Source organism: Anguilla anguilla, chromosome 4, assembly GCF_013347855.1.
Source record: "Anguilla anguilla isolate fAngAng1 chromosome 4, fAngAng1.pri, whole genome shotgun sequence".
Classification (NCBI taxonomy): domain Eukaryota; kingdom Metazoa; phylum Chordata; class Actinopteri; order Anguilliformes; family Anguillidae; genus Anguilla; species Anguilla anguilla.
In genome coordinates, this window is record NC_049204.1 from 51676597 (window position 1) to 51820775 (window position 144179).

Below are 144179 nucleotides of genomic sequence, written 5' to 3' on the forward strand. Positions count from 1 at the left end.
CGTTATTATTGACAAATGCATGTATCATGACCCATAAATAAGAGACAAGCAAAGAATCTACAAACAAATATCTTTCAACTTGTGTCTGGAAATTGTCATTTAAATGAATGCACATGATTTGTACAAATTCATGCATAGTTCTGAATACATGTTTTCTCTTTTTCACAAATGCCTCGTACTTTGTATATGAATACCAAAAATATGTTTCCAATTTTCACATGAATATTTTGCAGTGAGGAATTCCCAAATGTAAAATTGGCTTGTGAAGTGTTGGATCTGCATTTGTAGATCGAGATACACACGTGACATGAGTTTCCAAGTTTCCTTTTTATTTATTTATTTTTTTAGACTTTACTCTCGCAATTTGTGGATTGGGAGCTCTGATTCACACACAAATATCTGGCTGTCATTTAAATGAGTATTTACAGGACACAAGTCCTTGGTTGATGAAAGATATTGGTGAAAGATATTGGTTGATGGGTAGTAAACACATTGGGCCTCATTCACACCACTCTCCATAGAAATGGGTCATTTAGAACATCACATTTCATTTTGAATATACTAGGGCCTATGCAGTCAAAGGTTTTCAGAAGACTACATAGTTGAGACACATTATTATATACCCAGCTGAAAATATTTTTTGAACACCGCAATTCCACGTCTGTACTTGAAATGTTGTGAAGAGACAGAAAATACAATTCTAAACATTAATTATTTTTTGTTATGACACGCAATTTATAGTCTAGTCATACTTCAGAGCCTGATTTGAAACTCACTATTTATTTAATTCACGACTTGAAGCTGCTCTTTTTGAAACTGGTTTATTTATTAAAATCCCTGAATGTATTGACTCCCTGAATTCCTGCAATTTCAGAATTTTTTACTGTTATTGCTTTGCAAAAATGTAGGTGCATGCTGTTTTGAAACAGGTGTGGTATTTATTTAAATATGCTTTATAAAGTACTTTGGTCTGAGTGGTCTTTCCATTATTCTTTCACTTGTATTTAAAATACTGTACTTAAATGTTACAGGGTGAGTTTGTTTTCTAATTAGGTTTATATTTTCTTAAAATTGTGCAAATGGAGTATAGTGCAGTTACCAGTTTGGTTGTACTTTTCAGAAACTTTTAAAATAGTCTTAGAAAAGCAACCTAAAAAATTGTGATCCATATTGTGAATTGCAAGATATCCTAAAAAAATCATGATATGATGTTTTGGCTGTATAGCTCACCCCTACTAGCGTATCTAGCATTGTTGATACAACACACAGATGACAATCACAACCCCCAAGTTGAATAAATGCAGCCCATGGTGCACTGCAACATTGCCTAAGCTGGAAAAAAGGAATAATACAATATTAGAACATATACAGGGATAATAAAGAAAATAAAGGGAAAAAAACAGAAAAAGTACACAATATGTATAGACTCCTGTAGAAAAAAAAAACAGTTATCAAAGTTGACTTGTTTGTTTGGAGAAGCTTTCTGTGAGCATAGCAAACAGAAAACAAAGTGAAAACACAAGTATTGTGTTTTTACCTTCAGTGCATGCTGACACTTGACAAATAATAGTGCTCAACGTGCCAATCATCCATACTACAGTGAATAAGCCCTGTCTTTCTTCTCCATCATTCTCTGCACAGGCTAGAAAATATCTGCTTTTTTGATAGAAGAAAATAAATTATTAAAGCAAACGGAAATCTAAACGGAGGATAAAAATGCCAAATCTGGCTGGATAATACTGTATGTTTTCTACCATCACACACACACACACACACACACACATACAAAAGCAATTGTATTTGAAGCAAAGTCGTTTTCACGTAATCTCATTGTTTACTTTGTTGTATAACTTCCCTCTATTTTTTTAATCAACAGTACCAGTGCAAACCCCTTACATGTACACCTGCACCATCTGTTCATGTAATACACAGAATTTGAGTTTTTACATTTGCATTATCAACACCATTGCTGATTTCTTCCCCTTCTTGGATTAAAGGTTTTAATGTAATTTTGGATCTGTGGGATAAAACTGTTTTTATTTTTGTCACCAGTTTCCAGGAAGATCTATGGTTATGTCATTTCTGGTTTGTTTTCAACTCATTTCATCTTTTAATCCCACAGATGCAATCATAAAATAAAACAAATCTCACAGTAACTATTCAAAGTCACCTCATGGAAGCACAAATTGCTCACAGGCTAAAAGAGATGGGATTTCCTGATTAATATGATTAGTCATGCAAAAAGTGGAATTGAATTTAGACGCAGGTGCCCACAGGAATTATACAGAAGTAAAAAAAATAAATGAACATACATATATGTATGTATTTTAATCTGTTTTTTGTGTAAATCTGTAATTTAACATTTAAAGATTGTGAGATTGTGTAGTACAGAGCTAACATATACTCTGTATGTATATAAATTACAGCACTTTTAATACACTTTATATATATATATATATGCTGTATAGAATGCCACACATTGCTTCTCATAATTTCTTGTTACAGTCAAACCAAATCAATAAATAAAAATAATGACCAAAAATTAAAAAAATGTGACAGCCACAAAAGTACACAATGGTTTGTCCATTATTTGTGCTACCTTCAAACCAAGGAGATACTGACATCAGTGATCAGTGAGCTGTATACATATCATGGATATCATTTGTGTTTGTAACAAAAAAATGCATGCGTAATAGTATTTTATGATGAACATCTTGTTTTTTTTATGGTGTGGATCTTTTGGATGAGGCTGACCTTATAAGACAAAGGAATTGTTTTACTTGGTCTAGGCACACTTGAATATAAGTACTGCTTCTGGAATACTGCCAAAGGCCAAAAACATAGATTTTTTGAAGACATGTTGGAAAGCCCAAAGATTTTCAGTCATTTTGCCTGTGTCTCTCCACAGATTGCTTCTCCAGAGCCTGCCTGGGCATTGGATTAAAAGGAACAAGTTGTAGAAAAATGAAATTGCAAAGCTAGTATGCATGCCGGTGTAAGCTTACAAGTTGGAGTGATTTTTTTTAATCGTTACTTGTATTTTGTATACTTGTACAATTACTTTTATCTGTTATTTTCCCTCTCCATTTTAACAGACATAAGGGGTAGAAACAATATCAATGTAAAGGACACTGCTAAAACAAAAAAATATATATGGGTATATGGGAACGTGTGGGCCAGAATTGATTTTAATAGAAAGCTCTGTGTAAACTGACAGAAAGAGTTCACTAAAATCACGAGAAAAAAAGTGCTGAGAGTGTGACAAATTAATTTTGAGTTTGATGAAAAAATGCAATCCATTCAATACTGGAAGAAATCTACTTCACTGAGGCTGCTGCATCAGTGGAGTCACTTGATCAGTTCTGGGACGAATGGCATTCTGAGGCACTGGGCACTAGGGTAGGGATACATAGGAGACAACAGATTGGAGACAGGGCTCAGTGGCATTTCTCATAAAAAAGGTATTCCAAAAAAAAAAAAGAATAATTAAAAATATATATATATATTTACCAAACTGGACCAAAACGATCATTGTTTCACAAATGCTACACATAATGAATTGACTGACAATTGTCAGATCAGCTTGGTTTTCTACATTGAGTTCAATGGGCAGCAAGCTGTTTTGCACTTTGCAGACTGTCCCATTACTTCTGTGGCTTTACTGCCTGCCCCCTCCCACACTTTCCAGTTCCTATATATGCTCTGTGTGTACCAAAGAAGTGGGGCATGCACGGAAGCATGCAAAGTGATCCCAGTTAAAATGACTTTTTTCTAATAATTCAAATCTTATAGTACAGGCCTGGCTCAATAACATAATCAATAGCCTTGAGAAGGCATCTTATAAAAATGACTTTGTGTGGTTTAAGTCCCAGGCAATACAAGGCCATTCTTAATTAGTTTACTTAATCACAAATATATATCAATATCAATTCCAGCTATATTATTTTGTGGTAAATCTCCATGTATTTCAGAAATTGCACTGCAATTGGTTTAGTAAGAGACATGTTTTGTAAATCTACAGATACCGTGATCCATATAAAATATATTAGAATAACAATGGCTTGTCATGCAGAAGATTACCATGGACAGACAAGAGGCTGTACTGCAGTGGTCTCCAACCCTAGTCCTGGAGAGCTACAGGGTCTGCTGGTTTTTGTTTTCACCTTAAAATCAGCCCCCAATTGAGACCCAAGGCAACAGGTGAGTTGAGTTAACTGTGTAATCAACTGCTCTAATTGATTCATGAAGTGCAGAGTCACTATGAAAACCAGCAGACCCTGTAGCTCTCCAGGACCAGAGTTGGAGACTGCTGTACTGAAATTGACATCCACAAGCAGATTATACTCACAGGAATCCTCGATCATACAAAAGCTACAAAGATAATTTGCTGAAAGATAATGCAGTTAATGGACTAGTTCATGCTGGAATCACAGCATTCAATAAATGATAGGCTGTGTCATCAGAACATGCATGGACCTTCCATATTGCATTATTGAAAAGAACCATAACAGGAAGATTTATATAATATTATATTCATATTAAGATATTATATGTTCGTGGTTAAAAGTGGTGTGTAAAAACCATCATGAATCAAGTTTCATATTCACATTAAATTGTGTAATTATCTGCCATACACACACATGTGTACTCCCAATTGACAATCAACGAATCACCAAATTTTTTCAAATCGCCACTTCAGTTGTCCAGTTTTGATGACCCCACTGTAACCTCATCTTCTTGTTCTTTGCAGACAGAAGTGGAACCAGTTGTGGTCTTTTGCTGCTGTTGCCCATCCATATCAAGGTTTGATGCATTGCGTGTTCTGAGGTGCCCTTCTGCTAACCACTGTTGTTATTTGAGCATTTGTGGCCTCCCACTGAGCAAAACTGCATTCATTCAACGTATGCGAAACATTGCCATGTCGTCTGTTGTACATCTCTGGAGTACTCATAATGGAAATTTATAAGAAGTTGCATCCAAATGTTGCCTCTCTACATTTCACTCTTTATTGTGATTTAGCGTGAGTTAGAAGACATCATTTGACATTTATAACAATATTATAGTGGCCTCGGTCAAGATTGGCAGACACACCATCTAATGTTGAAGTCCACTGGACATTGACAGGAGAGCCAATAATGACAAACTTGTTTTAACTTAAATCTGCTCATCTGTGCAACATCGCTAGATGTCACTTGCTCAGTGGGTTTTCTGTTGAGTTTGAGCAAGTCTGCCCATTTTCCTTTGACTTCTTTCATTAACAAGGTGTTTTCACCCATGGAACTGCTTCCCACCACCATTTTTGTTCTCTCGTCAGTATCTTTGTTTTATTACGTTTCTAATAAAACAAAGTGACTATATTTGTTCGTTAGACCCTTGCGGTGAATAAGGATATACAGTTTTCAAGGATTTATTCCATTTTTGGACAACCAGGCTGATTTGAAGGAAGGGAAACACCATATTCTAAGATTTACTCTGCCGTAAATAGTACCTGGATTATATTTATGACAGGTGTTTTTCTTTTTTTTTTTTAAATTACCGTGACTGAAAAGACTGTAGGATATTACTCTGTGCCCATTCACTGAGCACAAAGTGCACAATATCACAAACCAAGGCAAGTTTGTGATTTCACCCCCGTCCTGAATAAAAGATGGTGCGATCCAGGAAGCGGCACTTCTCGAATTAAATCAGCTGACGGATTGTATCTCCCTCGACTCAAATGGAATGAGCCGAAGGAGCCGGTTGCTCGAACGCTGTCACCGGAGCTGGCTGTGGGCTGAATGCCGGACTGACCAAAGGACTCGCAGCTACAAAAAGAGGACTTTTTGTTTGGGGACGAAAACACGATGGCCTCCAACTTCAATGATATTGTGAAGCAAGGATATGTGAAAATTCGGAGCAGAAAGCTTGGGGTGAGTAACAGTCGTTGTCAGTGCAGCTACTAATTGTCATCAGCAGCTGGATTAAAAATGGTTTAATTGCTGGATACTACCCTGCTGTATGCTGGAGAGAGGATTTTTTTAAAATGTGCAGAAAGTGGGATTCTTTCTCATTCTGTTTACATACATTCCAGTGATGTTAAAAAAAAAAACAAAAAAAAAAAAAAAAACATAAAATGACCAAAATGCTTGCACACAGTTGTGATACGCAATATAATAACTTCTAACGTTATACAATATTTAACCGTACCGTCGATGCAGTTATAGGATAACACAAACTTCCACCCAACTTTAAACAACTAGTTTGTAAGTGGATATTTTACCATCCACCTTTCTTTAATGATTTGGTTACAATTTTTTATCTGATATAAGGTAGCCTATAACAAAAGTTATGTGAAAATGTGTACACTATTTTTAACATAAAATTTTTGAAGTAGTTTTCATTTAATTTAATGTTTATAAAATAATGCAGAAGCCGTGTTTACTAAATGCATTCTTGCTGCATCCACAGTATATAACTTACACTTTGACATACAAGTTGCACATTGCCATTGCCGTTCCACGTTCCCATGATTGACTACCGGCTAGGAATCGTGTTGTTTTCATGGATGACATGTTCGGTTGTTTATAACGTTGTATGCGGTCAAAATGTTCTGCAGCAGGTGAGCTTAGGTGACGGCGCTCGCTTTCAGCTCTAGGGCTCCTGTTATCGGCTGGGGGTCTGTGGGTTCTCCTTGCTGGCTGCCAACATGCTCCTTCTGCAAGGAAATAAACCCAATGATTAATGATCCTTTGAAATTGTCTTCTAGCAAAAGAGGTATTGCATTTCTTGCGAAGCGAAATAAGGGTGATTCGGGAGCCATTCATGCTCTTAGGATGTGGTATTATTCTGGTCTGCAGAAGATTTTCTGAACATAAGCTTTTAAAATGCAAGGGAAAAAAGCTAAGGAGAATCTGGCAAAGGAAATCATACATAGAAACTATGGTCTTTTTGTATTTTCTTTGTTTATGTGCAGTTTACCAGTCTGTTTCTTAGCCATTCCATCCTTTTAGTGGGACATTTCATCAAGGCTGAATGAGCACTGACATAAAAGTGCATAATTGTATGATACTTATGCTGTGGTATCATTAAACACATTCAGGTGCAACTGACCATGGACTGGGTCAGCACAACACTCTTTAAAATGGCCGTTTGCAGTTTTGCTTGATTTCAGAAGGTATACCTGGTGCTGGGTCTCTTTCAGTAGGGAAAGGGTTTGATTATCCCCCACATTTTCCCCACATGGTTTTTGTGCTTACATTGTGAAATGCGCTTATGAAATTCACTTATTTCAAGCCTGCTTATTATTCACAGTCAGCTTGAAAGATGTTAATGAAACATGGACACTTCAGGTCTTTACTAATTACCTGCTAATTTACCAGTCACACTCATTTTGTAGTACTAATGTCATGTTATTAGCGTTAGGCATGCTATTGGCATGCATTAGGCAATATTTTCATTTTAATGATCTGCAATGTGTTTGTTTCAGGTATTTTGTGATTAGGTCATTTGTTAGCTCCATCGATACTACAGTACTAACGAATGATCTTAATCTGGCTACTTGATATTTTGTGCTGTCCCTGTTCTGCATTTAAACAGGACTATATCTGCAGCTCATTTATCTGTCTGCAAACCAAGCAGCACATTCACAGAATAGAACAGATTATTTAATTGGAACATCTGCTGAATTTCTGAATATTGAAGATCCCTATGCACTTTCAAGCATTCAGGGAAACATTTTTCATTACAAAAGAACCCATTGAAAATAGTGGTTGTCATCCAATTCATTTTATATCCCTTTCTCTTGATTTTCTTACTAATTTGTAATGACAGACAAACCAAAATCAAGAAAAATCCCAATTTGTAATTCAAACAAGTGAGGAATTACAGGCTTGTTAGAAAGTAAATGAGTATATGCACACAAACCACAGTCTTATGGAGGTGTATTTATAGACACTGAAAGCAATTTATGGATATTAAATGGCAGCATATAAACTCTGCTTTGTTTTTGTTAACTTATTGCACCGATTTTAGGAACTGAGTTGCTATCAACTGAAATGCAACAAAATAAGTGAATATTGCCACCATATTTCAGATATTTACTTTTTTCAGAAAATAGGTTGCCACAGTCATTATAAACAAAGAGTTCCATGGATGCTACATGTATATAGTGTTTCATTTTAAATCCAGTGTTATTAATCACTGTTGATGCTGATGTATTGATTGTCTGTCCATGATTTAAAGGCTAAGGGGACAAACTGCTCAGAACAGGCAGTGTGGTTAACTCTTTTGTCTGCTAGCTTCTATCATGACGCTGTCACCATGAAAAAAACTTTTTATCTGCCGACCTGCTGTAGGTTAGGTACTTTAACAAAAATTTCTGAAACGTTTGTCCACATATACTTCTCTCAGGAAGATTCCAAGATGAGTGAAAAATATTAGCTGTTAAAATATTAGGCTAGCTGTTTCCAAGCAGCAGATTGGAGAACCTTTTAAGCGATGTTATTGTTCATCGGGTCACCTTTGTTTTGTTTGCAAAAGGTGGTTTGACTTGAAGGACACATTTTCTGCAGTAATGCATTCAAATGTATGCCACTCTCTCATTGTGACATTGTGTCAACAGCTACAGTCTGTCATGCGTAATGATCACCCGCTGATCTCAAAATTCAATATGTGCAGTATAGGATTACAGAACTGAGAGTGTTCTTTGGTGGAATGAATATGGAAAGAATTCATTACATTATTTTTTTTTGACAATGCAATGAACTATATTTCATATACCACAGTTGTAGTCAATTACCAAACAAGTCAGACATTTTTTGTGAAATAAAGTTGCGCAAACCTCCTGCTTCAATCTGAATGTCCCCTTTAAATGGCTTCGTCAAAGCAATATCTCTGAAGTCTTGCTGTAGTACAGTATTTCAAAAAGTTTTCCACTAAACTAACTTCTCTCATGCAAGCCTGTGGCACTGCAGGGGGTGCAGTGACAACCTGGAAACCTGGGAAAAATCTGGAAAGACAGGTAACAGGGTGGGTGTGCAGCTGGATGTGCGAGACATCTGACTTCCACAGAAACAAGCAGAAAGCAGCCCTTGGGCTCTTCTATAGCTGGAATGGAAGACTGGCCCAGTTGGATGGACATTCTGCCACCAATTAGGACTGACATACTAGCATCTTAAAAGACACCTTGGTCATCAGAGAATATGTGAGGAGTGCTAGAGGCGGTTCAGGATTTTGGAAGGGGCAAGTATTCACCAATGCACAACAGGATATTTTAGTCATCAGCTGCAATGCAGAGGATTGATACTTTGTGATACCGGCAAAGGACCCAGGCCACTGACAGTTACTAAAGGATGCTTCTTACCACAGCAGGAAAGCAGAGCAAGGATCGGCCATTGTTAGTGCAGGTCTTCATTGAGCACCGAGACAAAAGTTTTTCTTGCCAGGATTTTCAGCCTGCTCGTAGCGCATAGCGGTAATTACACCATCTCAGTCAAAGAGGAGATGCATGAAAGGGAGCAGTTAGATATGGAAGCAGCTCATCCAAGGGTACCACACATGTTGATAAGGATGGCTTTTGTACATTATTACCCAATAGACATGGTTGTGAATATGATATAATCACAATTAGGATGAAAATGACATTGTTGAGAGATGGTAGGGATGGAAGGGAATGAAATTGGATAAATTATATCCATCATGTTTTCTGTCGTGATAAATTTTGGTGCTGAAAATGGTTAGGGGTAGTTTAGTAGTCCTGGGGTGCATGAGGATCACAGCCTTCCACTGTAGAGAACATATATGAATGATTTTTGCAGTCATTACTGGGACAGCAGTGATGTCTCACAATTCTCATTCTAATCTTTGGAGCTTTAAATAAGCAACTGAACCATACTGTTGATACTGGCTTTATGAGATTTTAGCAGAAATCACTTGGTACTTGTATTGTTAGATCAATGAGCCACTAACAGGCTAAAGAGAAAGACGGTCTTAGTTAACACAACCTCTCTTCTGTATAATCTTATTTCTGTGTTTCAGCAATTGCATTTTATTCTCATGCAATTTGAAGTCTGCTCATTAATACTCACAGAACACAGAAATAAATGATCGAGGCCCATTTAACGCACTGTATTAATAAAGGTCAAGACAGGATTTGTTGGCTAAACATTACCCATACTTCAGGGGCACTGTTCAGGTAGGCTGGTCTGCATTTTGATAATGGATATAGATGAGTAGATTAATAATTTTTTTTTCTTAATGCACCTTTCCTTTCCTGCTTCAAACCGTTGCATTAAAAATGTAGAGGACACACCTCTTTGTCTTTCACCAATGGAGCTGAAAGGAGCACAGGCCAGAGAAAATGATGAGGTGCAATGTATTGATCAGGTGGAACGGGAGCCGAGAACTGAGTAAATTGGGAAATGTAACAAGCCATTTATGCCAAGGCCTGATCAACTCCTTGAAAAGGATCCTGGTAATAGAGTGCTGTATAAACCCTAGAGTAATATAACTGCATGATCCTGGGGGTTGTCAAATAGAGATCCTGTGGTTATGGACCCTTTCAGGCCTTACCACATACATTAAATGTTGAGATTGCAAGGCAGAGCAATGAAAGGCACCAAAAAAGGGCAAATACCTGACCTTTCAATAGCAGGCCTTCTTAATGCTAACCTTTCAGTCCAAAGGTGTGGATGCATTTACATGTGACTGGCGAAAGGTCTAGCCACAGTGCACTTTAACGCCATACTATATTTCTTTGAAAATACAGATTTTTAAAGGAAGGAGGGTTTTGATATGGCATACACAGAACCTTGCTGCTTCTGGTTCTTCTTTCTCCACAAAATTATTCATTAATAGCACTAGGGCATGAGGATTTGTTTGTAATACATTAATTAAATAAGGATTAGAAACCCAACTACATTTAAAAAAAAAGAAGTATATCTTATGAGCCTTTGCAAAGCGCTGTTGAACAAGTTCCTAATTTTAAGATAAAACAGCTGAAGGTCCAAAAAGCTAATGCTTCATTGTAGCTGCAGGTCATCCAAAACTGAATTTTCCCCTTGAATAAGCACATCAGTTCAAAATAATCCAATTTGCTATGTTTTATTTTGTAATGTCAGTTGCTGCTGCTTTGAAAATAGGTGTTATTTTTGATGGCGCTACAGACATTGTAGTGCAATGGCGCTATAAACATTATTGTGCTGTATAAAAGCACAAAGCAGTGAAGTTTTGCAGGTGTTTCTTCTGCCCTGCCTCAGAACATTTATTCAGAAAAGTTTTGCATTTTATTTAATCTCACAATTTACCTTTTAATCTTAGGAACATGGAACAAACCACTCAACCATATTCTCGATGCTGGCACTCTGCGATTTGAGAGGAAATGAATTGTTGCTTGTATTCTTGGATCGATGAGCCACAAATGACCTAAATAACAGGACAGACCCAGTTAAAATCTCTCCTGTATCGTCTCATTTCCTTATTGTTAGGCAATGCAGACATTTGTATTCTTGTCGAATTGAATGTCCACTCATCAATACTTGTGACGCAGAATGGACTGGCTGAGGCCAGTATTTTCCCAGTTTTAGTACAGGACATTATTCTTCATTGGAGGGTCTTATATAGCTCCTGTAAAATAAAGGTTTAGAGGGGAGAGATTTGATGTAAAATAATAAGGCACTTTGGGTAATTTCCTGAAAGGATATTAGGCGTGCTGAAGCAGACAGGGCCTTTTACTCTAATGGTGAGTCTTGGTTGGTCTGCCACTACCTCCCAGTGGTAATAAAGTTAATCACCAACCTTAAAGTTCAATATGTCATACATAAAATGCCACGTCTATAGATCTTTCAATATCATCAGAATGTTACAGTCAGATGGATTAGAGATTGCTTTATTAAATTGCACATTGCGCATACTTCTACACAATCGGTAAAATGTCATGCACTTTGCCTGTCACAGTTGCTTGTGACTCAGCTCGCTGTGTATGGGAGTCATTCACATTCCAGTAAAATGTGATGCTCTATAAATTTCTAAGGGCATATGAAAGGCTAAACGCTTTTGGAGCATTAAGTCGAGCTGACATTAATTAGAAATAAATGTGATTGTCCTCTTATTTGAGGTGTTATTGTCGCATTAGACAAAAACACATCCTAGACAGTATTTAAAACATTTTTATAGCATATTTCCAATTATTTTTTGTGAGACTGATTAAGTTCATAGCCGTACATTCTGCTTTATCACAGACAAGCCTAATGCACTGGAAAGCACAGTAGAAAAGAATATCTGCGGCAGATTTCTTGCCCCATGCTAAGCCGGCACTCTCCCATTCAACGGTTATTAACTTGCCTAACCGTTTTCCTTTGTTTCTTGAAGGCGTCTTTGTCAGACAAGGGGGTTTTGTCCTCTGCTTTCAGAGGACTGTATATTGAGAATATGTATTATAATAGGCCATGTTTTTTGCTGCCAGCACATTAGTAACAATAGCATAGACATGTGTATGAGAACAATGGTAGCATTGTCTGTGGGACAGTGGGCATGTCTATTCTAGAGTGAGTCTTCCCTTGCGCTCCACTATTTTACACAAGGGCAATACATAATAGTAAAAAATATGGTCTAATGAAATTCAAAATTATGTAGCACTTCTGATTTTGGCATTTCTACGAGAATAAGGGGTGTAATTCACTGAGCAAAACAGCATGATCAGTACACCCCTTGTACAGACCCCCTAGTACAGCATATATGACTGTATGGAGAATAGGATCATTTGTTTTGATTTTATCAGATTAATTCAGGCAAAGAACTGTAAATTAATTGTGGCTTCTTATTGGTATTGATTAACTGCTCTTCTGAGGATGCAGAAACAATATAACTAATGTTATTCACAGTGAAAAATGCTGCAGTTACGCAGTTGCTTTCAGAAATGAATCATGTCTGGGACCATAGTTGAACATTCCACATCATTGATTCCTGCTGTTGTTAATTATCAAAAAAGCTTTTACTTTGAACTGGGACAGATGTTACTATTAGCTGTTTACTGTGTCAGGAAGGCTAAGATTGATGAAGTAATGTGCAGAAAGAGAGAACAGTTGTTCACAGAGCCTTATTGTGTGCTTCAGTACTGTTTCTCCCTTACTCCTCTCTCTTTTCACCTTATAGAATCCTTGATCTTCTTTTTGAATTCCTTATTGAAGAATCATTTATACATCATATTGATGCTCCAAAAGACCATTTTTTTTCACAGACTGCTTGCAAAGTTACAACCTGCAGTGCTCAGCCATACACAAGGAAAGCAATGCTCATCACTTAGTTCTTCCTATTTCTTTTTAATTTCTCTAATTCTGGGCCATTGTGTCAGAATGTCACGGAATTTAAAAGCACACTTAAAATCAATATTGTTTGTCATTGTTTGTATAAAAACTGGGATATAATGTGACTTAGTTTTAAAATGCTGCACAACGTTTAGATATTATCTGCTTCCTTTGGTTCCCAGCATTTTGCTTTCACTTGAGGAATTTGCCAGGATTTACACGGCTTAATATAGTCCGTGGATGTAGAGTCCTATTTTAATATTGTCAGCACAAAGCAAGGCACTGCACCAGTGGTTACGGTAGTGCGGTCTCAGGACGAATCATTTTGATCAGATGGGGACGCAACTGGCTTGGCATTGCATCTTGGCACTAAGCCTGTTACCCACAAGTAGATTTTGAGATTTGTGGTCCAATCAAGTACAGCAACATTCCATGTAAGAGCTCATTAATGCCTGGGCCAACAGGCATCGGAATATAGGATAAAAAGGACTCGCTGCACCACTGTATGCAGCAAACATTTACAGTGTTCCTGAGGAAGATGCTAACAATACACTGTCTTGAATTTGCCACCCCCAAACGTTTTTATTCCCAGGAGCCTCTTTCTAGATTTGAACATGAAAATGAAATATTGCGGCTGAAAATACATTTACGGTGTGAGGCGAGTTCAGTTTCCACCGCTTCTTTAATCCCTTTATCATTTGAAAATCTGCAGTCCTCCCCACTTCCCCAGGGCCTGTTATCCTCTGGGTTTCAGCCTAGGCCCTGAGCAGTGGGTGCTTACCACTAGCCTAATGGCAGCAGCAACAGAGCTGGGAAGCTGTGAACTCAACAGCCTTGGCTGTAATGAGATGCCACTGAATCTCTCTCCACGTCTCCTCCTCGATGACATTTGACATTTGTGTGGCACTGTTTTCCTCTCATCTTCTGCAAAATAAATAAATATATCAATAGTTTTTGTGGTCCCCTAGCCAGAGAAAGGAAGTGCATTGCCACCTTTCTGCAGCCCATATTCTGATCTCCCTATGAAACTCCTTGAAGTGAATTCCCAGAACTTCTACCTTTACTTGATTTTCACATTCCACCTGTTAGACTGTTCTCCAGCCCACACAAATCATTGATCCCCCCAAAAACTACTGAAAAAATCCCACTGATCAGTATCCCATTGTGTGGTTATTTAATTTAGTCAAAATACATGAAACTACCTCAGCAGATGATAAGATGATTGTTAGGTTTGCAGCGCACAGTCAGGAAAAGAGAAGGAACAGTAGCATCGTGCAGCAGGTGCTGCGTATTTTTATCTGTTTTAAAAATGTTCTGGACACTAATGAGCTGTGTGGTGCTCACCTGCAGTAAAACTGCAATATGATGTACTTAATATCAGGCTGAGCTTGATGTTTCCTCTGGAGTTATTGTGCACAAATGATTTCTGGAAAAGCACTGCCAAGGGAAAAGCTATATCGAGTGCTGTTCCAATCTTGGCGGCTCCACTTGCAAAAATAATTTATTGGGTATAATAGAGAACAAATGATTCATGCAGTAATCCAACAATGGCACATACAGTATATACAGTGCAGTCCATGTGACACAATTCTTTGTTTTTTGGCTGTACTGCAGCACATTAGATTTTAAATGAAGCAATGAATATGAGTTTAAAATGCAGGCTGTCATCTTTAATTTGAGGATAGTTTCATCCATATTGGATTATCCGCTAGCTGTGTTGAATCATTAGTTCATGTTCAAGAAAGATAGCAAAAGGTCTAGAGTTGCTTCTAGGTGTGGCATTTACAACTGGTACTGTTATGGCTTGAGAATGTATGGCTGGCACTTGAAATGGCTTACTTGTTTTTAAACACAAGCAATACTTCATAAAAACGGAGGTAATAGTTTGAGACTAGTGATCACTTATAGACATAAACAATTGTATTTATAATTTTCTGGTTTCTAGTGATGTCAGACTTTGGTTTATTTTGGCAGCTGAGCTTTCCTTAAATGACCTACATAAGGTACACCTGTGAACAGAAAGGAAGACTTACGACTATCCAGGCTAATCGGTTTCTGCTCATGTCCCATTTGTTGTGCCTCAAACGTGAATTGTGTATTTGCCTTAAACAAGCTAAATGCCAGTTGTTAGAGAATGATCCTCTGAGCTGCTGACCCCAATTGAGGTTGCTGCAAAGTCAAATGGTTATTTATCCCAAAAAGATCATAAACGTATAAACTCATTTGCATTGGTTTTAAGCTTTTATACATATTTTAAAAAATGTGAGAATTACTGATTGCAAATTATTCACTAAGTGTCTCATTTAATGAAGCTGATATAAATTCAATGCCATGTTGCTTCATTTTAAGAAGAATGTTTTTTCTTTGCTTTGTTTTCTCTATTAAGCTTGTGACACACAACAGAGAGCTTTATCTGCTATTTGGAAAAAGAAGAAGATAATTGCAACAAACCAAGGTTGTGTGCAGTAATAACACGGTGGTTACCCAAGGGTCCTAGATTCTGTTGCTGTCTTAGGCCCGGCTGACTGTGAATTCTTACAGGACAAATCTGGTTGCTTACAATGGATAAAAGCATGCTACCAAATAAATTTACCTGTGTGTCATTAACCATAAACACGATGCTATTTACAATTATACGGTGTTAGTCTGGGCATGGTAATAATAGAATGTGCAAAAAATCTATATGCAAACTGATTTTAACTGTGAAATTATGAACCTGACCATCATGTTATTTTTACGGTTCAAGGGTTTGTCCAAGGACTCGATTTTTACATGGTAAACTTAAATTAATATTCCAAATACATTCATCATTCCCCCCATATAACCAGTGACTTGGACAAGTAGGCTGTGCCAATTTTAAATAAATGTCTGACCCATATTATAAGTGGGTTGGGGTTAAATAATTTGAACTCTTAATGCTAGGATTTCTGAATGGCTACACAGGAATACTGTAAGCTCTGATTTGTTTTTACATCAGAAGTCTAATGTGCTGATTGCTTTTTTACAGCCTGTCCTGTTCTCAGCTCTCTTGCAAGCCAGCTGGTGTTGATGGCTGCTCTTTGTATGCTGACACACATGCTGAATTGCAAACGGATGTAAACACATCCTTGGCCTTCTCTGAGTCTCTTGTACAGTATGTTCGCAGTCTGTTTTGGGCATGAGCTTTCATTCAGGGGCAAACCGTTACTGCACGTGTCATCCAGTGTTGTACGCCATTTTCTCAAGAACTCTTTGCTTAATGTGTTTTCTTAAAAATATACAGTAGTGATAATTGAATTTACAAGTAAAAAGTTAGTTTAATCAGACATTAAATTGTAATATGAAAGCTGGATCAGATTTCTTTACTTTTTAAAAAAGTGATAAACACAATTTCTTTTGGATGAACCCGGGAGACTTGCACAGCTAATGGAGACGATTTTTCTGAGAAAGAGAGAAAAAAAATCCTGATGATGAGGCATCACCTGAGCAGATTTTTCTTTTGCTGATCAAAGATTTATTGTACAGTGTTTCTGCTAGGCCTATATTTAGTACCACAGTCTTTATGTTAGCCTGTAGACGTTCAGCCTCTTTATCTTTATTGGTTTTAGCTTTGGCTCAGACGGAAACGCAAAATTTCTAGATAATTCCAGCAAAACATGGGTGACCCCTAGATGAGGTTAAGCCTGTTTCATGTATCGTGACCCTCACGTAAGCATCAAGCATTTTGTGAAATGTGAGGGCTTAAGAGGCAGATTCCCTACCGAGCTGTATTGTGGCTGCACTGACCTTCCGCATATTTCTCACACAGTTCCAAGTAAAGATTAACTTCCCACACCTGTGCTATTGCTACCACACAACATGCAGATATGTATGCGTTTAGGGACACTCCTGCATACCTCAAAAAATCTTCAGTCTTCAGTTTATATATTAGATTTCTCTCTGCTGATTTTATTGTGCCTCAAAATAACTTTTAATGTTGCATGAAATACCAAACTAACATTTTATTAGTAATTCCTGTTTTTCTTCACTCCATTGTTTAATAGTCTGGCTTTCTAGCTTATGTGGATATTGTGCTTTTCTGGACGATTGCTGACTGAGGGTTTTTTTTTTGTCACGTGTAAGCAATAGTTATAATGATAATTGACAATGAAAATTCATTCTCTGTCTTACTTGCCAGATGTTTTTGAATGTGGTCCAGGAAGATAAAATCAATAGGTCATTCTGGTAATCTTGTGTGGAATCAGATGCCTAACAGGAGAACAAAATGTACAGCCAAGTTAGAACAACAAAAGCTATTTTTGACATTAGTTTTTATCAAATAAGTCAAATCACAAAAACAGAGAAGCAAATCTGAGAATGGTGATGAAATATTAAATTTAAGTATGAACAAAATGAAATAGCTTCTGATGGCTAGTAATTTATTCGGTACAACAGAGTCACAGATTATCATTGAAAGTGATGGCTAAAAACAACAAATAGGCCTACATTGTTAAAGGGAAATGTAATTCATAAATGGTGTCGACATGCCTGATTGTTACTTTCCATTTCTGCTTTGTGTCTTATGATATATGCACTACATGGCCAAAAGTATGTGGATACCTGACATTCAATATCTCATCCAAAACTATGGGCATTAATATAGAGTTTTTCCACCCTTTGCTGCTATAACAACCTCCCGTTTTACTGGGAAGGCTTTATAATAGATATTGGAGCATTGCTGCAGTTATTTGCTTCCATTCAGCCATAATTGCATTAGTGAGGTCAGGCCTGACTCATAGTTGGCTTTCCATTTGATCCCAAAGGTTTTGGATGGTTGAGGTTCAGGCTCTATTCAGGCCAGTCAAGTTCTTCCACATTGTTCTTGACAAAACCATTTCTATATGGACCTCGCTGTGTGCCTGTGGGCATTGTCATGCTGAAACAGAAAATGGGCTTTCCAAACTGTTGGGGAAGCACAGAATCTACTAGAGTGCGATTGTATGTTGTAGCATTAATATTTGCCTTCAATGGAACTAAGAGGCCTAGCCAAAACCATGAAAAACAGCCCCAGACCAAGGGGTATCCAGATACCTTTGGTCATCTAGTGTATATTACTTTGGAAGTTACTAACCTGGATTGTACGTGCTTGATGTATTACTTTTAATTCTTTTTTTCCCCAGGAAACTGGAAGTGGATAGGTAGCCTGGACATCTCTGTATCCCTGTTATAGTTTGTGGCATAAAACTACATACTATTTTGTAAACAGTAGTTATAGTGTATCTTGACTCCAGTAACAATATTAAAGACGGCAATTAAAAAGAACATTTTTCTGTTATCAAATTATCAGATGTTTGAGTGTGTTTTGTAGTTAGTTGGTGAAGTCTGTCTTGCATTTGTTGCTTTAACTAATGCCCTTCACCATAGGACTTCAGAATGAGGATGTGCCCTTGTTTGCACTCATGTCTGTTGCCAAACACTATCGACTTGAATGGGTAAAAAAAACAGGAAATGCATTTTTACGGCTTGACGAAACAATTTGCTGTCAACAAACCTGAGCCATGCTGGTTATCTGAATTTACGGGGCGCTAATGGACCAAAGGCAGGAAGACATTTTTCTTGTCTCTTGTAAAAAAGAGCATGCTTCTGTGTACTCTTTGGATATACACAGACATACGGATTTGATTTTGCATTACGTATCTTTAAACTGGCTTCCAGCTGTGGTCTTGTCTGCAAAATGTGTTTGATTTGATTCAGACGGACCTTTTAATTTTATCGACCGGGTGTCGAGAGGAAGTGGTATTGAGCCCTGACTGGAGGAGAGCCACTGACTGTAGTCATTACAGAGGTGCTCTGTGTAGTGTGGGTATGGCAGCAGCTGTGGTACTTCTTCTCAGAGCACCCCTATGATCCAAGCACCTCTTTCCCTCCAGTGTACCAGGTCCTTGCCTCTCTCACTCCACCGGGCTGCATACAGAACCTGTCTCTGTCCCATGTGCTATCAGCACCAGAGATCTCATAAGTCTTCATTTTCAGTTAGGCCCCTGCTATCTTGGTTCCGCTCATAATCGTTTAAGAACGACTCGCTCATACTCCTGGACTGTAGCGTTCTCGACAAGGATAGGAAAAGCCACAGCCTACCCTAGCTTCATAGGATGTTCCATATCACCGTGGCTCTTACAGTAGAATTATATTTCTGGACTTAGCGAGCCTATGAATGTTTTATGAAAAGCTGAAGCCATGCATTGGAAATGAGCTGGAGAATGATACTGTGATTACTTGTTTCTGAGGTAGCGCTGCATTTTAGATGAGGTTCGAAAAAGCCCTAGATGGAGTAATAAGCCCTCCATTTATGATTAGAAAGAACAGCTGTAGTCAGCAACACATTTTGAATAAGTATGCAAAGCATAAACAGTTTTTGGAAAGGTAGAATCTGTATAACTGAATCACCGGTATGTCAGGAGCGGTATTGATTATTATTGGTCAAGCATCGCTACCAAGCTGTGCGTATGCAGTTTTAATATTAAATTCAGTTTGTGATCAAGGAAGCCATTCATTTAAGATGAAGGGCTGATTTAATTAATGATTATTATTTTTGTACATGATAGCCAATTTAAATGTTTTAGCCAGTGCAATACTTTTTGAGCACAGCTGGTCTTCCATCTAATGTGAATGATTTTGTTATAATTGATTGCTTATACTTGCTGATTTGATGGCACTCTGACCCACTGGGCAATTATTATTCACCCAAATATCTGAGACAGCTTTCAGTTTTAACATGAGTTCCCAATACTAACCGTACAGGGTGTAATGACTTCTACTTTGTCTAAGAAAACAGTTACAGAGTTTTGCCTTGGGGCTGCTTCCGTGTTTCATTGACCCTTTATTTACAAATGTGTTGGCGAAATGTTTATTAATTGAACCCAACATGCCTGAGCAAAAACACGATGCATAACAATTTGGATCCCATTAAACAGTAATGTATTACATTCATATGATGGCTTATTCAGTCTATACATGCTGGCTGTATGAATCAGATTTTTGTATTATTCCTCAGGATGCGAATACAAGATACAAGATACAGGATGCGAATACAAAGGCAGTATGGTCTTATACTTATACTGGAAGAAATACTTTTTGTTATGTTTTACTGTGTATCAATATATAACCTCACTCTTGGTGTGATGATCCAGCAGACAGGTGATGTAGGTGCATTTTTAGACTGGCCTTTCCTGCTGTAAGCGTGAACTCCAGGTACCGCAGAATAGACAGTCCTTTATAAAGACAGAGCACTCCAGCAGTCACACGCACACATTCTGCTGATGGTTTCGAATTTTCATTGAAAGCCGCATGACCGAGCGACAGTATATATTAATAAAGGGTGAATTCTGCAGTGTAGAATGAAAAGTAAGGGTTTGACCTCAGTATAAAGTTTTTAGCTCCCAGGAGTTTGGTTAAATTATAGTTTGGTTTAAAATACATATAAATGTTTCTGAACATAAGTCTGTATGTGGGAATACGATGGACAGGGGTGCAGTGACTACATTCCCCTTTATGCAGTTCTGGCAACGTTCTCAGAAGTGACTACTCCATTCATTTCATTTCTGGCTCAGCAATTGTTGCCAAGTTTGATTTTCTTGCAGTCATGTTGGGATTTCTCTTGAATCTGTGCTTCTGGCTTTTCCATGTCATTTCTGTCTCCATGGCTCCACCATCAGTGAAAACATGACTGTCAGAGTATGAATCAACTGGACAAATGGTTCGTATAAGTCTTTTTATAGGTACTCTGTTTGTTCTGGTGACTGGTATTGTGCATTTATTGCTTCTGATTCTTGATCCCAGAACTATCTTACGGCAGACTGCAAGGTCATATACACATTGTATAGGTGCTCAGCAGTTAAGAATGTAGCCTGCCTGATTCCTCACTGTTGAGGCTTCACAGTTACATTATTTCTTTGCTTAGCGGTCTGCCTTATCCAGGGCAAGTTGCATAGCCTGCAAGTTACTCATACTGCTGGATATTTTTACACTAGTACTTAAGTTCAAGTACAACATTTGCATGCTACTGTGGATGTTTTTAACCAGCTCTCTTGTGGATATGAATCCAGGTTCATATGCCACACTGGTACTCCTGTGCCCTGTCAATGCTGTGGTTTTAAAGAGTAGGTTTTATGCAGCGTATTGCATCCTTATCTCACACCTGATTTGACTATAAAGCTGGTTTATCCTCTTCCTAAAATTAAGTCGCAGTGGGACATTTTAATGTGTATAGTGTGTATTACCAGCTTTTTTCCCATGCTGTCGACAGCTTTTCGAAAGTTTAAGTAAGAATAGAGCTTTGGCATTATTTTCGCCATTCATATGGATGAAAGAGTTTTATGGACATGCAGATGTGTGTTTCAGAGCTCCCCAGAACCAATTATGAGATTCTGCATTCTGCACTGGCACTGAAACTTTCAGGCCATGCGATTATTTAATACCTTTTGTTGCTTCTCTGGGTTGTCAGTCACAAGTGAGCAAGTGAGCTCTGAAACATGTACATTAAAGCCGCATATCCTTCGAGCTTTTTCATCCTTTCTTTCTGCATCTTAATAGTTTAGGATGAAGTTTATGAAATATGAGTGTGAGGTTAACTACTGAACCTGTCTCCCTGGGGGACATTGCAGCATTGTTGTTGTGAGAACTGACCTATTTCAGTAAATCAGGCTAACATGTCTCTGCACACATTCCATACCCTTTTAAAATGTTGCGTCCGAATCTTTGCACTTTAACACTTTATTTGCTCATACTCACTCTGACTTCTTCAAACCTGGGTGTCTCATAAACTAGGGTGTCTCATTCCCCAACTGAATGCGCAGGGACTCTACTGCGTTCAAGCCCAATGTTTAATTGTAAACTTTGCATAATAAACTTGTGTGTTAGTATTAATTCAGAGCAGGCTTTGAAGATATATTAATCTTTATGCCATCTGGATGCCCTTATGGGTGACAAGATTTTTTATTTAAACATATTATTGTATTATAATCATGGGTGGATCTGAAGTTTGCACAATGGCTACTCTGAACTGTGAACTGTGAACAAGCTGCTATACCACTGCAAAGCATCTACACTTGCAAACTAATCGTGCCTGGTGGTGATGGATAATGTAGCACTGATCTGATTGATCACATGAGGTGTGTACCAAAATACATATTTTTGTACCCATATACCCTCAGATATTTCATACTTCTGCCAGCACGTATTTGTGTATCACATTTAGCATTTACCAATCAGTACTACATAGTTCAGTGGTTGATTTCAGACACCGCCACTGAAATCTACTGTAGTTTATCTGATTGCGGCTTTTCTAAACAAGGTTACTTACTTACCAATATATTATCTTTTCTCTGAATGTACCTCAGCTCCATTGTATAATAGAACTGATCTGTTGACGTTGGATTTAGTATGGTCCAACCGGCACAAGAGTTAGGTGCAGAGATTACATGAAAATAATGAGGGCCATCCTCATCCAAACTCAAAAGAGAGAGAAGAAATGCAGACACAACTATGGATTGAGATGCACAGTAATTACATCAGACCATGTGATCAGACGAGGCACACAACTTGCCAACTCACTTAGTGTGTATAGCCTCGGCTAGAAAAGCAGTCTTCATATAGAACGTTTTATGTCACCCCTGAGATAGACCCATCAAGACAGCACACATAGGCTAACACAATTTCTGCCTGCCTTACATCATATTAAGGTACTGCAGTGCTGTATATGAGTGGGCTTTCCTCATAGAGAGGGCCCTAGTACTTTGCACTTTGTCTGCTGTACTGTGCTTTGCAACCTTAATGGAATCTAACTGTCTTTATCTAATAATGCCTTCAGGGGTGTGGAGTCCCTACTTCCCGTGTTACAGGTTTCATCTAACAGCCTACGGCCTCTTCCGATGCTCATTGTGTGGCCAGTGGACCACGGCATGCAGACATTAGTAGCACATACCAGCAGTGTGAGTCTCTGAAAGTTTAAGATAGCTGTTGCAATCAAGCACATGCTTGTTTTTAGGACTGGTAGGAAGGGCTGTAGACTTGACGGATGTGGTACATTGACATGGACAGTGATTAGAGTATATGATGTCCCTATGATTCCTGCACCATTACATACAGCATGTTGTTCTAACAGAGAGGCTAGTGATGGACCGTTCTCAATAGCAGAGGGTGACAGTTTGCTGTAGGGATTGTTACCATACATAGCCTGTCCTTTAAAGGGTGGAAACCACCTCTGAAAAGGCTTCAGGTATAGATGTGTAATATACTTGCTGGTGTGGATCTCCCATGAGTCACATCAGGCATGCACAGGTAAACCAGCAGGCTCTGATGGCCAAATTCAAGCACAAAAAGGCAGGATAGTCAATGATTTTTTGAATTGTCAAATTTTTAATCTGCACTGTTTTTCCAAACACTAAGACTACCGTTTGAAGTCCCTTGGGCAAACAGTGGTTCCGTCTATCAATTCCATAGCTAGCATGTTAAAACAGCATATTAAAACATGCTAAAAGAGTTGTAAATAACTTGATAGGAAATAGCTGGGTCTTTTTCAGGTTTGAGTTGTGATACTTGGTGTGGTGATGTGCTCCAGAGTCTGGAATTGGGCAATGTGGAATTGGCTGGTGACATCCTGGGAGAGAGGATGCAGTCAGTAACAAAATCAAAAACCGAATCATGGGGTAACAACTGCTTTGGTCATTTGGGTGCCTGTGGACTGCCTGAGCCAGCTGTTGAGGATGCACTGTCCTTCAGCACGCTGGCTTATCTCATGGACTACAGAGTGAAAAACAGCGACAGCTGGCTGCGTGCATGTTCTAATTTGTGCCTTCCAGTAATGTGATGGGCAATTGCAGTTAGACTTTTAAAATTAGGAAATAGAAAAAGAAAAAAAAGATGAAAGATTAATCAGGGTTCCTATGGTCACCATTGCGTACCCTTTGCTGTGTACCTGGTGGCTGCAGGTTGCCACAGGCAACTCTCCTTTAATTGAGGCTTGTTCTATTAATAATCCCTAACTGTTAGCTCAGGGGCGAGAGTGCTTGAGGACTGCATGCGATTTGACTGCAGTTCTCCCTGCATGGTTTAGGAGGAATATGGGTGAAGTGAGAGGATTGTGACTGGTGATTCTCAGTAGGAAGAAAAGGGGGGTAATCCTCTACCACCAATAAAAAAGGGTGTGTTTTTCATGTCTAGTACCAAATCGTGGGGAGCAGGCCTTCAGTATTCATGTCTCTATTCTTTAGGATAGCTTATGCTTTACCAGTAACTCTCTGGTGGTAGGGAGGGTGTGCCTGGCTATAGTCAATGGGGGTTTGCTTGGCACTTAGGAAAAGCCCCCCTGAGGAGTGGAGGTTAGTACTACTTGACAGATTGTTCGGCCATCCTTCACTGCATGTACATGGGAAACCCCAAAGTTGTATACAGTATAAAGTCATTTATGAACTCTAGACATATTCAACAAGTGAAGAGTGAGAATATAAAAAGATATCGAGCTGAATAACCTGTCAACTGTAAGCCTTGTCTATCACCAACAGATTGAATGGGGCCCTTGTCAATCAGGTCAGCTGTTCTGGTCACCACAGAACCAAGCTGGGCACAAAGACTTGCAACAAAGTTATGAGGAGAGAAGTTGGACATTTTCAGTTGCCAGCTGAGACATATCACTATCCACCAGCAAACAGGCATAGGCTGCAGCAGGTAGATATTTCTTCTGTCTCTCACAGGTAGTGGATGCTGTAGCAGCTGGCCACCAAGAAAGAGGGTCAGGAAAGTTGGTGGCTGACCTTGCCACCAAGCACAGACTGTTTAATACATGCCGAAGGAGTAGGATATCCCAGAGGACTGTGTTCTGCTTGCTTCTGCAAGGTGGAAACTGCAAGCTCCTTTTTTATTTTAATGATATTCAGCCAAATATGCAAAGTGGGTGTGGAGAAAAATATTCACCCTGGGATCAGTGGATTTTTCATTTGGTTATTCACTGTGATACGTACCTGTTGCAGGGTGCCTGTTCACATGAACAAACAAAGAGTATGTATGCAGTGACATTGTCTTCATTAGAGTGCCCAGTGGTTGCATTTCTACAATAGAGACCATTTGATCTCTGTTGCCTTTTAAAGACCGCATGTTACGTTTGTTTTCAGCAGTTTTTGGAACTCAAAGACATTTATTTAAGTGAAAAAATGTCCACTAACCTCACAATACAAAGTTTAATAAAGGAGTGCATAGAGAACTTCATTTTGCTCCATTGCAAAAATATGTCTACATTCATAATTTAGCTTTTCTACCTGGACGGTCAAAATATCTACTGTTCATAAAAAAAAAAAATAAAAAAAACATTTTTGTACTTCCGTTAGCATTGTGTATTTATTAATGTTTGGTATTGCAAGTGTCCCTCAGCTGTCAGGGTGCATTCAGTGAACCTTGCATTCCGTTACATTACACCAGGCACTCCCATCCAGAGGGACTTATAGATCCTTCTCATTTTTTATACAGTTTCCATTATCCAAGCCCAGGTCCCTAACCAGGGCACCACACTGCTGTATTACACCACTCGTAAGACCAGCAACAGCCTTTCTGGAGAAAAAGTCAATGTGATTGCTGAAGACAGTGGGCTGGAGGTTGTGGTGTCTTATGCAGCTAATGAGATAACCTTTGCCTCTAAGCAGCCAGTGACATAAGCGTCATATCTGAGAGGTGAAGCATCAGCTTAAAGGTGAAGTATCAGTCTTTGTACTGACACACTTTTTTTTTTTCTTCCTGCAAACAGCTGGCATATATCTTAATGTGGCTTCATGAAAAGGTCACATAACTCATAGCCTCCTTTGTTTGAGTATGGAAATGAACAAATTGCACATTAATTAAGATCTGTGTTTAAACCACATCACTGTGCTTCCTATATATTATATCTCTATACTTTAAAAATGTATTTATATTTAAAATACTATAACAAATAAGTATTTTATTTTTTATTTAAGTTCTGTAATTGACTTTTTATATGTGTTTTGAATTATTTTGGGCTGAAAATTATTCAGAATTAAACAAAGTGAAATATCATTGTGACATATCCAAGGCAGCCCAGATTTCTCATTGACCACTCATTTAGTCAGGTGTGCCTGCATAGTGCCTGCACTTAGTGGCTGGATTATGTGTTGTGTAGCTGTGTAGGGGTACTAACATGGAGCAATAACGTTTTCATGATTTTGAAAATTCACCAAATAGGAGGTTATAATGAAGAAAATAAAAATGCACGATATAGAACTGGGTTCGTCCACTTACATATGCTACTAGAGTACCAATGTGGTAATTATGTGAAATATATATTTGTGAATACATTATAGCACAAAAGGCTATATTTATTCTCTACAAATATTTTGCAACTATAATGTTAATAAAAATGTAGTGTGTAGTATGTAAACCTCTAAATAGAGATGACAGTCTGGGCTTTGACCTCATATTGAAATTTAATAAGCTGATGTACAGAGTGAGCAAAAAACAGCAAATTATGTCACTGTCCAAATACTTATGGACTGCACAATATATAGTATATATATACTCACACGCATGTGTGTATAAGCATTATCAGTTAACATAGAATTTCAAATGGAGAACTCTGACAGCACAGAGCGATTAGTAGTCAAATATATTCTGTTAATTCCCTATCCCTTGGAGAATATTGCATTAATACAGGGTCCCCAGACACTTTAGTGTGCATCTGTCGACAGTTTACTGACTGCAGTTGCAATAAAATAAAATAGGACTTTTGTTATTTCTCTCGGAAGCCTGCCTAGCATCTCTAGGATGCTTATACTCCTGCATGAATGTTAAAATAAATAAATAAAAACTGTTTATATGGATCAATAGTGTCACATGCTCACAGAGATGGTTACGATCCATAGCCACACTGACATATCAATCCCAGTTCAATTGCAGCACCATGTATAATCAATGTTTTTTATGATAAAGCAGAACACAATTACTTGAGTTTCAACAAGAATTTCCAACTTGCTAAAGCAGTTGCTAATTTAAAATTCTAATTTATGTGACAGCTGTTCTGACAATCATCACACATTCAACGCATTAGACATATTACCTGCTGTCTTTCTCTGATGAAAATTTATTCACCTATTTACCTGTGCTAGTCAACTGCATCTAATGTTAATGAGTGTCTTTGTGCTGCCAAAAGTGCCAGATGCCCTATGATAAATACAAGTAAATAAACACACATGCACTTAGTCTAGAAGAAAACCAAAAAAATAAATCTGACCTGAATGAACACAACTGTGATTACAAATCAATTAAAGTTCTGACAACCACATTCTATGATCCCCATAGTTTTACATGATACCCATTTTGTTAGATGCATGTTAGGCTCTGGATAAAAGATTGTACTAAGCCCTAATAAGGAAGGCAGTCATCAAAAACACACACAATTAGTCAAACAGACATTGCCCACCCAAGATATAATTGCTCATGGGAGCTGGATTATGATGCAATTTGTGATACCATACATATAACAAATCATGAGCTTACTATCTTGTAGATCCTCTTTTAGCTTAATGATGGTTTAATACTTCATTGGCATGCTGTGTAATTAGATCTGGAAGCATTCTAACTACAGTGCATGCCATTAATCTCTTACAGAAGTCCAGAAAGCTGGTTCCCAGCATTTTGATGTACCTTGTAGGCCATTTGTCCCCAAAAATGAGCAATGAGATTTAAGCAGTGACTGAGAGCCAACTCATGACCTAGATTCTTGTCTGCACACTGCTCACATAGTGACAAGTGGTGCTGTCCTGTTATCCTATGCCTCAGGAATTTTTTTGCCTGCACTAATATTATGGAAAGGGCTTCAGATGGAGTGTGCTGTTCCGCTGAAATGTCATTGCTCATTAGATGTGTGCATTCCTATATATGTAATTAGAAACTCATTATTTACCATTTACAGTATAGCCACATGCGTATTTTTCTGAAAGGAATGGTCAAAAATGAGAATTCTGTGATATTCAGATATCTCCAGATGGGTGATATTTGGTGCCCTTGACCGTGCAGTAATTTGTTTTGAGATGCAGTACATCTTTACTGTACTGTACACTGTACACACTCACACACACAGACACACTTTTGCGCTGTCCCCTTATCTCTCTCTCTATCTCTCTCTCACTTTCTTTCTCCCTCTCTCTCTTTCTCTCTCTCTCATATACACAGACACTGTAGAATGTACAAACTAGAATCATTACCTTACAGTACCTTTCACTGCTGACCAGGCCAAGATAATACCATATTCAAACCAAATGCTGATTTATTATAACAATTCGCACAATGCAGAATTTTATTTCCCTGTTTCATATTACCATGGGTAAAACATAAGCAATTATTTATTTATGTATTAATTTATTGTCACTATAATATTTATGTATTGTTAAATGAATTTGGTATACTGGAACTGGTAGAAAAAGCTCTCTTATGTACTTCTAATTTTACACATTTGGAAAGAACATAGTGTTCTGATTCATAATTAACCAGGCTACTACAGAGAGGGAGTTCTTTTCATTAATTAGTCTCTGAATTGTGTGCAATCAGTTTGCTCCAAAAGGTACTGTGCAGTCAATCTTTAAGGGCTTCTACTGCTACTGACAGACAGTGTTAGACCGATAAAAAGGAGGCATCCAGATGTGGGCATCTGGACGGATCACTTCAAATCCATGCTGTCAAAATGTTCCTTGTAGGACAGGTGGTTCCGTTTGCAGTTTCTGCATCATCATGCTTTGCCCCTGCTGAAGTTGGAATGAAGGGATGCTTGCATTTTTTCTTGATCTTTTATGCTTTTGCTGTGCACCACCTGTTGAATTTGTGTCGCTTTTGAAATTGGCAGTCTTAAGACTGTATACTTAGAGGATATCAACAAATTAAAATAAATAAATAAATAAATCTATCAACCAAAATTTTAATGTTATCTTCTATAAATTGCCTTAGCTTTGTGGAATGTTCACATAGTTATTTGTGGGGCCGAGGATCAATGCAACCTTAAGAATGGGTTCATGGGCTGCTGGGTGGCTCATTCGGTTAAGCCACCCTGCTGCGGTGCATAGATGAGCCTCGTGGCTTCAGAACAAATTTGGACCGTGTCGGTGCCAACTGTGGCGGGCAGCTCCGTAGGGTGTCGTGTGATTGGTAATTGCATCGCCCAGGGTACAGGAGGATCTGACTGGGTGCCTGTGGACTGCGTACCAAAGCTGTATATGAAATGTCTTCCTCCAGCTCGGCTCTATGCAAGTCGCCCATGGGTTGTGGTGTGAAAAGAAGCAGGCTGGTCACATGGATGTGCTTCTGAGGATGGACCGTGGGTGTCTTCACTCTCTCAAATCAGCAGTGGCTACAAATAGTCAATTAGATATTACAAATTAGGGTGGAATTGGACATATTCAGCCCCATATTGGCCATAAAAAATATTTTAAGAATAAATTAAAAACTGGGTACATATTAGTAGCAGGCATGTACACAGATGGACGCTAACATGCTAAAGCATATGCGCCCTTCCATGAGATAGCAAACGTGCATTTTTGGCTACAGCTTTTTTTGTTGTAGTTAAATCAATTAGATAATTAATAATAAAATTGTATATAATATTTCATAATCATATTAAAGATGAGTGGGATATGTATATTTAGGCTGTATACAGTAATGTTTTTGGTTTGATTTTGCTGAAATTTTTTAAACATATTTTCCTTAACCATATCAATTTAGAATTCTATGACGTATCATAATTTGCCTCACTCCACACACTGAAAATGAAGGCAGTCCTCATCTTGACAGCCCAAGTGCAGTTCCAGTCAAGAGTCCCTGTGACCAATAATTCAGAAGTGTTCCATTTTAACATAGAACAAGTATTATGTCCAGCAGGAGAGCCCTCAACTCTGACCTCTATGAGATAAATGCCATCTGGAATACATCACTACTCCACCCAGTTTTTTACCGGAATTACAGCTAACGGTTCACGGGTCAGACTTCACACTGCTCTTCTCCTGCCAGCTAATTTGCTGCTATAAGCTTTAATTTTGCTTGTGTGTTACTTGGCTCTTAACTCTGACCACGTTGCCATTTCAGTTTCTAATTAGCCTTTCACAGATGGGTCAGTGTTTTGATTTGTCCCTGTCCAACAGTTTTTTTCATGTGCTTGGCCTGTATTGTTTAAACTGAATGCACATTCGTAACAGGTGCTTTAAGTTACTCACTTTGTAATGCTTAGGAAATCAAACAAATTCTTGAAACAGCCATTCAAGTGTTCGGTCAAGATAAACCAGAACAGATTTTGATGGGCTTTCTATGTTTTGCATACTGTAGATACCTGTCCTTTTGAGCTTAACAGCGCATCCATGGTGAATGTTAAAGTACCCAGCTGGATGTGTTCTATAGTTGACTGAAATTGAAAGTGCTTTCCTTGGAAATTGTGGTAGAACAATAACCATGGGCCTTGGGGATATTAGTGCAATAAAAGTAGGAAAATGTAAGAAGGAATACATGCAATTAAATATTTACTCTTAAAGGTTTACATTTAAGATATTTGCAACCATAGACTGTATGTAAACATAAATTTAATAGAACTTGTTAATGTAATTTTTAGTAAATTAAGCAATAACTAAAGCAATTATTTTGCATTGTTCAATTGCACTCCTTGCTTCTGTTTTTCTCAAAACACATTTAGTGTTCTAGTTGCAAATCATTTCTGCTTGCAAATAATTCAGTGGTTGTATTTATTTATTTTTTTTGTAAACAATGAAGTGTCAGGTAAACAGTGCCCTTTATAAATTGTAACACCAGCATCTCCGATTCAGTTATTTGTAAAGGCCTTGTTTGTTGTGTCTTTCCCTTCTCGAGTGCTGGTTAAAAGCAGAAACTGTAATGATATTCAGTTCTCTGGAGAAAGCACAAAAAGAACAGAGATAGTTTCTCACCCAAGAAATGTCCACATATACACAGATCCAGTATATCAAGCTATACAATTCAATTTTACATTTTTAATGGCTTGTATCAGATAGCGGGTCAGAAGTTCATGATTTTGGCATTAGTGCCACAAAATTAGCTGTTCACAGCATTTTTATGTTGACTATAGGGACAGAACTTGGAAGCACATAGAATAGGTTTAATTTAGAATATCACCACTGGCAGAATGGTACCCTGAAGTGTCCAGCAAACCATGTTCAATTCTATTTGTGAAATCTAATATTTGTGTGAAATTTGTTAAATAAGTTTGTTCAAGGTCATTAATGAGGCAACACTGTTATGTTATAGACCCAATTATTTATCTTGGGTACACACACCATTATGTGTTTTTTTTTTTTTTTTACCTTTTCATGAAAGACATCAGGGCCTCTAATGACTAAATGACCTACATATTTATGCAAAACACTTCCCTATGAAAAAAGCACAAAAAAAAAAGGTATCAGTAATGTATTTAAATTTTCTTTTATCCAAGTCTTTCGGCAGCTATACACTATGCAAAAAATCAAAGATGGAACACAAAGATGGCGTGGTTACAGCTGAAACCCAAGGAGCAGAAATGGTCTTAGTAGGGAGGTGTTCAGAAGATAATGGGAAGATGAGTTTAGCTCAGAAAAGTGAGCATTAAATGGAAAAGGAAAGGGCAGTAATGTGGTACACACAATAACGCCTGCATTTTAATGCATTTCTGGACACATTGACAGAGGCGTTTACTTAAATAACGGTGTATTAAATAAACATGCTAGACGAACTGGCCACGCACTACCCCCCATTCAGAATACAGATACCGATTATTCCGTTGGTTGAACAGATACGAACGCAATGTTTGTCTTTTCTCACCTCTAGCTCTTAGTATTGTGTAGCTAATATGTTTTGTTGTGCTTCTCTTGTGTTGAATGGCGTATCACAGAGAATCCTGCCAGTCAAAGTATGTCCACATGTCTGTGTTTGCGTTAATGCAATCACATTGGTAATCAAGCCTTTGTAATTGTCATGAAGTCTGCCATTGCTGACTTACGTACGAAAATAGCAAAATAAATATTTGATTATTGATTGTTTGAAACAGAGGTAATGCATTGTTATAACAGCGATTGCATAGTTTTTGTTATTGTTAAAGTGTGAAAGCTGCTTTTGTTACTGAAACAGATTTTATTATATGGCAAGATAAGCTAAGTTGGCCTAGTTGAAAAAACTTCTAGCTGTTAAAAGTGAAAGCCTTAATTTGACCATCAATCCCCCATCCTTTTTTGTTCTATTTACTTCACTCACTTCATCCCACGTTATTTCTCTTAACCTTTCAGCCAGTTACCTGATTGCATATCCTCTGGTTCTGTTAAAAAAAAAACATTAACACTTAGTTGGCAGCCATTTACATTTTGAAAGCCAGTCATCTTTCTTAGTTAAAAAAAAAAAAAAAAAAATTTAAAGGCTCTAACCTTTTTTCAGAAAGTTAATACCCTTCAATGTTTTCCGGCTCTTTGTTATAGTTCTAAAAGTGTATCTTGATGTTAAAAGGTTTTAGGTGTTTCTCTATACATGCGTGATGAATTAACTACGTTACATTTATTTGGCAGACGCTTTTATCCAAAGCGACGTACAAAAAGTGCATTTCATGGTCATGGACAACTACAACACACACGTTCAATAAGATACAATACTTATTTTGTACAGTTATTTCTAGCCAAGAAGACAGTTTAGTTCACACAGTGAACACTATTCTGACCTGAACTACTACTTCACATTTTGAAACCATTGTACTGTGGCAGCTCTTTAGCCATCTCTATATATAGCTATTTACCTAATCAGCTGGAGTCTTTAATGAGACTACAGTAGCCTAGCTGTTTTTATACCCTCTGTTTTCACAGAAAAGTAGAAATGGTCCAGAAAAGGTTGTCAACAGACATAGTACTTTGAGTTTTTTCCCCACCTATTTTTATCAGTTTCCAATATGAAGATGTGTGACTGCCATTGAAGAGCTGTTCTGTTAAACTATTTCTATTATCACATACAGGCCTTTCTATAGGCCACAACATTGGCTTTCTGTTTTCAGTATTTTATGTTAAAAAATGGTCCTGTAATTCTCTTTAAACAGTGTTTTCCCCCTTGGCATTGTTTCATGGGAAATCTCTAAAAAAAAAAAAAAATTAAAAAAAGGCAACCAAGTATTTAGTCATAATGGAATTAAATTTGACATTTGTCTGCTAACATTTGCGAGACAACAGATTAAACATGCCATTCAGGACACAGTTGGCACAGCACAAGAGTTTCACTCAGAAATGGCGCTCAAAGCAAAGCCATTCCAGTGAAAGAACGTATATGCCCTTCCCAAGCTAATTCATGTTTTTAATGTACTGCTAAAGAGACATTTTTTATTTGCATATTGTAATGAAATTCAATTCCTGCCTTGTTCTAGAATAGAAATGTCTCAATAGACATGCCATGAATAGGGAATACAGACAAAGGTTTTGCTGTTGACCAGGAAGAATTTAAATGTTCTTTTTGTCCCCTGTGTCCTTATTCACAGTGCCTAGCCACTTGTGCTCTTTTTGTGTTATTGTTACAATATAATTACGTTTTTATTACTTTTTTCCTCAGCCTAACATAACTTAATTGAGTTATACAAAAGCACATTGAAAGTGGTTAGCCTACACATTTGAAAGGGTAGCCAACAGTAAGTAGAAACTTGAATATTTACTGTATTAATGAAATATGACATTTTAATCTGTGCAGTATTTGCCTCACAACAGTGCAATTCCTTAAGCTGTAAACAGAAGTCACTCTTTAAATATTACGCAGTATTCGAAGGAATTGAAATAATCTCTGTATGCTTGCATTAATTTAAGATCCTTTTACACAAGATAAGACTAATGATCACAAACCAGCCAAAGGCAGTTTTAATTTAACTTTCATTTTCAGAAAAGTAGCATATTATTTTAACTCCACTGAACTGTGTTTGAAAAATAATCATTTTTACTGTAACTCTTTCTTACATATATTTGTACGTACAGTAGTGCGTTGATAGCTTTGTGATATAATTCTGCAATTCTATAATTCTTTGTGATACAGTTCAGTCCAAACTAGGAATGGGCAGCAGTACTTCAGTACTCTAAGGACAAGGACTACTATATAGTATTTTAAAAGATAAAGGAAAAAAAAAAAAAAAACTAGAAAATTAATGCAAGTGAATGAAAGGTTTCATCATATATTTTTTAATTACTGCTTTATTAGTTTATTACATTATGGGTAATTATGTTAACGCATAGAATCCTTGAGCTGCAGTATGCATTCCAGCACCAATTGTCACATAGAGTTTTCAGTATTGTTGCCATTGTCAAGGATACAGGGAGTCGCTCAAATCTCACTTGGTTCTGGTGTACTGTGTGTCAGAATTCCAATATGATGGCGTGAGTAGGATCTCTAATGAAACATACAATTTTTAAAAAAGTAACGTCTTGAACTCTTAAAGGAAAATGACTGACATAATTATGTAGATGCAGGTAATTTAAAAAAGGTAAGTTTAGATATTTTGTTTTATGCTGACTTGCAATACTTAAGAGTAAATTGCTATGTGCATTAAATGCCTGTCTTAGAATTTTCATTTTGCCAGTGTAAATTTGTGTGTTCGTAAGCATATGTAAAGAGAGGGGCTGCAAAATATGTAAAGGTTTTGCCGATGCCGTTATCCAGACTAGCTGACAGTGCTTACATGCTACAGCTCTTAAAGGTTGTCATTATACTGTTGGTTTTACAGGAGCAATCACACAGCTATGTTGTGAACTGTTGTTTTTTTCAATCCATGAACCTGTTTGACCATTTCCACACACTATTGCTACATTGGGCCGTGCTCAGTCCAGTGAAGGAAATTTCTGCTTTGTCCACCTACAGGAAGTGGGTGGCAAGGGAGAGTTCCTGGCACAGGTCATGGGTGGGTTTTATGCGGTTGCCAGGCAACTAACTTTGCTCTGATCTTTTGCCTGTCATATAACAAGCTCAAGAGTGCAACAAATAAATATTGGAATGATTTTAAGTTCCTGCCCATAACATAAATTCTCCACCCTGCAAGTCAATCCTCTGTATTCCTATACTAAAAATGAAGGCTGTAAGTTTTGTTCAGCCAAATTTGGTTACTCAAATAAAAATGTCTTTATTTCTTTTCCTTTTGCTTTTTTATTTCCCTTGTTTTCTTGACTATGTTCTTGGCACGATTAAGAGATAAAATAAACTTAGAGGGCCATTCTGTCCTCTGCTCTTCTGCTGTTTTACAGCAATTACTGAAGATGAATTTCAATATGAGTGGGGAAAATAATAGTTCAGTGTCACAATGCAAACCTACTAATACAGTGGCCTTCAGCTACTCAGAATCTAGGTCTTAGCTGTGTTTCAAAATGAGAAGTATTCCAAATCAGCTTGCTTCAACAGTCGCTATCTAAACCCCTTTTTTTCATTTGTATATTGAGCTTTCATTGGATCTCCTGATTGACCACTTAACTAATAACTGCCATTCGGCTGATTACATTTTTAGTTGATTACATTGTAGCATTAGTTGATTAATTTAACCATTAACTGCTTCTTGTTTAACGATAAAGGAAAAGTGTATTTCCTAAAGTTATACGCTGGCACGTGCACAGATAAGACCAACGCATAGAGCATGTGCCCCTCCGTCCTCCTGCAGATTATTATTACTATTATTATTATTGTTCTCCCCCTACTTACACAATGTGCTGCCTGCTGCTCTTTGCCCAATCACTGCATTCCCTTTAGGTTTGTGGGCAGGGCATGAACTCGAGCAAGTACACGATTGGCACGTGGGGGGCATCCTGTTCAGCAGAGCGATGTTGCTTCTTCCCATCCCCCAGTGGGTTAATACAGTTCTGTGATCTCATAGACTTATGTCTACTCTTACTCAGCCAGGATTAGTTCATGTCATTTTGGTAATGAGGTGGGTAAAAGTGACACAATTTGTGTCATAAGTGACATGTTCTGACTGTATAATTGAATGGTTAGCAGTGCTGTATAAGATAGATGGATGGATAGATACCGTAAGGTATATCATTATAACTACAAAACTACTTTTTGTAGAATTTGTGCATATCTGGACTTGACTTGCATTTTCCTAACCACACAATGCTGATTTACTGTAATAAAATGTATTTTATTTTTTTACAGCATCAACATTAGCGTACATTAGCTGCATGCTGCATTTGTGCCCAGGATGTTTTGCAGTTGCAACTGCACCAGCAGCCACACACTTACCATGCATAAAGTACCTTGGCAATTTCAGAATCCCCTGATTCTGTCCTCCGTACCCTCCCCCCCCCCGTGCCATCAAATTCACCTCCGCACGTTGTGGACATGTCCTGAAAAATGATTTGTTGAAAAGTGGGAAACCATGAAGACACCACATTTACCCTTTTCTATTGTGAAAAATGTCTGTGCAGGGCCCTGGTTCTGGTTATACACAGTACACTGCAAGGCCTAATTAAGCCATGCAGCATAAAAATGTTGCATTGAGTTATTTATATTTTCATCTTATATATTGTGTGCTTAGATATTCTGTTAAACAATGGCTCTTGATAACTGAGTGGCAATGCTCTTTTCAATGCTCCTTTCAACCAAAATATGTCTGGAAACATTCATTATAACATAAATAAGAGAATAATCAAGGCTTTAATTTATTAATTAGCTTGATTTACTAATAACATGGATAGGAGTAGGCATGACAGAATATGTACTATTTGATTAGGACCTATGAGGGTCTGATTTGGTTGTATGAGAGTGGGTTTGTGGAAAAAAAAAGCATACACAATATATTGTAGAATGCAATATTTTATCTGAGCAACACAATCGGGTTGCACAAGTTTTCTTTTCTTAAACTGTCTGTATATCATTTTTTAAGCAAACCCTTAAAAGGTTAACGGTTACATCAAGAGGAACAGAAGATGACAGAAATCTGTTCAAATCAATACTGTAGAATGTCAAGTTCAGTTCTGCACCCCCCCCCCCCCCCCCCCCCCCCCACCACCACCACCACCACTCTGCTCTCCATGAAGACCATCGGATGGGTAAACAAAATTAATCTTGCTCATGGAGGCAATTCCAATTGAAAAGCTGTGAGGGGTAAACATACATCACACAAATGAAGATTGGCTACCCTGAACAGAAAATACACACCACTGCTTAAAATTACGCTTTCAAGACCATGCTTTAAATCCCTAATAGGATTGCCGGGTGTACATTTATAATATTTTCTGCTAGCATCATTGTGGTTGCTTGAACATCGAGTGTTGAAGGGGAAACTCATTTTTAAACCCCTTGTTTTCAAAGTGCCATCACTGAAAAGCAAGGCAGTGATCAGAGTCATTTCTGAGACTACCTTCCATTACTTTTACCAGATGCGCAGTGGAGTTATTTACCACGTTTCAGCATACAACACTTTGTGATGAAGATTCGTCATCAGCGTTACTGATGATAGGTTAAAGTGAGGAGGAGCCCCTAGGCATTGTTTGTTCATTATGGCACCTATGCTTTTATTGATTACATGAAACAATGCCTTTTCTGAGTGGGCTGGTTCTATGTATGTACTGCCTTTTTGTGTGAGCGAGGGTGTTCTAATTTTAAGGCTGACCTTGAAGCAGTCCTCAGGGTAACAGTAACTTCAATCTGATAAAGCTCTGGGCCTGCAGGTAGAAAAATACCAAACGGAATTTGGGGCTTTTAAGTATGTACTTTTAATCGATATATGGTAAGCAACCTGAAAGATATAGTATGGCAGAATAGGAAACACCCCTGACTTGAAAAACCCATCATGATGATGAATTGCTCATGGATTTGTTTAAACATACTTGTATATGCAGTAGTGTATGGCTTTGAATGTTAACATGAAAGAAGTTGCAAGGATTCAATTGACTTACGATCTTCTGTCAAAAACTATTCACTTAAGTACAACAATAGTTTAGTCACCTTGATTTAAAAAATAAATAAAATAAACCATTGATAACTTTATAAATCTATGAATCTGTAAATAATATTTATAGATAAGTAATGCAGTATGCCAGCTCACACTTGTTTAGTCATTAGTACTCCAGTACTGTGTAGTCAAACAGTTTCTAGTTGCTATGCTGTTTAGGCAGTCTTTGTTTAATTTTATTTATTGTTTAATCAGGACTGTTTGAAAAATGTTTTCCCTCCACGCCCACTCATCGATACATTAATTCCCTTATATCCAATAGCCTCCACTATGTCTGCAAGTTGTTCATTGAGTCATTTAATTGCTGGCTTTGAAGACTGAGCCGTCGATTTCCTAATGTCATGATTTCCATTTCTTTGACAGATCTTCAGGAGATGTTGGCTGGTATTTAAGAAGGCATCAAGTAAAGGGCCACGGCGATTGGAGAAATTTCCTGACGAGAAGGCAGCCTACTTCAGGAATTTCCACAAGGTGTGTGCACTTAATTGTTTAGTGATGGGGAAATTGTGTTCATGAGCCTAAAATTCTAAATATTAAGATACAGATTAACCAATGAGATTTACAGAAATGTTATTGTGCCACTGACGAAAGTTTGATTGACATTTTTATTATTTAAAACTGTTCTTCCTTGAGTGAATTTCATGCTTACATTCTGTGAGAAAAATGTGCCACTTTGAAGCACATCTTCTAAGCAACAGTTCCTGTGCGAGTGAATGAAGGATGTTCCTTAACTGCGAATGAGAAGCTTTCTTCTCCGTGGTTTGTCTCATTTTAGAACTACGTAACGCAAATGCAGACCTGGTTTTTTCACACCAGATGGATAGCTCTGTCTACTTTTATCTGATATTAATGCCTGTAACCAAGGTGACAAATCACTTGATTTACTCTAAACCAATCAATGAAATGAACTCTTTTGGTTTGCTGATTATACAGTAATGTGCAATGTGAGAATTGCCTCTCATTGCCCACTCAGTGCTCAAATTAGATGTGATTCTGCATTTTATTTGACTAATGTTTAGGCAATGTGATTTTCTTCAAGCTTCAATTACTTTGCTTCAAAGATGAGTAAAAATGTAGCCCATGATTTCTCTAGACACCTTGCCTTGAACTAGCGATGGGCTATTGATGGATAGATAGCATAAGGTATATTGTTATTATAGGTGTCACTACCAGCATGCTACATAATAAAACTTTGTGGCTGGTGGATTGTACATACAATTTGTGTGCATCCGGCCTTGCTATATTTGTTGAACCCCAAAATGCACAATATGCATGTCAGACAAACAGAAAGTTATTAACATATACACAGATTCCAAAGACTGTAATGTGTTTACCTGCTATTTTTAGACGGGTACATTTGCAGACCTTTTGAAGTCAGACTGGAGTTTGAGAAATGTAGTGGCACAATTTACTTGTTTTCAGAACCAAATCCCCTTTTCTTGAAAACTGGTGTCAAATTGAAAAATGTCTGCAGTATGGCAAAGTTCAAAGGACTGTTAAGCTGGTGCTTATGCCCTTTTCAGGAGTTTGACAGAAATGCATCAGCAGCAATTTGAAAAGGATAACTAAAATCAGAGGAAAAAATGAACAATAAAACAAAGCATTTTTTTCATATCACATTATTTGTGAGATGGCTTTGATGGTCATATCAATGCACATTCATTTATGTACACTGTGATAACATACAAGTTAAATAGGATTTCATCTTTTAAGCTTTTTTAAAATTCTGATTTCCAGGTTAATCTCTTCTCATTGTCATTTTATTCATATTATTTTTATAGGTACTGTATTGAAACAGACAGTGTGAAAAATTAAGTTGCGAAAAATAATAAAAAATAATGCTTGTCAGTTTTTTTTAAACTTTGAATTTCTGTTTCCTTCCGTTATAATTTCAGTTGCTCCATAATTGGTTCTGAATCAGTTCTGTGATTCATTACCTGCATTGTTATCATATCCACAGCCCAGACAGCCTTGTTAATTCCCCATTACTGTTATTTGCATACTGCGTCCTAATGAGAGGTCTCTGATGATGATGGCTTTACCCTGAGGGTTTCGTCTGTCAAACTCGCACGGAAAGCAAAGCTGTGCAGTTGACTAGAAGTTGTACAGTTCACTGGGATTTCTGTCGTAATTAAATTGCCCCTGAGGCCACACCTTCAGAGTTCAAAATAAACCAGATCTTGAGGCTCCAATAATATTGATATGAATTGCTTAATTGCTTAGAAAATGAATATATTACAGACAAGTGAGATGACTTGTAAACAATTATTTTCTTTTCAGTAGGTAGCTGCCATTAATTTGAAGAATACTGTTATAAAGGATACACATACAAACAAACAACCCCCTTCCCCCCCAAAAAAAAAAAAAAAAAAAACCTGGAATAACAGAACAAAGCTATTTCTTTGTAAATGATGAATTCACACGGTCCCTGGAGGCGATTTGACCTTGTCTTACTGATTAAATGCCAGGCTAAGAAAATAAGAGAATTAATCTTGTCCTCTGCCTGGGAATTGCTAACTGAGTGAAGACAGCTATCAATTGACATTTTCCTTTTAGGAATATTCTCTCTATGTTCTTCGAAACAAAGTACGTATCATTAGAAACTGAATTATCTGATCTGAATCTCACATTTATTTTATTTTTGTAGTGTAGCTAAGATTTTTAGCTTATTATTTTATTATTATAATTTTAATGTGTCACGTGGTAGTTGTTACATGTTTATTTTAAATAAGTTTACTGTAGTGTACTAGGTGTCAATGAAATATTCATTCTGCCCAGAAAAAAAAGTGTCCAGGGGGCAGTGCCAATTTTAGATTCAGCACAGCACTTGACAATGTCCATTTGTCAAAGTTGTTGACCCTTTCAACCATGTCTGTTCATTGCAGACGAGCCATGACCTTGGTTTTCCTCAGGACAACCATAACAGATTGTTCCGTCCAAAAGTACCTTGCATACATTTCACTAAATGTTGGTTGTACTTATTTTTAATCAACCTTTTGTGATTTGTCTGTGGAAATTATATAGCTGGTAAATTGAGAAGAAAACATGTTTACCAAGTTAACAACTTCTGGGACTTTTTGTCATTTGGATGAGATAATTCCCGAATATAATATCCTCTTTCAGTTTGTCACTCCCCTGAAAAGATTCTAATTAAGACTTCATAGGAAACATGCTAAACAGTCTGATTAAAGTACAAGTGAAGATACAGCAAAGGATTGGAATATGATGCCACTTTTGATTTTGTAATGCCATTCAAAATGTCACCACCACCCTATTAACAAACAGTTTAACAAGATTGCTCTTTCTGCAGAATATAAAGTAGACATCATTATGTTCCAGTAATGGACAAAAAGCTTTTAGGAGTCTTTATTTTAGCTTCAGCATGATGTAGCGTATACAGTTTTTAGTGGCTATAAGCCTTTGCACAAAAAAAAAAAAAGACTTGACTTGACTTTGCTTGTAGCTGTGGCAGTCAGACATGATTCCAGCAGTGCAGAACATAGTGAAAATAGTGGAGAGGAGGGGTTTTGAATCTGGTCTTATCAGGTTTTTAATGCTGGGGCTGCAGCCTGGCTGTCATGGATCAATGACCTTTGCTGGGTTTGAATATTGGCAACACGGATGGCAGGCATGGACCAAAGGAAAGCAGTTGGTGAAGAGTCCCAGAGGTAGAAATGGCCCTCATTATGCTTGTATTGGTCTTGTCTCCCCCCTCTGTGGCTCTGGTCTTAAGAACTCCTTAGAGGTGGGAGTAGTGAATTCACACTTTTGACTTAACTGGTCCCACTGCTGCAGAATACCAGCCCCCACTAGAGGCCCCAAAAATGAACTGTGGAACAGCTGTGCATGGTGATAGCACAGTCAGGCAAGAAAAGTGCAACACCTCCCCCCTCTCCTTATCACCTCTGTGATCCTCACCTTTGAAGTAGGGTGCAACCTGTCCCCACCCATGAGTAGGGGAAGAAAATCTGACTTCCTGCTGTGGTCAGTAACACGCACACTTGTAACCTAAAAATGGCACCAGCAACTGAATGCGCTAGAAACTGTGTGCATTCTGCTGTCTGCTATCTGGCTTGACAGAAATAACACCATGCTGGAATATAAGTGGAATACAGGGGAAAAAATGCTTCTCCCATTGAGTCACACTCTTTGCAGAAAATGTATTCAGTCCCTACACCCAACCATTTGTACATAATGTATGTGCATAATTTGCAACCTGACTCCCACTGCTTCATGTCTGTTAAATATAGCCTACAGATTATTTGCAGAATTCATAAAACTTCAGGCTCCCCAATCATCTCTGAAATATTTCACTTGTTGTTGACACAGTAATGAAGCGGATGTGCTTGCGAATGTTTTTCCAAAGTACAGTAATGGCATAGTAATTCCCCGGGTCCATACGGGCAGTGTGCAGGTCTTGTTTCTCAAACAGACCTAATCTCCTCTGCGGGCAAACAGCCCACCTAATTAATTTACCGTGGTATGGGAAAAGTGCCAGTACTTTGTTCAGAGTGCAGTACAATAAGGTGATGGTAGCAACTTGTCACGAAAAACAGAGAACACGTTGAAGAAAATGCCTACATGTGCAGAATATATATTCAGTTTAGTGTAGTCGTGTAGTTCTCTATTCAGCGGAAGTCTGATACAAACGTATTTAGCGGGCTTTCAGTTCCTGGCCTCATTATGCCTCTGAGCTTATTGTGCTGCGGTGAGTTCAAGCAAAACTGTATCCAATGAAATAGCCTGCACGTGTGCGTGTGTCATCACTACTGGGTGTACCGGTGCGTCGCACCATTTCAGCTTCCTTTGATTTGTAACATTGTGAAAATTGATTATTTGTTAAAGTGAAACAGAATTACCAACGTTGCTTTCACAAAACCAATATTCTGTTAACTGGAAGCAGATATTTGCTGTTCAGGTGCACTTGTATATTTGCCATTTACAGTCCAAACATCTTCACAACTGGGGTTGCAACCATCTTTCTGTATATGTTCTGTATACTACATGTTAGAAATAAACCAATGCGTATCTCAGGATGTCATCATTTCTATAGGAAAACAATGTTAATCTTCCACTTTCAGTTTTATGTATGGCACTGTTGGGGGAATCTAATAAAAGAGACATTAGATGGCTCAGATTACTGCGCATTTGTGAATTTGGACCTGTTCTTGTTTTTTTGGCTTAGCGGGGTATTTACTAAAAGTAATTATGTAAATGAACACAGCCACATAATATCAAATGAGCATCATTAGCGACCACTATCATCTGGCTCGCAGCCAGGCTGGGTTCTACATGGGTGGCAGGGCCTGAGGGAACAAAGGCCAGTGCACACCAGCGTGGAATGCAGGAGTCTGCTCAGGGCTACGTCCTGTTCACAGCTAGCCGGCAGGAAATGGAAGTATTGGACACGGTGCTTCTCGATAGTTAGACAAGATAGTGTGCCTCGGCTTGAGATAATGAATATTTTAAAGGAAAGCAAACAGTACAGCAAACTGAGCAGAATTCACGGTTGAGTCAACTTTGGGCTGCCCTGGGGCTGTTTGATGGTGTAGAACAACGATCCGTTTTTTTCTGGCTTCACGATCAGACTTCATTTAACAAATCAAGTGTCGCAGTGCTTGAAACCGATTCAGTGACAGCGCAGCCACTATGCAAACCAACAAACCATGCAGATAAACAGAAAGACAGGAAGACTTTAAACAACCTTTGTGGGGGAATGTAGAGAAGTAATTACATGAAAGTATATGAAAATAATATTAAATTGCCTGTGAAGAGCATCAACATTAGGAGGCACTGACTGATTGAGGCAATGTTAACCACACGCCATTCATTTCAAAAGGATGATTAGCAGCTGTTTTGTCTTCATGTTGATGGTGCTCATTACTGCTTTTTCCTCTCCATCAGCACTGGTTATACATTTATTTTCGATAATGACTCATAATCGAAAAAAAAAAGAAATCTGATTGTGATGATTTTGTGGGGTTGTAGATAATAGTAATTAACACCAATAATTGCTGGAAAAACATTAGCTAATTAAGTTTTACGTACGTCACAGTAAATGAAAAATATGAATAACTTCATACAGTGATTTTCCATCCATATCTTCATCGAAAGCATATAAATAGTGATAAATAGTGGTGCTAGTCAGGCAGCAGGGATGAAGGAAATATGTTTTGCATTATATCTGACTGTTGGTATTAAAGATGAGGAACACACAAACTCCATTAGTCGCACTACATCTCCCACAATGCATCTCAGACTATAAACCTTTCAGTTAAGTGCAAAAAAACAAGGTCCCCTTTTTGAATACTGATCCTTTATGTCCTACGCTTGTATGTTCACCTTAGTAGAATTAAATGGTTAACCTCGGAATTTACCCTCGACATGCCTCCTCGACTCTGCCAATTCAGTTTGGTGACAACAACGTTTTTATCTTCAATTTGTAGATAACAGAGCTGCACAACATCAGGAACATAACCAGAATGCCCCGGGAGACCAAGAAACATGCGGTGGCAATTATCTTCTATGATGAGACGTCAAAGACATTTGCCTGTGAGTCAGGTAAGCAATACCTGCTGTCTGATGGGCTTTCTCTGGTTACTGGAACAAGCAGACTCCACTGCATTAGTACACTGTGCTGGATACAGAGGTATAGAGAAAGGCAGAGCTTATTCTAGTTGGATTTAGTTGTGTGGATCTATATAAAGAGGGGGACAGAGATATATTGATTTCCATAGAGTAGTGTCTAGGTGCTGGTGGATAATGTGGCTCAGTCCAATTATACCTTGTAGCAATGGGGCTTGGCTGTGAATTCCAGGCAAGCTTCCAAAAACAGTTTAAATTACCCTTATGGGATGTAACAGAGGTATGCTCTGACGCATTTCACAGGTTCAAATGAATATTGCTGGAAGTACTAGTCAGAGCAACAATGTACAAAGACGATAGGGGGGAAAAAGGCCTATCGCATTTGGTAAGATAATTTGAATGAGATGGTTTTATTAACATCAACTTAATAAAAAGGCCATGCAAACAGATCAAAGGACAGTCTAGTCCCAGCGAGGCGCAACATAGACACAGTTTAGGACAATTAAGAATATTATTTTCTCTTCTCTAAAACTGCATTAAGTCAAACTGTGGATCGCTTTTGAAGTATAATTAATGTCTCAATTCACTTTAAAAATGTTCCCGGGGATGAGGAGTCATGGGACTGGAAAATATAAAGTGGCCCTGCTGAGCCGTCATTAGCACCTAAGACTGCTTCATCCAAGCTGAGGGGAGGGGAGGAGTGTTCACCGCAGAGTCATTTCGCCACAACAATTCGTCTTTTTTGAAATCCTTCCCCCTGATATAACTTCAGGGAAATTAGATTGATATCAACTGGGAAGTATACAGAGTTGAAATGGATGGTGGTTATGTCAGGGCTTTAGGTATAGTCCTGCAAAATGATATTTATGTTGTGCTTAACAGCAATAAGGATAACCTTGCCACAAGGAACATCATATATTTTACCGAGTCATGCAACTGGTATAGGTTATTTAATGCTAGGGGCATTATTCTGTTCATCTAAGGACGGATCCAAAAGTTTTCCATCCTCTAGGGAAAACTATGGGAAAATAAACCTGTACAGTAAGTGTTACTGTTGCCAAAGGGAACTGAACGTTTCCTGCACATTATACTGAGTAAATAAATTGCCAAGCAGTGTTCTTGTTAAGATTCCAACACATTACAGGGCCCTCCATATCGCCATTTTAGATTTAAGTACCAATTAAGAACTTACTTACTGTTGCCAAAATACACAGCAATGGTGATTTGTCTGCACTGGATTTTTAAACTGGCATTGATATGTAATTGAAAAAAAAAAACATCTCTGAGAGACGACCTGATGGTTCTAAAGAACCTTTGTGCACAGTAAATTACTGAACTTTACCAGTGAAGAATCTATTTTTCACACCTGTCATTATTTACCACCAGTCACATTTTATTTATTTTTTGTTTCATGTAAAGCTTCAAGTACTGGGGTAGGTAAACATTGTGTCTGTCGCCACATTTCTGTGGAAAACCTTGACCTTATTTTCTACATCATCAGTCTGATGTCTCATAACGCAGGTGCTACTTTCTCACAGAATGGTGAGAAAGCAGCATAGTATCATATCTTGATTTAGATTATAAGGCCAAGTGCTTTCAACTCTGTAAAAAGAACCATATCTACAGTATGAGTGCAGTTTAATCAGTTGGCAAATTTGTTTCAGAATATCCAGAATCAGGGATTTCATTTTGCTGATCTACAGTGATAAAAAAACATACCAGGGTTGTGATTTTTCTGTTTTATAAATCAAGTGTAAAATGCCCAAGGATGTTGTTATTTTTAGCTTGGTGGCCTATTAATCCAGAAAGGAAATAAACTGCCCGCTCAGAAACAAACAGGATTCATATAAGGTTTTACAGACGAATGAAATGCAACGATATATAATGAAAATAAATAGAAGAAAGGCTCCTGCGAATGTTGAAAGGAGAGCCCAAGGACTTTTCTTTGATCACATCATAATGCCAGAACAAGGGGGAAAAAGAACCGAATCTGCACAATGCCAGAGGAATACAAGGATAGGCGGTAAACCTGAATCACAATCAGCGTCCGGCGCCCGCTGTAAATTTGGCCCGGCCGTAACTCAGCCTCTCCGGCGGGATTAAGTACTCTTCATGCGGCGCGGTGAACTCTCGCTCGTTCTTGGCTCAGGTGCGTGGCCGCAGCTGCCGTTCACCGACACTTCCCTTCCCCAGAAGCTCCGGCCATATGGAGCCCCATTTACTCGGATGTCCAACCACATGCAGGGGAGACTGAACCTCCGGTACAAATCACTACTCTCCCCAGGCAACCGTGTCAGGCCTGCCTCCACCGGAATAGCTGCGGAATGTGCATTGCTTGGGGGTCGTGATGGGCTATTTATGTTTTGTTTATTCTTTTTTTCATTGGGAGTTTTTTTATTTTCTTTTATTTTTTACGCCTTTCGCATCGTCGACTTCGAAAGAGGTGCAGAAACGTATTATTTCTTTGTGACTTCAGTTCCAGTACTCCACTGGATTCTCCGCTCGCCCTGCTGATTAAACGCAGTCTCTCGCTGCTCAGAGCTCTCATGTGGTTCCGTTCTCCGCCTACTCAGAAGCATAAAGATGCAGAACCCAAAACAATGGGGAGCGGTTTAGATCTTTGCATTTAGCTCGCATGCGCCACACTCGTCACTGTCTGCCGTGCTGATGAAGTGTTTGTTCATTCAATCTTCCACTCAGTGGATCTAGAAGTGCGTGAGAAGTCACGTTTGTTTATAGCTCAAGAAAAACTAAAGAAGGATCCGACTGGTGCCAAAAGGAGGTGCTGCACTGTGTGTTGAAAGAGAAATACAAAACTCTCGCTGTCGTGCATTTTTATCTTTCCTAAATATACCAGTGTAATAGTTACTATGACTGATATGTCACAGCTCTGTATGGAGCTTGACCATGCATGATGTCTAAAGATAAACACCCTCACTCACTGTGACAAATTATACTTTATTCTTGGCTTGCACTTACAGAAATTTCTCATAGAATTTTAGAAAATCAGTGTGAACAGGTAAATTTTCATAAAGAAAACGCATTTTTTTTAAAAATTGGTAGTGAAGCGTTTTGTGTGCCCGCTTAATAATTATACAATATATTTTTACACAACTCAGATGCAGAGTATTTCTAAATTCTAAATAAAGACTTTTACAAAATTTTTGAGTTATAAATGTGACCTTTCTAAGTGGCATCTTTGCTAGTCTGTTGTTGGATTCAATAAGTGGTTCTGAAAGACTGAATTGTGATACATAGTGACGCCTGACTTGAGAGGCAGAACTTGGCACTTATGCACGCACGCGCACTTGCACGCACACATGAATGAATGAACCATTGCATTTATATAGCACTTTTCCAAACGCTCAGTTTGCTTTACAGTGATGAGTGGGAACTCACCTCACCTACCACGTAGGCGACATAGCTCAGGAGGGGTGACATAGCTCAGGAGGTAAGAGCGGTTGTCTGGCAGTCGGAGGGTTGCCGATTCGATCCCCACCCTGGGCGTGTCGAAGTGTCCCTGAGCAAGACACCTAACTCCTAACTGCTCTGGTGAATGAGAGGAATCAATTGTAAAGCTCTTTGGATAAAAGCGCTATATAAATGCAGTCCATTTAGTCCATTCCATTTACGTATACATACCATGTATAGCACCCACCTTGGTGATTCACAGCAGCCATTTTGCGCCGGAAAGCTCACCACACATTAGCTAAGGTGGAGAGGGAGAGAACATTTTCTAGCCAATTAAATCAGGGGATGATTAGGTGGCAAGTTTGAGAGAGCCAGGACACCAGGGAACCCCCACAATGTGTTGAGTAAATGCCAATGAGCAGGGCAGGGTGTAGTAATTGTGCTTTTGATTATTCCCAAATTGAAGGCTGTTCCTTTTGAGTGACAGAGTGTCTTTTAATATTCTTGAAAGAGAGATTGGAAGGTTATACATTCTCCCACAAAGGAACCAATTAATTGGATGAGTACCACAAAACATAGCCACAGTCCTCACCTACTTTAACTTGGGTCTTTGTAATCAGTCAGCCTGACAAGGCTGTGATTAGAGAGGGGAGGGGCACAATTATTTATACAGTAGGCCTCATACCTTGCATTTCCCCATTGTGTCAGAATATTTTCGAAATGCATTTGCATTGACTAACGTAGCCCGTATATTTTACAATCAGTGCGGATTACATGGACAAATGGGGTTGGTATCTTAGGTCAGAGTTAATCATATTGTTAGTATTACAGACATAATTATTAGGAAGAGAATCTAAAATGCATAGGAACACTGCATACCATATTTCAGCTATAACCTCATTCTGTTTTTCTGTATGAGAGAAGTAATCAGGTTGTTTTGTTATTATGTGGAATTTATGAATAAAACCTGAAACCAACAAAATGTGATTTCAGGTTCACTGGAGCACTTTTTATGTAGTGGTCGCCTTCATTTGCCCATAGATGAAGTTAGCACAGGCTTGTGTTAGCTCCAGTGTTTGTGAACTTGTAGAATTAATTTTCTAAAAAGCTGTGCTGCATTAGGTTCTGAACCCAGGAGGTTACCGATAATTTATAGGGATGTCACAACATTGTGAAAGAGCACGTATTTGCTTGATTAATTCAGAGACTGTATTTTTACAAATAATCACTTTCCCAAATCTCTTTTCAGAAGCTTTCTGAGCGAGCACATGACCACATAAATTGAAAGCATTAGGGCAAATGAAAATAAGCCAGTCCAAAAAAAGAAAAGGACAGATGTTTTTTTTAATTTATTTTTATTTATTTTTAAAAATCTGGACAGTTCCCATTAGTATTTAAATGCAACGAGACATGCTTGTGTGAATGGCAAATAATGATTATTCATAATTTTTTAATTGAGTTTTTCAGCCATGAAATAAAAAAAGAGTCTCTCTTTGCCCACTGCACAGCAATGCATTGCTCAGCTGTATCGAGCTGTATGTGTTTCATGTGTCATAAAACAAAGGAAATGCTCATACTCCTCAGTATCCCATATGCCAGGCACAGAACACCGAACTGTGATTTCATCATGTCCCTGGCAGCTTCATTATGTCAGTGCCAATATGACATTTTCCTCATCTCCAGAGTTCCTCTGGCTGGAGTCACATTCAAAACAGCAGCGATTTGTGTGAAATGTACAACACCCTGCATCTTCCTCTGCATTAATCCTCTGTCCTGGAGCTCTGGAGCACAGTGTCTCTGTGATATTTTCAACCTTTCATCTCGGCTGTTTTGATGGCTGCAGCGGCCGATTATTGCACATTTTACAAGCAGTTAGTGCTCCAATATGTGTATTGTATAATTTTAGATTTAATAGGAATCATTACCTTTTTTTAAACTCCCCATGGGGACATTTAGGCTAGGTGTTAACTGCTTTCTTTGGTGTGCTATTGACTGCAAAATGACCTTTTTTTTAGCTGCCTAGCAATTCAAAATGGTGCAGAGTGCTTATGAAATGAAACAAGATGGCTATGGCTAGTTTATTTTGTTCCTGCTTTTTTATTTTCAAAAAGGGGGAAGGGGAAATGTCTCTTTAAAAGAAATTAATCTTACTTTTCAATTTGAAAATGGAGAGATTATGGCAATCCTGTTAGTTTTTTTTGGAATGAGATACACCAAACTGAAAAAGTTGTTTCTATAAAATAGCTTCTTTTTTTTATCAGAACATCTCAAAAAAGGATTGTATGTTTTGTTTTTTGCCCAACATTGATTGTCAGTTCTATATATGAAGAAATGGAAAGACAAATTGACACTAGTAAAATGAGACATAATATTATTATTATTATTATTATTATTATTATTCAATAGTGTTCTGTAGGGAATTCTTAGACTCCTTTTCATTTCAATTATTCCTTGTTTGACCTCACACCAGATTGTTCCTCTTTTCTCCAACGTTACTCATTTTCATTCAATAAACCCGATAGAAAGTACTTACCCCATCCTTCAATGTGCATAATAGACTATTGATTCTCTTGAATTCAGTACATAAACTAATCTCTCATCTCCTCTGCTGACAAAATCCAATCATAACAAAAGCAAAGCCATGTAGCTCTGTAAGCAAAGGAAACGGGACGATCAATTGTTCTGTGTTCATGTGACAGCTTCCTGCTCTCCTCTTCCCTGGGCTAATGGGGTTGACTCAGAGCTTATCCCATTACATTTATCCCCTGCATCTTTTTGTTTCAGGATCAGCATTCAAAAGGTGTGCCTGTCCACATGTGTACTTTTCAAAGCCTTATCCGTGCGTTTCTGTGTGTTTCCTTCACAGAACTGGAGGCTGAGGAGTGGTGTAAACTGCTGTGTGTGGAGTGTCTGGGCACAAGGCTTAATGATATCAGTCTAGGAGAGCCAGACCTGTTAGCGGCGGGTGTACAGAGGGAACAAAACGGTTAGTATCCAATTAGTCTGAAAATCTGCAGCTTTCAGGTCTTTTTTTTTTTTTGTAGTGATAAATGATTATATTAGTGAATTAAATGTGTTAGTGAAGCAAAGGGCTCAAAGGTTTGGCTGGGCTCATGTTTCCAGATTATTGGCTCTTACCATGGCTCTCTGTGAACCCTAATGAGTACTGCTGTGCATCATCGCGTTTTCTCATAATGAAGCTTGTCAGAGAGACGGATGGGATTATAGCACTTAAACAAAGTAAAATAAATGTGCTACGTTTCTTCTCAAGATATATTAGCAGCAGCAGAAAGTGACAATTTGCAGTTATTTTGCTTTCATCTTTGATAATTGTATTCTAGTTTTCTAATTGAACTAAAATATGAAAAAAAAGGTTATGTGAAGGATGGAATTATTGCATTTAAGGTCAAATTTGGCTGTTTTGCCCTGTGAAGAATTGTTTTCTGCTTAATTTCATAGTTTCCTGTCAAAACATTCTTTGACTAAAAGTGCCATAGTTACCTCTGATGCTCAGCGTTTTGGCATAGTATATAAAGTATGTTACAAAAGCTTCAGGTGTCAGGTGTCACACTTTCATCTACATAAGATGTTGCTAGCAGATAATAAAGTTGCTGAAAACTGTTGTGTTACAGAGTTTCAGTGTAATGACAGTAATTCTAATACACACACACACACACACACACACAATTATATGTAATATATACATGTGTTTATTTGTGTGTATATATTTATGCATTTTTATAAGTGTGTATATTATATGTGTATATACTTGCATATGTATGTGTGTGTGTGTGCGTGAGTGTGTGTTTGTGTTGTATGTATGTATATTACAATCATTATTCACAGTTATTATTGATGTTTTACTCCCAAGATAATTATTTTCTTTAATGTCATTCATTTCATGTGTAATTTCTTTGTTTGCCTTGTTTTTATACTCATATGAGAAATACTTAATTCACTCTTAATTGCCCTTAATTGAAAATGCATTGCACTTATTCAGTGGCTTTGCCACTGTTAACTAAATATTTATATATTGTTTGTATTGTTTGTGATTTACCAGCTGGAGGTAGTTATTTCTTCAGTTCAGTTGCTGGGGAGTAATAGGGAAAGCTGGGTTTTTAAGCATTCATTAAAACTCTCTATCAGCAGGGTCTAATAATTAAATCAGAGTTCATTTTTGCACTCCTAAAATAGCACCATATTACATAGTCACTTCCTCTTACACGGCACATAGCTTATTTTTGAAATATTAGGCATAATTAGCCACTATTAATTTTAATTATAAAGTGCACTCAGCCTAAAATAATTGAGACTGTGCTAACTTACAACCCCTGGTTTGAGGGAAATATAATGACTGCTTGATTTCCACCTCAGCTCCATGGCAACCATCCATTGACCATTTTTTCTTTTCAACTGTGGGTGCACACTTGAAAGAAATGAAAATAATAAAGCTCTTGACAAGGTTGGCCTGATTTCTCAGAATGATTGTCTTTATCTGTTGGTTATATAACATCCATTATACTTTAAGCATGCTTCTCATACCATCCAATTTTCCATTCCTGTTTTTCTCCAGTTCTGCAATCTCAGGTTCTTTAAATTTAGAGTAATTTAGTAGTATTTCAGAACAGCTGTATTTTTGTGATTTGATTGTCTGAATCGTATCTGTATCTTTATGCAAAGTGTAGAGTGCAATGTATGTTAAGAAACTGTTATTGATTATGGAGTCAATTTAAATACATGTGTTGACATGGTTAGTCGTAAATGCTTTTGTCTCTGTTGTTATTGACTTTCATTGTTAAATATGTAGTTTGTGAAGGCGTGGTGTAGGCTATGACTTAAATTACTTGAGTGTTTTAAACATCAAATGCATTTGTGTTTTCATGTGTGTGGTTTCAGAACGATTCAATGTTTACTTGATGCCTACACCAAATCTGGACATTTATGGGGAGTGCACTATGCAGATCACACACGAAAACATTTATCTGTGGGACATTCACAATCCTAGAGTCAAGCTGGTGATGTGGCCCCTCAACTCCCTGAGAAGATATGGAAGAGATTCCACCTGGTTTACATTTGAGTCAGGAAGGTAAAACTGCTCTGAACTGTGCTGTTTGTACTTTTTTATTAACTCTTCAGTATGCAATGATGCCGTTGCTGATGATGATAGTTGAACACAAAAGCACAATGGTTGTGTCCAACTCTATCTGCTTCTGCAGATAATTCACGCTTGCCCATGATTTAAATCAGAGGAGACACTCTTTAAGCCTGATTCTGAAGCAAGCATGCTACATGTCACTATTACCATGTCTCTTAAGTAAACATTTTCCATTGGTTAAAGATGAGAGACTTTTAATACTAACTTTATTGTCCCCTTAAGGAATCAGCCTTTTTCTCTCTGGAGAGAAAGGTCATACTTTTATCAGTGTGGAAAGGACATGGTGCATTATAGCCTTACAGTCATGTTTAATCTTTTCATTTGAAAAGCCTCAATATTTTAGTGTAATGATTACATTTTATGATTTACTCCTGTAATCTGTATTTGAAAAATTGCATGTAATTTAATCTCATCTGGATAGTTTGAAATCACCTTTAAAAAAAGAAAAATAAATCTGTTAACCTCTCTAACCACTACAATGCATCTACAAACTCTGCTGTTATTTCTGAGATTTATGCAGCTTGTACATAATATTGTTCTTATCTGTCTACCATGAGAGAGAAGTGCATTTACCACTTAAAAAATGTTTCATGATTTTATTCCACTATCTGGTTTTGATAAATCTGTAACACGGCCATGGAGTGCTCTACTTTTCATCCTTTAGCTTCATCTTTTCTTACTCTCTCAGTAAAGCGAAAGGCATAATTATGCTGTACATTTCACCAGCACAAAGTCAGAAGGCAGAGCTGAAGATTGCTGCAGTATTCAGTAATGCATTGAAAAGGGAAGTGTGAAATTCCCCCACCTTATGGAATCAACAATGACGTCCTTTTTGCCTGTGATATTGGAATGGAGATCTGTTCCTCCATTACAGAATGTGTGACACCGGAGAAGGACTCTTCACATTTCAGACGAGGGAGGGAGAAATGATCTATCAGAGGGTCCACTCTGCTACGCTGTCCATCGCCGAACAGCATGAGAGGATGATGATGGAGATGGAGAAAAGCTCGCTGGTGGGTCTTCGAAAAACCATTTGTCTTAGCGGAACAACTTCAACCTCAACCACAGCCTGTGTTTCACAGTTATCTTTAGGCCCAGTCAGTGTTGTGGTTCAGTGGTAGTTGAGTGGGCTAACCAAACCTGTCCCCTTGCCTCCGCTAGTCGGCCGCTCTTACTCTAAATAGGTCACACACTTCTTATGATTGCGGTGGCTCATTTGTATCTCTCTGCAACATCATTACTCCTTATTTACTGTACGTTTCTTTTCTCGTGTAACCCATCAATCTCTGTTTGGGGGCGGGGAGAAGGGCTTGCTCGCTGTAACTGGCCCAGGTTTCAGACTAGTGTGAGGTGAAGTCCATGCCAGATTTACCGTTGACCCTAGACATTGTTACATCTTAAAACCAGGGTGCTGTACACAAACCAGTTTTATGGACTCTTAGATGGCTCACTTCCTTCACAACACATTTTGGGAGTCACGTGCAGTCCCATCTACTTTATACTATCCTACGTATTTTCAGGTAACCTGTGGTAAGTTCTTACTGCAGCTTCTGAATATGGAGTTATTTCATTTAATTCCTTTTGACACTTTATTTTTATTCTGAAGAGTAATTGGAAAGAAAATTTCACAGTTTCACTGTGGATGGAAACTGCTTCAAGTTCAGTTGCAGTGTGTGTTTCTAACCATTAATCTAAGCAGCAATCATTTGCATGGTTTTCATATTAGCTATTTTGAATGTTTACCATTAGCTGTTTTGTCCTGATTGATTTGATAACGAATGATACGGAATACTATTTGTTCCCTTTCCCAGGTAGGGTATTAAACTGCCCAAGCTGAAGGACTAATGGGCTTCATTAGCTGGCTAATTTACCTTGAATACTGAAAAGTCCCATGAAACAGAAGAGAAGAAGCACTTCTCAGAGGTGACTAACAATATAATTAGCAAACTCTGCCCGCTTGCTTTTGTGTTGCAGACGTACTCCGGTTCAAACGAGACGACATTATCAAAGTCAATATCTCTGCCTCGGAGTGCTTACTGGCATCATATCATGCGTCAGAGCAGTGTGGGAGATATCTACAGTTTCCAAGGTAAGAGGACCTGTGGGCTTCACGCTCCGCTGACATTTGGCACTAATGGAACCGTTCTGTATATCCCACGAGTATCATGGCTGTGGAGCACTTTTAGTGGTTTTACACGGATTTTAGTTGGCACTTAAGATACTGTGCAGCTGAAGATCCACACAAATTAATTTCATTCTTGCAAAATGCTTACTGATATTTTGATTGCATGTGTGCTTGTGTGCATGTGTGTACTGTGTGTGTGTGTGTGTGTGTGTGTGTGTGTATATCTAAATTATATATAATACACAGTATAAATATAAATCACAGACTGAGGACCCACATCTTGGTTCCAATCCCATGCCCAACCCATAGCCCTCCTGTCTTTAGTATTCTTATGGTTTATGGTTATATTGCTGTGGTTTCATGTGCCTCCTCTTAGGTCTTTTGATATACAGTGTGGTGTCTGTGGGTAACCTGTACTTATTTTGCATAGTTAGCTTGTTAGCTTGCTGCTTTGGTGATGTGTCATCTTGACTTGCTAATCTGGGATGTTGTTAGCCAGATCTGGCTCTATTCTGCATATCGACCCGGTGAATTAACTTCTGTTTTCCTTATGTGAGTTGCTGTGAATTAAAGCATGTACTAAATTAGTGTAATGTAATGTAATGCAGGACCTTGTGCTTGAATGCAGTTAGTGTTTGGAAGTAACACACTTTTTGAGGCTAGGTAGACTGTAATACGAATGATCATTGGAAAGTGTGTATATCTGGTTGTTTAAGGCTGAAAATGGTTTCTGATATGTTCAAGATTCCATTTTAAAATGGCAACTTCCTCTTCCCATCCTCAGATCACATCCAGCTGCCACTGCTAAGTGAGTAGAAATGGTAAAGTGAAACTGAAACGTCTTAATTTTGAAATCAATGTTGCCATTGAAGTGTTGAACAATACTAAATTCCATGCTCAACTGTCAAATAGTACAGCAAGCACTGGGGGATTTCCTCCACTTTCTGGTAAAATTAACATCCATCCGATTCATTATTGATGAATTGAAATATTCCAATAAAACAGTGATTAACATCAGGTAGAGTAATGATTTCATTGCCGTTATGTGTACTCAAAGTCATTGCATTTTATTGTATAGTACAGTGTTGGTTCCTGAGTTGAGGGAGGGGGCTTGCAAGTTTGGGGGTTTATGGTGAGACCTAATGACATTTTCTGAGTGCATGGGCAGCATTGACTTCCCATGGGGACTCCTAGGGACTTCAGTTTTGGAGAAGGCTGAGATGTTATGTTATGTTTGTTATATGTAGCAACTGTTAGCCACTCATAAGCTGCTCGTGAATAGATGCTAACACTAGTCCAGGTCTTTCCTGTACAGCACTGGGGGAACCAAAAATGCCCCAAAAGACTATAACAGGGCTAATGGGGAAGACATTTACTAAAGCAGGCATTTGTCACAAGGCAGAGCAGAGCTCCCAGCAGAGATACGCTTAAGACAGAACAGCATTTCTTCATGCCACTGTTAAATGAATGCAGCCGAGTGACATGGGGAAGAATATATTGTGAGGTTTCTGTGCAAGTCGAGCCATGACTCACTACCCCCGTTGTGCAAAGCAGAGGGTGGTTACTTCGTCATGCTCAGACCCCATTTACACCTGCTGTGCTGAACACTTGCTGGGGGCCCTTCTGGCTTCTCCAAGAATTCTCCATGTTCGTGCATATTTATATATTCAGGATGACACCCTGTGCTGCAGAGGTTATAGTATGTTTAAATTGATATAATCAGGCCTGACAAAACTGAGGTGGGTTATGGCATATTATTTTTAGTTACTTACTTAGTCTGCTTCTCTTTTTCATAATGAAAGGAACCATTCAAATGGAATGCACTGGCCATCAGTGCTTACAGAAATAATTTGGTAACACTTTCTGTGAATGGACCCGTCTACTTCACAAGCGATGCATAGCACCTTCAGAAGGTTTTGCCAATAACTGCCAATAGTTTTTATTTACTGGGCCATCATACCTCCCAAAAATTCCACTGGATACTTAAACAGTATCTCAGAAGAGAAGCCCCCTACAGATTAAAGTATGTATTAATAAAACAGTTGAGCTCATTCATCATTTTGACACTGCCATCGATATTGCACTGCTATTGAGATATAACAATCTAATTCTAATCTATAAATCATTTATCAATCCAATGTAGCTCCCTTAAAAATGTTAATTCAGCACAGTGCTTCTGCCCCCTGTATTGTAAAAATGCATGTTCACCTCTCTTTGGAAACCAGATGAGAAAGGAGGTCAATGCAGGGCTGTTATTTAAGGTCTGTGCACACACGTTTCCCCAGTCCACACTCTAGGGCTGGCCAAGTCAGGCCAATTAATTAGCATACCAGTCCATACGTTTCAGTTAAAATGCAATGGTTTGTATTTTTCCATTTTATAATTGCCTTCATTGCTAGTTTCTTTGCTACAAAAAATTAGGGAAGCAGTAAGGGCCAGCAGCTCTTGTCTTGGTCTTTTACTAGCGCTTGCTGCAAGTGTTGCCAATAAAATATAGCCATTAAAAGGCAAGGATCTCCAGGGAATGCTGTAAGTACCTGTTGAATGACATTTATTGTGTGCATTTGCTGCTGTAGTCAAGAATGAAAATTTAGCAGCAGCAATTGGCTATTGGAACTTACATAGTTCACTTTAAATTAGCTTTTTAATTGCACACTAACTCTAAATTTGCCATAGGTTTATTCATCTCCAAAAGGGACAAACTTTCAATCGAAGTGCCTCCCTGTGTTTGATCTTGCACAAGATGAATTTGCTATCAGCTTGCCTAATTTGCTGAGTCATGCTCTGTTTTAAACTAAATACCCATAAGCCCTGAAATGCAATTAAAGAATGCTGTTGCCCTTCCCATTGTGGTTTGCAGAGCTGGCATTTGTTTATTTTTTCCATTCAGTTAATCTCCATTGTTGCATAGTGTCACCACCTTGGAGGGATCATAGATTGTATTTCCTGAACTTTCAATTACTGCATTACACAAATCACATTGCATCCGGCCGTATGCAGGAAATGACATCCCAGAGGCTCTGTGTCTTGAAAGATTAAACGGGTTATACCAGCGAGATGGATGTGCATAGGTTTGAGTCAGGGGCTGGAACACCAATGCTGTGTCCATCACTCTAGACATACAGTCGTATGAATGAAGAGTAAGCAAATCTGCAGCTGCTAAATTTGCTGTGGATAAGAAAATTGACCGTGTTTCACTGTTCACATTGTGTGTAGTTTTAAAACTATTTCCAAACAGGGGCACTGATCAAAAAGTTGAATATCTTGGTGGCAAGACAACAAGCTATAATGCTCATTGCGGAAAGTGGGTAAATTTGTGTGTAGATAGCAAAGCATGCCCACACAGAGAAAGCTGCCATTGACTAATGAGATTCTTGAGGCAGAATGTCCTAACTACACCTGCAGGCCAGGGCTCTCACTGGCTAATTCACCCCATCTCTCTCTAGTAATGTTGTTTGGTAGATAAAAGTGTCAGTACACTGTACATTAGCTTGGTGGTATAGCAGAAGAGATGTACTACTGTGACCCTACTCGCTTTTGAGCATGAATACCACAAATGAATCCAGCGACACCATGAAGCGGAAATTTATCTATGAATAAGTCTAGCAGCACAGGTCTACATGAAGTGCTGCACTGGCAATAATGTAACTTTTTATCGGGGAGTAATTATGTACTTGTTATGAAGAGAGATTTCATTATTCCTGCCATATTCCATGCAATCACAGGAAAACTGCTTTCAGGATAGAGTTGGGACTGAAATCAGACAAACGCTTGTTCTTTTTCTGTCTAAATGCACAAAAACTGGCTCAATTTCATAATGACTGAGAGACATAATAAGGCCCTGTATAAATACAAACAATTACAAGCCTACATATCGCTTTCATTTCTGTACGAATTTTTTAAAAAAAACAAAAAAAACATTTGGCTTGGATCATTAGTGTCAGCAGTTTAAAACCAGATAATTTGACCTATTATTATTATTATTATTAGACACTGTCGTTGTGAGCCATCATTGCCACAGATGTGATGTAGATAAGATCTTGTCGAGCACTATAATAAAGGACAATTCGCGTTGCTTTTTTTGTTTGCTTCTTTGTTGGGATTTTTTCCCTCCACATCATTTTCTCCAGCATCATGCTATCCGTAACTCAAGTGAGGCATGCATGCTGCTGGTGTGAGATGGTGCAAATCAGGCTGTCACAAATGGTGACTCCCACTGCTAAGACTTGCATTGTAATAGGGCAAAATAATGACAGCCATGTAGAGAACAGTATGTAATTCAAACTTGATAACTGCAACCAAAAATGCCCGCAAGCAGTGAATTAAGTTTGACTCATTTTGAGTGGCATTGACCTGATCAGCAGTTTTGGTGTCTGCGTGTTGTACATACACAAACTTTCCATAAGTGCGCTTATATTATTCTACGTTTTATCATGCTGAAGGGAAAAAAAGTGATAAGTGGTACAGTAAGTGCACTTTAAAATAGCAAAAAAAAGCCTTTCGATTTGCCTGAAAAGTTCATATGAGGAAAAAGTATCAGAGAAGTACGTTTTCTATTTTTGTGCTAGGTTTTAGTGCAATTTTGTACAATTTCCATTGGATGATATAGTTTTACTTAATGCAAGGTGTTCAAGAGTTATCGACTGTAGCATTGGCAATGCTAATGGGCTCTAAACCTTCAGGAGCATATAAAAGGCATTGATAATAGGAAAGCTGGCATTAAGACCAGTCTGTAGGCTGAGGACTGAGCATTAGCACAGCTTGCTGATAACATCAGCCCACCTGCTAAAGTTACAGATGTGACTGGTGAATCATTTGGAGGTCAGACAGAGGGGAGGCGGGGTTTTGTGCTCCTGTGTTTGTGCTCTCCACAATGCAGCAGCTGCCTCGGTAGATAGCTGGACACGACCTTCCCTTTTAATGAAAAGGCAATGACAAATCACTGTCCTCCTCTCCCCAGGTGAGAGAAGGCTGGAGCAGCTAGCTCTGCACAGGGAGGCCCACTTCCAAAGCCTCCTCACGGCGGGACGCGCATTTAATGGATGTTCCAGGGCCGATTGGTCTTCCGTCCTTTATTTAGCTGAACTTGGCGCACATCTTCACCCCTTGCTAAATTGGCATCTTAAAAGATCGGTTGAGAAGTGAGCATTACGCTGTGTGTTTCAATCCGCTCATCCGCTCACTGGTATTGAACAATGAAAGTCATCCTGCCGGTCATCAGTTTTATCTCTTGACTGCTGATTGCAAAAAAAAAAAAATTAATGATCGCTGAGGAAATATTTTTTACATTTTTTAAAACATTTTTTTTATTTTATAGTACCCTCCGAGACAGATGTTACTGCAGTTTGTATTTGCTAACACATGCAGAGAAGGAAATGGCAGGTTTTTGATCTGTTGGATCAAGTTAATGCTATTTTTCAAGTGCATTAGTAACCAATATCACCTGTTGCCAACAACAAAAAGAATTTATCTAAATCGTATGGGTGTCAACATGTACAGCCTATTTAACGAAAGGGAAGAGAGCCAAAAACAAGCGAAGGACAAGCTGATTAACGGAGTTCAGTTTGAGGAACACAGGGATGCAAGTTTATTTTTCGAGGCTGCATGTTGATTGTAATTGCTATTGTGAGTCAGCACTGCGAGTTAGTGCAATGCACCGCTGAGAAACTGGCCCCTGTTCCATGTCCCCTAACACCAGCCCCCCCCCCCCCCCCCCCCCCCACACCGTCCTCCGCACTGCCAGCACCCATCATCTGGCACCTGGAAAGGCCTCTGCTACGGAAGGCTGCAGCTCGACAGTCATTTCCAAGGTGACTGGGACGTGCTAAATGTCGGGGAGCTTTGGCAGAAGGTCCGTCCCTCCCAGGATGGTCCTGGAAGTTGTGTGTTTGGCGGTGTGCTTGGAGGAGAAGCGCCGCAGCGCGAATGGTCACGCAAGCAGAGAGGGCATGCCGCGTGAGCAAAATGTGAGATATTCCTCACAGTCAAGTGCCCTTGAAATGTGTTTCGTTACAAAAAATCCAGAGTTCTCATCCTATATCATTTGTATTTCAGTATGAGGTTTCTGTGTTAGGGTGGACATGTTTATTCTAAGAGCCATACTCGGCCAACTTCTGTAAGGCATTAGCTGTTCCCCATCAATGTTCCTGATCATAGTGTTTTTATTGCTAAAAGCCTTTGCTACACAGATTTTACTGGCATTAGCAGAATCCTCAGGGTTCAGTGTTAATGAGCACTCAAAATGGCTAATTTGGCATTTGAAATGCAGTACACAGCAGTTAAATAATTTAACCGTGTCCTACTGTCATTAGTGCAGTTAGCTGGCTTCCTAGCTAGCTGCTGTATTATGTACTTAATGCATGATTTGTTTAGCTATTCAGCTGCTTCATCATAAGCCACAGAATACATACAGTGGCACTAGCTAAGCCTTTTATTGTCATAATGACTGCTGGTTTCTCGGGGATGTGTTCAGCTAAAGCACTTGTCCGTTAAGTTAGTTGCGTTTTCACCTCCTCATCATACCAGAGCAGCCACTCTGGCCAGTCAGGCCCCTGCATAGTCTGCCTGCATTAGGTGTAGCCCTCCATAGTAAAGATTGCATATCTCAGCTGGGGTTCACATTTAGGAGCCCATGCTTGTCTGCCATCTGCTGAATTAAAGGAGGATGCTGCAGTGATGTAATCTGGCACTCACACTCTCAGCCAGACTGCTGGTGAGCTAGTAATTCAAGTATTAGTCTTTTGAAGTTGTTGGTTGGGTCGATAATGAAGGGGTTGGGTTGGGTTTCATTATAACTCAATCACGCCTTTTGTATTGACCAAATCGTAGCCTCATTTGTCTTTGAAGACCCCCCTCCCCCAATAATACTTCCTGTCGGTGGGAGGTGCGTGACCATATTTTGCGGGAATGACACGTTTTACTTTTTCAATGGGTGAAATGGGAGTGAAAAAAACAACTCCAGACCTAGTAGGATTTAGCTATGCAAAGGTAATATGTGATGAGACAGTGATTGAAAATGCCTACAAATATGATTCAACATTGCAGATTGAGAGGAAAAAAAAGAAATGAAATGGAATTGGTTCAATAAAAAATAAATAAGGGCCTGCAGAACTATCCATTTATCTAGTGCTAGCAGACTACCAAAACCGAATGCATAAAATATAATCATACAACCTAATCAAATTAATAATTCATTATTTCTATTTACTAAATTGTAAGGGCAGCTGCATATGGGGCCTTGGACGCCCTGTAAATTTCTTGAATGGTGACAAAAAGCGTGCAGTTGTGAAATAAATTTGTAAATATATTGAGTTAAAAGGCACAGAAACTGAAATACTGTATCCCCATTTGACCTGTCTACAGTTCTCTTTTTATGCATAATTTATTATGCTGCCTAATAAATGTGGCCTAATATCTATTTCCTTCATGCGATATCTAAACCACTGTGATTTAGTGTGTTAAAAAAAATGAAATGAGTATAATTTGGCCTAATTTAAGAATACATTATCACCATAAAGGTGATTATTTTACCATATAATGTTTTATCATATAACATTATTTTACCATATAACAAAGCTGCAGTAATGGACATGACCTCTTATGTGGATAATGATTGACAGGTTTTAGCCTGGATTCATTCTGATGTATAAAAAGCTTGTGTATGCAACGGAGTACGGTAGGCCTTTTATTTGTTTAAATGCATTTCTCACAAAGCTGAAGCTCAGTGCTGGAGGAATATGTGGCTTATATTTTGTGTAATCTCACTACACACCACTAAATGGCATTTTTGTGAATTTTATTTTTTATTTGTATTACATCCCTCACCTCACAAAAAGCCACAAATTGCAGTAGCTGTGTTACCTTTTCCTTTGGATTTTTTTTATAACAGTATCATTAAATTCATATGAGAAACAGTAACATTTTTAGACAGTTGACTCCATAATCATTCTTGCAAAATGGCTTTATGGAGGATTAAGATGTTTGAGAAGTACAAGCAGACACACACACTAATGGGAAGAAAAAAAGCCATTTTCTGGAGATCAGCTAATCCCTTAGTACATACAACTGTTACTGCTTGAAGAAGAGAATGCAGAAGACAAAGAGTGGGTTCAAATCATGGAGTAGATACAAAGCGGTAATTCCATCACTACTACTTGCAACAGCTTAATTTAATCCTTTTTTTTTTATACTACATTTTTGGCATCTGCGTTGGTTTAACCCAGGACAGCATTTTGGTATTGCAGTAAGACGGGAAGGGGAAACTATATACTATAAAAATTAGGAGAAATTATTTATTTTTTCAATTTGAGTGACTTGATGTGAAATCCTCACAGTGAGGACTGAATGTCATCCGCACGGTCCCATGTTATTCAGTTAGTCACATGTCTGCTGGAGCCTGCACTGTGGGCCCACTACCCCACATCTTGCATTTATGGCTCATCGTACGGCAAGGCTCTTTCTTCCTCATCTCCTGTAATGAATTTATGACTTTACATCGCTCTTATTTTCATAACTTCTTGACTAATTATACCCTACAGCCTTCTCAACTCCTGACAGGCTGTGTGAAATATGTACAACTATCATCCATCCATCCATCCATCTAATTTATTCATTTAATTATTTACAGGGCCAAGCTTGACAATGACACTCATACCCCGGGCACAGACTTTCCACAGCTTTTTCTCAGAACAAAGTCATGAGCAACAGCGTCTGACTCAAGACCAGGAGCAAGCGTTGTCTCCCTCTAGTGGCTACGGATCAAGCAACAGCCCTGAACCCGTCCAATGACCTGTGCTGAAAGGCTGATTATTTTTCATGAAGCCAAGACAGGACATTCCAATCCTTTAGTATGATTATAGGACTAAAATGCATCTGATGATATTGCTGATGAGATCTGTAGAAGAACAGCCATACTTAATTGTTTGTAAAGTATGTTTTTTTTGTTTTGTTGTTTTTTGGTACTTCTTGGTTGATGACTAAATTTAGTTGAAAATCACACCACCTATACTATAGTAATCACACCCTGTGTAAAAGGCAGAAATAAATTTGACAACAGACATTCCTCTCAGAAACTACTGCAGCAAGTCACTTTTAAAACCAAAAAATTTACTCATGTTATTAAATAAAACATTAAACAAGTTATTTTGACAGCTTTAGATGTCACAAATGTTCAAAGGTATTCACCACAGGTGACGAGATATAATTATACTATTTTAGATTATCTTGTAATTGCAAAGCAATGCTTTGACTCAGTTTAAAGATTATTTTATTTTTATGTTTCATAGCATCCCTGTATGTCAATTAATCTAATGTGTTTTCTGTAACTGCTTAATTTTTATTACTTAATGTATTATTTTATTATTTGACCACAGATTTCTTCTTTCACTTAGTGACACCCCCTTTCATGTGAATTCCATGCTTGTACAATGTACGATTTAGATCTCGGGTTGTAGTTCTCTTATCAGTTTGGAACCAGAAGAGAACACATCAATGGTGTTTGGAATGGTTCATCTTGGCAGCCCTTTAATGGCCTGTGTGTAAAGCATGCATATCCGTCTTTGAAAAGGGGAGGACATGGACGTGCCCATCCTTACATAGATAACAGATGATCAGCTCGGTCTCCCTCAGCCAAACACAGCCAGGGTCATCTGTTATGAATACTTTCCACAACCTGGGCTCAAAAAAATATTTTGTCTCCTATAATTTACACAACCATCCAAGGATTTCATAATTTGATCTCTTTGTTCTGTGGGTCTTGACATTTCTAAATAACAAAGTTGTTATTAAAATGGAGTTGTATCAATAGTACACCAAAATTATCAAGTGCCTTTTAAAGGAAATGTGGTTATCTATGCTCAAATCTCCAGAAAACAAAGTTCAGCAATTACAGACTTAAAATGTTCTTAAAAATATGAAACCTTTTTTGGAATAGCCTAAAGAGCATTTTTGTGGCACTACAGAATTGAACATCCCTACACAAATTAGTGTGAGTTACCCTTTGCTGCTCTATGTGTTTAAGTATCCCCGCAACATACAGTAACAGACGCCTGCTTTTGTTTTGTGTATTTATGAATAATCACGTCAATAGAGATACATGTACATACTTCCTGTTTGTCCATTTATTTATATTTTAACACATTATATGTGAAAAAATTTAACCTGGACATAGGTTTTATTAACAGATGATGTGCCCTTCTAAGAAAGGTTTTCAGTATGTATGTATGGTTATTGTATAATGATTCTGATTATATAAGAATATGTATGTGTGTGTTTACACACACACACACGATTAAAATTTAGTCTGCCTACTTGGAGCATTTACAATATTTTGGAAAAAGGGAAATGTATTCCCAAAACCTTGATGTTTGTTGTCTGTAAAACAAATACTTATTGTAGTCCTTTTTCCAATGTGTATACTGTTGTTTTATCAATTTGGTTCACTGATCATAGTCTGAATAGTTTATTTTCAATTATAACTTATGTAAAACATACTGGAGGTCTATTTTAGTTTGTCAGGTAACTGCAATTTGTGTTGAAATATTAATTTATTTTTGTTTGCCATCAACCCCCCCCCCCCCCCCCCCCAAATTTTCTTTAAACAAATAAAATAACTAGAACATTTTATGGTGTGCACATTACATATTTGTTATTTCTAGTAATAAAACAAGTCTACATGTGGATTTATTTTAGAAAGGTCAGCACAATAAAGGTTGAACAACATATTTCATTTTTAGTAAACACTGCAGTATTGGCAGAGCACACTTTTATTTATTTATTTTATTTTTTTGAGGAAAGGAAGAAAACATTTCCTGAGGTTTTGATCCAACTTAACATGTGTACTTTTATTAGTCTTGCACATAAATGACAGTTCTAAGACTGCTGTCAACACTACAGAAAAGACAACTTTGGAAATGTAATTCACAAAAAAAAATTCAAATAAAAAAATAATTTTTCACAAGACAAGTATGCTTGGGAAAAAAAAGAAAAGAAAAAGAAAACAAAATAAATAGATTTTAAAAAATGGCTCCAGTGAAGAACCCTGTATTCCGAAGGAACATTGTCTTGCTCTTTTGCTTTCTGACAATGTGGACGACAACAACACCATTCCTCGTGTGTTTCTGTCCCTGTGGACTGACCATGGAATTACTGCCGGGGGTGCTTGTCCTCTGAAGCTGTGCCATCACCCCCCCCCCCCCCCAGAATGGCCACCTCAACGACATGACAACACATTTTTAGGGCTGAAACGTTGCTGCTAGGGGTGTTGGCCCTGTGCGTCCTGCAAGCACGATACAGTCACTTCCTCAGGATTTTCTCCACTTTTGAGTTTTCTCTCATATTCCATCAGTGGCCTTTCACTTCCAATCCAGTCAACTACAGCATTTTCCAGTGGCTTGGTAAAGTATACATTTCAGAAGATGACCTCCGTGCCCAATCTTTTTAATTGTGTGATATTTATAATGTATATGCATGGAATGTAATGATTATAATATATTATGCAGTAAAGCAACAAGTGAATAGGTGAGTATATTCTAATCGTTATATTATTAACAAAAACTACATTGCTTTTACCTTGATTTTCCGCAGATTCATTAATTATGCAAAGCATAAATTACAGTCTGTTATTAGCTGTGCCATGTGTTGACAGTTCAACTCTAAAATAACAGCTTTGAAAATGGAAGATTGCTTGTAATTGAGGTTAGGTTCCCTGAACTTCACAGTAGAGTACATTCTCAGTCTTCAAAGAAATCGTAATCCAGAAATCAGATCAATGATGACATCAGGGAAATGAGATGGTGCAGTTCAAGGGGGTCTCCAGAGCTGGACAGTGACGACTTTTATATCTGCTTACATTTTCCTTGATTGCTCATTACAATGGAAGTCACATCTCAGAAGAACGAAAGGGATCTCATGTCCTCCTCTTGGTTTGACGTGGCATACTTGTAATGTTGGCATACACTTCGTTTTCTTCCTGGTGCTTGGTTCTCTTTTTCATTTTGTCATAAAGAGCTGCCTGCTCATAGTTGTTAAGCAGCTACAAAAACAGATATGGAAGATACAAGCCAATTTTTAGCTTTAACAGTGTAGAGAAACAAAACAAATGTCCAAGGTTACCGTTTTGCCATTGTCTTGCTAGCACCTTTTTGATCAATTGTGGAATGATTTTACCTACAAGTATTTCAGATCTTCATAAATTGTGCTCCTTTGTTGCTTTATCATTAATTATACATTAGCTGAAGGTATTAGTACATTAATGTTAAATGTTAATGTTGTTACTTCCCCAATTTATTTACGAAAGCCTAGATCTTTATTTGCCATGGAATTATAGATTTAATATTTACCCGTCTTTGCATAGGGTGGTGCTTGGCTCTAACTTTTGCCCTCTTCTTCCTCCTATAAGAGTACCAAGTTACACACAGGTTAATTAAGAATCCTTATGCACTAAATAATATAAATATACTTGATAGGCTTTACTAGCAGGCTGTGTGTCCAATATATCGTTTAAATGAATGAATATATTTTACAATCAAGATCAATGTGAAAGTTCTGAACAATATAATTCACATACTATATTTAAAAAAGATAAATGTTGGAGATGTCACATCACCTGCCGGTAGTCCACTACAACAAATGTCAGTGCCACTAATAAGGAACAACAATTATTATTATTACTATGAACTGCTACAAAATGCAATAGATAAACGAAAACTTACTTGTGCCAACAAATCAATGTGATTGCCATGATCATTAAAATAAGTGCTAATACTCCACCTCCGACGTACATGTACATGTACATGTGTATCTTGAGAGAAGTATTAGGAGTACCTGTTATGGGAGAAAAAAGAAGCACGTTGGATATTGGGTATTTCCATGTCACATGTATCTTTGCCTCGCCTTTCATAGAATGATATTAACAATTAAATATAAGCACAGCAAGTTATATAAGACCAGGTTAAAACCTAGTATATGGCTGGACCTAACACATGTGATCCGGCCGACCAATGGTGTAACTTCATCACTCACTCAGTCACAGACATTAGCGTTTGTAGGGCTGGCCCCGCTGTTGCGGTCCAGCCAAAAAGTAAACTGACATAATATAAAAAATTGTAAATGCAGAATATTTATTTTGGTTACTCTTTCAGAATTTCTAAACAAAGATTGCAACCACAATAGGGATAAACTCTTTAGGATTGTTGGCTCTAGCTACAGTCACATTTCTGAAGTTGACGTTTTTCTGGAGTCACTGGTGTGGTCTGAAGGGTCACAGATTTGCATTAATGTCTTTATATTCACCCAAATGAGGCTCCGAGCATCTGCCTGAGCCACCAAGACACACCACGTGCTTGACACAAAGGCAGGAATTCAGACTGATTTGCCACATCCTGTGAACTTTCTCGATGCAGTCCTGAATTGTGACATGAAACTTCACTCCAGATGTGTCACTACAGTTTCAGTGTGTCTTCCTGCATAGTTACTGCACCTTGACATTTTGATTGTGGGTCTTGTTCCTCAAAACTTGATTGTAACTCACCACAATACACTAAATTATATATATCATAGACAAAAGTTGGTTCAATACAAATTAATGAACATAACAAATGAAGCAGTGAACTTTGAACGGATTCAAATGTATTGCTAGCATTTGACGAGATCAGCTAACGCAGTCACAATGACACCGCTGAAGGTAGGCGGGTTCGCTCACCCTCTGTCGACACGGTGAGCGAGAACGTGGTTGTCTGACCACTGGCATTAGCGCTGAAGTGGCAACGGTAAACCCCGCTGTCCTCCTCCATTATGTTCACCAGCATCAGGCTGACGCCCAGTGCGTCACTGCAGTTGACCAGTGCTCTCGACTTGTAGTCCGCTCCCAAGAAGCACTCCTCCACCTTGCCCTCCTCCTTGCTACACAGGGCTATTGTGTCGATGCGTTTCCCACTGACCTTCTCAAAGGTCATTTGGTAGACCGACCCCTTATCCACATAGTTGCACCTCAGTAGGAAAGTACGACCCTTTTCAACAACATTAGGGTCCGCCATACTCAGATTCATGTCCACTGAAAAACAAAGTTGGGAACAAAGTGGGGTTATTATTGGAGAGGGCATTAGCATACAATGCTGAGTGAGAAAACATTTCAATAAGGGAGTCAATAAGGCTTTGTTCTACCTCTGTGTTCCACAAGTATGTGTTTGGTCCATGATCCCTTTGGGAACGTCTGGATGGAGCACTGGTAGAGGCCGGTGTCACTGGACGTGGTGTTATGGATGGAAATGCTTCCATCCATTTTGGATGACCTCAGGAACTCCACTCTTTCTTTGTATTCACCAGGAGTCACAGCACCAAACTCCGGGTGAAAAACAGCTACTTGCTTTTTTTCTGGCATCTTCACCCAGGCTATCATGCTGAGGTTTCCACTCCAAGGACATAGGCATTCCAGAGTTATACTCTGCTCTAGTTTCACGATGGAGTCTGCAGGTTTTGCTGAGAAGGCATCTGAAAAATTAATTTTTTGTAACAACTTTAAAGATATTTACTCATAAATCAATAAATAAATAAACATTTTAGAACTAAATTTACAAACCAGCAGTGGCACTAAAACTTATTTTAAAGAAAAAAACATATCACATCTCAATAACTATTTCAATAATACTAAATGTATTCTAGTATTATTCCATATTAGAATAACAGCATATTGCATGAAACTGAAATTTTACAATAAAAATGATTACAAAACAAAATAAATATCAAAGGGACCATTTATTAGTTGGAAACTATACTGTTAAAAAGAAACAAAAAATATTTCCTTTACATTATCACCACAGACATACAATGAAGTGAGGTATAACTATTTAATATGCAGCAACTGAAAACCTATGTTGAACTATCACTTCACACAATTTCAGTAAAATCGTAAATATTAAATACATAATTCAGTAAATATGAAAATAAATTCAGTAAAGGTACAACAGGTTTATGGTAAACATACAAGTATATATTACACAAGACTGTGAACTTTGAATAATGTGTATGAAAGTGAAACCCTAACCAAACTTGTAATTTCACAAGACATACAGTAGTTTTTTTCACTTTCTTCCTGTTTTTAAGAAATAAGCCAAAAAACAATACAAGTAAGGAGTTTACCTCTGGTCGAACCAAGCAGAATCAGAAGTACCATGAAGTACCAGCAATCCTTTTGTATTTTCTTCATCTTACTCCACTCACGGCAGGCCAGAAGGAATGAATGCAGCATTGATGAGCGAGGAGCTTCAACCAGCACTTCCTGTTTGAAAGCACTACAGAACGGCACTTCAGCCACACTGACGGCCCATTTTCTGCACACGAGCTCCTCAGTGTGCGTCAGATGGAGCATTCTACAGTGCCATCCCCAGGCCACAGAAATTCTTAGATGTTTACAGTGTCAATGGGCGTATGCATATGACCAAAATAATTATTTTTTACCGCCTCTTGGAAATTGCGTTAATGAAACAAAGTTAATTTACTAATATAATTTTTCATTAAGTGAGTCACTTCTTTCCCCGAGAAAGCATGTTGTTTTTAAAAAAATGAGACAGAAGTTTTTTATCCCACACTTTATTTAACATAAAAACTAAACAATTCGATAAACAATATCATTAAAAAATATATAAATACTAATATACACTTTATTTAAAAAGCAAAAGGTCTATGAAACCCTAATATAAAATATAAAAAGCACGTTATAAAAATTATATTCTCAGTTCATATATCACAGTCACAGCTTAGAACATTCAGTTATTCAACAGATGAGCCAGCTTTGCCAGGCACTTCAGTAGGTAAGAGTTCAAGGCTTCGTCTTTGTTCTCCTCTGCTTCTGTAAATAAATAAAAGGCACCGTCACATACAACAGACTGATGTATGCCATTGAATGGATACATGGCAGACCCAAGCATAGAATTATATATGATATCAAACATTCATATCACGGAAATGTTCATGGTGACTTAAATAATGACACTGGGTGGTTTCACGTACCTTTTTTGGCTGAGGCATACGCTTCATCAACTTTAGCTCTGACAGAGGGACACTTCAAAGTCACCTTTGCCTTGGAAAAAGAAGCAAACACAGGTGTGCTTGGTTTGATACAACTACATACAGCATTAAAGTAAGCTGCATAAACCTCATACATTATTTTAGAGCTTTTCATAATACTACATTTCTACATAACAAGAGTTAAGGAAAAAGCATGTTATTCAGCATTTCATGACAACACTATATACGTTTATGAACACCATGAAATATAAATTGATTCCCTATTTTTAGTAACACATTTGACTCCATACGGTTTACATTTCCAAACTTAAAAGCAAGAAAATAAATCCATCTGAAATCCATAATTAAACGGCATATAGACAGAAAGTCTTTGATACACCAGGAATGCACAGTATTCTACTGACGGCCTGTAGCTACCTTCTGATTATTGTGTAATAGTGCCCACAGCGCTGATGCTCCTACTGCACGGATGTCCGGCAGTTTGCTCTCCAGACAGGACACCAACACCCCAACAGATTTATCTGAAATAGAACTTACATTTACTCTTACAAATATAACAGCATCCAACTTACATTACCTTTTTTTAAATTCACATAATTATGACAAAAGGTTCCCCTGTGTGTTAATAAGCTATACGGCGACACGTATGGCTGGAAAATGTAATAAGCATTGACAAAGATTTTACAGGTAATCATTTTTTAAAACCAGTGGTTATGATTTTATTGGCAAAAATGTAATTACAGTCATGGTAAAAAGAAAGTACACCCTCCTTCAATTCTGTTTTTATTTATCAGGGCCTCAATAACAATTGTGTGGTCTTCACCAACTTCTATAAACAAAAAAAATAACCTCAGATGACAACAAAAAAACACAGCAGATTTCAATATGTAGTCATTGTTTCCCAAAAGTAAACCAACATCCCAAAAACAGGTGGGAAAAAATAAGTACACCCTTCCTACTTCAGAAATCATTAAGAGAGTAATTAGCAGCCAGGTGTCACTAATCGAATGCACAAGATTAGTTAATCACACAATCAAGTATGACTACCTCTATAAAAGCAGAACTTTTGGCAGTGTTCTGGAGCACTCAGGTGTGTGTCTACATCATGGCAAGACAAAAGGACATCAGCCATGACCTCAGAGAAGCAACTGTTGTAGCTCATCGATCTGGGAAGGGTTAAAAGGCCATCTCCAGACAATTTGAAATTCACCATTCTTCAGTGAGAAGGATTGTTTACAAATGGAGAGCCTTCAAGACAGTTGCTAATCTCCCCAGGAGTGGGTGTCCCAGCAAATTCAGTCCAAGGTCAGACCGTTTAATGGTCAGAGATATAAAGAAAAACCCAAGAGCTACATCACGTGACCTACAGACTTCTGTAAGCACATTAAATCTTTATGTTCATGATAGCATAATTAGAAAGACTGAACAAGTATGGCTTTCATGGAAGGGCGGCTAGGAAAAAGCCCCTTCTCTCCAAAAATAATATGGCAGCAAGACTTAGGTTTGCAAAATTGCCTCTGAACAAGCCACAAAACTGATGAGTCATTTGACTGATGAGACCAAAGTGGAGATGTTTGGTCATCATGCACAGCGCCATGTTTGGCGAGAACCAAACACAGCGTATCACCACAAACACCTCATACAAACTGTCAAGCATGCTGGTGGAGGGGTGATGATTTGGGCTTGTTTTGCAGCCACAGGACCTGGGAAACTTGCAGTCATTCAGACAACGATGAACTCCACTTTATACCAGAATATTCTTGAGACAAATGTTAGGCCATCTGTCCAGCAGCTCAAGCTGGGCCGAAATTGGGTCATGCAACAGGACAATGATCCCAAGCACACCAGCAAATCGACATCTGAATGGCTAAAGAAGAAAAAAAATCAAGGTGTTGGAATGGCCAAGTCAAAGTCCAGACCTCAACCCCATCGAGATGCTGTGGCGGGATCTTAAGAGAGCTGCGCATAAACGAATGCCCACAAACATCAATGAACTGAAGCAATGTTGTAAAGAAGAGTAGGCCAAAATTTCTGCAAAACGATGTGAGAGACTGATAAACTCCTACAGAAAACATTTATTTCAAGTTATTGTTGATAACTGTGTGTGTGGTTCTACATGTTACTGAATTATAGGGTGTACTTATTTTTTCCCACCTGGTTTCTGAATGTTGGTTTACTTTTGGGACTACATGTTGAAATCGGTTGTGTTTTTTTGTTGTCACCTGAGGTTATTTTTTTGTTTATAGAAGTTGGTGAGGACCACACAACTGTTATTTAGGCCCTGATAAATAAAAACATAGAATGAAGGAGCGTGTACTTTCTTTTTACCATGACTGTACTTGCTGACTATCTTTGTCGGCAAGTACAGTGCATAAAACAAGGTAAACAGAGGATCTTGATAGTAAGCTGACATTTAGCCCTTAAGCACATGGCTTCACACGTCAGACCAAAGCAAACACCACATTTCCTGCATAAACATCAATGTCAGTTCTGCAGAAATAGCTTTCACGCTTACAACCATCTAATGCAACATTTCCTAGGTCCACACAACACTGCCCAGCAGACTGCACATTCTGACTAGGACATTTTTTTTAAAGAACAATAAGTTATGTCCAGTAAAAAGACATAAACTCCCATAAAATTAACACATCAGAATACATGAGATTATAAATGTTATAGTGACTCCGAGTAGCCTTAGTGTAGCATTTTCAACACACTTACCACTAGCCAAGATTTTTGGTTTATTGGCAGAACTGAAGCAGATATTGTGCAGAATGAGCAGGGCAGCTGGTCTGTTGCCGTTGTGTTTGTACTGTGACATCTCTGTCAGCAGTTCCAAACTGCCATTTATCTTCAGTATGGTCTGCTGACCATCTTCGCCAAAGGACATATTCAGCAGAAGCTTCAACCACAAACTCACTGATGGGTTAGGGCTCTTTGACCCTGGTTTTGGTAGTGGTATTGACAGGAAATACTGCAGAAAATTGCTCTAGAAAAGGAAAGAGTTAAATCAGATTATCTTGTTCTCAAGCTGTGTTCATGCCCTCTGGAATGGCAAGTAAGAAGTGAGTGACTAAGTCCAGCGGATAGCTGATATGAACCAACTGCTTTTCCTAAGTGCCTGGATGTTCATAAACTAAAAGCTTTTGGAGACTGGAAAGCTTGTGGAGTAATATCAACTGTCTGCAATGCTAGCTAGCCAATTCATTTAAAAACCTTCACTATCTGAAACACCTAAGGACATGCGCTACTGAAGAAGAGGAGCATTCTGGCAAGCTGACGAGCTCTCCAGGTGACCGCTTACCTTCTGCAGAACCCCTTTACAGTCACGGGATATGGCAAGGTTGGAGAGCAGGGAAAAAGCCAGGCGCTGGACGGGGCTGTTTTCAGCGGCTACGTGGGAGGCCAGCTTCATGACACTGTGCATCAAAGAGCTGTTTGTGGGACCTCTGGGGAAAGGGCCCTGTCCAGCATTACTCCAGCACAGCGAGCTGCAAGCTTCAGGAACAAAGTACACAAATCATCAAAGTGCGTCACGGGCGCACTACGGACTGAATTTAAACAACGGGCCGATTAAAAACAGATCACATTTCCCGCTCTGGAGCTGGGATAAAATCAACAGGGTGAATTTTTGGGCATCTTTGTGAGCGGACATTGTGCAGTAACCTACACCCAGATCTTTAAATGTTTAAATGTCTTTCTACGAATGGCTATTCTGAAGAGCCACACAACTGTCATGAACAACTACAAAGCAATTTTATTAACAATACGCAAGCCAATAACCACAAATAGACACAAAATTGACAGGTGCACGTTAAAAACAGCTTCCAATTTTAGGCTACCTTACACGGCTGTGGGTAACGGGTACCCATCTGTACAGCTGTACCTACAGACTGCAAGAGAATTTCAGTTGTGAATTCCTAGTCATCATTGCTTAGTCAGAGTCTGAATTACCAACAGTAAATTAAAAACTTAACAAAACATAACAGAAAATAGTAAACTAATGTAATGCACCACAAATTATTCTTTTTGTGAAAAAGGTTATCTGATCTGTACCCACCACAGCAAGCAACAGAAATGTGCTAACTGCAAGTGGAAATAACCGAGTAGCCTGACAGGAAACAATGGGAAACCTGGAGAAATGCTCAGGGCTTTATAATTGCAAATGGTAGCAACACTGACCAATGGCAATGGCAAGGTATTGCTTCTCTAACTTTTTGTGTGTTGTGTCAGTCTCAATCTCAAATCCACTGACTCTATAGTAGCCCAGTCATACAGTGTGTCAGCTTGACTTTACAGTGCATTGTTGTCACTAAACCCAGCCTGTGTATGCTTACCCGAGGAACTCATTTTTTTTGGATTCTACATCAAATTATTGCACTTTTTCCCCAATAAGTGGTATCCTCTCCAAATATTCCAATATGGATTTAACACTGTAGTTTCAAAACTTGCATGCTTGTTGTCTATTTAAAATGTTTGTCCAGGAAGTTACTGGTATAAAATAGGGGTATTTTAGATGATTACTACAACAACGTATTTAGGTGTTTAAAAAGGGCTCTGCTCCCCCTCAGTACCTATTTTTAGATGTTTCCTGTACGTCAGAGTTTCCTCCAAATCTACCCTTTGTTGAGAATCATACGCAGTTACAATATAATGTGATTACAACTGAATTAAATTACTTTATTAATAACTTAATTAATAAAGTAATTTACCACTTATATAACACCAGTGATTATCAAAAGGTGTCCAGCACCAATAGTACAAAGGTATTCATTCATTGATCATTTTCAACAGGAATAAATATGTTCTGGTGCAAATGTGCAATTTACTCTCATACATTAGAAAACATCTACAAAAATATTCAGCTCGTATGTATGAAATCTCAAAAATATCTAATCTCCATCAGGCATATTCAAGTCCGTCTGGCCGAAGCAGGGTTTTCCTAAGGCTCTAAATAATCTCCATCATGCGATGAGCCAAAGTGAAGAGTATTCTTGATGTCATCTAATGTAAACCTAACATAGGCCTTCACTTATTGCAATTTTATCCTGAGGTTCAGTAGAAACCAAATAGAGCACAAATCCAAAACCAGCTTGCACAATTGCACCTCTGCAAACGCCTTATTATACAATACGCACAGATTCTCTTTGATATCGCCACAAATAACAGACACTTTCCATCGAGAGGAAGCTGGAAACACGCCTCTACCTCTGTAATGGTGGAGTCTCTCTACAAACAATGAGGTTTTGAGGGGTGTGAGTTTCCTAGAGAAGGCATAATGAAGCAGCCTACGTGCACGTACCCATTTGTGCGTAAAACGAGCACTTAATCTGTTGTTTGACACCATCAGGGATGCATTTATTCATTAGCACCTCTTTCAATGTTCCTCTTTAAATGTTCCCTCACTGACACGCTGTCTTCCAAAACACAGCAGTCAACTTTAGTTTGCTTTAAACTCACAGCCTCGCCTCAGTATCATTCAATCTACCATTTTTCTTTGTCAACAGCTTTCAGCTTATCTACAATGTACACATATATCTTTTTTCTGACATTGCAACAACATTTTTTTTTTTTTTTTGCTACCAGCTTAAAGCTGTATTGCTACAAAATAAGTGTGGTTCTCAAAGAAACGCCATAATAATGTGTCTGTTAAGATCATTGCAATTCATGAAGACCCTATTGCTTGAGTGTTCGTATCTCAGAGGCTCCTTTGTACATGCAAAGCAGTGGCTACCACACAGTTGTGGTCCATAAATTAAAAAAAATAACATCCCAGCAGAGAAGGTCTTTCATAAGATTCCAACCAGAATCCCTCCCTTCCTGGGCAGGGCTGTGGCCAATTACGCGTCAGCCAGCGTAGCTACCAGCCATGGTCCAGATTCAGTACCAGACTGTGGGGCGCATCCTCACCTCTAATCACTTTTTACCGCTCCACTGTATAATTCACCTGCAGTCAGGTGTATCATAACGTGCCTGCCCTGCCGCTCTTGAGCTGTGGTGCCCTGCACGTTCTCCTCTTGCGGCCCATGACCACAACATACCAAAACACCACATTTGTGCTTGCTGTGCATTTTCATGAGTCTCATAACAATCCTTCAATCAATGAGATATTTTACAGGATAACACAAATAATGTTTAGTTCTTAGCTATGACTGCCACATACACCCTACACGTCTCCTCATAACACATGCTATTTTTCATAATACCTTTGAAAGCAGTTCAATAAACTTTAAACTGTCAAACTGCCAGGTAGCAGTTCATTCAAACTACACAAAGAACTTGAAATTGTTTCACAATGTGAACTACAGCAAGCAGATAGCATTTGTGAGGTATGATCTCAAACAGGCACAGGTGTAGCCACTTCCTGCCTTATCTGCCTGCGAGTAACTTTCCATAAACTCAAATATAGTTTCTAAAAAGTCAGTGGGTGAAAAAGATCTAAAACTACACATATAGTCCTGTGTGAACAATGCTCGTTCGGGCCAGCCTCAGGGTTTTTTTGGGCTAAAAATACGGCTTAGGTGGGGACTGCCGGTTCGGCTTAATTGCCAAGTATTTAAAGAGACCACTACAGTGCATTAAGATGCAGGTCATAAAAAATGTAATGCATGACAAAAAAATGTAAATAAATAAATTGAACAATTTAAATATTTATTGAAGGGTTACATTTTGAGCCAGAATTGGGGGGGGGGGGGGGGGGGGTTGTTAAATATAGTCTATAGCAGGGATCATCAACTTTGGCCCTCAAATCCAAATCCAGCCCTGGTTTTCTTTTCTCCCGGGTAATTAGTGCTACTGATTGGCCAGACTGTCTTCACACCTGACTCCCAGGCAAAGGGAGGGTGGAAAACCAACAGGTCTTTGCCCTCGAGGACCGTGAGTTGCTGATTCCTGGTCTATAGCTACTGAAGTAAGTAACACATTGTTAGGGGGTCATTCTGCAGGAATGGTGGTATTTGTAATTCCAGTGTCTTAAAATGCATTAAATTTTTATCATACCTGGAAAAATACAACTGCATCTTAAAATCCATTTTCACTGGACTTGAGCAACCAGACCATAACCTAGGACCGGCACTTACTGTAAGTAAACAGACATGGCCATTATGCTCCAGCACTGACTATGCCTGTGCTTTACAATCAACGCACAGTGAAGCGAGCCCCCGCAGCAATGATGCCATAGCTCCCATTGTGGCTGCCCGTCAGGCGAATAGGGAACGGCGAGGCGGGACGCGAACGGGCCGCAGCGGGAACAATGGCTCTCTCAGGCGAGGCGTGACTCCACCACATCCCCCCCGAACGCTGGGTGCGCGAGGAGACGCGAGACCGCGCCATTCCCCCCGGACCGGCGGCTCGTTTAAAGCTCACCTGCGGTACAGTTGGCGGTGTAGACGCAGAGCAGCTCCAGCGCGGCCTCCATGGCGCGGTCGTCCTGCAGAAGCCAGGGCCAGAGGGCGTGTACCGCGTGCGCCAGGCGAGAGTCGGAGGCTGCGGTCTGGGTGGTCACAGAAATGAGAACCGTCACTCACTGGGAGGAGGGTGTGGCTTTCTGCAAAACTCATTAACAACATGAGTATGAATAATGTGAACATTAACAACCATTTAAAAAATAAAATAAAAAAAACCCTGAAATTCGTCTGCTTGTGCTAATTTGACCGCTACACACATACCACATATGTATTCGGGAAAGCACGAATAATGCGATGGAAACAGATATTTCTTCTACCCGAAGTTGCTCGTTATTATTCGGATTCGGGGAAAAAAAAAAAGTCAGCTCCATGTCGAGTTCTCATAGCCTCTATCTAACGTTATGGGGCAGAGAGAGAGAGAGAGAGAGAGAGAGAGAGGAGGGGGGGAGGGTTACGCACGGCTGCTAGCTGTATCTGGAACTCCGGCACACACACCAACAAACTTTGAGCCACTGCGCTGCAAAACGTTTAATAAATAAGTTCTGTGCGTCAGCCATTATGTTTCTTCAAATCGATTCATATCATTGTGGATGGCCACAAGATAAAAATGCCCATTCTTTTTGCAACATAGGACTTTGATTTCACTAACTAGTCGTTTCATTTACTACACAATGTACACATTATTGAAAAGTGATCGCTATATTCTGTAGTCGCATCCACCGAGTCAGCGCAAAGCAGGCAGCGGGCTGAAGAGCTGACCGTTCCCGGCTATCACTCAGGGAAACTCTCCCATCGAGGAGGAGGTGCGGGAGCTACCGAGACAAAAGCCTGGTGTGGCAGCTGGATTTCTTTCAAACCCCCGCAACCTATACATCAAAAGGAAGCTTAGAACCTGTAGTTTTAGCTGTACGTGCTCCATTATTTCCATATGTGCTCTATTATTTCCTCCATTTAAAAAAAATCCAGTCGAAATATTTTACGAAACGTTTTACCTTGTATTTCAGTCAATATTCATCCGTTTAAGATGTAACATGCAGTATATATCAGCCATAGGTCTTGGCTATCAAATGAACATAAAATCCAATCCAGATTTTCATGGTAGGCTAACAGTTGCCACCAAGGGAAAATATTAGGACATCAGATGGTTTGCAGTCTATTCAAACTTAGTTCAGTAGGGGAAAAAATAAAATAAAATAAAATAAAACAGGCAAAAAAAAAGTTCATGTATTACTGTTATGTAATTACTGTTGTAAAGTGGTCATTCACTTTTCCCTGGTGAACTGCAGTAACGCTAACACATCAAGAAATGCGAACGCAGCATCATTGGAATTTAAGATTATTCCCTTCAACTGAAGGAAATTTTTCTATTGGGATGGCATACCTGCCTTGGCGCCTTGGCGGAGGCATGTCCCATACCTATATTGGGTAGCATTTCTTTGGAATACATCTTATTTAATTTCGGTGAGGCAAGATAGCCTATATTGTTTGTAGTGCCGTAACTTGGCGTCATTTTGATATCAATACTTTTAATGGCAGGCCTGGATTTTGACAGTCTGAATGAATGAGTTATAGACGGTGTATGTCTTGTACGTGTGAGTAACTTGGCATTTTTGTACGTTGAAAACGTGTTTTTGATGAGATATATCTTTACTGTAAATAGTTTCTATTTCCAATGCAAAACAGAATCTTTCCATTTATATATATACAGTGTTTCCTGTGGAATTGATCTCTTGCTGTGGTGGTGGGTGTCTGAAGGGGGGGGGGGGTGTGTAGGAAAGGCGAAAAAGTTTAAGACTATGAAAACATAACCTCTTGAGACTTCTTAAAGGTTTTTTTTTTAAATATCTAAATCTATGTTTTAGCTCTGACGAGCCCTTGATACAAGGAATAGCAGTTTGCAAGAGCTAAAACGTAGTTTTAGATGTACTTTAAAACCATAAAAGGTTTGTTAACCCTTGTATTGTTTGTAAATATTGAAGAAAAATAGGCCTGTATTTTGAGTTATGGTGGGGTGAGAACAATTAAAAGAGCACATTATTCTTGAAGATAGAACTTCTAGATGGACAATGTGCTCTTTCGCCCACTTCCTGTCTTCTATCCGAATACAGATACAGATACAGACAATGACGTCTCTGCACAACCCTAGTAGATATGTCAACACAGATCACAAATGCAAAATAGATGGCCATTTTTAATCAGAAATACATTAGAAAATATCAGTATTTCTTCAGGAGAAAATATTTGAATACTTACTTTGCATTCATCATGATTATAAAGGCAGTTTCTGAGTATCTGCAAAATCATCTTTAGTTCTCTCATGCAGCTCTCTTCCTGTTGGTGCATGAACAACAACATTCAGTATGTCAAACCCAACCACACAACATGCAGCCAAACCCACAGTAACCTAGCCAAATACCCAGGCCATTTTTTTCATTTCAAATTACCAAATTAAGTCTTGCATTGCTGACAATGTAAGAGAAAACTGGCATCTGCCACATAGAACAGTAACTTAAAAAAATATCCAGTCTAAACCATTTAACATTTAATACTGCAATACATACCTTTTTCCTTTGAGCAGCTTTTCCAGGTTTGAGGGACTCAAGATGGAGCTGAGTATAGGTGTGCTTCATTTGCTCCACAGAACTGTCAATCAGGCCAGCTAATAGACAGAACAACCACTTTCAGTTCACAGACAACTCTTAAAGCTTAGAAATCTTTTGAATAATTCTACTTTTCACTTAACTTTTTTCACATAACGTGAAGGTTTTAATACACTAAAATACCCATTACATTTTCTCCCATTTAGAATATATAGAATCTCCAGCTGCATTGACCTCTAGTGTAAGCACTATGGCATCAACACTTGTGTAGGAGTCAGTGCAGCTGAAGCTCAGGAACTCTTCCAACGCACTCACCAATACACCAGTCAGCGAGTATTGTCCACACTAGAGGCCACACAGATTATTAGACAGGAGTCAGCACTGACTGGTGGAGAGGTTCACACTGATAACTGGTCACCTGAGGTTCCTTGGTAGCTATCATGTGCTATCAGGGCAAGTGACTGAGCTATGTGACCCAAGAGTACACAGGAACTGCGCTCTACCTTTCAATGCATGAGTCTGCGCACTCGGACTGCTTGCAAGCAAAGACATGAGAGCCCTTGCAGAAACCTTCTTCAGAGGATCTTGAAACATTTGCTTCTCAAAGCTCTAGAAATCACAAAATGCAGAAAAAGCAGGTAAAATGTGGACTAATATGCTCCTTAAACAGCCTTAATTAATACATGTAAAATATAGACCACCACTCCATAAAAAGCAGTATACACATTGTATATTCAAGCAAAATACAGACCATCACTATAAATGTTTATACTAACACACTCTATATCGATATGGGTCAGACAGACCATACATTGTATATATTAATTTTTAGTGGAACAGAAATATTTGAAATAAACAATTGATGTGTATAAATAGTTTGATCTATAGGATAATATGAATGTCTGCATTTGAAATTCCAATTGGGTGACAAAAGAAACTGGATTAGGGCGCGGTCACACATGTGCGAATGCAGGCGAATGACCATCGCCTGCCGAGGCGAAATTCGTATCTTGTCATGCTGGATGTGGGCAGTGCAGGATCCTGGCTCACTAAGAAAACTAGTGGTAGTGTGATGGTGTGGGGATGCTTAGCTACTTCAGGACCTGGATGATTTAAGTTTTGGATTGGCTTAGTCAAAGTCTTGACTTGAACCCAATAGAGACGCTGTAGCAAGACCTGAAACAAGCAGTTCATGCTTGAAAACCTACCAAATTGTCTGAATTAAAGCAGTTCGGCAAAGAACAGTGGGCTAAAATCTTCCACTGCCATGTGAAAGGCTGATATATCAAATTATATCTGAGAGACTAGCTCTGGCTTTTGGATGACATGCAACAAAAGTAATTTAGAAACAATGGAGCGGAACTGGAACAGGCTCAGAACCTGAAAGGGGAAGGTGCAAATGCATTTTTATTTAACACCATAAAACCGCATGTGAGATTAACATCTATCTATCTACACTTCTTTGCTGTTGGTTGAGGCTGCGAATTCGCTGGTTAAAGTTCACCAAAGTTGAACTCCACGTGAACTGAAGATGCGAATTTGCTTCGCCACCGAAAGCGAATGTTTTATTCGCCCCTTCGCTCGCATAGAATGGAAGTGAACGGGAGGCGAATATTCGCCAAAGTTAATTTCGCGTATGTGTGACCGCGCCCGTAACCAAAAATGAATTAATAAGTAAAATAGATACGTGGGCTATAAAATGTCTGCAAAATCCTTTGACTGGAGAGTGAGGTGATACAGGGTATGGGAGATGAGGCAGTGTTACCTCCAGCAGGACTTCACACAGCTGGGCTCCGGGTGAGTCACTCAGGAGCCGGGATAAAGGCGTCGCCGGGCCCGGTTTACCGAGCCGGGCCACTTCCTGCGCGCGCCTCTTCGCTTCCTCGGACAGGGCGGCGGCGAGAAAGCGGAGCGCGGCGGAGCAGAGCGCGGGCCGCTCGCTGGACAGCCGGACGCAGAGCGACAGAGCGCCTGGGGGGTCCGAAACAAACAGGCGGGGGGGTCACGGGGGAGTGCGCGACGGCGGGGGGACCCGGCCTGTACTTCACTTTCAGAGAGACAGCGCCCGGCGGGGCCTGCAGCAGGCCCGGGACGCGCAACATTTGTAAAGCGGGGGGGGCTGTCAAAAGACGGTTTACGCCAGCGCTGCAAGAGCAAGAGCCCCCTGTGCCTGCAGACGGTTCGGCCGGGAAAAAAACTTTGCTTGCCTGCCTTAATGTAATCTCACAGATATATCCTTACCGCAGAAATCATCATTAAATTTTAACGGGCCTCATCATATTTCCTGGGAGCCGCCGTTCGTCAGAGGAGAGAATGATGATCGAGAGCGAAGGAGCTAATGAACTGCGGCTCTGACGGCATCGTTTCTCAGTCCCCGAGCATCTGTCCCCCCACGCGCAAAAAGCCCCACCGCACACTCTCCCCACCACCGCCACCACCCAACCACCCCCACCCCCCCCACCCACCCCCGGACGTGCCTTAAATTACAGTCTCCCCCCTGTATCGATGGCGGGGGCGGTACCTGAAAATGGCTGCCAGTGCTTTCCCAGAGCGCCGGCGACAGATGGGAGCACCGCCGCGCTGTCGGTCCTCAGCAGCGCGGCCAGGAGCGCCAACGCGTCGGCCCAGGTTTGCAGCGCGCAGCTTCTGGTCCCCGCATCTGGAGGGACGAGGGAAACGCGCTCAAAAGCTGTCCCTTTCCCTTTCAAAGTCGCGTGCACAACTTTGCTAAAACCTTTAAAATGCTAAGTTGGGCTCTATCTGCATAGAGCTTTAATGGGGCTAAAACAGACAGCTGTTTCAGTCGGTCAGTATCGGAATCCTCTTCTCCATACTGAATGGCTACCATTGGATACCATCTTGCCATTTCAATTAACTTACAGAGCAGACTGAGGGAAAAAAGGATATATCATCTCTCCCTACAAATACAGTCCGGTGAAAAAGTATTTGCCTCCTTCCAGATTTCCTCTACTACTGCATATTTGTCAGATCTTTATACAAAATGTAATATTATTTAAATGTATTATTTCATTTGATAAAAAAAGTTATCAAACACCCATATTGTCCGTGTGAAAAAGCAATTGCCCCTTCATTACTCAAGCAATCAACCAAATTTCATTGACAATTATTTCCATCTGATTGAACACAGCCAGGCTTGATTGCAGCCAGCCTGTTGAATCTAAACCTCACTCATATTGAACCTTACCATCAGAGTGAGGTAGTCACCACACAAAGTTTCTACAAGCACACTATGCCATAATCAAAGGAAATTCCAGAAGAGATGAGAAATAAGTTGTTGAAATTTCTAAGGCTCTGGGACTCCAGCGAACCACAGTGAGAGCCATTATCTCCACAGGGAAAATGCCTGGAACAGAGGTGAATCTTCCCAGGAGTGGCCGGCCTGCCAAAATTTTGCCAAGGTCGCAGCAACAACTCATCCAGGAAGTCACAAAAGATCCCAGAAAACATCCTCACTTGCCTCAGCTAAGGTCAGTGCTCATGACTTTACAATAAGAAAGATACTGGTAAAAAATGGGATTCATGGGAGGAACCAAGAGAAACATCAATGCTCACCTCACATTTGCAAAAAAGTACCTGGATCATCCCCAAAACTTTTGCGATAATGTACTATGAACAGATGAGTCAAAATTGGATGACACGAGTCCCATTATGTCAGGTGTGAAGTAAATACAGCATTTCACAGTAAGAACATACCAAAAGTCAAACGTGGTGGTGGTAGTGTGATGGTGTGGGGATGCTTAGCTACTTCAGGACCTGGATGATTTAAGTTTTGGATTGGCTTAGTCAAAGTCTTGACTTGAACCCAATAGAGACGCTGTAGCAAGACCTGAAACAAGCAGTTCATGCTTGAAAACCTACCAAATTGTCTGAATTAAAGCAGTTCGGGAAAGAACAGTGGGCTAAAATCTTCCACTGCCATGTGAAAGGCTGATATATCAAATTATATCTGAGACTAGCTCTGGCTTTTGGATGATGTGCAACGAAAGTAATTCAGAAACAATGAAGAGGAACTGGAACCAGCTCAAAACCTGAAAGGGGAAGGTGCGAATGCATTTCTATTTAACACCGAAAAACCGCATCTTCAACCGTGCTTTCCTTTCTCTATCCATAGAGAAACAAAGGAAAACAGAAAACAGAGAAAAGTCTGACTGTAAAAAATACCCGTTCAACACAAAATGTTTAACTGTGTGATGAGGAAGTCAGAACAGGTCTTATTTTGGAAACTGAGCTCCAGCAAACCTGTGAGAGCGGAAACAAGCGCAAGGCCACATGAATGACAGGAGAACCCAACTGAAAAGAATGACATCACGGCAACTGACTGCACATGGCTGATATGGGTATTTGATACCTGTTTTCATTAAATAAATGAAATAATATCTTTTTAATTGTGTTTTGTGTTTTAGTCAGGTTCCCCTTGTCTAATATTCCATTTTGTCTAAATATCTGGAACCATTCAGTGTGACAAATACGCAATAATAAGGGGAAATCAAGAAGGGGGCGAATGCTTTTTCGCGGTGCTGTAAGAGTGAGTTAAGTTATATTCGTGTTCTACAAGAGTTTTTATTCCAAAACCAAGCTCATACTTTTAAATAATTAATCAAGGCATACCGTGAGTGCATTTAACTTTGGTCAGTCTTCAAAAAGGAGGCTCGGTTTTATGACTAATTAGATTAGACCTCAGATATGTCTGGAAGATCTCCAGGCAAATCCATGTTGAACTGCATGTAATGGAACGTGGCGCCCCTTACCAATGTCTTCGATGTTCAGCGTAAGCAGGGTAAACGCACTGGCCAGCAAGGGTTTGATAAACTCCATCCGAGAGACCAGCTCTGGCTTTTGGATGACACACGACTGAAATAATTTCGAAAAACTGGAGAGGAACTGGAATAGGCTCAGAACCTGAAAGGGGAAGGTGAGAATGCATTTTCATTCATCACAGAACTGCATGTTTTATGCTTTATGGTCAAGGCATTAATGTCATCAGGCATTATGCTCTAAAACATTCCATGATATATTCATTTATATGCAAGGGTATTTGAGATTTGAGAACCATGCTTGTCTTTCTATATATATTATAAAGTGCATATGAAACAAAGGAATAGAAAACAGAGAAAAGTTAGACTGTAAAAATACTTGTTCACCAGAAAATTTATAAGTGTGATGAGAAAGTCAGAACAGGTCTTATTTTGGGACTGAGCTCTACCAAATCTGTCAGAGCGGAAACAAGCGCAAGGCCACATGAATGACAAAACCCAACTGAAAAGAATGACATCACGGCAACTGACTGCACGGAGTCAAACAAAGGTGTATTTAGCAACATGCCTACGACAGTAACCAACGAAACAAGTGCATTTAGCAACATGCCGATGACACAAATCAATGAAGGGAGTGCATTTAGCAACACGTTGATGACAGTAACCAAAAACCACACCTGGTTCTTAGCGTCTTCCTCACTGCCGGGAAGCAGGCCGGGGGTCTTCAGCTCACCCAGGCACCGTTCTATTGGTCCCACATCGACCAGACTGGAACACAAATCCCCCCTTTCATGGCACTCATGTTACACGTACCCCCATGCCAGCACTTAACTGTGTTTTGTTTGTATTGTTGTCCTAATATCGTAGCTTGTTCTTCCCCCTAGTTTGACTTGGCATAAGTTAGGTCAGAATAATGTGCACTGCGTGAACTGAGCTGTGTTCCTGGCTATAAAAACTACGAAATGAGTATTCCTGTGTTTTGTAGTTGTTCCAATGACCATGATATGCACTTTTGTACGTCGCTTTGGATGAAAGCACATGCTAAATAAATGTAATGTAACAAATAACGCCGAATCATAACGGCGAATAAGGCCAAGCCGGCGCTTCCGCAGAGCCCCGGCGGGAGGCGCTGCAGCGGACGGGCGCGTCCGTTAGGGAGCGCTGACCTGGCGAAAGCGGCCAGGGTTTGGCCGTGCTCCAGGGCGCTGAGGGTGAACTCGGGCAGCACGGCCAGCAGGTTGGCCAGCAGCCCCGCGACGGCCGACGCCAGGTGGGGGGTGACGATGGCGCGGGGCTCCGGGGCCCCCTCCCCGGCGCGGGAGTCCCGGGAGCTGCCGGAGTCGCTGGTGTCGCTCTGGCCTGGAACGCAAAAGAGCGGAAGGCGCCGCGGTCAAGGCGGCGAGGCCTGGGAGAAGGACAGCGGCGCAGGCTTCCTGGAGCCTAGGGCTCGCCGGAGGCTCTGAATCGTGCTCACTACAGCGCGCTCTGGCCTACCCTGGGCGACGAGCCGGCTGTCAATCTGCTGAGTGGGAGCCCTGGAGGAGGACAGCGGAGGCGCACAGCTTTCACCTGGCTCTTCTGGAAGAATCTGAAACCCACAAACACATCACCATCCTTTCACGCTGACTGTTAATCAGTCACCATCTTCACATGTGTAAATGATAACAGATTAGCATGTCTAAAGACAAAAAAAGTCCATTTTGAATTTAAGCTGAGAATGACTTGGATTTTGTTAACTTTTTTATATTTTTGAAGGCTAAAGACAGTTAGTTTTAAACAGCCAGAGAAAAGTATGAATCATGCTGTAGGCATCTGAATCCAGAAATACTTTCAAATGTATAAAGTTTCTTGAACTTTTTTATCAGATCTAAGATAGATATACGGTATTTACCTGAACCTTTCCAAAAGTTAAGGTATTTCCAATCCTCCTACAAAACTCCTTGTGTAAGAGCGTTTCACCACACAGCATCTGCTCAGTGACTCACCAGAGTGCTCGATGTGGACTGGGAGTCTGACTCCGGGCCCTGGTTTAATGGTCCAGTGGGGCATCTCCAGTGCTTCAGTGAGTCATCAAAATCTGATGGACATGCATGCATTACCATACAGAATGCCACTGATGTAGCAAAGCAGAGTAAAAAGACAACATCGATGACAGGAGAAAATAACTCAACCTCAACAATTGACTGGGAAAGACCAAAAATGAACCGCGGAGGCAAAGACCAGGACCAGGACCAGGACCACATCTGATCCACTGAGCCATTTCCACTATGACATCAAATATCAAAGTGTATATTGTCCTTTGTTTGTTCTTACTGTATCAATTATACTTATAAAGGGAAAGCTACCGTGTACATGTTTATGTAAATGTCACATGACCTGAAGCACACAATTAATAAATGGATTGATTTCTGAAGGTGTGAGAATGAGACATGTGTACAGTCTATGACTGCTTTCCCCAGGGTTCAACAGAGATTGGATTACCTTCGGTCACGCTGCCCACAAGGCTAGGAGCTCTGGGAAAGGTCAGGTCGAAGGTGTACCTGCCCTGGTAGCAGGACCTGACAGCTTGGCCGATGTGCTCGAAGAACTGGCAGTGGTACAGGAGGGCTTGCAGGGCAGGCAGCCCCACCAGAGACAGGCCAGAGCTCTCATCGTGCACACACGGACCCTGGAGCCAGAGACGGACCAATCAGAGCACAGAGAGAGAGACCTTTTCCGAAGAACTTAAACCGAAGTGAGGCAAAACGGTGCACTCGAAGGTATGAGGCAAGTGTCAATTAACGGAAACGAAAGGACATTTACGTGACCAAAAACACGCCACAGGGTATTTCCTGTGAAACAGTAAATATGGTGTAGGAGGAAGCACAGATATCACTGGGATTATGAAAATAGAAGAACTACCACAGCAAAAGAACAAAAAAAACTATGCAGCTGCACTGTTCCACAACCCAATGCAGACAGCCTACAAGTAAATGCATGAAACGCATCCATTTCAAATGCCACCTGCCTGCCAAGCACAGTCTTTAGCTTCTTCCATACTGGCAGGCATGGGCATCACAAGCAGATTTTGTAGAATAAATGCTGCCTGTAGGAAGAAAAAGAAAAGAAAAGAAAAAAATCAACAATACTGCCATCTGGTTGTCTTTAAGATGTAATGCAGGCTGTCATCTAAAATACATTAGTAAAGGAATACCCATTTTTTAACATGCAGGATTGTTTTACCTTTCACACATACATAGTGCTCATTCCTCAGATTACTGGAAACACATCATTAGTTTAAGCAAAGGGGTGTAAGTGTACAGTAACGGCTATGAAACTGAACTTGGTCATAGTTTCCAAGTGTTGTTATGCTGTTGAGCAAGGGGCTTTCTGTTAATACCCAGCCGTGTACTACACGTGCAAAACAAAAGCTAGCTCAGATGCTAGCCGGAAAGCGAGGTCGGCGCTGCGCGGCGCCTGAAAGACCGCACATCCGCTCGCAGCGGCGCAGACCCACCTCCCTGCGCACCATGCTGCACTCCTGCTGGTCCAGCAGGATGCTCAGCAGCGTCGCCCACAGCCCGCCGGAGATGTTCTGGCAGCTGGCGGCGAGGGCAAGGCATCCGCTCGGCACCGCGGTTAGCGCCGAGCCCACGCCGAGGCTCGCGAACCTCACCTGGAGATGAGAGAGCGGCGGAAGTTCAGCCGCCTATACGCAGACTGGAAAAAAATATCAAAGGATGCCTCTCTTTTTCTTTTTTTTTTAGCTCAAACGGCGTCTCTGGTGTTTGTCTCTGGTGTCACGCTAGCGGATCAGTGCGCGCTCACATAAAAGGTCTGTCAGTATACCTGGGCGTGGTGAAGATTCAGGAAAGGAGATGAGAAACTTGTACAGGTTACACAAGACCACTGGTGACTGTTTGGCAAAACAGTGATAGGCATGAATGCGTGGGGAGACAACAAACAACGAAAATAAACAATCGATGGATCACTCCCTATGGCTACAGAGACCACTCTCTGTAGCGATAGAAGCAATAGCCGTTGATTGTTGTTCTTTGTCCATCTGTTTGGAGGACTACCCACACATTTGACTTCATGATAAAAACTGTATTGAAAGAAACAGACAGGATTCTTGCTTCATCCAATGTAGGTTGCTTGCTTCCTTTTCGGGATGGTTGGCACATTTGTGCCAACTGCAGAGCTCAACCTGTACTTTAAAATTCAGTTTAAACATTCATATTTTGCTAGTGATTAGAAAGATTCATTTTTTACTTGTGGGTTGTGACAAAATGTGAATATGACATGTACATGCTATCCTATCACACGCAGTTAAAATATCCATCTGCAAGAATACATTGTTTTTTTGTTTTTATTTTCTTATTTATATGACCCACCTCAGGGTCCCTGTCCACCCACAAGGGAATGAGCCACGCCAGGCCCAAATGAGATGCAGCTGGCTCATCAGAGCTCTGGTCATGTGACAGAGACCACAGGGACATCCAATCCTTAACAAAAAGAGATCCACTTTGAATTAGAGAGCACGTCATTCAACAAATAAACATAACAAATTAGCTCTTTTCAGTATTGCAAGCCTCCATATACAACTGAAGCAGAAAGCCAAGCTGTTTCTTGGGCATATTTATGAGTGCACTGACCTTATCCTTGCTCTCTGACATCATTTCATATGATAAATGAAGCAAGCAGAGGACCGCGTTCTTTGTGACTCCTTTTCCCATGAATGACATGGAGTTCCCCCCCCATTCCACATAGAAAGAGGATATGACCTAGAAGTACAAATAGTACAAATAAAGGAAGACATTCCAGTACACAAATAAATAATTTGTTTGCTTTAAACCACCACAAAATGTTCAGGGACCTACAAATATTTATATTTTAGTTAAATGTTAATTAAGCTTGAACAGCAACAAAATATTTGACAGCATTTTTTCACAAAAATAAATGAAAATACAGACATTTGTAGACTTCTAATACAAACAAAACTACACAGAACAATAGCATGTGTTCAACAAGATAATGAATATTTTTTTCACAACAGTGTCCCTTGCTTTTTAGTCACTGCTTTTTCTGACATTATTAATACATGTAAAGACTACTGACAATGCAGTAAAATGTATCTTTTTGATGAAGGTTAAAACAGTTGAAATGCTTCAAAAATGAACACTAGGGAAAAGCTTGAGCTGTGCACATAAAGCTCAGTGGGATGCCTGCTGTTAAAGGTTGATCTGTAATTGCCTGGGGCGTCCAACCAATCCTTGGCTTTTCAGTCCCGTAAACAGCACAGACGCCATCGAAGCAGCCTGAACACAATGTCCTCGTCTATCCTTCAAAGCCCACTCTCAAGGGGACCTTCACGGGACATTGGGACATTTAACGTACACGCCCGTGACCTTGATGTGCTTTCTAGTGAAGCCGCAGCCTGGAGCAGAGCAGGGGAACGAGCAAGCACACGGCTGGCTTGTTAATCCATCAGTGGGGGAGGTGAAGTGGGGGAGGTGGAGAGGGGTGGGGGAGGTGAAGTAAGGTGGGGGAGATATAGAAGGGTGGGGTAGTGAAGTGAGGTGGGGGAGGTGGAGAGGGGTGGAGGAGGTGAAATGAGGTGGGGGAGGTGGAGAGGGGTGGAGGAGGTGAAATGAGGCGGGGGAGGTGGAGAGGGATGGGGAGGTGGAGAGGGGTGGAGGAGGTGAAGTGATGTGGGGGAGGTATAGAAGGGTGGGGGAGGTGCAGAGGGGTGGGGGAGGTGAAGTGAGGTGGTGGGGGGTGGAGCAGCTCGCGCACAGACCTCCAGCAGGCCGCTCAGGTACTTGACGCACAGCTCCAGGGAGTCCGGGGCGGGGGCGCCCGAGCTCCACCCGGGGAGGGCGGTGACGTGGGCCATCCCCCGCAGGGTCCTCTCCAGCGAGGGCAGGCCGTAGAAGTGGGGCGCGTCCGACACGCGCAGGCACTGGAGCAGGCCCGCGGCCAGCTGCGTCTTGAAAGGCCCCGCCAAGGCCAGGCTCATCCTGCATTTCAAAGACAAGGGGGCCACTTTATTCCTCAAAGGCGCTCCACTTCAACCAGGGGGCCGCATGTGGCACACACATGAAAGCGCAGCTGAGGCAACAAGTCCAAAATTTCAAGCGTATCACCGAGCCGCACGAAGAACGGGTAAAAATGTGACATTTCGCATTCATGTATAAAAGACAGCAAATGAGTGTATTTGTGCATAATTAATGAAGAAATAAGTTTCAGATCTTCTCGTGGCGAGAGCAATTGTTGACAAGAAATCGATGGCACCTCAATTGCTCCTGGCTCTTCCCGCTGGGGTGGAATGGAGGTTTAACAGGGAGCTGATTAAAGACGCCGCCGTCGCCATTCATCACAGCACAAAGCACGCATCGCGCCACACTCGGTCAGCTCATGAATTTTCAGGGAAAACAATTAAGGGATTTGCCTGGAAAAATACACGCTCGCCAAGTACCGAAGGAGGTAAAACAAATAGCCGAGGGGGGAAGCGGTTTGTCTCGCTCGTTTATTATGTTCATGCGCACTGTGCGTGTGCGCACTCACGGGCCATGCATTCCACTCTTCACAACAAAAGGTGGCCTCAGAGGGGGAAAAAAAAAAGCGTAAAAAAAAGTTCAACTTTTCAGAAATATGAGCCGGTCGCTGCTTATACCCGGCTCTCTAACGCCACGGGTTCCACGGTGAACGCTCAGCGGGGGACAGGGCTAGAGCTGCACACATTTGCACGCCGTCATTGCGGATCGTGAAAGTACTTAAAACTCGGAAGTTTCTGACGAGTGTGCGGAAAACAGAACGGTGCGTTGTCAATTAGCGCCCTAGCGGGATTCACGGGGTTCTGACCACACGGGTTCGCACCCGCGCGCTCAACCTCGCCGTCGACGCCAACCTCCAGCGCCCCGACTGCACGCCGGAGCGCGAAAGGCACTAAATTTGCACCTGCTCTATATATAGAGGGCGGCGAAGGATGTCGAGCGGCGGTACCTGTCGGAGGTGTGGGCGAGACGATGCAGCAGCGTGTTGAAGAAGCCTGACAGGGCCTTCTGCAGCCGCTGGGTGACGAGATCCCGAGCTTCCTCCGCGTCCCCCGGCGACGGAGCCTCGCCGCGCGCCAGCAGGCCCAGCAGAGTCTTCCTCTCCTTCCAACGGCAACACAGACACAAGACAGCGGCTCTAATGAAGGCACCACTCCGTCACCAAGGCGCGCTTCCGTTTCACAATTCAAACGCGAGCCGTATCGAGGATGAGCGCTCGGCTCGTAATGCCAAATAAAAAAAGAAGATGGCGTTTCATTTTAAATGATGGCTTGTAAGCTCCGTTGGATTTTTTTTTTCTTTACCTGTGAGCAGCAGTCAATAACCTTTTCCTGGACCAGTGCAGACACAGACACGCTTTGAAATGACTCTGCGATTAGAAACTCTTTCCACTTCACAATCCCCGCGAGGCATTATATCAAAGCGCCTTTTATTAGCCGTGAAAGCCATATTGTTTGCATGCACATTATTGATAGTCCAGGTATGACTTATTGAATTCCGCTCCAGATTATGTAAATAAGAGGACCATAAATCTCACGCTGAGAGCAAAAACAGCAGAATGAACACAATTTTTAAACGACTGCTACAGTTTAGGCTCGGCATTCCACTTCTAGCCGTTTCGTGACATTAATGCGCTTCTACGAGTTGACAGTGTGATTTATGCGACCCTTCCAACATAAAAGTGCTTTGTTTGGAGGGGAGGGAGGAGGAAACAACAAGGCAATGCCTAAAATCTCACACATACTCTAACCTTGAGCAAGCTTTAAAAAAAAAGACCTGTTTAAGAAGCAACTCCAGTATCCACCGCACGTCAGCTTCGTCAGCTTCAGACTTCTGCTGCTTGAAAAAGGCGTTGAGAAAGGCCACAATGTCCGCCAGAAGCTTTTCGTCTTCTGTGCAAGCGGGCTGAACTTGGAGGAACCTGCAGCAACGAAAATGAACAAGCTAAACGGTTGCGCCAAACACAGCACACTACGCACACAAAAAAAACTAAACTTTTTTTGACGTGTTTAAAGGCTGAAAGTTTCCCATTTTACCTTCATATCCCGTACGGTTCCATCAATTCATGACATAACACGGCAACAGGGCACGCGGCGGCCTACCTCTCGATGGCAGGTCGCCACCCCAGAGTCTTCAGGACGCTCTTGGAGCTGTCGGAGCCCAGCTTGAGGGCCAGGCGGTCTGTCAGGAGGTAGAAGCGCAGCCTCGCCAGCGCGCAGCCGACGGCGCTGTGGGAGTCGGCGCCGCGGACGGACTCCAGGCAGTCCCGCAGCCCGCTGCTGACGTGCGTTACTTTCAACAGCGCCCCCTGGGCTGCAGGCATCGTCAGATCGGCGTGGAACCTGAAATTTTAAAAGGAGGATAAGAAATTAGGGGAGAGAGAAAAGCCTTTGTTCCGCGAAGTGCTAATATGGCTCATCTGCTATCTGTCCGACAACTGAAGCGAGGCAAATGATTCTGCCATCATCCGAGGAAAGATTATTTTCCCTGTTCGTTTAATATTCAGTGACACCCAGCCTCATAAATCTCCGAGCATGTTGTTGCACTTCCCTTAATAATTGCCTTAATGCATTAATAGTTCCAGGTACATGAAACCAGCAACAGAAATACTGCTAACTCATTATTCAAAGGTCGGAAAACAAATTAGGCTTCAATAAATCTAAAAGTTTGATGCCGGGGATGATTACACCATTTCGAATAAACTTACTAAGTATTTCCTTAAATTTAGAAAAAAAAAACAAGAACAAGAAAGGATTCCTACTCAGTTGTTCAATCTAAATGGGTTATTTTTTAATATGTTCAATTCTGCATAACACTTCAAGCATGTGAAGCATACGATAAGCTAACACATTCTTCCATGTAATTGCTTATTTTCTGCAAACAAATGTTAGACTACATAATTGTGGTAAATTTTCAAGGTTTCCTTCGACACAGAAACATTTTCATATTTTCCCTTAAGAGCACTACAGACCTGAATTGATCTATCCTCTTGCGAGAGATATGCTAAGCAGTCTCATTACTTTGAAAGATAAATGCAGTGGTGTACTCATTTGTTTTTATTTAGCCTTATAGAATACAAGTGAAGAAAAATCTGACACAGATGCACTTGTTATGAGACCACTACTGTACCTCATCCAATTCCCGATGACAAATTTGAGCATGAGGTGACCAAAATTGGTAAGTACTTCAAAGGTATTCTTTTGTAAAAATGTTCCACACAGGAATTAGAACTCCAGGAAAACGTGTTAAAAGGGAAAATGAAGACAAAATGGAAAAAGCACACACATGACAGGGACTGTAACGAAGTGTCAAACAGGGACAGATATGCATGTCACTCCTCAACAAAAACGCAAATTGAACAACAAATCACCAGAGAGCATGCCAAGCACACAGAACGCGCTGTTTCCAAATGAAGAAATGAGGCTCACTCTGGGAGGTCACCTCCGTAGCCCTTCAGTTGCTCTAGGAGGTTATCTATCCCAGAATGCCACGCTCGGTTCCAGGCAAACTGCAGCATCTCCCAAGCCGGTTTCAGAGTCTTCAGGTCGGCGTACGGAGGCAGAACGACGCAGTACGGGCTGACCGCGTGGTGAGACGAGGCTTGAAGCGGCAGGTCATACCTTCACGCCCACAGACAACGGTTAAAGTCGCATTTCCTCAAGACACACAGACGTAATTAAACAGCCATTACTCATGTTGTGGTAAAATCATTTTGTATTTGGTAGCTAAAGGAACGTGCTGGAGAATTACCTCCTTATCACAGACACTGGGACTGAGAACGGGGAGGGAACTGCACGGGCATCAGAACTGTCGGTCCTGACAAAACAACGACAGTTAAACACCAGCATCCTCAAGCGTGATTATGAATACAAATGGCACCAGTAATGAAATGCACACATTCCAATTTCGTTCAACGATGAAACAGATATTGCAGGCAACACAACGCACAAAGAGACAGTGGGACGATGGTCATGACAGAGGGAAACCTCTTACCACAGGTCCATCCTTGCGCTTTCATCGAACATCAACATGCACATGAGCGCGGCCGCCTCTGACAAGTCCCCTGTATCCTCCTTCACTATCAATGAGGCTAAAACGAAACAAAAAAGGAGCAGGAAGGAATATTCAGAAATTAATGGCGATAACCAAAATGGCCAGGGAACGGAAACCCTGCTTGATGATTCAGGGTCACACATTAACATCGGCTAATTGCAAGCGTTGCGGGGGGACGTCCGGTACGCACGAGGAAAATGAGCTAATATCAGAGAACAAAACAGGCAGAGAAATGAGAAAGGGAATACGACGCGCGACTGTTCTGCCGGTGAAGTTTTCAGAAAACTCCCACGCCGAGCCGCTCGAGACGAAGTAAACGCATCGCCGAAAAAGAGGCTGATGCGATTTGACAAACGCCGCTTGAGAAAGATGAAGGGGAGGAACGCGTCTGAAACCGCGGTGCGCGGTCGGGCAGTGTGAGCGCAAGACGGATGAGCTGATATCGGCGGCACGGTAACCGGTGGAGGAGGCTGAAATCCATTCTACTTTAGGCCTAACTTTCCTCCCCCCGCACCACCCCCCCGACTCCCCCCCCACCTCCCGGTGAGGAGACAGCTCAGACAAAGCATGAAAAATTGAAACATTTGTCATGTAATGCAGTCCTCTGGTGTCTCCCTGGCTGGTGCTCACTGGGGGGAGGGAGGAGGTGAGGTACCGGTTCCGCCGCGTGCGACAGGCGGTTAGAGGGCCGGCTGAGGACGCGTGCGTGGCGGAGGGATACCTCTGAGCAGCGTGACCAGGAAGGCGGGCCGCTGAGCCAGGGTGTGGCGCAGCGAAGGGTCGGCGGTCACTAACTTCCTCAGCATGGAAAAGCAGGGCTCCAACAGGCAGTCTGTGTTCTGTGAGGGAGGAGGGGGGGGGGATAACACGCCCGTGGCCTTGCCGTTACTTCAACCGCGCCAATCAAAATGCCGTAAGGGCGTGTCAAATGACAAACACTCACTCCAGAATGGACACGATCACATACTCTTCTTTTAAAGGGGGCGATGCTGAACGAACAGCCGCAATCAGGCTCAAGTGAATATTACAGAATTAGCCTGTATAGGACAGTACACGATTCAAGCTAAACAGGCTTCATTTGAGCCAAGCCTGTACAAGACAAACAGCAAAAATTCAAGTCAACTTAAATTAATTATGCAGTTCACTTCCACTTTGAATTCATATCTGTAATTACAGAGACCCAGTAAGTCCTGTTACTTGTGAAATTTACCTTAATTTTGCTGTTCACGCAATCTTGAATAAAAGATGTCACCTTCTCCACCAGTCCCAAACTCTTTAAAACCGCGTGCATTGCTGTATCTGTGAAAAGCAAAACGCAATTGTTTGGCTAAATAAAACTTTCGATGACCGGCTAAGTGAGTAATGCAGTATCATAAACCCAGAATAAAACAAAGACTCACAAGTAGCACCTTTTTTCAAGCCTAGAGGCGGTTTTAATTTTACTTTTCCTGTCAAGTCTTAAACATATGGCCGTGGGCAGTAACTCGCGCCTTTCCAGAGTAACGAAGGCTCAAGATGAGCTTCCAGAATACAGCGTACTGCTGTATGACAACTCATTTCAATGCTCGGAAGATTATTTTTAATTGGAATCTCGTTATAATTTCTAAACTTGCAGACTGATACTTTTTTTTTTTTTTACATAAATAAGTAAAGGCTAAGACAACATTTTACCCTTCAGGCAACTGTACAACTTATGTGTAGTTTGTTTTAAATTGTTTTAATGTGCGGCAAACTATTTTTGTTATTGATTATGCACAGAGAACTTCGCGTTATTATTTTCCTATTATAAAACTTTTTCCCCCCCACAAACCTATGAACTGAACTGTCAGTAAAGCTCGAAAGCGCTACTAGTCATACCCATGTAATAAATGCACACATTGTCTCGGAGTAAATGTTACGTTATTAATCTGCATAGTGGACACCAGAATTCAGACGACTAGGCTAATTTTACACTTTGCAGATTGTTCAGGACTAGCTCCTTAATTAATGCTCTCCACGCAGCATATATTAATCCAGAAGCCCATGGCTGAAAAGGTTTCTTGTGCACTTTACACTGTGAGATCAATCATAGCACAAACAGCAAAACCAGACAACCTGTCTCCCCCCTTATTTGGCCCAGAGGTAGTACAACTGTCTGCGTGGAGGTTTAATCGACAGAGGAAGTGGTTAGGAGGCAAACTCGGATTCTTCACCCTGCAAAACAACAGCCAACTGCTCTGCTGCAGATCTCCTGAGAACAAGGTCAACCGTCTCTGAGGCGAGGATGCTGTAGAGCTTGCTTACGGACTCCACCTGGTTATCAAAGGGAGAAACAGAGCAGAGATGGAGGGCGAGCACATCGCTGGGTATGCATTATTTGCAAACCCTACTGGATATATCACACTGCTTTCCAAACATCTATCCACACAGCATAAAGACAAATGAACAAATGAGAATTTTAATTATGTGTTTTCATTTAATTTGGTATAACACAGTCCATGTGTGCTTTACGGATAGGGCTACTTATTTACCTTCAAAAGAGACCTGTCTGAGTCATTGAGTTTTATGTCCACCAGCTTGTTCACGACGTATAAGGACGGCAACGCTTCCAAAACGGCACGTTCCAAAGGCGGGCGTGAAGCAAGGCCGCCTGCGCTGGTGAGGTGGGGCAAGAGATGCTGGGCCGCAGTGCCCCGCACCCTGAAACCATTAAACGACGCGCAGACAATCAAGCCGAAGCATCGTAATAGCACCATACGCTGCTAATTACCGGCTTCACACAGCAGCAACTAGCCGCGGAAGAGCGCAGCTAATTAAAAGGGCTAATGGACAACCGCGCAGGCAATTATTCGGGAGAAGTAAACAGCAATGCACTTCAAGGGACCGCACTTTAAATTACGCTCAAATGGAAGAATATCGTTCTCGATTCGCCGGCCTCTGTAGAGATCAAGCCGCAGATGCGCTTACGCTGGGTGCTTAGAGAAGAGCAGACGGATAGCCCCTCTCAGTCTGGTGGCGTTCGAAAACGCTCCGTCTCTCCTTTCATTTGACGCTTCACTTATCAGCAGGATACAGTTTCCAAGCGCGTCTTCAGCTCCTGCGTAGCCCTGGTGTAAACAAACAGCATTGTTTCAAACCTCAATAAAGCAGACAATGGACTATCATGGGGATTTGTGCTCGGCAGAGGAACATAAACAAATACGCTTAGCAGAAATTTAAAAAATGTTTTACTGTCAAGCTGGCGGTGGCCCAATTACAGAAAGTCCTTAACGAAGTACACTGCAGATGACAACCTTGTCAAGTTCTTACGCATATTCAGATTCACTTACGGTGAATTGTCGCTTTTGTTAATTGGCTTATCCTGCCACTAAAGATGAGTTAGGAAAACACAATCCATGAAACGCTTAGAAACAGAGGGACCAGGGATTGGCAGTGTTTCACAAAATAGGGTGAAAATGGTATAGGTGCGTGAAAAAGAAAACCTTTGAAAATAATTCAACCAACTTGACAAACCCTTTAAAACCAAAGATTTGCATTTTCAACATTTGTGGAAACTCTTTTGCACAATCTTTCCCATTTAATAATTACCTTTTTGGTGACATTACAGTGGGCTGGTTTACCTGCAATATAGGGATGACTGGGCAGGCTGATTCAATTAATTTGTTCCATGTTGGAGGTGTCATCATCAATTGCCCTTGCAGAAGGAAGAGAAGAATGTCCCTGGCAGCACATTTCACCTATGGATCAAATATGAACCAGCTCAGGCATTGATGACATTGCAGTTTATTGCTTCACGCTGCCCTGAAAATATGTCAACAATTCCATGATGCAAGCACACCATACCTTAAAAAGTTAGTCAGACCGCAGGAAAACACAAGACAGAATCCCTGCGTGTGTGCGTTACAAAAATAGTCTCCAAGTTGGCAGAGGCATCATTGTCCATTTGTGAAATGCAGCTAGCTCAAAAAGAAGTGGCCATTAATATGGCTTCACTGCTGACACTTAGGCATTCACAGTGGGTTACAACCCGCTAGGCATTTACCTTTTCTGCTTGATCCTGGAGCCCAAATGTAGAAATTTCATAAAGGACATGGGCGTTCAGGAGAAAGTTCACTCCGCTACAGATGGATGAAACCGGCTTTGTGACATTCTGAACTCCGAGGCAATCCTGCAGCAGTGTTATCAGAAGCAGGCATTAACAGGGCTACGGGTTCAGAGATCAGCGCTTAGTGAGCGGCTTGGCCGATTCTGCTCGTTACACTGAAATTGAGGATACCTTCACAACATTCAGGGTGCAAGTGTAAGTCTCGGCCTTCACCGCCTGAAGAGGATGGGACAAGAGCCTCAAAAACATCTTCTGGCTTTCTGCCCGAAGCAGAGGGCTCGCTTGTGCGAACTTCCACCTGAAATAAGGGAAGACATTACAGCACTAGCACGGAGCAATAACAATACATTTTTGAAAAAATAAAATAGGTCATGGTCTCTTTGCAACTGCAACTGCATACATTCCTCTGCCTTATCATAAGGATCAGCACAGCAAGCAAATACTATTTGTAACATATCTTACACGTAGGAGCAGATCTGAATGCACTCCTTCACAACCGGTAGGTGCTGATGATACGGAAGTCCATATATGGCCTGGTCTGCCAGCTCCAAAAGCTCTGACCAGTTTTTGTCCCCCTGTAAACAGAGAAATAACATTGCCTTCTTTGATTGAACATGGATGTGCAATTTTAACTTACACATGACTCATAAATAAAATGTTTGCAATTTTTTAAAACTACGGATGTAAAAATATTATCCAAATTGAGTTCAGGCCTGCTGTTTTAAGACAGCCTAAAATGCATGTCTGTCCGACTGCTGTACAAAGTGTACAAATGTAATGGTACACAAGTAAGGGGCGACACAGCTCAGGAGGTAAGAGCGGTTGTCTGGCAGTCGGAGGGTTGCCGATTCGATCCCCACCCTGGGCGTGTCGAAGTGTCCCTGAGCAAGACACCTAACCCCTAAATGCTCTGGTGAATGAGAGGCATCAATTGTAAAGCGCTTTGTATTAAAGCACTACATAAATGCAGTCCATTTAAGAGGAGCTTAAACCCCGATCTTTCTTTCAGAGCATCCATTACCACAAAATCATATTTAACTTCACTGGGTACTTTACTGAAGTTCTCTCTTCTATTACGATCTCACGCTGGGATGTGAACTTGCTTAACCTGCGCTTTAACTCAAACTTCCCTAAGCATGTGAGGTCCGCAGTAGACAGTGGCTAAGTGAAAACAGCCCACCTCAGCGTGCACTTCCTTCAGGAAGGTGCAGGTGGACTCCACGGCCCGCGCGGCCTGGGCCACGCGCCTGTAGGTGGCGTGGCTCTCGGGGTTGACCTGCTCCAGGTAGGCCACGGCCGACTCGTGGATGCCGGGGAAGGCTTCGCCGAAGGGCGCGTCCACGCAGAGGAGGAAGAGGGCCGTCCCCGCGCTCTCCGGGAGATTCTCGGCAGCCTGCAAGCCAATGGAATCCAGCCAGAGGCGTCAGAGCTCTGACAAAGACACGCCCGCGAGGCACGACGCCCCCGACGTTCCAGCGCGTGCGTTCCCGCTCCCGTTCCTGTCTGTACAAACCTGTTCCACGGGGAGCAGAGTCTGGAGGAGGCGGACGGTGAAGACGGCGGTGCCCACGTACGTCATCCTGCGGTGAACCAGCGCGGCCTCCGACTGCTCGGAAGAGCCGGAGTGGTGATGGCATAGAATGTTTCCTAAACATTCCATGGACCCCTGCAGCTTTTCTTTCTAGAGAAAGATGAGAGTGTGAACAAAGCACTCTTCGAAAATGCAATTCTGCTGCAGGAGCTAATGGCGCATTACAAACAGCAGGGGGCAGCAGCTGCTCTGTGATTATCATCGCGAGCCCTTTCGGGAGAAGACGACAGAAAAGGCTCACTGGATCCATTACTGTGGGCATCCATTACAGGCCAATAGGGAAAATGGCCTTGGATTGACAAGTACATAACTCTCCCCACATAAAAAACACAAGCTTTTCATTGCCCTCAAAGGACAAAAGACTTGGCAAAGGAGAATCATCAGTGTGGATGCAACTCTAGCGGGGCTTGTGATCGATAGTTAAAACATTAACTGTTTACACAGCATGAACACGGATTGACTACGGTGAGAAATCTTATGTGATCCCTGGACCAGTACCGAAAATAAATAAAAAAGAAGCAAGACTGGACGACTGTATGCTAAAACTTCTGACAGCTACAGTCTTTTCTCCTCGAGGTGAAGTGGTTTGGATGGGATTCTATTCAGTCACCAGATCAAAGAACAAAGAGGGTTCGCAAGGGTGAGAAGTGAGTGAGAACGGCTTGGCGTCTTGGTGCAGCACAAAACAAATCTGGAGCTTAAAACGAGCAAAAATAAATAATAATGTAACGCTGAGAGCCGAGGACCAAATATTGAGAACATGGGAAACGGTGCGACTTGCCAGCTCCTGTCCAATTAGGCTGCTGTCCTCCCACACCTGCTCTGACACACTGTCTCCCAGGAGCAGCAGAGCCTCTGACAGAAGCTCCAGGACACTCAGGAAGGCCTTCATTCTCTCTGAGAGGCAAAAAAAAATAGAAATAAACACCGCCAGCCGCAGATCACGGATGATTCCCCCCCCCCCCCCCCTCCCCCTCACCCCCAGACATCAAGCGGGCCGCATCTGCGTGGGCGGCCTCTCTGGGCGCGGGCGGAGCGGGCGGAGCGGGCTCCTCACCTGTCTGGAGGAGAGGCAGGGCGTGCTCGAAGACGGCGGCGCTGAACTGGGCCAGGCTCAGCTGCCGGAGCCGCAGCTCCAGCACGTCCTCGCCCTCCGTCTCGGGGAGCTCCAGATGGGCCGCGTCCAGCGGGGACTGCGGGGGAGGCCCGGGGGCGGGGCCAGCCTGGGAGCTGCTGCCGCTGAAACCACAGAGAGATCAGCGTCGGCGAGAAAGCAGCGCTCACACGCCTCGCGACCTGGGACCGCGCACCGAGCTCGCAAAAAACAATCTACAAATGAGCCCCGCGCATCTGGAAATGGGTTTAATCCTATCGGGTTTCACGGGCGGCCATTTCAAGTCCAAAAATCTAATGTGGATCCCCATCAGCAGAGCAATTCGAGCTGTTCAAATAAACGCCCAGAGGCACGCCATCGCCGCTAAGCCCCATAAACACGGAGGAAAACACAGTTATTGCAACGAGATAAAACAAACTGCAACTCCGGTCGGTGCCTGTGCTCTGGAACTTCCACACGTGCCGAGAATAAAACAGGCAGTCAAATCAGTGCGTGGGACAGAGCACGGCATTTAAATCAAGCCTGATTCTTGTTGCCTTAGCAACCAACATTCACCTATAAAATTAGCTAAAAAAAATTCAAACAATTGTACAGATAGAATATAATTAGATATGATAATTGACTTTGTTTCACCTTCCTGTTTTCACATTAGACCGTAACAGGTAAAATTTGATTTTTTTTTTCTTTCCAAAAGGAGGCAAATTAAAAACAGAACGATGACACACAATGGAAACATACACACAGAAAAAAAAACGCACGGTGAATGTAAGCATGTAATCAATTATTAGTCATATTTCATCTCGGGTTCTTGACTTCACCGTTCACGCATTATTTTCCACCTTCTTATTCCTCTCCACCTAGTTGACACCTGGCTGGAATCAAAACTTTTCCTTCTGAAATGTTCTACAGTGGTATTTGTCATAATGTGATTGCTTGGGTAATTTCTGAATTTAGGCATCACCCTTTTGTGCTTAGTACTGCAGTTTTCAAATTAGCATTGAACAAACTCCACTTGCATAATAACAAATAACCAAACAGACTGCAGATTAAGAAAACTAATTTTAACTTTTCTACATTCCAGTCATGACTGTGCCGGTACCCAGTTCTACTGGAGCACAGTCTTTTTACATTTACAGACTGTACTACTGCTCAACTGACAGGCAACGCTGCTCACATTCACACACTTGCACTTGTACTCTTTGCACAAGATGAATTGCCTGCTTTTAATCCTGCTGAGAATTTTCTTTTTGAGTTGAAGGTGTATGTCTTTAAAATCTTACACAAAAGAAGAAAACTGCCGGCACATACATGACTGCGCGTTATTCAGTATCAAACAAAGTCTTGCGCCTTTTCAAATTGGTCTTAATGGACTTCACTGAGGAGAAGAATATTGAGAAACGGGTTCGCTTCTTTTTACACAAAAACTTCACGTACAAGCACTGCAGTGCCTTTTTCATTTTGAGTTATATTTTATCAGCACTTCAGTTGAAACCTCTGTTGAAAAAATAAAAATAAAACTCAAAGAGACTATGATGAAACAAATGTTGGTCTGCTGCCTTAATGCAACTGTGATATTTTCTCATATGGCTATGGTCTAATACGCATGAATAACTTAATGACTTCATACGCCATTTTTGCTAACAGAAAGGAGGAATAATGGCCTGTCGCTACAGACCTGGATGAGGCGGCGTCACCATCCTGACCGTCCCCTCTGGCTCTCTGCCCCGTCCGTCCAACCACCGAGGGCCTGGGACTGCACTCCTCTGGGGAGGACACCAGAGACTGGCGGGTCCCGCGGATTTCCTGAGAGTAGGACATCGAGGAATTCTGGGATACCGCATCTTTGGAAGCAAAAATGAAAACTTGTTGTAGCGTAACAGGGGATAAAAGGCACCATTTACAATACTGCAGCGATTATAAACAATATGAATTAACAATAAAAAATTTCTGCACACCAGCCATGAAATGAAGCACGCTTTCGGCTTAAACACCCGTGGCGTTCTCTCTGCACCGCGTGGCTGTACCTTGTTTGGCCGAGTAGAAGCTGGGGTCTCTGTGAAAGCGAAGTCGGCTCCTCAGATTTGTACACAGCTGTAGCAGGCAGGCGACCGCGTGTACAGTCAAGTAGCTGGCATCATTCATCCCGAGCTTCAGCAGGGAAAAAAGATTCTATAGGAAAGAGACTTTCTTCAATAACTGGAAAAGCTGCAACCACAAGGCAATTACAGTATGGCTGTCAGGAAAATATGAATGAAATTAGCCACAGGTACACTGAGCCCCATGATGTTTGGTACAAAGACATTCTTTTTTTCTTGATTTGGCTCTGGACTCCAAAATTTTAGATTTATACTCAAACAATTGAGGGGTTGAAGTGCAGATTCTGAGCTTTTATTAAGGGGTATTTTTATACGTTTAGGTTTCACCGTGTAGAAATTACAGCACTTTTCAGATATGGTGCTTTTCCATTCCCTCCCTTCCCATTTCAGGGCACTATACTGTTTGAAACACATCAATGTTATGCCGATGGAAGTGATCATGTTTAATGCTTTGTCACATGTCCTTTGCATGCAATGACTGCTTTAAACCTGTGACCCACAGACATCACCAGGTGCTGAGTATCTTCTCTTTAGATGCTCTGCCAGGCCTGCACTGCAGCCATCTTCAGCTGCTACTTGTGTGGGGGCTATTTTCCTTACGTTTTCTCTTCAGCGTATAAAACGCATGTTCAATTGTATTCAGATCGGGTGAATAACATGGCCAGTCAAGATTTCTCCAGATCTTCGCTTTGAAAAACTTCATTATTGCTTTAGCAGTATGTTTAGGAACATTGTCTTGCTGCGTAGGATTAAGTGCTGCCCAATGAGCTTGGAGGCATTTGGTTGAACCTGAGTAGATAAGATGCTTCTGTACACTTTCAAATTCATGCTGCGGTCAGCAATTACATAAACAATGCAGACATGGGAGCCAGTACCCACACCACCATTTTTCACAGATGAGGGTAGTGCTTGGGATCTTGGGCAGTTCCTTTTGGCCTACACACGTTGCTCTTACAGCACTCTGATACAAGTGAATCTTGGTCTTATCTGTCTACAAGACATTTTTCTAAAACTATGCAGGCTCTTTTAGGTACTTCTAAGCAAACTGTAATCTGGCCATCCTGTTTTTTTTTTTTTTAGCTAACTAGTGGTTTTTATCTTGCAGTGTAGCCTCTGTAGTTCTGTTTGTTAACTCTTCTGCAGACAGTTGTTGCTGACACATCCACACCTGCCTCCTGTTTTTTTGCAGCTAACTAGTGGTTTGTATCTTGCAGTGCAGCCTCTGTAATTGTTTGTGAAGTCTTCTGCAGACAGTTGTTGCTGACACATCCACACCTGCCTCCTTAAGAGTTTTTTTGATTTGTTGGACAGATATTTTGTGGTTTTTCTCCATTATGGTGAGAATTCTGGGGTTATCAACTGCAGAGGTCTTCCTTGGCCTACTAGGGCCTTTGTAATTACCGAGATCACAAGTGCACTCTCTCTTCTTAATGATGTTCTAAACAGTTCATTTTGGTTCGCCTAAGGTTTGACCTATGTCTCTGACAGTTTATTTCTTATTTCTCAGCCTCGTTATGGCTTCCTTGACTTTTACTGGCACAACTCTGGTCCTCATGTTGACAAACACCAATAACAGACTCCAAAGGCAATCAAAAGCCTAGAATCAGGACTAGAGACTGAAAGCACTCTTATACTGTACCTATAATAAGGAAGCAATTAAACACACCTGTCTAATCGGAAACCCTTGTGAAGCCATTTGTCCCAAACATTATGGTGCCCTGACATGAGGGGACTATATAAAAAGTGTTGTAATGTCTACAATGAGAAACCAAAATTGCTTGATTACAAATCTAAAATTGTACAGTACAGATCAAGTACAGATCAAGATCAAGAATAAATATGTCTTCGTGCCAAACATTATGGTGCTCACTGTATTTTATCTTCACGCTTTGACCATCATTTCATTGTTGTGGGGATCAATCTGCATTTGTTTTATTAGCAAGCTGTGCATTACCACTTACTGTTATTAGTCAGGGTATTTAAACAGCCAATATCAAAACACGCTGCAATACCTTCCAGAATATAAATTACAATTATATATGTAACAGTGTAATGAAGGCACACAATTAGTATATCACCACTACGGCAATAAAACCGAGACTAATATCCTGCCATTTAAAATAAAGAAAATAAATATTGATGTACGAGCTTCACATTAAACTATTTATCTTACATTAACTATACTTGGCCTTTGAAGGAATATTTCGGCAGGGAAGTCCTGCATAATGACATCTTGCAGGAGCTCACAAGTGGTCCGTACTAAATTGTGGTTGCTACTTCTGAGAGAGCTACAGAAAAAAAGAACAGATGAAATGCACATCAAATTGATTAAGACCAGGAACACCAGACTCATTAAGAACAATGTTCTTCAACAACCACCACAACTCTCAATTAAGGAAAGACTGAATAAGGATTGCTGGTGTCATACAAAGTACATGACAAACAGAATATGTCACGTGTAACATTATACATATTTGAAATAGCAAAATTTGACCGTCATCACTGACCTTTCATTTGATGACAAAATGTGTCGATCTGTTGTGGTCAAAGTCAACCAAGGAAAAGTAGAAAACTTCAAGCACCTCACAGAATCCCTGACTACAGATGATAGGCATTAAAGATAAAAGAAGCAAACAAGAAAGGCATGGTAATTATACAGGCCAGCTACCATTATGCAACTGTTTGCCATGCTCATCATATATTTTAGATAATTAGCCTATGCATTCATAAATCATCTTCAGTGATTAGTGAGCCTACTAAAAATAACAATGTCAAATTACGCATTTCTAGTAATAGTAAATGCAGAATATATATATTTTGTTAAAACAATATTAAATCAAAATTCAATCAAATTATATCAATATAAATTACTGAAATTATAGGCTACCTTAAGATGCAACAGGGAAGCAAATACATAAGCTACCCAACTGACCTGCTATTCTTTGGGGAGGAATGTCAAAGTTCCTGGTCTTAGAGCTTTTCTGAAAGTACCCCATTACAGGTGACTCTTCTTCAAAGTGAGCTAAAACAGAACCTTAAAAACATGCAGACAGGGTTTTAGATGATCAATGTATGACAACCAATAAGGACCAATTTCATGAAAACAATAGATTTTCAGAAAAATATCATTTATCAGTAAGATTTGTGAACAAACCTGTATTATGAGAGGATGTCAACTGCTGTCCAGATGACAAACCACCTGGGAAATTTGAGAGTAGTTCCGGGAGGTGGAACAGTTGATCAAAGATGCCATCAATAACAGCTTGCAACTGTGGCTCCACATTCGGAGAAAGCTGGGTCAAGAACTCCACAGCACCCACATCCCTGAGCATCTGTGCAGCTGTGGGATGCTTTGAGGAAACCGAATGTTACAGTAGTTACAGTAATATGATATACCTCCAAGACTGAACAAAATAATGATATTCCTATGTTTGTTTCTGTGTGTAGGGTGAATGCAGTGAAACAGAGTAACCTCCTATGGACCATGCTGATTATGCGCTACTATAAATCCCTGAGTTTACAAGAACGATGAAGTCACCTAGACTAGGCGTCTGTTCAGCAAATAATACAGTTGCGTGAGCTATGTTAGATGCGCTAATTTTGTAACATACAAACATCATTTCTAAAATTTGACTTAAATTAGCATTTTTCATTTATTTTGACCATTTATGAACTTACTTCGGCCAAAGCATGCAGAATTTCCAGTACTTCTCTTTGCATTGGCACTTCAGGGAAATTAAACCACTCAAGCAAGCAAACGAACAACATTTTCTCTTGGACAAGATCGGGAATAGACAATAAGCCATGATCCAGCTTGCACTTTATGTTCTGGAGTGCCCGCACTCTAATTTCCACCAAGCGATGGCCTGACAGAAGAAAAACAAGTATTAGCACACATACTTGACAGGCTACCTAGATACCTGACTTGAAAAGGTTGCAATATGTCTGATTCATAGTTAATTATTACTTTGCTTTTACTATACTATTACATAATTTCTGTACGCATATATTCACATCCCAACTAACCGACGGATAAATATCTAGTTAACTAGCTAGTCTATATTTCGTCTTCAGTTTACTGGCTATCAAGCCAAAATGTTGACGTGGTAGCACTGGCTATCAAACAAGTACAAGGAACATTTACATCTAACGTCAACCAACTTAGCACACATAGTCTATAACAACTCGATGTCAACTCTAGAAAGTAAGCTTCAAAGCTAGTTAGCTAGCCAACGTTATATTACTTCGTTAACGTTTGGTAATTTAACGTACCTGTCTTTTTTATCAGAGTGGACAATTCCATAGTTATAGCTAGCTGATACAATTTCAATATTTATCAGCGCATGCACTACAGCCAATAGCTGGTTAACTACACATGTTAAGCACAGTTTGTAATAGTTTTACGGTTGAAGTGGAACCCACGCTCACATCAACAACGGTTACCCTGGGTTTGTTTTCAACAACCGCGCCAGCATGCTAGCCATTTCCGGGTCAGTGTACTTAACAAAGACCCTTTTCACGTGACAAGATCTCCAACTTGAGGCTTATCTTTTCATATGAGATTGTAAAGTGTCTGAAAATAGAGGCTGGAAATAGTTGAAAAAACAATAAATTATCACAGTTGGGTGTATCCACTACATACATAGCATACACGGGTGGCGTGCAAAGGGTGTTGCTCACCCTCCAACCTAACAGAATAATGACACAAGCATAACCATCAGTACAATTGTTTTGGATTCAAATACTATGCATGTTACTGATCTTGTCTGGTGTATTGGAACCAATGAAATACTCTCAAAAAGTGCAAACCACACCTTCTGGTCATATTGGCAGGCTCACTTACACCAGGCAATATCAACAGAGCACAGAAACATATTTGAACCCAAAACAAATACTTATTTGACCCAGGTCTAATACCTACGATTCAAATATATGTGTAATATGTTTTATATTTCAGTCTCCATTAACATGCATTCATATTTGGCCATTTGCTATGAAATCATGTATTCGTACATTTTACTGGCTGAACAATTGTTAAATAAAAGGCTCATCTCTGCAATACTACATATTTTTTAAAAATGTTATTTCATATAGTATCTATGACATCAAATTTCATCAAACAAAATGTCAGTATTTCACCATTTCACATAATAAACAGCATAGAATCAGACCAGAGAAGTCAATGACAGTCAGAGTTCAGGGCTTGATTGAGTAGTTTAGATCATATTCCTTGCCATCATGTGTAAGTCATGGCTTATTTACTTACTGCATACACAGAAATAACTATAAAGTCCAACATTTCCCTTAGGAATGATTTACCGATTGCTCAAAAAAGTTAGGGCCATTTATCTGTGCTGGTAAAACATTTTGAATTGCATGCTATGTTACATGTTACATGCTAATTATTGACAGCCATTAAAATGTTAAATTCTGTGATGGCTTTTTTTCTGATATAACACATAGTTTGTTGGTAAAAGATTCACATAATTCAATTCTAACATAGAAGTGAAATCATGTAACTTTTTTCTACTAACTTACTATCCACACAATACTTTTATAAGTTATACTTGTTCATATTTCCTTTGCAGTCGGATGGAAAAAAGTTGTACAGTTCTTTTCTTGACAATATAGACATCATTGGATTTTCATCAGTGTCACTTCATTTAGACTCAGTGCCTACCCATATTTCAAAATATAATCTTTTGAAAAGTAAATATTTTGATATTGTCTTCTCCTTCGGGAAAATCTATTTTATGGAAACATTTTCTAAAGGAGAGCTGCTCAGACTACAAAACAGTCTGAGCAAAATAAAAAAGAGAATTATGCTGTCAATGAGATAATACGACTCTGCTTTCAAACTGAGTTCTTAAAGAAATAAAATAACAAATGTTTAGTTATAGTTTGCTTCAGCAGAGAGCCTGACTGTGAGTGTGACCTGGTACAATCGGTGCTTCCATGGTCATTCGGAATGGGGAAACACTGACAATGCCCACTGTGTATGAAAGTTGTCTCTGTCAAGAGGAGATACAAGCTTTACACTCTGTATGTTTTATGCAGCTGGGACCAAAAGAGAAAGCAGGACAACTTCAGAGATGGCAGGTTTATATAACATGTCTTTTGGGGTACATGTTTTTTTTTTTTTTTTTTTTCTGGCTTTTCGTGTTTCTACATTGATAGGCTGACAGGTTGGAGAAACAGTTTTCCTCAGTCTTGAATAAATATGGGCCAAAATCCTACTTAAACATTAAATTATATTAGAGGATGATAAAATCTATTTTAAATCATTTTTGATGACAATGTCTGTCCATCCATCCATCCAATATCTATACCCGTTTATTCTGGGCAGGGTCATGGGGGGTGCTAGAGCCTGTCCCAGCCTGCATTGGGCGAGAGGCAGGAATACACCCTGGACAGGCCGCCAATCTATCGCAGAGCACACTCATACCTATGGGCAATTTTATGTTTCTAATGTGCCTAGCTGCATGTCTTTGGACTGTGGGAGGAAACTGGAGTACTCGGAGGAAACCCACACGGACATGAGGAGAACATGCAAACTCCACACAGAAAGGCCCAAGCCGAGATGACAGTATATATTCCATCTATTTGAACATGCAATTTCTGAGAATAAGGAACAAACAAGGAACATCTGTGTTGTATCTTTAACATGTCTGTGCTGTACGGAACTTCTGTGGACATGTGTGCAAGTCGCTCAGTGAAATTAATGTCATCTAAGTTACCATGTTATATTTCATGTTTCATGACCTGTAAAGTATGGTCATGTCAACACATGTATATGTCTCCGATTTAACATGTGTGCACTGATATTCAGATCATAATCCATACTGGTTATGTGATTTGCCATTCAGCTACAAGCATCCCTCTGGGGGCTGATACAACTAGGTCCTACAAATCACAGATTCATATGATGCAGTGGGTCCTTCTATGGTTTCCTTTTTTGTTTAATAGCACAACATAAACCAGAGCCTACTGTATGTGTTTAGGGGGCCATAAAAACGACAAAAACAACAACAAATCAGATATGGTGAGGGCTAGTATCAGCAAAATTGAAAAATTATATTCATGGACAGGATGACAGTAACTCAATGTAACGTTTTTACTCATTTTCAAGCAAATATGGGTCACAGTTTTTAATGCAGGCTTTGACAAAAAAAATATATAACATCCTTTTCAAGTGTAATAGTGCTTGGTTCATTGCATCCTGTGTTGGTAGAGAGGCTGCAGGTATAATTAATGCACATTTTATGAAGCAACTGAAAGCTTCTCCTTTGGGGAAAAGGCGAGAGATATCGAAGCACTGAATTAATTTGGATCAGTCTTCGAATTTTAATACGTTTGGAAATGTACTCATTGGCTCCGACATAAAAGGAGGACACAGCGTAAAAAAGTAATCATTATCCATTTAATAAACAGCCCTGAAAGGAAAACCCAGACAGCATTCTCTGGTAATCTCACAAGCGAAAACAAAGCGGTCCCGCTGGCCTCATCACTGTCTGACATGCCTGCTGTATGTGTCTTCCGCTCCACTGAAAGCGTTGAGGATATCAGGGTGGGCATCCGGGGACCACTCACAAAGCCCCTGGTGCAGTAGTCAAATCGGAGGTTTGAGGATGGTTGAGAAAAGCTGCAACAGCATTGTTTAAAAATGTATGGATGAGGGACCTTTCATTTGAAATGAAAAGCTTGTTTATTTCCATGCCGCACATTATAAGTGTGCAGCAAAACATTTATAATTACATTGGATTTATATGAGTATTCATTTTGGTCAGTAAAATGAGAAAAACTTACATCATCAAGCCCACATATTTATTTATAGGACTGTGGCTTGAATTATTGTGGACATCTGGAAATCAGTAGTTAGAAGTTTAACATTATAACTTATAACTTTATGACAGTTAATTTAAACTGTTGTGCTATTACAAATATCAGAGTATTTGTTTTATGGACTGTTCTTTTGATGCATGTTATATAGGGGAAAATATTAAAAGACATAAAAGCTGTGGTTGTCAGATGAGATGAGATTGTCATTTGTTCAGCAAAATGGTCAGTGAACTCATATGCTTAGATGTTTAATTAACTGCAAATCTGTACCATCTGGTTAAAATACAGTATATGGTGTACATCTTGTGTCACCAGACAAATTAATTTGAATTTAGTAAATTAGAATTTAATTTCATAATTTGATCTTGTGTACTTCAATGTGTGGAGTTGGACAATTAACTTGCAATGAGAGCCAATATTTTGATGTTCTGTGAGAAGGCAAGCATACTGGGCGGCAGTGTAGTATGATGGATAAGGAGCTGGTCTTGTAAGGTCACAGGTTCTATTCCCAGGTAGGACACTGCTGTTGTACCCTTGAGCAAGGTACTTAACATGCATTGCTTCAATATATATCCAGCTGTAAAAATGGATGCAATTTAAATGCTAAGTAAAAAGTTGTGTAAGTCGCTCTGGATAAGAACATCTGCTAAATGCCTGTAATTTACTGTACTGAAAGCAGCTCTTATGATTTTGATAATCTGTGATCAAGTGTTTTTTTAATTTCCAATGGGACTAAATGGTCCATTCAGCACTCATGTTTGAGAAGGAAGAGACCATTGAAAATGATGAGGCACAGTTATCTGTGCATGTGATCATTTGTGTGTGGATCCAATGAATAAGGAAAAAAATATGGAGGGTTGAGTGAACTTCTCATATTAGCAACAGAAAAAGAAAGTTATCCATGGTTATATAGAAAAGAAAAGAGGGAATTGTAGAGAATAGTTTGCAATGGCCGACTGCAGCAGTCTGTAAAAATTATGTTGTTCTTTTTTTTTGTTTGCCGAGGTAAGAAAGGAGCAGAAAGAAGTGGAAGGATGATCATCGGCTAATTTGCTTACATCTCTTCTTTGCTGACAGCAGAACAGGTTTTCTGTAAGCCCTCTCAATGTGAATGATGAAGTTCAGCTACAGGCTGGAGGATACAATGTTCATGGCCCAAGATGACTGAGGACACAAATAGTCTACAATTATGGTGCACACATGAGAAAAGAGATGTCACAGGTAACAGGTTGGACTCAAGTCTAGAGGATGGATATGGTGAAGATAAGGTGAATGGCAAAGGCAACAAAGAAAGCAAAGAAGGCAGTAACACTAAGAATGAGCAGAGAAGGGACAAACACACACACTAACTGTATGTCTAATATTTGCACGTACCTGCTTTGTGACATGGAGTATGAAATGAGAGAAAGTTAATCAACCAGGAGGGCAGAAGGGAGCTGTTAATGTGGGTAAGGCAAAGGTCACTGAGCAGGATCACATGTGGGCTCATGGGAAAATGAAAAGGGTAGACTTTAGCTGATCATGGAAGTTGCAGAGGGTAATAAACAACCACAAAATCAGTTTTACAGTAGTCGTATCATTAATATGGACAGGATTAAGGCCAGGTGATGTCACAGGCAGGGTGGAAAGAATGGGGAGGGCTGTAAATTGCCCTAAAAAGAATAATAATTATGTGTCACCACTATGCCCAAATAACAAGATGCAGGATAACAAGCAGAAGTGTTAAAGCATTTTACATATTTAAAGTTATGCTAATGGTTTTTAAAACATGCCCTTTTGCACAAATTACAATGAACTAATGTCAGGACCACAAGCATATTTCTTAGCTAAAGGCTATTTTGGCTTGTGAAACATGTCAGAGAGAGTGTCCTGTGAAAGTACTGTACGTTTGTAGACCAGCAATGTCCCATCCCCCCATCCATCATCTTCTCTAATCCCCCACCCAGTCCCCTTCTCCCATCCCCCTACCCGTCCCCTTCACTGGAGTTTATCAGAAGGCAGCCCTAATAAGGATGTGTAATTAATGGTTCCTCAAAGTAATTGTCTTCACAGCATTGCCTTAAGCAGGTTTTGCACAGCACGCTATGAGTCTGTCAGTTAAGCAGTGTGGAAAAACAATAATTTACAGTGTATAGCCTAAATTAGCCCAGCAGCAGTAAACACAATTACCCACTTTAAGATAATACTGACACTAATTAGGCCACCAATTAATCATCTGAATTCTGTCTACATCTCAAATGCAAAGTAAATCACAGCAAACATTAGAAAAATAAATTAGACAGCCGGGTTATTCGGCTTTTGGAATGCATATGAGGTTTTATTTTGGTATGTTTTTCCAAGAAATACTGCCTTTTTACATTCTGAGAAGGCTGGTGCCTATGCAGGTTTTTGTTTTCACAAATTTCCCTTCTTCAATTAGCTAATTAACTGTATACACCAATACTGGCTCACTCAGTAGATTGAATCACAGTGAAACATTTGATGTAGAAACTGAAAAAGTCTGTCATATCAGACAAGCAGCAAAAATGCCAGATCATATAAATGATTAGGCTAAGTCAGTAATGCAAGGAAGGAACAAGATAGAGACCAATACAATGGCTATGGTTTATGATTTGTATCAAATTAGTATCAAAGAATGAAAATGATCTGTCAGTACTGATGTTCTATCATTTCTCTCTTCTCCCACAGAACAGCTTTCTAATGTAGCCAAGTTGTTTCTGTGATCTTCATGAAAGAAACCATTTTTTCTTTCTCTGAAGTAATATGCATCTGATTTTGGAAACGTATAACTGTTATACCTGTGGGACACAAGCACAGGTGATAGAGCATGACTTGATGATGTTAAATGTCTTCAAAATTTCATCAGACCCTACACATCTATCTGTTCTCCTACCTTCTGGCCCCATGATTGTGAAATGAGCATCCCACTACAGACTGGAGACCAGAAATCCTACCCATCTTCCAATGCGGACAGAAGACTCACCTCTTTAGATTTGACCATGGCTCTCCCTTTAGACTTTGTTTCTTTCTTTGGTTTTCCTTTTGGGATAATGGTATAGGTATAGCTGTGTTCTGTGTATTTTTGTGCTACTTTCTCTTGTCACAATACAAATTGTTGTTTCTTAGGGTACTTTACAGGTTACATTAGGTTGCCATTATACTTTATAATTATAATGGGCCTCTGTACCTTTTTTTGGTGATATAAAATTTTGTATTCCTGAGAGTATCACTGATGCTCTCAACCACTTTATGTCACTCTAGATAAGAGAATTTACTAAGTGATTGTAATGAAATGAAACATCCAGTGCTCATCTTTGGAAGAAATCAGTTTTATATTTACAAATAACATTTTGAAAACTCTATTATGATGGGTAATATTCTGTAGTGGGGAAAATAATCATAAGATTCAAATACAGTTGATGTATATATAGGCATATACTGTGTGATGTGTGCTGAGATCAGGTTATTAAACAATATTTAACACAGTACAGTAAAGATGTCAAAATTGATGATGAGTAGTTGCCTTTCATTAAATATTATGTCTGTCAGCACAGACTTTGAACACAAAATTGCCACTGGTTCACTTATTTTGTTAATGCTTTAGGAGTGAGATAATCAAACCGCCTTTTAAAAAATAATAATTGCCTGGTTTCCTCAAAATCATATGCATTACAAATTAAGAAACACTTGAATAAATAAATAAATCTCCAGCAGGCTAATTGCTTGTGTACTATTTACATATATGGTGCAGTCCATATGTATTTGGATAGTGACACTACTTTTGTGGGTTTGAAATTAAACAATGAATATGAGGTAAAAGTGAAAACTAGTGAAACACATTGAAATGGATTCAGGTCAGAGATTGACTTGGCCAGAAGAACATCCACTTTTTGGCTCAGATGCACTCCTTGGTTGCTTTAATATGTTTGGGGTCATTGTCTTGCAGCAAGGCGAAGCACCATCCAATGCATTTTGAGGCATTTGGTTTGATCTAAACAGATAAGATATTTCTGTACACTTCAGAATCCATGGAGGCTCTTTGTCCATTTACTGTGTGCCTGGTTGTTTTGTAAATGCGCACACATTGTATTTTTTGCTGGTGAGAAATACATGTAAACAGGCCTCTGTTTTGCTGTAATAACGTGTGAAGTATTATTGCGTAAGAGAACGCCTCACATAAGAAATTATATTAATATTTTCATTAAGCACATTAGCGAGCATATTAAACACATTCCGATATGGTTTCCAGGTACGTTATAATTTTATGGGATTACTAAACACTATCCTATCCTCATTTTTGCAAAAGTATTCACTCAACAGTCCAATTCTGCCTCTCCATGCAGAGACGCTTGTGTGGTAGAAAACATCTTCTCCCATAATGCAACAGGCAACAAAGGCAGATAGGAAGAGAGCGTCAGGAACTAAAAAAAGGGTACTGAAATGGGCCAGAAATGAATCAGACCCAGAGAAGCTAGTTAGTTGGCTACACAACGTTTAAGTAAAAAAAAAATATTAATATATACGTGCTATCCGATAATTCAAATGTTGTTTTCAGAGCGGAGCGTTGTAAAAGGCATCGCGCGTGATGTGTCCGTGCGTAGTAAGATAGCTTACTTGCGCTACTCCTTTCGTGGAGAGAGAATGAAAGGAACTTAGCTTAGCTAGCTAGCTGGGTAGCCAGCTGGCTAATGCTAGCAAGGGAGCGCCAGCTAAAGTGATTTGCTTAGCTAGTTTACATCTTAAGCTTTAAGGAAAGTACAGCTACAGTGCGAATGCAGAAGACGACTAGTAAGTATACTAAACAAAGGAAACGAATGTAATGCATATTTTGTTTTGCGTGACATTACTGGTTAGCTGGACAATGCAGTCACTGTAACATTACCAGCCTGCTAGCTACCGCTAACTATTGCTAGTTGGTTGGCTAACAAGCGAGCCAGTGTTAAATATAGACAAAGACAATATGGGTATCTAGCTAGCAAACAAGCTAGCTGTCAGCTGGAATGAGAAGCTAACAACTGCCAACTAAGGTCAAGTCATTTTCTAAGTACGGCAGCTTGGACTGGCTAACGTTAGGTCATTCTCTTTCGCTTAAGTTAAGAACGGTTCACTCAAAAAGTTTACTCATAGCTACCATTAGACTAGCACTTGCAGCAACCATGTAGCTGAGCAACTAGGCCTGGCTCCGGACATGTCCCAGCTGGCAAAGCTTAGCGTTTAAAGTTGCTAATAGGCAACGAGCTTGGTCGCATTATTTAGATGTAACACTAGCAGTTAACGTGAACTTATGTGTCTGTACCGTGCTGGGCCAGACTATTAATAAATAATCGGCTCGATATTCCGTTTGCTAACCAAGTTAGGCTAAGCCCTGACAGGTCAGTCAAGTTGTCAAGACAGCAATATGTCGATATATTCCTCTTTAGCCAGTGGTCATTTTAAATAATGAATTATACAACCAACTTCTAATGCTCTGCATAACGTTGGACGTGCGGAAATACTCCTAGTTATCAATTAGCTCTAGTTAACGTTTGTCTGTGCCTGGCTAGCAAAGCCTAAGTGAACTTCCGCTTCATATTTGATGAGCATCTAATTTTAATGACCTAATCGCGTCACCTATTTACAGGAGGGATTACACGTGCTATTAGCTTCATAGGCTGCCGAGGTCAAGGATAGTCTGGTTACTAAAAGTTCTGTCCATGGTTTGCAAGTTAACTCCTTTGTCAATGATCCGTTTTCCCTACTTTTTTGCGAAGTCTTTTAAAAAGTTGCAGGCTAACAACTTGATACTTTGTGATGAGTCCCTCAGGAAGCCAATACAACCCTGCAGATTGCATTAACTTGTTAGCCTGTGGAACAGGACAGACGGTAGCAAAAGATAAGCCATGCATCTTGCTTTAAATGAGCGGTATTCTCTTTGCTGTAAAAACCTTACTTGGCTATGAACCGACCATTGTAACAGTAGTTTCACAAAAGTGTGCTAATTTGAATGAATACTCTAGCTCCACAGAAAGTACTATAAACAGTCAAGTTGTGTACAATATGAAGTGTTATTGTGATTTTATACTTTGAAGTACAGTCATCTTTTTACAGAGATGTTGAAATGTGTGGTACTTTAAAGGTGTTATTTTATCTCTGTTTAGATTGTATATTTGGGTGTGTAAGGCCTGTCAGCATCCACACTTCCCTTCCAAGGTAAGGTAAAATATTTGAAGCAGTTCATTTGATATATGTTTCCCATCTAGATTGTTTATGGTTGATTTCCTGTTTACACATGGTACTAGTTATAATACCTTTTCAAAGTTGCTGTTTTAGTTATGTAAATTCCATGTATAGACACCTTGTATAAGGTGTGTATCCTACTCTAATTAAAATTCATATTTGTAAGACACGTCATATGTACACCATTCCTCATCATTAGCTAGGTTAGAGCCGGTTAGAGCAGTAACCTTACACTTCCAGGCGAAACAAAAGAAAGCCACGTAATCTAGGCTTTACCATAGTTAAACCTGAAGATCATACAGCGTGTAATAACGTAACACTGAGGTACTGTACACTAACATTAGACCCTATAGCAGTCTCAAAATCCAGACATTACAACCAAATAAATAAAGTATTTGATTCCACACATCTAAGCTTTAAAGCCATTTCATTGTCGCTAGCTAACGGTAGGCCTACTTACCGATCCATCGCATTTTGTGATAAGTTCCAGGTGAAAATGGGCACTGCAAATCCTAATTGTATGGGTTATTGTAATACTGCAGTGCCTGTGGGTTCCAGAAATAAAACCCATTTACTGTAGGTCTCTTCATTTTTGTGAAAAGGAAAAAATTGTATTGCTTTCTCTGCATCTGGAGAAGAGGCAATGCTTAGGCATTTTGCCTTACCTGCACAAAAGTGGCAATTTACATATTACATATAGAAAGGATTTCACTGGACTTAAGGTTTTTGTTATGTAACTAACACCCAGTTAACCCCGACCACTGAAAACCTGGAGTTTGGCCAAGCGTGAAAGCAAGCCAATTTTAACGCAGGCTTGTATACATTTTTTTGCGAAAAGCATAAAAAAATATTCTTGGCCATTTGTGAATGCAAAAGAGTATTAAAAGAAAACACATCAGCAAAGAATTCACAGATTTCTGTTTCTCAGATACAAAATTACTTGAAGCTCGTGCCAAGCTAGTCAAAATTGTTTCTGTCTCTCAAACCATATTTTGTATATCACTTTTTTGAATTAATGGTATTTCCTTCACTAATCTTACTGTATTTATTTTTAAAATGTTACTTTCCAATTTCATTAAAATTTATTTGTCTTTTTCAGTTCAAATATTTCATTTTATCTGTGCTTTTTTCTTGAGATATCGAATTGATATAATGTCTTGATTATTCTGTCCTAGGGGATGCCAGTCCATGCTTGGCAATCTGTTGGCCATGTGATGAAAATATACTGTGGATAGGAAATTTTGAACTTCATAGGTTTGACCCTATGCTCTCATTTGGGAGGAACTTTCAGAATGAAGAAGATCAGCCTTAAAACGATCAGAAAATCATTTAACATAAATAAAGGCAAAGAGGAAGGTGAATTTGTTGTGGTACAGCAGCCAGCATTAGCTGCTGATTTCACAAAAGAAGATTCCCTTTTTGGAGGCTGTTACAGCAAAGAGCTTGGAAGCTGTGATCTTAATGGTGAAGAGGAAAAGGGCCACAAGAACCGGTCCAAGAGTGAGAGTTTAATGGGAACACTAAAAAGGAGACTGTCAGCAAAGCAGAAATCTAAAGTTAAAGCAAGCTCTTCTTCGGTTGGCTGTATAGATGATGACACCTTTTCCTCTTCCTCTGCCCCCATAAGCTTTAATGAAGTGAAAGCCCAGCGTCCCTTAAGATCCACGTCCCTGCGAAGCCATCATTACAGCCCCACTCCTTGGCCTCTTAGGCCAGCTAACTCTGAAGAAGCATGCATTAAGATGGAGGTGAAGGTGAAAGCCTTGGTTCATTCATCTAATCCCAGCCCATCTTTTAATGGTGTTCGAAAGGAGTTCCATGACCTCCAGATGGACAGGCTTTTCCAGGATCCAAGTGAGTCTTTGAAGAACTCTGACCCTCAGAATAGTCACCTGCATCTAAATATTGATGAACATGTGCCTGTAATTATTGGAATTACACCTCAGGACTATATTCAGTATACAATGCCTTTAGATGAGGGAATGTATCCTGTTGAAAGATCACACTCTTATTGTTTGGATGGCTCCTCACCAATGGAAGTGATGCCACAGGTAGAAAGGGATGCTCTTCATGTGGATGACGGACAGATAGATCAAGATCTGGTAATGTCATCAGACATCTTTCTGGAACCTTCAGTGAATGGACTGCTTATAGGAAGCACAGGTGTGATGCTTCAGAGCCCGAGAGGTGATGTTCCTCCACTTTCACCTTTGCTACCTCCACACCCTGGCAGTCAGTATCGGAGGAACTTTCCCAGCTTTTGTGGTGCTGACACTCAAGTAACGGAGAGGGTCAGACACCATCTGAATTTTGACCCCAGTTCTGCTCCAGGAGTTGGCAGGGTGTACGATTCCGTTCAGAACAGTGGACCTATGGTTGTAACGAGCCTCACAGAGGAGCTGAAGAAACTTGCCAAGCAGGGATGGTACTGGGGTCCCATAACTCGCTGGGAAGCAGAGGAAAAACTTGTTAACCTGCCAGATGGCTCATTCTTGGTACGTGACAGTTCGGACGATCGATACCTCTTGAGCCTGAGCTTTCGTTCACAGGGTAAGACACTTCACACCAGGATTGAACACTCAAATGGCCGGTTCAGTTTTTATGAACAGCCAGATGTGGAGGGTCATATATCTATAGTAGATCTCATTGAGCATTCTATAAAGGACTCTGAAAGTGGAGCGTTCTGTTATTCTAGATCGCGTTTACCGGGGTCTGCAACGTATCCCGTCAGACTGACAAACCCTGTTTCTCGTTTCATGCAAGTGCGTTCACTACAGTACTTGTGCCGCTTTGTCATTCGGCAGTACACACGGATAGACCTGATTCAGAAACTGCCTTTACCCAACAAGATGAAAGATTACCTGCAGGAAAAGCACTACTGAAATGGGACATGTTTCATTTTTACAGATGATATTTTTTTTTTCATTCAGTAATAATAAAAAAAACTTGGTTTACAAGCATTTGTGGATCTAAAAGACTTGCTGTCCCCATCTTACCTGTATAGGAAATGCTTTGTGTTAGGGCCTGATTCAGTCTTTTTGTATGTTGGAGTTTTGTGATTTTAAGGAAGCATTACTTTGTATACCAAGGATTAATTGTTTGATAGAAACTAAAATAAATTTAAATATTATGTAAATAATGCAGGCTACAACTTGCTTTCATTTAAGCTATATAAGTTTGCAATTAGACTGGCTCAGGCTTAAATTACCACATGTGGTCCTTTTTAGCTGAAACTGGTTCATTTGTTGTTGCGCAGATTATTATTATTATTTTTTTAAGTGAATTTAATTCGGAGTTGCAAAAGGAAACTTAAGTATGAATGGAATCATTGGATACTTAATTTTGGTGAAAACATTCTGATTATTTTACTCTGTCCATTTATTTATATTGGATGCCCAAAGCACTATTGAATGCAATGCTTAATCAAAAAGATTAATTCAAAAGGGTGAATATGCAAAATGTGACAAATTATGTATAATAATATTGATGATACCATTGTGGACACAGAAAAAATAAGTGTGTGTAGTTAAAATTGGAGTTATAACATTTTGAGTTTTTTGGTTTGAGTGATTAAATACATTAGTGCTGATCCAAAAGTGTAAATGTTTATTTGCCACTAAACTGAAAAGCTACTTGTTTAACCTAATTTGGGTTAAATAATAGAGGGAAATGCATAAATCTAAAAATTCAGTTTTTGGCCTGGAAACAGGACTCCTTCCAGCATAAAACTAGACTGGACAAGCTGATATCAAGGTCAGTGAAATGCAAATGAGGGAGTTCCACATTTGGCTTGTTTGGCTGATTGTGCAAATCGTTCACATATTCCAAAGCTGTAAAACAGCACATAAATGGCCATATGGTATGATCTAAAATGTAGCTACATAAAATATTCAAAATGCTCAACTGAACTGCGGAATGTATAAAAAGTTAACATTGTTAAGGGATGAAGCAAACATAAAGGTTACAAAACTTTTTAAATGGAAAAGACAAGCTTTCAGCACGAGCATAAAATGATTGTATTCAAATAAAGATAGATTTGGCATTTCAGGGGTTTAGCCACAACATTATGTATTTGTGTATGCAGTAGGCCTATTTGTAGTCAAAGTGTTGTACTTCATAGGACTTGAGTTGGTACAAGTAAATGAACTAAGGGCAAAATCATGATTTAGAACCATGTCTGAATACACATCACTTAGCTCTAACATTGGAGTTGGTCCACTGCGTTTGAATAAATTATAGCAGCAATATAAAATGAAATTCTTGGCTAATAGTTCCCTTAAAGCAGCAGTTTATTGCTGATAGTTTGAAATGACTAGGCCTCCTCTTCTGAAACTCAAAACTTGCAAAATATGGTATTAATTATTCAGTTTAATCTGTTTTATTACTGCTGTAGTATAACACAAATTTTAGGTTTTGCAGCTTACTGTTAACTGTCTAAAAGCCTGTAGTTTCCCAGCAAAAAGACAATGAAATATTCAGAGCAATGTAGCTACACTGATGCATTTCATAATCGTACATGAGGATTATTCCAGAAATCTGCGCAACATCAAATTGAGCTGATTTAAGTTTACATGAGTCAAATGGGAAAGACAAGTTAAATTATGAAAAAAATTAAATTAATGCAGCAGAGTATATTTTCCTCTTCAAGTACTTTGAGTCCTATGTTCAACCTAAAAAAAAAAAAAAGTAAAGAAAAATCAGAAGCCTTTTGAAAATGGTTGTTATTGGATGCTATTTGATCTCTACTGAACCCCTTACCTGCTTGTGCACATATCATACACCAAATAGAAAATTCTAAGAAATTTAAGTTGTTGTTTGATACATTGATGACTCAAGTATGTATTCCCCTTGTTGAGACCCACATGGCTCCAGAACAAAGTGTCCACCATTTGATGGGTCGTGCAGATGTGGAACGTTGAACTTCTGTGATGGCTTAATCACTTTGAACACACAACAGCTTGAAGATTGTTTGTGGGTATGTTTTTAAGCAAAATGAGTGGATAAGGATAAGCACACTGTGTTTGTCATGTGGCACCATTAATATGTTTCTACTATTGCAAAAGTTGCATCTGAAGTTGCATCTAAAAGTTGCTCATTGTAATGTTTTTTGATTGAGAAAGTGTTTTATTACAATTGTGGCTTGCTTTGTTTAAATGTCATATTTCCATTAATGTTTCATGCTTTCAAAGTCATGCAAACGGATGCTCGCTAACGGTTTAATCACGTAAATGTTATTCTGTAGAACTGCAATCAAAATTCATTCAGCATTTAAAATGGAAAATCATTGCACCATTTAGAAAGGTGCTTTTGGGAACACTTATTGGGAAATATCCTTATCTTACCTTCAGCAGACATTTTAAAATGCACTTGGCTCCAAGAAAGTGTTTGAAAAACAATCAACGGTCACTCAACAGTTACATCTATTAGCATTGAGGAATATTTTCTTGTATGATTAAAACGTTCTCAATTTGCTTCCAGGTGTGTTTTGAAACGTATAGGCAAAAAATATTGTTTAATGTCTAAAGATCATCTAAAATTAACACATGTTAAAGTACAGCTTGTGTCCTGGAAGTACAACTTGTTTCTCTAAAGGTTTGTTGCGTGCTTGCAGAAATGTAAGGGCATTGAATAGAATGATCTATTGTCAGGTAAAGAACATAAACCTCAGATGTTTATCCAACAAAAAAAAAACTAGATGTAATAAATAAGCCCATATTAATGCAATACTGTCAGTGGGTTGCCCAGTAAGAAAAATGGGGAGAAAAAAAAGTATTCTGCAAAATAATAATTGGTGATCAGTATTTTGTTTGATTTGTCTTGTTTTTTATGCAAATCATATATAATTGGAAAAATTCTTAAATACCAGTGAAATTTCTGCTGTGATATTTTAAATACTTCAGTAGCCTGCTGTTCAGTGTTTATACATGATTCATTTTACAGGGTGTTGATTGTTAAATTTGTAGAAACATAATGAATTTTTGAAGCTTAAGTACTAAATAAGCTTCACAAATCTATATTTTTCCGTTCTTATCGACTTAATGCTGCAAATGAAGACAAGTTTACATTGTATAATATTTAGCAAATGTCATTTCCCTTCATTTATTTTTGTTTTCTTTTAATATTTTGGTACGATTTTTAGAAATCCAGATGTGTGTAAACACATTTGTGCTGCTCTATTTTCATGATTGCCTTTCTGATCCTAAAACAGGGGAAAGTATAACGACAGTTTAGATGTACACACATAAGGTGAGCCTGGCTATGGTCATGGGAGGAATTTTCTGGAACAGTTTGGGTAATATGAGAGTGATCATGCCATTGGTATATCCTAGATAGACAAATCAGTCCAGTTTACATTTTATTCAGTGTTGATTATCCAAAGTTCATTGGTTTGTCTTGTGTTTTGTCTTTTTTTTTTTAGTTTTTTGTTTTTTGGAATCTATATTCCGTAAATGGCAAATTTTGAACACAGGTTAAGCCTGATTTTTTTTCTTTTTTTTGTATCTGCTAATACAAAAAATAAAAAACAAAACAATTTATATATAAACTGTTGTTTTCTATTGTATTAGTTTCTCTTAGTGAAGTGGATATTATCCATTATATATTGTGTACCCAACATGGGGAACATGTACAATGTACAATTTCCACCCTGCTCTGACTCCCACTGCTAAATCTGGAGAGTGTAGACCAGGGCTACCCAGTCCTGTTCCAGGAGATATGTTTATTTTCCAATCCTAACAAAGCAAACCTTATTCAAGAGCTAGAGAATTTGTTGAACTGCTAATTAGTAGAATGAGGTGTGCCAAATAAAGGTTGAAATATAAACCTACAGGACTGTAGATCTCCAGGACCAGGATTGGGGAGTCCTGATGTAGACATCCGCAGCTCTCCTGCCGAACATGTGGCATTGCTAGCCTGGTTTTCAGCCCAAAGCCGAGCTTGCATTGAGTTCAGATGGAGGGTGACGCACCTTTCACTCCTCACCACATTTTCTCCACTCCTCTACTATCCCTCATTTCTTTTTTGGAAGTATGTGGAAGAAAGGAGGGGAGGAGACGAGCATAGGAAAGGAGAGAGCGAGGAGGCGTGAATACACCTGGGGCAGTTTATCTGCTTCTCCGTCATCAACGTCAATATCAACTATTGATGAAATGGCCTAGTCATAATCGTTATATTTTGCTGGGCCCACAAATAGTCCCATAGCCAATCACAAATCTTGCACTTGGTCAGCCCATTTAAAGCTGCAAAAAAGTTTGTAAGCTTCCAGTAGAAGTAGTTGCATGTTGGTTACAGTAGCCTGTACACACATGACACCTGACATTGTGGGCTACGTTGAGACACTAATATGTAATCAGCAACATTAGATCAAAGTAAACATCTCATATATAGCATAAAAACAACAATTTACTATCATTCCAGAATCTCCATGTCTGTACATACAGAGCACTAATTCACCTCATATACTGTAGCTACAGTTCCGTGAAAAAATATTTCCCCCTTCCTGATGTCCTATATTATTGCACATTTGTCACACTGAATTTTTACAGATGACAAAATGTAATATTAGACCATGGGGATCTGTTTGTTGGTATGATGTTCTTAATGTGAAAAGCTGTATTTGGCATGGAGGAGATGATGGTATGACATTACATTCATTTGGCAGACGCTTTTATCCAAAGCGATGTACAAAAAGTGATGAGTATGAGACTAAAAGAGGATGCGTTTTTCAATTATCAGGACATACTCGGAGGAGCACGTCTTGTATGTGGCTTTGGCATGCCGTCCATGGGTGCCCGATTGACCGGTGGGGGGTTTCTAGAGAGTGATGAAATGCTGATCCCCAACAGACAATCCTCCTGTACCCTGGGTGACACAATCAGCAGTTGCCCTCTGCCATTTGCCCTTTGCCCTATTGGCTATCGACCACAGTCAGCCCTGACATGGTTCAGATTCAATACGAGACTCATCCGTGCCTTAACCGAATGAGCCATCCAGCACCCCAAATATTATCTGTTTTTAATGTAAACACTACCACTCCCTGCATAAGACCCTGGAGGTATTTTTCTGTCTTCACTGCAAACAGTAAAAAGCAATTTTATGAGGATCTGGAATATTTATTTTTCTAGGGCCATGAGATTTTCTCATGATTTCTACTGGTTGTTCACAATGTGTAATCACATTTCAGGTAACGAGTACCAAATAAGCTTTCTAGCTTGAGGGTTAATAATGAGACTGATAATGAAATGACCAGGTCTATTTCCCTCCTGCTCCTTTATAATGATGCATAGAACCTACAGACTTGCCTGCAAATGATCACCGTTGAAAGACATTGTGATCAGATTACATTAACAAGTGCAAAAAATGCACTTTTTAAAATAATGCACAACTCCAGATAGAACACATTCAATTTTGATTGTTGAATAATACAAGTACTTTTTGATCTATGTGAACTAAGTGGAATGGATTGAAAATGGTCATAACTCACTCAGAAATCTTGTGGAGGATAGAAGTTCAGATAAATGGCTTGAACAAAAGTATTGTATTGTTTCCACACCTACAGATTTGACTAAAACCGGATATTTTATGATATTAAACCATTTTTGCAAGTGGTTTCTCAAATTTAGTGAAGTTTGGCAGCCATTCCTTGGTACACTACGTGGCCAAAAAGTATGTTGACACTTGACGTCCAAAATGTTATCCAAAATTATGGGCATTAATATGGAGTTGGTTCACCCTTTGCTGTTACAACCTTCATTTTACTTCTGGGAAGGCTTTATTCTAGATGTTGCAGCATTGCTGCAGGGATTTGCTTTCATTCAGCTGGAAGAGCAATAGTGAGGTAGGGCACTGATTGGGCGATTAGGCCTGGCTTGCTGTTGGCTTTCCAATTGTTTTCAAAGGTGTTGGATGGGGTTGAGGTCCGGGCCCTGTGCAGGCCAGTGAGGTTCTTCCACTTCGATCTTGACAAACCATTACTATTGGATCTTGCATTAATATATTGTCATGCTGAAACAGGAAAGGGCCTTCCCCAAGCTGTTGCCACAAAGTTGGAAGCACAGAGTTGTCTAATATGTCATTGCATTAAGATTTGCCTTCACTGGAACTAAGACCTAGCCCAAACCTTGAAAAACAGCCCCAGTTCAAGGGGTGTTCAGCTACTTTTGGACATATAGTGTAATTCATGCCATGGGAATCCATGTTCTGTTCTGATGTAAGGATTTATTTTGAGATTGAACCTGATTTACACACTGCAGGCCACCAGGGACTAGAGATGGCCTAGTGCCAATCGGAGGAAAGGTATATTTCTGACTGACTGTTGGTACCTAGTGGCTGCCTGGGGCATTCTTCGCAGGAACTAATCAGGATCAAGGCTGGAACCAGAGGTGTCAAAGCTATAGAGCCTATCTTGTCCTTGCTGGGTGTTGATTTGTTGACTGAGCCACTTGGGAGAGAACCAACCAAGACCATTTGTTATATATTGATTTACCCTGATTATTAGAAGTACAATGGGATACTTTCATAAAACAGTACAAGGCTGTATAATGCTCATGTGGATTCATTTTCTCCATGTCCCATCAAAGGTCAATGCGGTATTTTTCATTTTGGATAAGGTTATTAAAAAAGGAACAGTTCCTTGTTCCTTGAATATTTATTTTCCATTGATTGATTTTACAAGACATAGAAATGGAACCCTGCTGAAAGCAACTTATATATTTGTAAGGCTACTTTAGAGTTTTATTTGAGAATTGTTTTCTGACCACCAATGTTTTTTGTTTTTTTTGGAATGGGACTAATCGTCTTCCATAATTTTGATCAAAACCATTCTTTACTTTTCTGTTACAGCATTTTTGATCACATTTCAGCACAAGGAAATTGCCAAAAATTGCACAAAAAAAAACAGCAAAAGTAAAAATATCAGAAAAATGAATGACCCAAAGCATTACAGTATGATGAAATGGTGTACAGCATACATATTAATAATGTAAATACTTATATCCATCAAGTATGGCTGACCCCATTCACACAGACCTGAAGCACTGAGAAACTGCAGACACTCTAACAGAGCACCTATTCATGTTGTATTTGTAGTGTGCACCATCCACATCGCACCGTAGTGGCATGTGAGGTTCATGGTGTTAATTAAATGCACCACATACAGGAATCTTGGCAGGGTTTGCAACTAAAGGTTGCACTACCTCTTGCAAGATTTGAAATGTCGACGTGGGCAGATGAAAATTGATAGTAATGCTAAGACGATGTGATTGTGCACCACACATCCTGTGCAATAATCAGGCTTGCCAGAATATAATTTTGATAAACGTCAAAATTGAAAGAATTGCTTATGTTGTAAATATCATTGTAGCTCTATCAGTAATTTTTTAACATGAATTATTTAGCTATGTATTGACAGTATTTGGTTTGACAGAAATATTTTGAAATTGAAATAATTTTGCTATTGTGTACTTTTTTAAAGGGCACTATACTCCAATTCTATTGAAAAAAGTAGACAGGTGATCATGAAGTGTAACAGTTCTGGGAACTTAATGAAGTACCTCACTTCTGTATTTTCATTTAATGAAGGTGAGTCATAGAATGAAAACATAACTGTTAAAGTACCACCTGCTCCTCTATACCACAAGGCAGATGGGGCTTATATTGCTATTTCATGAATCAATGTGAGCACATATACTTCTGTGCAGCTGGATCAAAATGTGGAAAATAATAAAAGGTATATTTCACATTGTAGTTTTTGTATGTATGCTATTGGTTCTTGTAAAAGCTTATTGTTGTAGAAGTGAAGACCCTATGAATGTTCCAAACAAAGCTTTATGTCCTGTTCTCATTATTAAAATTTATCTAAAGATTCAAGCATCACATTTACCTTCAGTCAACTAGTTCTATCAGCCTATTGATGGCAACCTGTACTCACGGGAAGCAATCTTACATACTGAGCCAGTCTGGATGCTACTATGGTATCTTTGAAGGAAACTTTCACAAAAAAAAAAAAAATATATATATAGAGAGAGACAGTTTTTGTTCAATAAAAATGAATTAAACCGAAGTGGAAAAACATTTAACTTCAGTAAGTTTAATCAGAATAACCTGAACGCTGGGTTATGTTGCTGTATTAACATTGATACCTGTTAAATACTGAATTATACATTGACAACAACTGATCATGCTCAAGGTCAGTGTGGAATTCAGTTTGTGGTACGTCCCACACCAATCCTGTTTTGCAGATTTATGAAGTAGTCTTGCCATCTGGTCATGTGTCTGGAGTCCCACTTGTCACGAGTAAACAGGGAAGATGAAAACAGCCTGACTTAGTCAGTGAACACATATAGCTTTAAGGTGCTTTGCCAGGAAAACATTGGTTGGTTTGCCACATAGCGGTGAAGCTTGAAATACCAGCTGGCAACAGATGTCTTTGTTCCACAATGCAAAATCTTCACTTCTATTAACGCTTGTGATTTTGTGCCGACCAGCTTAGCACCAGTGAGCCTGCCAATTGCATTGGATCATGCATTAACCATTACAGAGCTTCTATTAATTCACTTAAATGGGATGTTGTAAAAATTATTTATTCATTTTGCAGATGCTGCTATCCCAAGCAAAAAAAGGGAGATGAATATGGCATGATGCAGTAATTGTGTAAGTGTATGTTCATAAAAAACATGAATGCAAATCATTGACTCCACCTTTGTCAATTTAATGCAAGTTGTAATCCTCCTACTCTTCCTCATGGTCCTCCTCAGCATCATTGTCTGATTCCCATTAAATGGTTTCAAGAGCTTCATGGTTAAATTAAATTTCAAACTTAGGGCAAGGGTGGTGCTGGAGGTATATAAAGAATGAAAATTCACACATTCTCACTGGTGTGAGAGATAGCAGTAAAATGACACCAGCCTCAGCTGAGATGTGCAGACCAACACACAGTGATCATTTGAAATTCCTCAATTCAATTCACGCATGAATTCCTCTTTTCTCTGTATCTAGCCCTCTTTCCAACCTCTACAACTCAATAAAAACAGCAGTGGGAAATAAATGTTGACATATGTTTATGAATTATTAAGTGATATTTGTCAAAGCTGTGGGGTTTGGTTTTTGGTATGCAGTCATTGTGATGGCATTTACGGTGGTGCATAACACTGCAGCCTTGGAAACGCAGTGTTTACAAGCTCTGCGGGAGTTGGTTGACGGCCAAGAAGGCCGTACAAAGTTGGCCATAATGGCGCCATTAAAACGACTGACATCCAGACCCTGGAGGCCAACAGGTAATGGTGAGAGACTCATCATTGCGCACTGTGTCAGCGACAATGTTTTTTCCTCACCCAGCAATGAGCTCATTTTTCATGATAGAAAAAAGAACAGGTGGCTGCCATCAGGAAATGGATTGGGAGCATTTTGAGAGAGTGTTTGCAACCATTCTTCAAGGAGCATCCTGCTACCTGTCCTTTGTGATGATATCTCACCATGAAAACTGGAGGTTAGGGGAGCTGTCACTGGTTTGCCATATTTAGCCTTTGAATATCCTCCTAGCCATATTTCAAGATTGAGCTGTCTGCAGGTAGGTCATATTTAGCTTTTGGAATGAATATATTTTACATAATTCGACTTGTAGTTTTTGTGAAGTATTTGCTGTAGCCTTCTGCTTCAGTGTAACAGAAGTCCATTGAAAGCTGTTGGAGCTGCTTCATTTCACCAAGGACAGTGAATCATAAAATAATATTCTGAATAAGCATAATTGTCTGTGGCCTACCTGTCTTTCTGGGATGAAACAAGGAAAATAATTCATATATCCAAAATAATCAAGTGATACCATTTAATTCATCTTTAAAACCTCATGTTAAGACTGATTATGCACTCTTAGGCACAATCATTTTGCAATGAACATATAGCCAGACAGTTACAGTGGATATTTTGCTGCAAAAAATATGACATTAAATTATAATCAAATTTATTTAGGAAATGTCTACTTGAAAATTCCATTTTGATTGTGTAATATATATCCAATAATGCTTTTCTTAACCAAAACGATAAAGTTACTAACAGTGTCTAATTAGAGTACTTAAAAATCATACAAATTGATTTGCATTGTGTTTAAAATATACAAGGATAATATTCTCTGGAAAAGATGTTAGAACAAGGATTCCTCTTAATTTAGTTTATCATGTTTCAAAGTTTTGTTTTAAATAGCATATGGGAGTGATTAAACATTTCCTGAATTGCATATAACAGAACAAAAGTTCTAAGCATTGCTTACACTTTAGTCTTGGCCTCTGATAATGCTTTGAGGATTCCTTGAGTTCTTGCCCAAATATCTGCAATTGTGAAGTAATGATGACTCACAAAATCCCATGAGACATTCCTGGCAAAACACTCTGTTCGTTTCTATAAATGTCTTGAAAAAGATTCAACAGTGAGAGCTTTAACATCCCTCTTCCATGCATGGCAATTATTTTTACATGCTATTAAGACTTCAGCTGCACAGACACAGATCAAGCTACTTGTTTAAGTCTTTTCTAAACACAGCCTTATTTATTATTACACATAATTTAATTAATTCAAAACAAACTTATTTTTAAAAATTCAAAGCTTCACATGACATGTAGAGATTTGCTGTTTTAGAGAATATATTAATATCAGGAAAATGTGACTAACTGGCAGCCAATTCTCAGGATTAGCATTTTACAGATATTTTTCAGTTCCCTGATACTATGAAAACAAGTTTAATAATAGAAAATGAAACCTAACCTGTTCTATTATAATCAGTGGATAATGAGAAGTGATCTTCCCAAGCAGAAGATCAGAGGAGTGGCCCCATCTGCCAACTTGATGTAAATCCAGAAGCACGCACATGCAATGGGTTGAAAGTAAAGCCGCAGGCAAAGCCATCCACTGACATCAAGGATGAAATGAAAGCTGAGGAATTTTTGGATGTGTCTCCCCAACAAATGAGCAAAAAATTACAAGAAAAAGCTTGTGCATACTTTTATAATATAAAATAAAGTAATTTTAGTATAACTTATAAGAACTAATTAATGGAACTATTGCAACTAACGTAATAATAATAACATAGTTCGTCTCAGGGTTTATTACCAAAGGCTTAAGCTGAGTAGTGTTATTATAAATTATAGTTTACCAAGGAGGTCATGCAACGTGTGTGTACACTGACTAATCAGAAATGGCCTTAACTGTACCATTTCTATTGCCCCCTGCTTTCACTCCGCTCCTTATGACCTGCTACTTTTGTCGTCATTGCTAGCATATTCACATGAATGCAAAATATGGAATAGGCGACATACCGCAGGTGTGCAGCTTTATAAGTTCTCATTGTGATCACATTGGTCTCTGAATGGATGTGCTAAATGTCCCAGGCCCCATGGTCCTTTGATTTAATAAATTCATTTCTTCCTTGCATTATTTCAAAAGAATAGACAATGCAGGTTTGACTCAATTACATTTGCTTTGTCTTTCCAAAAACATATTTACCTCCAGTTCAATATGAAGGACGTAATCTGTCCATATAGTTTTTTTTTAATCAATTACAAAATTCTACATCTTTCAAAAAAATAATCTGGCATATGACATATTACAGGAATTGAAAGCCTAATTTGCCTGTGAATTGATCTGGCTAATTAAAAGTCATACAATGGCAATATAGGGCATTTATTTTTCCTGGCATACATGGCCATTTCCTAAATAACGGCCTTAAGAGGGGAAATCATCCCTCAATAGACATTAAATGTGGCCGAAAAAAAAATCAATCAATTAATTAATTAATTTTTAAAAATGCAGGGCTGAGTTTATGAAGCACTGGCTGCTGTCGTCTGATTGTTTAAAATAATTTAAGACTGTTTAATGCTTACAAAAACAATGTCATTTGAAGATTTGTTGTGATAAATCACGATGTTTGATTTGTATCAAACATTGTGATATAGTATTTACAGTATATATAATATAGTGAGCTCCATAATGTTTGGGACAATGACATTTTTTCTTGATTTGGCTCTAAACTCCACAATTTTAGATTTGTAATCTAATTTGTAATTCACATGTTGGTAAAGTGCAGATTCTCAGCCTTTATTAATGCCAATTTATAAAATTATTATTAATTATTTCATTAATTAATCTAGGAAATAACAGTGCTTTTTATACATAGCCCCTGATGAGACCATACTTCGCTCTTGTCATCACTCTGATACAAGTGGAGTCCAAAAGGAACTGCCCAAGATGCAAAGCGCCCACACCACTCATCGGTGAAACATGGTGGGGCTGTTAGGGTTTGGACATGTATGGTTGTCACAGGCACTGGCTCGCTTGTCTTCATTGATGTTGTAACTGCTGATGGCAGCAGCAGAATCAATTCTGAATTGTACAGAAGCGTTGTATCTGCTCAAAGTCAAGCAAACGCCTCCAGTCTTATTGGATCACTCTCTATCCTGCAGCAGGATGATGTGATCCAGTTTGAATCCAATTGAACATGCATTTCGTATGCTGAAGAGAAAACCTCGCCCCCGAAACAAGTAGAAGCTGAAGATGGCTGCAGTACAGGCCTGCCAGAACATCTCCAGTAAAGATACTCAGCACCTGGTTATGTATGTGGGTCACAGATCTCAAGCAGCCATTGCATGCAAAGGATATGCAACAAAGTACTAAACATGACTACTTTCATTTCTAAAAGCGCTGTAATTTCTATATGGTGAAACCAAGGTGTATTAAAATGCCCATAAATAAAGCCTGAGAATACGCACCTTATCCACATGTGAATTGTTTGAATAAAAATGTAATATTGTGGAATGCAGAGCCAAGAATAAATATGTCCAAAACATTATAGAGCTTACTGTACCTTACAAATGGCAGGTGGGATTGCTTCTGTGATAACACACATCTTATCACACTAACTGGCCACTGGTATGCCTGGTCAAAAGGCAACATTTTGGTTTAATCTATGCAACTGGAATTTAACAAGGATGTTAAGCATGTAAATGACAGTTTGCCTTTAGTCAACATTGATGGTAATTATGTAATCGGATAGCATCAGCTACAAAGAAATTTCACACTATTTGCTTTTTTTCGTTTTAGTGCATGAATAAATAAGCATTTTATTACAACACAATTACAGAACGTGTGGCCAATTTTTATGTCAGTTAAGATTAACACAAAACAATATTCTGCTGTACTTGAGTTCATATTGATCTTGTGAGAACTGCTTGATGCAGATTAATATAATTGAATCAACTTAATTAGCTGTAATAATTGAGACCCTTGTCAACACAAACCCTCCTTTTATTTGCTGTTTCTGCCATATCTTATTTGCAATTCTATATTGCTATAATCAAAGTAACATACACTGTTTCATCAGTACCCTACATTTTGTAATAGGTTTGCTCATATTCTCACTTGACAGCACAATTTAAAGAGTAAATATTGGAATTAATTTAGATTTAAAGGGAAAGACTAATTATCAGTCATCTTATATAGTTATTATTGAGATTTAAAGATCTTAAATTGAGTACACCAAATGCTCCAGTCCTTATATCCAAATAATTCAAATTTTCTTCAGGATTAACCAACAGCTGAACATAAAATATGCTTTTATACCATTTAAAACAAAGCCATTACAAACTCTTAAATAACTGTAATGAAGTGCTCCTATTGGGACATATTTTTCCTATTGGGGTTTTTTACAGCATGCACATTACAGTATTTTACTTATGAGGTGTGTCATGAAGCTGGCAGATTCCTTGCATACTAAAAGGACGATAGAGCAATACAAATATAATACATTACAAAAAAAAAAAAAAACTTGCAAGATGGACATTTAGAAACAGCATCTCCAAAACACTCAATGGCTGTGGAGTCTGATTTAACAGTCATTCTCCTCTGATAACAGAGCACATTGGCAATTTACAAATATATAATTTTCTATTTGGATATGTATTTCTGGGATGTGCCAGAGAGGCTATTAAGAAAGATTAACTGTGGTATAAACCTGATAGGACAGTGAAACAAAGCCTCGGTTTGTGTCTTTACTGTAGATATAATTACAATAGTATCTACTTACAACGTGTCTTTGTCAGGCCAATATTATGATGGCTAGAGGTTTGTTATAGGAGAAACTGATTAGATTAATAAGATGTAAAATAGTTTTGCTTTTCTGGCTCACTGAAAAACCAATGATTAGACTTTGCCAACTCAGCCATTAAGCCATTGCCTTCAGTGACCAATGGCATGCTACTCCGTCAGTGGCCACACTTCAAATAATCCAGCCACCTGTTCATGCCACTTCTACTGGATATTGGCATTGAACGTATGCATTTTCCATATGCAATGTTTTCTTTGCATCTCCTGAATTTTTCCTTTGGCTGAGCTACATTGATTTTACTGTAGACTCCGCCAAAACCCAGTTCTGTCTTCATTTAAGGGATCCACGTATTTGTCTGACTGCTGAATTTTCCATGCCAAGCGTTTTTTTGATTACCTGAAATAAATGATTTGTTTATCATAGCTAATTGCAGCAAGTGCAAGTCAATTTGGATTGCTTGAATAATGATCTACTTTTGAATTATTGTATTGAACATCTTGGAAGTTTCACTGAATACCATTATTTGCATAATATGAACTGTTTTTAAATTGAAAGCATAATTTTAGTGAGTTTGAGCCCTGCATCATATTGATGTACATATGACAGAAAATGGCACACGCATAATTATTGCCTATTACTAGTCTGTATTAACATATTTTTACACATTAAATTGCATAGATACACGGAAAATGGATGCAGTTATTCTTTTGATTGCATATGTATGCTAGTGTATTTTAGAGTGTTATAGTTCCTGCATTGATATTGCCATTCACCTTGACAACTGCTAAAGTACAGGCAGATAAAAAAAACTGTATGATCATAATCTGCGGTTTTCAATATAATTAATGTTTGCCAATGTTCCTTGTGAAAATGCATGCTAATGTTGGATAGTTCATGCGGGGCATGCATGTAAATGACTCATTTTTATGACCTCTCTTTGAAAGTACGTCTGTTCAATTGTTTCCAGTTTTTAAATAATGCAATGCAGCCTAGTTGAGTATGATTAGACACAAACTATGCAATAGTAATAAACTTTGAGAGCAGATTTAAATTTTAAACTGAAATAATTCTGTTGGTGTTAAAATTTCTACATCTGTTCGATGACAGATCTTGTGGAAGGTTGTTATATAAAACAATGCATTTTACTTTATTCATTTTATAAATGGCAACTGTCTCAACATGGACTGTGATGGTGGTTTTTCATTCTAGGTTGAAACATATATCATGACTGAATGCTGCGAACATACTTTTTGTAGGATTTGCAATATGACTTAAAATCGCGTTGGTCGGCCATCTTTTCTGCCCAGCATCAAAGTTAACAAGTTCATCCACAGAAAATTTTCAATCATTGTCTTGATGTCTCCCTGACTTCCCCAGCCCTCTCTATGAGTGTCCAATTTCATACTCAATTGTAAAAGGGACAATAAATCAAGAGTGAAAGCAATAGGTCAAAGAGAGCTCAGAATAAAGTTAAGGCTTCAAAATTAAGGTAAGAGGGCAGCATGCCAGGACACCCTGTGAAAGAAGTGTACCTACACTGTAGTTCAAGGGGCACTTAAGGTAAAAGGAGACCTGTAGCTTAAGCTCTGCTCTTCAGACACAATTTACTTGAGCCCTTAGCCATAACTTTTAGTGTACACCATTTTAAACCTTCAAACCTCCTTGATCATGCACTGCTCATGGGTCTAACTAATCTCAGAAGTTCTACAACACTTCAGACAAGTGCATGTGGATAGTTTAATTCCCATCAAACATTTCAATCATGTATTGAGCTCCTTTGAGGGTCACCCACTGACTGAAAGGAATACATTTCAGTAGCTTCCCAATTTTTTCTCCCCAATTTTAAATCACCAACTGCACGAGTCACCACTGAGCCAACCACCCCTACAAAGGGAGCCCTGTAACCACAGCACAAGCAGTTCTCCTCTGTGTGTGCTAGTGACTACTAGAGACCACACAGTACTCCTGGAGAGAGTGTTATAGCTGATTGGAGGAAAGGACTATATCTCACTAACAACACTGGTGGCCTGTGGGCATGTGGCAGATTGTTGGCAGGAGCTAATGCAGTGGCAGCCCTAGGAATTCTGGCTGCATTAAACCTGCCTTACCCCACCATGTTCTGTCACTGTAGATTCAAGTTCATAGCCAGCAAGTGACATAGCTCAGGTGTACTCTTGTGGCAAGTGGCTTCCAATCTTCCCGTCTAGAATGTAACATTTCCGAAACATCAAAACATCAATAATATTGTGAATGAAATTTGTATCCAACTTAATAATTATCAAGAGTGCTATTTGTCTTGATCTGTATTAAACATTACTGAAACATTACTGAAAAAAAAGAATGTGCTACAACAAAGAATGGCTGTATTAACATTGCAAACCGAGCATCTAAGGCCTGCTTTGAAAAAAAATCACAAATGCCTTACTCCCTTACAGAATATAACTGCTTATCCATTCATCAGTGAAGACTGACGCCAATTTATTTGACTGTGCATTGCAAAAACAAAACTGGTGCTTACAATTCTTAAACATTTTAATGGTTTTCTTTCATTAGATTAGTTTATGGAAGCACAGAGATACTTAGATGTTTCATACAAAGACAGCTTATTGTTTCTCTCCCTTACAGAATGATTGTATTGTATGATCAGTCTATATTTCTGTAAATTATTCAGTTAGCTATTAAATATACAGCAGCCAGCAGGCAGAAATAAAGCTGAAAATCACAGAAAATACAACAATAAATGTTTAAGATGGCCTTTGTAAACAGTAATTTGCATTTGAAGGATTGTTATTGACAATCTAAATAATTATTGGAAGTCTATATTGTAATTTTGCAAAGTGGGAGGTGGACGGGTGTGTGGGAAGTGGAGGGGTAATTAAAATTGTGAGTGAAATTTTATCTAAAGTTGTATAAAATCCAAGTAATACCTTTAGCCTGTCGTGAAAGTAAAATAGGCATTAAAGGTGCTAGGAATATGGCAAATACGTTAGACTGGTGCAGGGCCAAGTAAACATTGTGGCAAGAAGGTTATTTCCAGTGAGAGACTGCAGAGAAGCTTAAGATTTCCATGTGCAGTGTTCAGTACACACTCAGAAGATTCCAGCTGATGGCTAGTAATGTTAGAAAGCTCAAGAGGCAGAAGACAAATATATTGCGTTGTCTAGTAAGAGAAACCATCATAAAACAGCACAAGTAAAGAACTTAATGCAAGTAGAGAGAAACCAGTTCCCCTGACCACAGTGAAACACCAAGTACAATCTGCAGGTCTACAGGATGTGTATCTGAGAAAAATCCCTTGCTATGTGTTGTTAACAAGAAGAAAATCCACCAAGAACACCAAAAAGATTGATTGGGAAAAGGCAGATGCACATCCTTTTGTACATGACTCAGTACTGCAGATACAGTAAAAAGCTAGTACAATTTGGCATTGATGAAGTATCGGTTGTTGTGACATCCCAAATACACACACACACACACACACACACACATTGCATAAAGGTTAAATTATGTTTAGAGATTGTAGTGGTGTCATGGAAGGGGATTGACCTCATCCTAGTGTTCATGAAACCACACTTGGGGCTGGATTCATTTTTAGTGGATATCTCCAATGCGTAAATGATTTTAGTCTATGGCTAGGTTAATCCTTGTCTGGGAAACTGACCATTGAAGTATTAATGATTTTCTGCCCACAGCATTACAGATCTTCCAGCATGTTTACCAGTTGGCAACATTAACCAGGAACTGCTGTTCCTCTTTGCTGATGCACTTTGTTCATGTTTGACATATGTTATTAAATTTTCAACACCATTCCCCTTTACCACATTTGCAATTTTGTCCTTTTTCACGTGTTGTTTCTTGTGGCGTCTTCATAATTTTGTCCAGCCCATGTATATATAATGGTGTGGAGAGTGCTTGCTCCACCTCTCTCCCTGCTTGCTGCTCTCTGCCCTGCCACCTATGGAGCATCGGCACCATGGACAGCGGCAGAGGCCCAGAGCAGCTCAGCACGGACAGTGCCACAGTGACTGCGGTGATAATTCACTCATTGCAAGCCGGATGCCATCTATAATGGGAGACAGCTGCAGGCAGTCACAAGCTCCTCAGACTGCGCATAAGAAAGCCTCTGCCCTAGCTGCAGGGAGCTCTTTACCGACTTCACCTTGCTATATCACCGCAACCCCTCTTTTAGCCGCAGACCCAGAGCTGTAAAACCCATGGCCCAGCATGAGCCCTGTGACTTCCCTGCCTTCACTGTCCTCACCAGCATGCCTTGCCCTCCTGTACCCTGCCACCAGTGTTTGTCAGCCCCCTGAAACTTCCCTTGCACTCTACCTTTGATTTATTGTGTTTATCAGTAAATATGCCCCATGGGGATACATTTAGTTCTTGTTTGCCTTGTCTGTACCACTCTTCCGTTGTCATAGCCTTGACAGCATTACCACACTTCAGCTCATATTTACATTCAATGGTATAATGATAACCATGTCAGTTTTCCTGGAATGCAACCTAAACGCACACACATACACAAGCACACACGCACGCACACACGCATGCACGCACGCACACACGCACGCACGCACGCACGCACGCACACACACTTAAATAGAGTTACACTAATTTGCTATCTGGGTTTAGAAGTTAAAACACATTGAATGTGATTTCAGAAATTAGTCCCAAAGTCCTTTTTTGAAATAAGCAAAAAGTCTACACACCAAATACCATGGAAGACTATAAATATGTTTGTACAAATAAATTCAGCGCTGATGCAATGTCTTATCACTGAAGTTGCCGGAAACTGAGGAAATCCTTGCAATATGATCGAGTTTTATTTCACTCTGTAAAAAATCATGTTAACATTTTGAGCTTACAGTACATAATCTGTATTCTTTATTTTATACTGCATTCTTTGCTCATTTTTATCATCTTTTAAGGGTGTCAATGACATGACACTAATATGATATTGCCTGTTCCAAAACATACCTTAAATCCATGTACAATCAATGTTTAATTTCATTTTTTTTTAAATCTCCCTCATAAACCCATAATCTAATTTGATATATGTAAACTATATTGTAAACTGTGATCTGGTTACTAGCACCCAGTATTTATCAAGACTAAGTAGAACGCTTCTTGCTCAATATAGCAGCACTATATCTAGTAAGATGCATATATTTTCACTCAATGGCACATTGCATTTATTTTTTGTGTTCTGTTCTTATGTCTGGACCAATCTGATGATAATGTAGCGACATACATGTATTGTACTTCTTACTAGACACCACTCCAATGAAAGATTTTGCACTAAACTGTAGCATGGATGCGTTGAACATGTGGATGCTATTAATTGTAAAAATAAGCCATTTAACATAAACAAATGTTGGACAATGTACAAAAAAATAGAGCATTTGCGCTGAAGTCATGTCATGTACTGTTAGTCACTGTATGCCCCCTAGATGTCCTTGTTTTGCAACTGATGTCACTCATTAAAGTTGCTCTCTGTTAAAATTACAAATTGAATAATTGCTGTTTCATAAAATACTTTAGTAAATAATACTAATAATACTAATTCAATACCAGTACAGAGTACTGAAGGAATCGATAAACAATGCTGCATACTTTACTATCCAACCATTCTATATTTAACATTTCACACATTACCAATGTGTCAGAAGAGATATTGTTAGATAATGTGTAACTGTCATTAAACAGCAAGAGCATCAATAATAATAATAATAATAAATTGATTTTGAAAATGTGTACCTTTTTGAATTCAATGGTAGCATATTTGGCCTCACTTTCAACACTCTGGCAATACAAATGAAAGGACCTAAATGCTTCAACTTTCTTTGAAGTTTTCATACCCCCAACAAAATGTGTTCTTGAAATTCAATTGTGCTATATGTGGATACATAATTCACAACCGCAGTAAACTGTTGTCTCTCATACTGTGGTAACCCCCCTCACTCCCTTCAAACAAGACAAGAGAAATGTAGAGCACATGTGGGCGGTGTTAAAAAAAAAAAAAAAAATATATATATATATATATATATATATATATATATATATATATTCAGAACAGAGATGGTAGATATCTCAAGATACAAGGCAAGCCTGCACAATAATATAAATATATATATATAACAAACAAAAAAAACAGAAATTGAATTTAACTGGGAGTTTCTTTTAAGATTTCTGAAACATAGTTCATGTTGTATTTCTGTTTACTTTATGAAACATTATATAAAGACAATCATTACATGTTTTCCTCATATGTTCTCTCATTACATATTTTACTTCACCTACTGTAAATTGAAGTTAATTTTAACAATTTAGCAAGGAAGGTTCCTAAGGCATATAATTAATCCAAATCACAACACTCATAATTTGATGCTCAATTTTCAGTATTTTTATATCTGAACAGAGAAAAATGCATGTGAACCTATTTGTCTAGTAGTGCATCTCCAATAAATATTTTCACATGGCTTCTTGGATGTTTAAAATTCCAGAAATCCACTCTTTCTTCTCTCGAATGTCCTTTTTTACATTGTTCATAATGTACATATTAAACATAAAAGGTCCCATTCTGTACAAATTACTTCAATTTATCTTCCTCTTTTCAACAAGGATCTCAATTCATGTTCTGTTCACTGAAATGTCTTTCACTGCTACTCCTTTAAATAAAAACTCTAAGCCGTTGTCTCTAAAACATACTTAGAAATCCTCCAGAGGAATTATCATTGCTGTCCATTGCATACACACCAGCAATACTGTATACATACAAAATATTACTGGTTTAATATCTCTGGTTTATATATACTCTCCAGAACAAGATGCATCCACCTACGAGGTCCTTGTACCAGTAGTAGTCAAGCAGGCCCTCCGTATAGCCAATTGGATCTGCCATGCACTAGCAACAACTCAACATGGAGAGTATAACTTCCTCCGAGTACACAGCCAGCCAATAGAAAATTATTTTAGTGATGACTGAGAAGCATTTTAGCCAATGGAATTATGTATCTAACAGTATGTAGTTTGTTAGGCTTGCATAAAAGTACACTTTTTCAGTACGCACACTGAGCACAAAGCTTTTGAGACTTTATACCTAATAAAGTTGTTATTTTACAAAACAACAAAAATGTATTTTTTGCAATGTTTAATTCTAAAAAGAAGCCTCAGCGTTTGGACGACTTGGAAGAGATCACTCATCTGAGTGAATATTTCTGCGAAGGACAGTGAAACCAGCTTTGACTCAATAGCAGAGGGCATGTTCAGTGAATATTTTTTTTTAATCACATTTTATATCTTTGAGCATGTAAATGCCTTCTTAAAACATTTTAATTATTATTCAACACACCTATAAATAAGAAGTAGGCCTGATAAATAATAAATATGCCATGGGATATTGTTGGATGTGTTTGACATGTTTATGAGGGTGGGGTATTTGACTCAAACTTCAATCACTGGATTAATAAACTAGATAGTTAATGTAATGATTTCCCACAATCTTCCTGGCCTGTTGCTGCCAGAGGTGGCAATGGGAGGGCAAGGAGAGGGTAGTGGAAAGGGAGGGGGATAGTGACAGGCAGCAGGTAAGTGAACTAAATTCAACACACTTCTTCCACAAGCACATAGTATACCATAAATAGTATTTTACGCCTCTAAAGGCCCATAATTTGGTTACCAAATTAGTGTCCTTTAGGAGTTGGAAACCTGCCTAGATATACCTCAGAAAAAAAAAAGAAAAAAAAAAAACATG

General features: G+C 39.5%; 3 protein-coding genes across 6 annotated transcripts; 2 read left to right on the plus strand and 1 right to left on the minus strand.

The window, feature by feature from the left end:
• Positions 1 to 5672: 5672 nt before the first annotated feature.
• dok6 (docking protein 6) lies at positions 5673 to 66083 on the plus strand. Of its 3 annotated transcripts, none has more exons than XM_035412151.1 (9): positions 5673 to 5909; positions 38593 to 38700; positions 44676 to 44790; positions 51092 to 51211; positions 53122 to 53311; positions 54255 to 54393; positions 55355 to 55469; positions 56290 to 56313; positions 64132 to 66083. In XM_035412151.1, the coding sequence occupies exons 1-9, from the start codon at positions 5844 to 5846 to the stop codon at positions 64290 to 64292; spliced, it is 1038 nt and encodes a 345-aa protein (XP_035268042.1). In that variant the 5' UTR covers positions 5673 to 5843; the 3' UTR covers positions 64293 to 66083. The 3 variants fall into 3 exon arrangements, with proteins under 3 accessions (XP_035268042.1, XP_035268044.1, XP_035268043.1); XM_035412153.1 differs by having other exon boundaries at positions 5676 to 5909; positions 56290 to 56326; positions 64132 to 64240; XM_035412152.1 differs by lacking the exon at positions 56290 to 56313 and having other exon boundaries at positions 5678 to 5909.
• Positions 66084 to 69855: 3772 nt separating this feature from the next.
• Positions 69856 to 109769, minus strand: rttn (rotatin). Of its 2 annotated transcripts, none has more exons than XM_035414695.1 (50): positions 109555 to 109769; positions 108961 to 109148; positions 108437 to 108632; positions 108215 to 108316; positions 107790 to 107880; positions 107456 to 107570; positions 105211 to 105355; positions 104862 to 105027; positions 103130 to 103311; positions 102854 to 102969; positions 101995 to 102162; positions 101662 to 101874; positions 100944 to 101056; positions 100653 to 100779; positions 100419 to 100544; positions 99997 to 100113; positions 99344 to 99483; positions 98908 to 99076; positions 98590 to 98689; positions 97608 to 97696; positions 97119 to 97236; positions 96338 to 96434; positions 96095 to 96160; positions 95773 to 95964; positions 94447 to 94686; positions 94121 to 94265; positions 93294 to 93448; positions 92089 to 92308; positions 90944 to 91072; positions 90683 to 90793; positions 89806 to 89964; positions 89317 to 89394; positions 88791 to 88977; positions 88295 to 88386; positions 87804 to 87897; positions 87476 to 87668; positions 86987 to 87077; positions 86304 to 86454; positions 84056 to 84193; positions 83300 to 83505; positions 82038 to 82143; positions 81496 to 81593; positions 81188 to 81265; positions 78894 to 79020; positions 74833 to 75026; positions 74250 to 74517; positions 71946 to 72049; positions 71511 to 71580; positions 70641 to 71349; positions 69856 to 69992 (listed from the first exon to the last, which is right to left on the minus strand). In XM_035414695.1, the coding sequence occupies exons 1-49, from the start codon at positions 109583 to 109585 to the stop codon at positions 71267 to 71269; spliced, it is 6684 nt and encodes a 2227-aa protein (XP_035270586.1). In that variant the 5' UTR covers positions 109586 to 109769; the 3' UTR covers positions 69856 to 69992; positions 70641 to 71266. The 2 variants fall into 2 exon arrangements, with proteins under 2 accessions (XP_035270586.1, XP_035270587.1); XM_035414696.1 differs by having other exon boundaries at positions 109711 to 109764.
• Positions 109770 to 117514: 7745 nt separating this feature from the next.
• On the plus strand, positions 117515 to 125071 carry LOC118226199 (suppressor of cytokine signaling 6). Its single transcript, XM_035415603.1, has 3 exons — positions 117515 to 117909; positions 119259 to 119310; positions 120513 to 125071. The coding sequence occupies exon 3, from the start codon at positions 120630 to 120632 to the stop codon at positions 122217 to 122219; it is 1590 nt and encodes a 529-aa protein (XP_035271494.1). The 5' UTR covers positions 117515 to 117909; positions 119259 to 119310; positions 120513 to 120629; the 3' UTR covers positions 122220 to 125071.
• The last annotated feature ends 19108 nt before the right edge of the window (positions 125072 to 144179 follow it).

Bases quoted from the DNA above. Each gene is read 5' to 3' on its own strand.
- dok6 (XM_035412151.1), top strand. From the start codon at position 5,844: ATGGCCTCCAACTTCAATGATATTGTGAAGCAAGGATATGTGAAAATT. The intron at 44,791-51,091 runs GTAAGCAATACC...TTTCCTTCACAG, and splicing joins GACATTTGCCTGTGAGTCAG to AACTGGAGGCTGAGGAGTGG. The intron at 56,314-64,131 runs GTGAGTAGAAAT...AATTATTTACAG, and splicing joins CATCCAGCTGCCACTGCTAA to GGCCAAGCTTGACAATGACA.
- LOC118226199 (XM_035415603.1), top strand. From the start codon at position 120,630: ATGAAGAAGATCAGCCTTAAAACGATCAGAAAATCATTTAACATAAAT.
- rttn (XM_035414695.1), bottom strand. From the start codon at position 109,585: ATGGAATTGTCCACTCTGATAAAAAAGACAG. The intron at 107,881-108,214 runs GTCAGTTGGGTA...TATCATCTGTAG, and splicing joins TCCTCCCCAAAGAATAGCAG to TCAGGGATTCTGTGAGGTGC. The intron at 100,545-100,652 runs GTATCCTCAATT...ACACTGCTGCAG, and splicing joins GCACCCTGAATGTTGTGAAG to GATTGCCTCGGAGTTCAGAA.